The sequence below is a fragment of the Pelodiscus sinensis genome, chromosome 24 (assembly GCF_052426305.1).
Source record: "Pelodiscus sinensis isolate ZL-2025 chromosome 24, ASM5242630v1, whole genome shotgun sequence".
In the NCBI taxonomy this organism is placed as follows: domain Eukaryota; kingdom Metazoa; phylum Chordata; order Testudines; family Trionychidae; genus Pelodiscus; species Pelodiscus sinensis.
Window position 1 is genome coordinate 2,018,894 of NC_143075.1, and position 121,896 is coordinate 2,140,789.

Here is a 121,896-nt window from a genome sequence, read left to right on the forward strand (position 1 = left end):
AGGCAGGGCACCGGCCTTCCCCAGACGCCTCCTGTCACGGCTCACAGGCCGTGCCTTCACTCGGACCCTTGGTGGGACCCCCCTCCAGTGCAGCAGCCCCTCCTCGGGGAGCCCCCTCCAGTACAGCAGCAGTGACACCCCCCCTCGGGGAGCCCCCTCCAGTGCAGCGACCCTCTCTCGGGGGGCCCACTCTCACCTGGGGGTCTGCCCCTCCGCCTCCAGGACGGCGCCTCTCAGGGCCTCCACCCGCCTGCCTCCACCGTGAGCCCCCCGAAGTCCCCTCCCTCTGGACCCCCAGGGCCTGCACGCCCATATGGGGTCATGCAGCCCTGTCCCCCAGCCCAGTGCGACTCCAGCCAGCCCCGACCAGGAGGGTCTATTGAACTTTGAACAGCAACGGGCCCTCAGGCCTAGGCCCTCAGCCCCCACGTCAGTCTCCCTGCAGCTAGGGGAGCCCTGCCTGCTCTGCTCTGTCCAGAACAGCCCCCCCCTTTTCCAGCCAAGCCTCCAATACCTCCAGCAACAGCCCCTCCCAGGTCAGAGGGCCTGGGCCCCTCCCCTCCCCTCCCCTTCCCGGCCAGTGTTCTCCCCTCGCTGGGGTCAGGGCCGGGCACCAGGGTCCCCTCAGCAGCCCCTTGTCTGTTGTCTGGCCGGACCCAGCCGTGCCCTCTGGGGCACCAGGCACCAGACACCAGGACTCCAGTTGTGGGCTGGTCTCTGCAACAACAACCCCTCCCCCTTGTCACATTAACCAGTAGCATCTGGGCGCTGAGCGCCCCCCAAAACTGGCCACTCCCTCACCCCGCCCCCCAGGCCCAGCCTGCTCAGGGGATGGGGCCAGCACACAGCGTGGGGGCGCCCTGCTGTGCCTGTGCCTGGGGCAGGCAGCGCTGGGGTGAGGCGCCGGGGGCAGCCCAGGTTCAGCTGTTCCCCCAGGAGCCTTTGGGCTTTTCTCTGGCGCTAGGCCCACGGAGCAGAAGCTGGTGTGGGGGTGGCGCCAGCGTGGCCCTCATGGCTCTGCTCCCAGGTGGGGCGCGGGCAGTGCCAGGCAGGCCAATGGGGCTGCAGGTGGGGGTGCAATTCCCCCTGCCCCAGGCGTGCAGCGTGGGGGGCAGCATCCCCCACTGAGCCCCCAGCGCCAGTGTCCGTGGCCAGGGCATGATCATGCGGCAGCCCAGCCCCTGTGCTGCCGGACGGGGAGACGCGGCGGGCGGATGAAGCCGCCGGGCTCTCGCGTCGCCGAGTCCCCCTGGCCTGGGTCTGAGGGCGTGGGAGCGGGACGAGCGCAGGGCAGCCGGGTCGGCTGCTCCGGGGTGGAACGCCTCCCTGGGAAGGTGCCCAGCCCTCGCGCCAAGCCCCGTCCTCTGCCTGCACACCGGGCCTCCCACCCGCAGCCGTGAGCCGCCCGCGGCCCTGTGCTGCAGGGAGGGCCTGGCCAGGCCAGGGGCAGCAGCGCCACGGCCGGGAGGTGCTCAGGCCATGGTGCTGGCGCTGGCCAGGGCTGGGGGCGTCCCTGCTCGGGGTGTCCGTGGCCTTGGGGCGCCCCGTGCTGCATGGTGCTGGGGCAGGCCGCTCGGAGCTGTGCTGGCGCTGGGCTGCCCGGCGAGAAGGCTCCGGGCCTGGGGTTCACCTGCCACAGGGCCCGTGAGAGGAGGAGCAGGAGCACCAGCCGTGCCCCTGCCTGGCTGCTTCCATGCCAGCTCGGCCCCTCCCCAGGCTGGCGCCGCCCCGGCGCTCTCACCCCCGCCCTCCTTTCCAGAAATGGATTTCCTCCCGCGGCGGGTGTGTCACGTTACTGAATTGGAGGGAAGCAGCCAGATCGCTGCTGCACCCCTAGGTGGGGATGTTGGCCCCAGAAATTGGTATGGGGGGAGCCATGTGGGGTATTGAATGGGAGATTATTGTTTGTTGATCTTATGTACGCTATTTATGAGTGTATAATGTCTGTGTGTGTAGGTAGGAATCTGTAATCTGTGTGGAAGCTGAATATTTCTGTGAATGTGGTTAAGCATGGCTATGGACAGGCTGAGTAGCAAAGCCCTGTGGAACAATGACTCTCAATAGGCTATGGACACACCCAAAGAATGGGATTTGTCACCTGAGGGCAGCCAGCAGGAAACACAGAGATTGGCCTCTGACCAGGTGACTTGCTGAAGACTAGAAGAGGCCAGGAAGGAGTATAAAGAGGCCATGTGGTCGATGCCATTTTGTTCTCAGCTCAGCACTTCATCCCAGAGGCAGCACTGCAGGGATTGAAGAGCCCGGAAGACCTGTGAACCCATCCTGATTGTAGGATGTGCAATAAGAACTTTTAAACCAGCAGCTGCAACATCTCTGCTAGAGCCTGCATCGAGAACTGGGAGATTCGGTGCATGTAACGTACTGTACTTTAATAACCTTACTCTCGTGCTTTTCTTTCTTGTAATAATAAACCTTTAGATATAGATTCTAAAGGATTGGCCCAGCGTGATTTGTGGTAAGGTCCAGAGGGTAAATTGACCAGGGATCTGTGGCTGGTTTCTTGGAACCGGACAGAACTTGTTCGGGGTAGGTGGGATTGGGTGCTAGGACCCCCCCACCTGTGTATGAGGCCCGGGGCCATCTGGGGCACGGATATTGCTGGGGTGTCGGAGGGGTTTTGCTCGGGAGGCTTCAGGCAGGCTGCTGAAGCGCTCTGTGAGACTGGTTTGTGGCCTGTTTGGAGAGGTCGCCAGTCGGGGGCTGTAAGGAACCCCGGATTTGAGCAATTCGCCCTGAGTGGATGCCCGCAGCTGTGCCCAGACACGGCCAGGTCCGTCACAGTGGCGTAGTCGGCAGGATCCACAGATCTTGGTCAATTGAGCTTTGGGATCAGGACCCCACGCTGTCTAAATTTGATTTTTGGTGTTGAGAGTTTGGTTGATTAAAGAGCCGCTGCGATGAACCCGGAATTATATGAGAGTCTGAGCAAAAGTGCTCTGAAGGATTTGTGCTTGGGGAGAGGCATTGCCTTTAGGAAAAGGGCCTCTAAACTAGATCTGGTAGTGCTGTTATTAACCAGAGATGTGGATGAAAAGGAGCAGAAGCAAGCCAAGGAGGCTGCTGAAAGAAGGCGGAAGGCAGATGAAGAAATTGCTAAGAGAAAGCAGGAGATGGATCGGGAACTTGAGATGAGAAAAGCAGAACATGCAGAGAGAATGGCAGAGTATGCAGAGAGAAGGGCAGAGCATGCAAAGAAGATGGCCCTAGCCAGGGAGGAAAATGCTAGACTTGACCTCCAGCTTAAGAGACTAAAAGAACAAGAGAGACTGTATCCTCCTGAAGGTTCAATGTATAACTCTGTGGGTATGGGGTATGCTTATGATATGGCAGACGTATTTTACCCAGCTGATGTGATGACCCAACCCCAAAGCATGTGTGAATGCAAACCTTGTGTGTTACCTGTAGCTAACAGGGAGGTTTGGGAAGGGGGTGCATGTGGGTATGAAAAGTTTCCTGGAGCTGTGGCTGGTTTCATGGGAGCTGGTCAGTCTCCCTGTAACCAAGGGGAAAGTGTCTCTATATGTGAGCCTGTGGGTGAGGGCCCGTCTGATGCCTCAGAGGTGAGGCTGGAATCAGAACCAGGGCAGGAAGAGCCCAGAAATCAGGGAAGTGTTTCTCTGGGGCAGCCTGGAGTGGCTGGCCAGAGTGAAGTTTTAGTTGAGGAGCTGGTGGCTGGTGAGGTTTGTGGAATTGAACCTGCACAAGCTGAAATTGAGTCGTGTGAAGCACAGTGTGTGCAAGCTGGCGATTTGGCTGGTGGAAATAGCAGTGGGGCAGTGAAGGAAGCTGTCCCAGTGGCTAGCTGTATGCCTGAGATTAGCCAGGGGTGTGGGGACAAGGGAGAAGCTGTCTCTGGTTGTCTGTCTGTGTGTGGGGAAGAGTTTCTTCCTTTGTCTGAGGAAGGTGCCCCACAGCCTGTGAAGGCTGAGAGCAGTGTTGTGGTCCCAGAGTTGGGTCTGGATATGGCTAAGGCCCAGGAAGGGGGTGGCCCAAGGTTTGTGTCTGCTGGGGAGAGGGATGAGGTGACTCAGGTAGAGACAGTCAGTGTTTTACCAGAACCCCAGAGACCAGACAGTGGTGACCCTGATATTGTGCCTGATGCTGCTGTGTTGCTGGCAGAGGGGGGAGCTACTCGGTGGAAGCAGGGAGACCCCTTAGCCCGGGCACAAGGAGAGAATGAGGGTGTGTTAACTCTGGTGCCTAATGATGGTGTGGACGTTTACAGCCATCTAGAGAGCTGCACAGGGAGTGAAGATGCCTCTGACCCTGTCTCTTGTGGGTCTGTCTATGTGCCTGAGAGGGGATTGTCTGTGAATCCACCTGAGGGGCCAGAGATAACTCAGGGAGTAAGGGAAGTGCAGGAGGAATTGGTTGGGGCTCAGCAGGGCAATGCTACTGCAGAGCCAGGGAAGGGTGAACTGCTGCTTAAGGAAGCTCATAGGGAGGAGAGTCCTGGCAATGCTTGTAGCAAGCAGTTTGCAGTAACTGAGAGAGGTGACGATGCCTGGCTTGGAGAAGGCATTCAGGAGAAAGCTCTGCCTGTAAACAGCAGCAGCTTCTTGTGTGAGGCACTTGTTTTGGTGCCTGACAGACAGAACTTGTCTGCTAGCAATGACTCCAATGACTTGGGTTTAGGGAAACCCAGTGTGGATGGTGTTGGAGAGGTCTCAGAGGGACTGAGGGTTGTTCCAGATGAGGCAGGAACATCCAGAGAACTGGAGCAGGCTGCTAACCCAGTGACTGTGTGTGACCAGCTTGCTGGGAAGTCAGTGTGTGTGGGACAGGATTGTTCCCAGGTGAAGGAGGAGAGTGGGAAGTTAGTGTCTCAGATTCAGGAGAAGGACTGTGTAGCCAAGTATGCAGAGCAGAACAGCTGTGTGGTCACTCTCCCTAGGATGCAGGAGATGGCAGTTAAGCTCCCATCCCTGGACACAGTGGACACTCATACTCAATCAGGGAAGTTGATATCTGGTTCCATGTGGAAACAGAGGTTAGAGAGGGACAGAGGAGAGACTTGGGAGTCTACAGCTTACTGCTGTTACCCCACTGAGTGGGGGAAGGGGGAGAATTCCAGGGCCATTGTGAGCCAGGGAGTCACACCCAGCCAGCCCATTGTCTTGGTCAGGCCAGAGGTTTCAGGCCTGGAGCCCAGAGGACAAGGGGGAGGGACAGGACTTGCTTTGGCCAAGACGATTTGCAGGTTGAACCTGAAGGGAAAAAACTGCAATGGTGTGGGGCCAGAGAAGGGGCCTGACGGAGAATTTCAGTATACACCTGGTATAGGATTGTTCTTGTTACTGATGTTAATTCCTGTAACCAATGGATTATTGTTGCAGAGAATTGTAACGGTATACAGTGTGCATGAGCTTATGAAAATACCATGTAATCTGTCTGGAGATGTACCAAACGACAGACGGTATGTAAGGGAACATTGTGATGTTGCTATTTCATGGTTAACACTTGTAACTGGTCTTGGAACTTCTTACAGGACAAAAAGGGTTCCAGCCAGAAGGTCCTGCGTAAGAAGGGAAACTGAGGCACACCACCATTTTGTTGGGGGAGGCCTGTGATGCCCTCAGTGATGTTACTGGCATCACTTCCTGCATCAATTTTGCGTTGGGGGTGTCACGTTACTGAATTGGAGGGAAGCAGCCAGATCGCTGCTGCACCCCTAGGTGGGGATGTTGGCCCCAGAAATTGGTATGGGGGGAGCCATGTGGGGTATTGAATGGGAGATTATTGTTTGTTGATCTTATGTACGCTATTTATGAGTGTATAATGTCTGTGTGTGTAGGTAGGAATCTGTAATCTGTGTGGAAGCTGAATATTTCTGTGAATGTGGTTAAGCATGGCTATGGACAGGCTGAGTAGCAAAGCCCTGTGGAACAATGACTCTCAATAGGCTATGGACACACCCAAAGAATGGGATTTGTCACCTGAGGGCAGCCAGCAGGAAACACAGAGATTGGCCTCTGACCAGGTGACTTGCTGAAGACTAGAAGAGGCCAGGAAGGAGTATAAAGAGGCCATGTGGTCGATGCCATTTTGTTCTCAGCTCAGCACTTCATCCCAGAGGCAGCACTGCAGGGATTGAAGAGCCCGGAAGACCTGTGAACCCATCCTGATTGTAGGATGTGCAATAAGAACTTTTAAACCAGCAGCTGCAACATCTCTGCTAGAGCCTGCATCGAGAACTGGGAGATTCGGTGCATGTAACGTACTGTACTTTAATAACCTTACTCTCGTGCTTTTCTTTCTTGTAATAATAAACCTTTAGATATAGATTCTAAAGGATTGGCCCAGCGTGATTTGTGGTAAGGTCCAGAGGGTAAATTGACCAGGGATCTGTGGCTGGTTTCTTGGAACCGGACAGAACTTGTTCGGGGTAGGTGGGATTGGGTGCTAGGACCCCCCCACCTGTGTATGAGGCCCGGGGCCATCTGGGGCACGGATATTGCTGGGGTGTCGGAGGGGTTTTGCTCGGGAGGCTTCAGGCAGGCTGCTGAAGCGCTCTGTGAGACTGGTTTGTGGCCTGTTTGGAGAGGTCGCCAGTCGGGGGCTGTAAGGAACCCCGGATTTGAGCAATTCGCCCTGAGTGGATGCCCGCAGCTGTGCCCAGACACGGCCAGGTCCGTCACAGGGTGTGTAAAACCTCAGCTGAGCTGGCCCGCGCTCACTCGCCGCCCGGGCTGCTGAGCATGGCTTAGCCTCCAGCCCGCTCTGCCCCTGGGCTGGCCCGGCTGTGACTGGCCCCCACCTGGAACCCCCGGGCCGCCCCGGCATGAGCTGGCTGCCGAGGGCTCGAGGATGGAGAGCTGGGGCCTGAAGGCGGCTGGGGTAAGTCCTGCTCCCTCGGGTGCTCCCCCCTTGGCTCCCGGGTGAAGAGGGCAGTGCCTGGGGCTGGCGCAGGCTTGCTCTGGGGCTGGAGGAGCAGCCCGGGGGCTGGCTGGGGCCGAGGGCCAGCTCTCCGCAGCCCTCAGGTCATTCCCTCCAGGCTAAAACCTGGTTTCTGGCAGAGCTACGGCTCGGTCCCGGGGGAGAGGGACCCAGCCAGGGGCGCGCGGCCCCCCACGAGCCCTTGGGAAGCTTACAGGAAAACAGCTGAATTCTCCGCTACCGCGGCTCTGTAGCACCCGGGCCTTTCCTGGAAAGGAGAGAAGGGAGGAGGGAAAGTGAAAGTGCCGGGGGGGGGGGGGGGCACCCACAGTTAAATAATCAAAAGTTCATCTGATTCCGAGGCCCTGGCGCGTCGCCATCTCGCTGCATCTGGGTCGTGTCACCAGCCTAAGAGGCAGCTGCCCCTGGGCTGGACACGGCAGCATCTGAACGAGTGCCCAGCCCAAAGTGACGTGTGTCCGCCTGGCCACACGTGGGGGCAGGGCCGGTGTCCCCGCGTGCCCAGGCCCAGCCTGCGCTGCCCACGGGGCGCTGGTCGCGGCCGGCCAGGCGTGGCGAGGCTGTCGGAGGCCCTGGGCCGAGGCCCGAGTCCTGCGCTTGCAGCCGAAGGAGGGAACCGGGCTGGGGCGCTGCCCGCTGGCTGAGCCCTGTGTAGACACAGCCCACGCGTGGAGCTGGGGGCTGCTCTCTCCTGTCCGGCCTGCGCTTGGGGCCTGGGACCACCCGCCCTGCTGGCTCCTGCCGCCCAGCCTGACCCGGCGCCGCTCGTGCCCTGGCTCGTGGGCGCTCTCGCTCTGGTGCCAGCCCCTGCTGCAGCCTGGGAGGCCTGTTCCCAGGGCAGGCCCCTTGGGCAAAGCCCTTTGTGTGCGGAGCAGGGCCAGGCTCCCACGGGGGTCTGGCCAGGCCCCAGCCTGGCTCCGTCACGGCCCTGCCGGAGCCCCTGGGGGCTAACGAGGACACTTCCCCCCTTGCTCGGCCCTGCGCCAGCTCGGGGGGGCTGGGGGAGGTTCCCCTCAGCCCCGCAGCACATGCGGCTGGGCAGGCCTGGGGTGCCCGTGCCCGCGGGGGAGGGGGATGCTGGGCGTGGCCGCAAGGCCGTGGGGCGCCAGGTGTGCACCTGTGGCGGGAGGGGGTGTGGCCACACATGGGGGCCCCAGGCCGTGGGGTGCAGCCAGGGCCCCTTTTGGCGCTGCCCATGGTGCGAGGGGAGCAGCGGGGGGCCCAGCCCTGCCCCACAGGCCGTGGCACCTGGCACAGGCCCAGCGGGAAAGGCGAAGGCGGCAGTGGGCGCTCCCGCCACTGACTCAGCGCTGCCACTGGAGGGGGCGGGAGGAGGGGCCCGGCCCAGCCCCATCATGGAGCTATGCAAATGGGGGGCGCTGGTGACGGGTAGAAAGTGAGGCAGCCCGTTAGTCAGCGCGCTCGTCCCCGGGACGCCGCCCACGGGCTGGAATCCCCAGTGCCCGCCCCCACGCGGCGCAGCCAGGGGCCGGTCGGGGCTACGGGCGCCCCTGCCCTCCGTGCACGGGCGGGGCAGAGCGGGCCCAGGCCCAGCCGGGAACAGGGGGCTGGTGCGGGCCCCCCGGCGCAGCGTGGGGGCCACTGGGGTCTGTGTGCGGGGATTTGAGGGCAGCAGGCAGGGTCTGTGTTACAGCCTGGGCACCAGGCCTGGGGCAGGGCAGGCCATGGGCACCGAAGGGTGTGTGGGGCGGAGGGAGCTGGCCCCTGCCCCGCCAGCCACCCCGGAGGCCTGGGCACCCCCAGCTAGCCATGCCGGTGACGTTGCTGGCCACTGTGATGATGCCCTTTGCTGGGGGCAGGGCGGGGCCTGGCCGGCGGGTCGGCCGTGGCTCTGAGGAGGAAGGGAGCCGGGGCCTGGCCCCAGGCTGCTGGAGTGAGGGTGGGGGCAGCTCTGTGGAGCTGGCACATAGGGGCCGGGGTGAGCGTTGTCGTGCCTGGCGCCCCCCCCCCCGCCCCGGTGACAGCCCATGGCCCAGGTCCTGCACATGCAGCACAAAGCCTCTGCCCCGGTGCGGCTTCACTGGGCTTGACAACAGCACCCTGGGGTGGGAGTGTGCACACGTGTGTGTGTGTGTGTGTGTGTGTGCGCGCGTACGTGTGTGTGTGTGTACGTGTGTGTGTGTGTACGTGTGTGTGTGTGACGGCACGTTGGGGTTTCCCGTCTCCTGCACCCCTGTAATGGCACAAACAGACTCCACCAGCCAGTAGAACAGGGGGAGTTTATTGCTCCTCCAGGACACAGCACAGCACAGATGTCATCTGGTTCCAGGGCAGGCCTAGGATGCCTCAGGCCCCCTTGAGATGGGGGAGCCTGGGCCCCTAAATCCCAGCCCCTTCCCTAGGCTGTCTCCTCCATGATCCCAGACAGAAACTAACTCCCTCACTTCCAGCCCTGCCCCCAGCCAGGCCTCCACCCCCCTCCTTCCCATTGTTCCGCTCCCCGGGAGGTACCTGTCTGACAAGTTTCGAAGCCCCCTTGCGTAATGACTCATCCCCTGCCCTGCTGGGCCGTGCTGCAGCCAGTGGAGGTCACTCACAACCCACTGCCCAGCACAGCAACCAGCAAGGTACCCAACTACGACACAGTGTGTGAGAGCGCGTGCTGGTGGCTTTGTATGTATGTGTGCATGCACAGGTGGGGAGTGCGTGTATGTACATGTGTGTGTGTGCGTGCACAGGTGGAGTGTGTGTGTGTGTGCGTGCATGCACAGGTGGGGTGTGTGTACGTGTGTGTGTGTGCGTGCACAGGTGGGGTGTGTGTATGTACGTGTGTGTGTGTGCGTATGCACAGGTGGGGTGTGTGTGCGTGTGTGTGCACAGGTGGAGTGTGTGTGTGTGTGCGTGCGTGCACAGGTGGGGTGTGTGTGTGTATGTACGTGTGCGTGCACAGGTGGGGTGTGTGTGCGTGTGTGTGCACAGGTGGAGTGTGTGTGTGTGTGCGTGCGTGCACAGGTGGGGTGTGTGTGTGTATGTACGTGTGCGTGCACAGGTGGGGTGTGTGTATGTACATGTGTGTGTGTGTGTGTGCGTGTGCACAAGTGGGGTTTCCCGTCTCCTGCACCCCTGTAATGGCACAAACAGACTCCACCAGCCAGTAGAACAGGGGGAGTTTATTGCTCCTCCAGGACACAGCACAGCACAGATGTCATCTGGTTCCAGGGCAGGCCTAGGATGCCTCAGGCCCCCTTGAGATGGGGGAGCCTGGGCCCCTAAATCCCAGCCCCTTCCCTAGGCTGTCTCCTAGGGTGTGTGTGTGTGTGTGTGTGCGCGTACGCATACAGGTGGGGTGCATGTGTGTGTGCGTGTGAGATCACAAGTGAGGTGTGTATGTGTGCGTGTGTGTATCTACGTGTGTGCGTGCGCGTGCACAGGTGATGTGTGTGTGGAGTGCACAGGTGAGGTGTGTGTATGTACACGTGTGTGTGTGTGCACACAGGTGGGGAGTGTGTGTGAATATACATGTATGTGTGCGTGCGCACAAGTGAGGTGTATGTGTGTGTGCGCGTGCACAGGTGTGTGTGTGTGTGTGTGTGTGTAGGTACGTGTGTGTGCGTGTGCACAGGCGGGGGTGCGTGTGTATGTATGTGTGTGCGCATGTGCACAGGTGTGGGGTTTTTGTGTATGTATGTGTGTGTGTGTGCACAGGTGGGGTGCATGTGTATGTACGTGTGTGCGTGCACAGGTGGGGTGCATGTGTATGTACGTGTGTGTGTGTGCGCACAGGTGGGGTGCGTGTGTATCTACGTGTGTGTGCATGCACAGGTGGGGTGCGTGTGTATGTACGTGTGTGTGCGTGTGTATGTACGTGTGTGTGCACAGGTGGGGTGCGTGTGTATGTACGTGTGTGTGCGTGTGTATGTACGTGTGTGTGCACAGGTGGGGTGCGTGTGTATGTCCGTGTGTGTGTGTGCGCACAGGTGGGGTACGTGTGTATGTACGTGTGTGTGGGTGCACAGGTGGGGTGCGTGTGTATGTACGTGTGTGTGCGTGCACAGGTGGGGTGCGTATGTATGTACGTGTGTGTGTGCACAGGTGGGGTGTGTGTGTATGTCCGTGTGTGTGCGTGCACAGGTGGGGTGCGTGTGTATGTCCGTGTGTGTGCACAGGTGGGGTGCGTGTGTATGTCCGTGTGTGTGCGTGCACAGGTGGGGTGCGTATGTATGTACGTGTGTGTGTGCACAGGTGGGGTGTGTGTGTATGTCCGTGTGTGTGCACAGGTGGGGTGCGTGTGTATGTCCGTGTGTGTGCGTGCACAGGTGGGGTGCGTATGTATGTACGTGTGTGTGCGCACAGGTGGGGTGTGTGTGTATGTCCGTGTGTGTGCGTGCACAGGTGGGGTGCGTGTGTATGTCCGTGTGTGTGCACAGGTGGGGTGCGTGTGTATGTCCGTGTGTGTGCACAGGTGGGGTGCGTGTGTATGTACGTGTGTGTGCGTGCACAGGTGGGGTGCGTGTGTATGTACGTGTGTGTGTGTGCACAGGTGGGGTGCATGTGTATGTACGTGTGTGTGCGTGCACAGGTGGGGTGCGTGTGTATGTCTGTGTGTGTGCACAGGTGGGGTGCGTGTGTATGTCTGTGTGTGTGCACAGGTGGGGTGCGTGTGTATGTACGTGTGTGTGTGCACAGGTGGGGTGCGTGTGTATGTACGTGTGTGTGCGTGCACAGGTGGGGTGCGTGTGTATGTCCGTGTGTGTGCACAGGTGGGGTGCGTGTGTATGTACGTGTGTGTGCGTGCACAGGTGTGGTGCGTGTGTATGTCCGTGTGTGTGCACAGGTGGGGTGCGTGTGTATGTACGTGTGTGTGCGCGCACAGGTGGGGTGCGTGTGTATGTACGTGTGTGTGCGTGCACAGGTGTGGTGCGTGTGTATGTACGTGTGTGTGCGTGCACAGGTGTGGTGCGTGTGTATGTACGTGTGTGTGCACAGGTGGGGTGCGTGTGTATGTACGTGTGTGTGCGTGCACAGGTGGGGTGCGTGTGTATGTCCGTGTGTGTGCACAGGTGGGGTGCGTGTGTATGTACGTGTGTGCGCACAGGTTGGGTGCGTGTGTATGTCCGTGTGTGTGCACAGGTGGGGTGCGTGTGTATGTCCATGTGTGTGCACAGGTGGGGTGCGTGTGTATGTCCGTGTGTGTGCACAGGTGGGGTGCGTGTGTATGTCCGTGTGTGTGCACAGGTGGGGTGCGTGTGTATGTCCGTGTGTGTGCACAGGTGGGGTGTGTGTGTATGTACGTGTGTGTGCGTGCACAGGTGGGGTGCGTGTGTATGTACGTGTGTGTGTGTGCACAGGTGGGGTGCGTGTGTATGTCCGTGTGTGTGCACAGGTTGGGTGCGTGTGTATGTATGAGTGGGGCTGTGTGCGCGGTTGTGCGCATGCACACGCGGGTGGGGGTGAGTGAGTGCGCAGCCCCCAGCACAACAGCCCCTGCGCTGCAGGGTGGCCCCAGGGCCCTGGGCAGGACCAGACCGGCCGGCGCCCCGGTGCCCGCTGTGGGGCCAGGCCGGGCCGGGCAGGGGGCGTTGGGCGGGGCCCTGTTTGGCTGCCTGCGAAGCCGGGCCCGGCGGAGGCTGCTGACCTACTTGTGTGACACGTACTCGGCACGATACCATCGCCGGCGAGGGGGAGCTTCCTCTCCAGGCGGAAAGCACCACGGCACCGCAGCCGGCGTTAACCCTCCGCTGCCCAGCCTGGCATGGGCCCTGGGGGAGGGGCTGCTCGCGCCGGCCCCTGCACTGACTCTGGGCGGGGCGCCGGTCCCGGCCTCCACCCTGCTCCTGGCCCTAAGCTTGCCCCGGCCTTGGCCCCTTCCCCTGTCGGGGTCCCCGCTCCCAGCCACGCGGCGCAGGCCCGGGGGGGGGACGGGGCTGGGAACCCCGTGGAGCCGGTGACCTTTCCGCTTCACGGGGTCGCTGGCTAAGCGAGTGAGCAGGGACCATCGGCCAGGGCCTGACGGGACTGGAGGGGGGCGGGCCTGGCAGCCGCAGGGTTCTGGCTCTCTGTGGGGTCAGCCCAGAGCCTCTGCAGCCCCCCAGGCATGGCCCGGTCCTGCCCACCAGCCTCGGGCTCGGCAGGGCCTGGCAGGGCAGCTCCCGGGCCGGGCTGCCTGTGGCAGTGCAGGGAGCAGGGAGGCCAGGACCCCTGCGGCCCCGTGGGCACAGTGCCCCCGCCCTGACACCACCGTGACGGCGCGTCGGGGGGCCCCGGCCCTGCACCCCCGTCCGCACCCAAACGTGCTCTCAGGAATGGGCAGAGCAGACGGGTTCTGGGTCCAGAGACCCGGCCTCGCCGAGGGGCCATTTCCCACAGGAGACGGGGCAGCAGCCTTATTCCTCACGGACCCCTGAGCCCCCCGGACCTAGTCCCCTCTCGCCATGCCTCCCGCAGCCACGCCTGACCCACCCCCAGGCCCTGCCCCCAGCCAGGGGGCTGCTCCGCCTCCCTCCCTTTGTCTCCCCCGGGAAGGGCCTTGTTACCTGCCCAGGCTGGGGCCAGGTGTCTGGGCCAATGCGCAGGTGGGTGAGCCAGTGGGAATCGCACAGCGCAGCCAGGTGGGGACAGCGGGGTACAGAGCAGGACCCCCCCACGGCACAGCGAGTGAGCCAGTCTCAGGCCCTGCGCTCTGCCTCAGGCCGACGGGTGATGGCTTCTTGCCTGGGCCATGCAGGGGGCCGGCCCACCCCACGCCAGCCCCCAATGCCAGGCACACGCCTCATGCCTGCTACGGCCCAGGCCAGCGACTGAGCCCAGAGCTCCCCCCTCGCCTGCTCGGGGGGCAGGTGACTAGTCCGTGGCTCAGGGAGGTGAGAGACGTCCGTGGGGGGCAGTGCCCGTGGGGCAGGGAGTGGGGGAGAGGCAAAGCCAGTCCCGTGGGCGGGAGCTGGCCACGATGCTCCCTGCACCCCGCCCCCCGTCCCAAGGGCAGGGCCAGGCAGGTTTTGCTCGTGGCTGCCAGGTGCTCACTGGCCTGGGTGCCCCAGAAGCTGCCCCCGGCGCCATGGGGGCACCGTCCCTGTGTGGCACCAGACTGCTGGCAATCGCAGCCGCTGGGCCGGGCGTGTCGGGAGGGCGCCGGGCGGCAGGACCTGGCCACGGACCCAGCAGGGCTGGCAGCAGCCGGTTGTCCAGGTCTGGGCAGAGCAGGGTGGCCAGGGGGTCAAGCAGCAGCCGGAGATGCCCAGCGGCTCCCACTGGCTGGGGCCAGGGTCCTGCAGCTAAGTGCAGGGATCCCCCCCCCAAGCTGGGGCTGCAGGGCCCGCCTGCCGCCTGCTCTCCCCTGGGCTTGCCCTACACCTCCAGGGGCAGGCCAGGCCCAGCGTGCAGCCCTTCTTGGGAGGGGACCCCTGGTTCTCATGGCTCGGCCTGGCCGCTGCCCGTGCCCTCCCCTGGGGTGGGTCTGCCCCAGCCCTGGCTCCATGGGGGAGTGCGGGAGGCCCACAAGCCTGCCCCTGGGAGCGGCACTTCCGCTCTGCTGAGCAGCCTGCGCCCGATTCCTAGGAACGCGGTTAGCACAGCCGCTTACAGGAACAGCGCCCGGATGCTTAGGCAGCCCTTTTCGGTGCCCTTTCCGCGCTAACCACCGCCCCACTTCTCCTTTACCAGAAGCAGCGCCCTGGGCTGAGGTCGCCCCTGCTTCCGCCCGGGCCTCCGCACCACGCTCCCCGCAGGGCGCAGTGCGAGGGCTGTGCCCCGGGGCTGGCAGGCGGAGGAAAACACTCTGAGGGGCTGGCAGGGGGCATTCCCGGGGGCCGAGGGTTAGTCACGCCCCCAGCCGGCTCCGGGCAGGGCGGTGCACCCGGCTGCCGGCAGCGCTCGGGGGGTGCAGTCTGGGAACGTGCCTTGCTCGGGCGGGGGCCCTGGGGGCTCTGGGGCCCTGCCTCCCCCACCGGGGATCCTGGCACCAGCCTCGTGCTGTTTGTGTTCTTGAAGCGCCAGCTCCTGGAATCAAGTGAGGGCTGAGCCGCTCGCCCGTCATTGGCCGAACGAGCCCGCGCCTGCCTCCTGGGGTGGGGCGGTGCCTGGAGACGCGCCGCGGACACAGCCATCAAACACAGGCCCCGCAGCCTCAGCCCTGGCCCCGGAGCCGCTGCCCCGCAGGACGGCTCACCCACCTGCAGGTCTCGGGCTCTGCGCTGGCGGCATGTGGGGCGGGCATGCACCGTGCTAGCCCTGCCGCCACTGGGCTCCAGGCCCCTGGGCGCAGGCCGGCAGAGCCGTGGGGCTGGCCCCTGAGCCCAGCTGGCTCGGATTCCAGGGCTGATCCCTTAGTGCCGGTAGAACAGCCCTGGCTGCGCTCAGCCCCCCCGGCCCCATTGGCACTGATGTTAGCGAGCAGCGGGCCTGCCCCAAGGAGCCCCGGCAGACCAAGGGAGGCAGGGAAACAGGCTGCGGGAGCAGAAGTGACATGCCCAAGGTCACCCAGCAGGTGAGTGGCAGAGCCAAGCATGGAACCTGGGTCCTCTGGCTCCCTGGGCCCTGCCTCCCCGCTGGAGTGTGCGCCCCGGGAGAGCCGAGTGGGCACCCGACGCCCGCGCTGCGGGGATGCTCCGCGGGTCCAACCTCTTACGCGGCAGGGTCACCCGGAGCGGCATGTGGGGCCCGGGTGGGACCAGGTAGTCGGCTCCGGGTGGCCGGTCCCACCGGGGTGCCCTGGCTCGGTGCCCGCTACAGGCCCCTGGCTGGAGGTCCCGCCAGCAGGTGGAGGGTTGGCTGTGGGCGCTGGTCTCCCAGGGCGTGGGGCCGCCGCCGCGCTCAGCCCTTGGCGCTCTGCCCCCTGTCCCTAGGGCTTCCTGGCTGCACTGCTGTTGACCAGCAGCGGGCTGCAGTTGCTGGGCACGGTGACGCCCGGCGCGGCCGTGGCCGGCAGCGAGCTGAGACGGACGGGGAGCCCGGCCGGTGCCGCCCCGGGGCTGCAGCATCACCAGCGGCACAGGAGACATGCGGCTGAGAGCAAGTGCCCGGCCGGGTCCCGCCGGTTCTCGTCACGGCCGCGCTGCTGCCGCCAGTGCCCCGCAGGTGAGGCTCAGCACCCGGCCCTGGAGGGCAGCGGGGCCCAGGCTGGCTCAGGATCCGCGGGGCCACGGGGCAGGCGCGGGCAATGCGAGGCCCTGGCTCCGGGCTCCCTGCTCTGGTCAGAGCCCAGACGGCCTGGGGGGACCGGCCCGGGGACCCCCGGCCTGGGACGAAGCCGCTCGCTCACCCCGGCCGGCCTTGTCTGCAGGCCACTTTATGCAGACGCCCTGCACGAGCCTCGGCAACGACACGGCCTGCGCCAGCTGCGCCCCCGGCACCTTCCTCTCCCACCACAACCTGGAGCGGGAATGCAGGAAGTGCTCCGAGTGCCACGCTCAAGGTATGTCGCTGCCAGTGCCGCCACTCGGCCAGTCCCCGCCACGGGCCGGCTGTACCCGGGGCCCCGCGCCCACGCTGCCAAGGAACCCCCCCCCACGGGCCGGCTGCACCCGGGGCCCCGCGCCCACGCTGCCAAGGAACCCCCCCCCCCACGGGCCGGCTGCACCCAGGGCCCCGCGCCCACGCTGCCAAGGAACCCCCCCCCCCACGGGCCGGCTGCACCCGGGGCCCTGCGCCCACGCTGCCAAGGAACCCCCCCCCCCACGGGCCGGCTGCACCCGGGGCCCCGTGCCCACGCTGCCAAGGAACCCCCCCCCCCCCCCCCCCCCCCACGGGCCGGCTGCACCCGGGGCCCCGCGCCCACGCTGCCAAGGAACCCCCCCCCCCACGGGCCGGCTGCACCCGGGGCCCCGCGCCCACGCTGCCAAGGAACCCCCCCCCCCACGGGCCGGCTGCACCCGGGGCCCCGCGCCCACGCTGCCAAGGAACCCCCCCCCCACGGGCCGGCTGCACCCGGGGCCCCGCGCCCACGCTGCCAAGGAACCCCCCCCCACGGGCCGGCTGCACCCGGGGCCCCACGCCCACGCTGCCAAGGAACCCCCCCCCCACGGGCCGGCTGCACCCGGGGCCCCGCGCCCACGCTGCCAAGGAACCAGCCCCCCCCCCACGGGCCGGCTGCACCCGGGGCCCCGCGCCCACGCTGCCAAGGAACCAGCCCCCCACGGGCCGGCTGCACCCGGGGCCCCGCGCCCACGGTGCCAAGGAACCAGCCCCGCTCCCCCCCCCCCCGCTTTGCCCTCAGCCTGCTCAGGAGCCTTACCCTGTGCTCAGCCTCCCAGGTCGTGGTGCAGAACTGCACAGGGACCCACGACGTGGTGTGTGGCTGTGGGCTCGGCCACTACAAGCACTGCATGGACCACCGCTGCCACGAATTCACCTGCCAGCCCTGCCGCCCGTGCCAGGACAGGGTCACCCTTCAGAACTGTGAGTGGCTGGAGCCCTGCCCCCGCCTGCTCTGTCCTGCCCGCCCTTCCCTGCCTCCACCTACCCTGCCCTGCCCCCGCCTGCTCTGTCCTGCCCCCACCTGTCCTGCTGCTCTGACCCTGTTCCCTGCCCAAACCTGCCCTGCCCCCATGTGACGGTGCGTGGGGAGCCCCTGACCTGCACCCCCACCCGCAGCCAGAGGGGATTCTCCGCCGGCTGGTAGAGTAGAAGGTTTCTCGGTTCCCAGGGACACGACTTAGCTCAGGATCCATGTTCACACCGGAGCCAGGGCAGAGCCTTATTGCCCTGGGGGGGAAGGGCTCCCGGGCCCTGAACCCCCCTTGGGCTAAAGCATCCTCACTCCCCCTAGCCCAGCCGGGACTGACCCCTCCCAGCAACTGGCCCCTCAGCCCCAGGCAGCTCCGCCTCCTGCACTGCCCGGCTCCCAGACCCCGGGGCATCTCGTCACCTGGGCCCCAGGAGCTGAGACTGACACAGGGAGCCATGCCTGGCCTCTTCCCCTCCTGCAGGGAGAGCGGGGGGGGGGGGGAACTGAGGTGCCCCCCCGCCACACACTACAGCAGTGACTGTGACAGCACCCCCACTACGTCACACCCTTCCTGCTCTGCCCTGCCCCCGCCTGCCCTACCACTCCACCGGTTACTCACCCTGCTGCCCCTGCCCCTGCCCCTGCACGGCCACGCCTGCCCCATTGCCCTGCCTGGGCTGTTGCCCGTGTTGCTTCACCTGCCCTGGTGCCTCTGCTCTGTGCTGGCCCCCTCGCGCTGCCCCCAGCCTCACTCCGCCCACTGAGGGAGTGCTGCTCAGTGGTGGGAGCCCAGCCCCTTCAGCCCGATGCCCACATGGCCTGCAGCCCACGGGGGCAAAGTGAAGGCCTCGGCAAGCCCCTGCGGGAACGTCAACGTCCAGCATCTGACCTGCGCGCCACCAGCCCCTCGAGCCAGGCAGCTGCTGCCACATGTGCCCCCCCCATGGGCCTGCCCGGCAGTGTGGGGATGGGCACCCTGCTGCCCTGGGAACCCGCCAACAAATCCGGGCCAGGAGCCGAGGCCCTGGTGGAAGGCACATCCCAGGAGGCACCTGCCTGCTGCCCACGCCCCCGAGACCACGTCCCCTGCCCGTGCCCTCCCCTCGCGGGCAGGCGTGAGCCACGGGCCCTGTCTTGCAGGTTCGGCGGAGAAGGCCACCCGCTGCGGGGACTGCCTGCCTGGCTTCTACCTGGAGGGCGGCGAGTGCCGCGAATGTGCCAGGTAAAGACCCCGGCTCCTCTGCCCTGCCGCTCGCTGGCCGGGGAGCACAGCTAAGCCTGGCCCTGCCAGAGCCCGGAAGCGAGGCGGGGGTGGCTAAGGCCAGGGCTTAGGGAATGCCCCTGGGCACTGCCAGGCTTGGCCTCGGAGGCCCCCCGGGCCCTGCTGGGAGCTCCGCGGAGCAGCTTCCCCCCAGCAGAGCTGAGTCGCTAGTGCGGGTGCCAGGCCAGCTGCTGGGTGAGCTCTGTGCCCGTCCTTGGGCCCCAGCACCTCGCAGCCAGGGCCTGTCAGCAATGGGGGGCTGGGACGCACCTGATCTAACAGGAAAAAAACAAAAAAAGAAGAAGAGGGACCGCTAAGCACTGAGGATGGAGTGGAGGTTAAGGATAATCTAGGAATGGCCCAATATTTGAACAAATACTTTGCTTCAGTTTTTAATGAGGCTAATGAAGAGCTTAGGGATAATGGTAACATAACAAAGGGGACTAAGGATGTGGCGGTAGATATTACCATAGCCGAGGTAAAAGCCAAATTTGAACAGCTTAATGGGAGTAAATGGGAGTAATCTTTTTATTGCTGATCTTGGCACCAAAAGTGGAAGTGTCCTAATAAAATTTGCGGATGACACAAAGTTGGGAGGTATTGCCAATTCAGAAAAGGATCGGGATATCGTACAGGAAGATCTGGATGATCTTGTAAATTGGAGTGATAGCAACAGGATGAAATTTAATAGTGAGAAGTGTAAGGTTATGCATTTAGGGATTAATAACAAGAATTTTAGTTATAAGCTGGGGACACATCAGTTGGAAGTGACGGAAGAGAAGGACCTCGGAGTCCTGGTTGATTATAGGATGACTATGAGCCGCCATTGTGACATGGCCGTGAAAAAGGCTAATACGGTCTTGGGATGCATTAGGCGAGGTATTTCCAGTAGGGATAAGGAGGTGTTAGTGCCGTTATACAAGGCATTGGTGAGACCCCATTTGGAATACTGTGTGCAGTTCTGGTCTCCCATGTTTAAGAAGGATGAATTCAAACTGGAACAGGTACAAAGAAGGGCCACTGGGATGATCCGAGGAATGGAAAACCTGTCTTATGAAAGGAGACTCAAGGAGCTTGGCTTGTTTCTCTTAACCAAAAGAAGGCTGAGGGGGGACTTGATTGCACTCTTTAAATATATGAGAGGGATAAATACCAGGGAGGGAGAGGAATTATTTAAGCTCAGTACCAATGTGGACACAAGAACAAATGGATATAATCTGGCTAATAGGAAGTTTAGACTTGAGATTAGAGGAAGGTTTCTAACCATCAGAGGAGTGAGGTTCTGGAACGGCCTTCCAAGGGAAGTAGTGGGGGCAAAAGATCTATCTGGCTTCAAGATTAAACTAGATGGCTGTGTCTACATTGGCACCCCTTTCTGGAAAAGGGATGCTAATGAGACCAGTCGGAATTGCAAATGCCGCGGGGGATTTAAATATCCCCCGCAGCATTTGCATGAACATGGCTGCCGCTTTTTTCCGGCTCGGGGTTTTGCCAGAGAAAAGCGCCAGTCTAGACGGGATCTTGCGGAAAATAAGCCCTTTTCCGGAAGATCCCGTATTCCTACTTGAAAGGAAGTGTCTCATTAGCATCCCTTTTCCGGAAAGGGGTGCCAATGTAGACACAGCCGATGGGTTTATGAAGGGGATGGTTTGATGAGATAACATGATCTTGGTAACTAACTGACCATTCATTATCAGTGGGAACAGGCCAATGGAGGGATGATAGGAGTTACTCTAGAGAACTTTCTGGGTGTCTGGCTGGTGAGTCTTGCCCACATGCTCAGGGTTTAGCTGATCGCCATATTTGGGGTCGGGAAGGAATTTTCCTCCAGGGTAGATTGGCAGAGGCCCTGGAGGTTTTTCGCCTTCCTCTGTAGCATGGGGCACAGATCACAGCTGGAGGATTCTCTGCATCTTGGGGTCTTCAAAGTATTTGAAGGCTTCAATATCTGAGATCTAGGTGAGAGGATTATTCTGGGAGGGGTGGGTGAGATTCTGTGGCCTGCACTGTGCAGGGGGTCGGACTAGATGATCATAATGGTCCCTTCTGACCTTGAAGTCTATGAGTCTTATCTGCCCCAGCGCCCAGCAACCCAGCCCAGAGCCCGCACCAGAGCCACTGGAGAGGGGCTGGCCCGGGGGCCCCATGCGGCAGAGCCCATGTGTGCCAGTCGCAGGGCCCCCAGGCGAGGGGGCTCCTGCTTAGCGCCTTGCTCCGGGGCCGACCTGGCCCAGCTGGTGCGCGCTCCACTCGCCCTGCAGCAACGCCAGGTGTAGACGAGCCCAGGCGCTGTCTGGGGGGCGTGGCTCTGGGCAGGGCTGGCGCCAGGGGGCTCACGCTGCCGGTGCGCCGGGGACCGTGATGGGCTAGAACCCCCTTTGTGTCTCTTCCCCGTGGCAGCCGGAGCCCCGAGAAGTGCGGCGAGGGGTGTGGCAGGGCCTGCGTTGGCAGTGGACGAGGTAGGTGAGCGGGTGGGGCTGGCAGGGGCTGTGGGTGCAGGTCTAGGGGGGTTTGTGGGGCACGGCTCCCGGGGAGGCCAGGCCCTCTCTAACCTTGGCCTAGGCTGGAGCAGTGGGGCTGAGCCCCTGGGCCCCGTGCGACCCCACGACGCCACTGCCCGGCGCGGCTCCTTCCTGCCCCCCGCGTGCCAGGCAGGGCCTGGGGGAGCGGGGAACGGCCCTGGGTGTCCTGAGCCAGGCAGCCCCGCGGGGCCTGCTGCGAGCTGCGGCCAGGCTGGGCTCCGGCCCGCCGGGAGGAGGGAGCGCCCGGCCTCGCCTCATCCCTGGAGCAAGGGCCTCGAGGGGCTGGGGGAGCAGAGCCGAGCGCAGGCGACCGGCTGGAGACTCTCCTGTCCTTGCTGCAGGTGCGGGGCTGGAGTACATTCTGCTGGGCCTCATGGGGCCCCTCTTCCTGGGCGCCCTCTTCATCTACCACAGGAGAAGGACGCTCAGTGCCGCCCCCGCCGCAGCCGGTAACACCCCCCTCCCCTGGCGCTCCCCTCGGGGCCTGCCAGCCCCCGGGCGGGGCGCGGGACTGATCGCTCCTCTCTCCCGGCAGGTGAGGCTGCAGTGAAGGGCGCGATGCTGCGACAGGTGAGAGCCGGGCCTGGCCCGCGCGGACAGTGGCCCTTCGCCTGGCTGCCGGTGGCACGCCCACAGGGCACGCCTGCCCATGGCTCCCGCCGCTTGGCACGGGCGGGGCTGGGCCTCGGGCGCCGAGTCCGGCTGGCTCCCAGCCAGGCAAGGGGCCGGCGCTGGCGCCTAGAGGAGGCCGGTGGGGCTCAGCGAGGTCTCGGGCCCAGGCCCAGCTGGCGGCCCGCAGGCTCAGTGCAGCTCACCCTGGCCAGGCTGTCTGCCCAGCCCGCTAACAAAGTCCTGCCCCCGCCGGCCCTGCAGAGCTGCGCCCTGGCAGACCCTCCCCTGCCCTGCGGCACCAGGCTGCCAGCCCCCCCAAGACGCCAGGGCTCTCCTTGCAAACAGCGGCTTCTCTCTCCGCAGGCCGCAGCGTGCCCGTCTGGCGCCGCAGAGGCCCAGGGCTTGCTCCACCTTCGGATCTCAGAGCCGCCGCAGACCTACGGCAACGCCTGCCCGGTCGGGCCCCTCGGCGGCCAGGGCGCCGGCGAGTCCCCCCCCCTGCGCCAGGACGCCCCAAGTAAGCCAGGCGCTGCTGGAGGTGCCTCCGCCACGGCTCAGCCCCGGCTCCTCGCTGCCTCCGCTCGGCTGCTGTGCCGCGGGCTCTGGCTGAGGCTCTGCTCTGTGTCCGGCAGGGCCCCTCCCCGGCGCGCTGCCGCAGGGCAGCCGGCTGTACGACATCATCAACGCGGTGCCCGTGCGGCGCTGGAAGGAGTTCATGCGGGTGCTGCAGCTGCAGGACGCCGAGATCGAGGTGGTGGAGCTGGAGTTCGCCCACGTGCGGGACCAGCAGTACGAGATGCTGAAGCGCTGGTGCCAGCAGCAGAGCGCCTCGCTGGAGTCCATCTTCGCCGCCCTGGAGCGCATGGAGCTGGCCGGCTGCGCCGAGGAGCTGAGGCAGCGGCTGGAGCGGGGCCCGTGAGCTTGGCCAGGGCTGGCTTCACCGGCGGGAGGAGAAGGCCTCTCGCGGCCTGCAAAGCCAGCCCTGCCGTCAGCGCGGCAGGACCTGGCCTCCCACCGCCAGCCTGGGACAGGAGGGGACACGGGCCCCCCGGCTGCAGAGCAGGCTGGTCACCCTGCACAGGCCGGCAGGGAAGCCGTGCGCCCCGGTGCGGCGGACGTCAGGCTGAGGGATGAGCTCAGCATCACTGCCTTGCTGCTCAGCCGCGCTTCCCGTCGGGGCACGGGGCAGACTCCCCTGAGCCCCCTGCCCGGGCTGTGCCCAGCGGCAGGACATGGCAGCCCCGTCCCGGAGCCCAGATCTCCTCTGATGGGGAATCGGGGTTTGGTGGGACGCCCCCGACCTCGCCTGGGCCAGGAGCAGGGCGGGGCCCCAGCCTTGCCCTCACTCAGGCGCGTGCACGGGCACCCAGCTGCTGCTCCGCCCATCGCCCCCCAGTGCCGCTGACCTGCTGTCGCCCCCGGAGCCAGTCTCAGCTCCATGCCCACGTCGGCGCTGAGCCGAGGGGGGAGGGGCCCCGAGGAGCCCAGGGCTGGACTGGCCCCGTTCTGTACTCGGTGCTGACCCCACTTGGGCCCTTGCCCAGCTCCGGGGAGCCGGCAGCTTGTTCCAGAGGGGATGCATAGGCCTGGCAGGGTGGGGCGGCCTTCCCCAGGCCTCGCCAGCGCTCGCTGCCCCCGCCCTGCTGGAAACCACGTGCCTGCGGCCCGGAGCCTGGAAGGGACGGAACGCTGGCGGCCCGGCCCTATGGCCGTCTGCAAGAGTCACCATTGCAGGCTCCATTACGCCCCCCAGGGGGGCAGGTTTCCAGGCCCCGGGTGGCCAGCTCAGCTGCGTGGGGGGGTGGCCTGGGAGCGCTGCTGGGGGCCTGTACCAGTAAGTAGAGTTACTTATCGTCTGTAGACATTTTATGTCAATTATCCGTAAGGCCGGCGCTGTCCCGCGGTAGCAGGGGCAGGCCCGTCGGTCTGGCACCGGCCGCGTGCTGCAAGCAGCTAGCCGAGGAGAGGTGGCGGCTTTGGACCCTTATTTATCCCTGTCCCAGTCCCGTTACATGGGTCCCACCCTGGCTCCTCCCCGAGGGCCCCGGACAGGGCGTGGGGCTGGAGACAGGCAGTGTCGCTGCGTCAGAGTGGGGGGTGCCCGGCTTGGCTGTGCCGGGGCGTCGGCGACCTGTGGCTCGAGGGAGCAGCCAGTGCCAGTCGGCACCTTGGGGGGCTCCTGAGAGGCCACGCGTGGCGCAGCAGAGCATGTCGGGGTGAAGTGCCGGGCCCGGCCTCTTCCCGTGTGCGGTGACACTCCGCCCCCGTGGTGTCGCTCAGCCTCAGGACTGGCCATTTTGGGGGAGGGTTGGAGGCCGGGAACCCACTCCTGAGCCTGGGCAGAACCAGGCGCCGAACCCCTCATCGCCGGACAGTCGCAGAGGCCTTGTGCGCGGGCGGGGGGCACTGGGTGTGCAGGCCGGGGCTGGGCAGACGCTCGCGCCTGTGAGTGGGCAGCTAATGAGAAGCCTCAAACTAGCAGGGACCTCGCGAGGCATCGAGGTTGGCCCCTGCCCTTGTCACTGCTTAGGCCGGCGCAGTGGGGCCGAGCCCTGGCCCCGTGAGACCCCACAAAGCTCACTGCCTGGCGCGGCTCCTTCGTGCCCCTTCCCCCGTGGCGTGCCAGGCTAGGCCTGGGGGAGAGCGGTGTGACGTCGTGGGGGGCCTTGCTGGGCAGTGGGTTGTGAGTGACCTCCACTGGCTGCAGCACGGCCCAGCAGGGCAGGGGATGAGTCATTATGCAAAGAGGGTCTCTCAACCTGTCAACCAGCGGCCCCCCAGGGAGAGAGACGAAGGAGGAATGTCGCCCCTGGCTGGGGGGCAGGGCTGGAGGAGAGTTGGTTAGTTTCTGTCTGGGAAGCAGTGGAGAAGGAGCTAGGGAGGGGGCTGGGATTGTAGGGCCCAGCCACCCCCCACCTCAAGGGGGGCACTGAGGCCTCCTAGCCCCAGTTCCTGGAACCAGATTCCATCTGTGCTGTGCTGTATCCTGCAGAAGCAATAAACTCCCCCTGTTCTACCGGCTGGTGGAGTCTGTTTGTGCCATTACGGGGTGCAGGAGACGGGAAAACCCCGACGCCCGTCACACGCAGCAATGGCCCTGGGAGTCCTGAGCCAGGCAGCCCCATGTGCCAGTGTCGGGTTTTGAACCGGACAGTCCAGTGGTTGAGCTTTGAGTTCAGGAAACAACCGACCTGTTGGGGATTGTCCAAGGAGGATGGGCTGTAGATTGCGCTGTCACGACACGCGTGGCCGGTAGCTTTGGTGAAACCTGGCAACCCTAGCCGGGGCCTGCTGCGAGCTGCGAGCCGCCGGGAGGAGGGAGCGCCCGGCCCGGCCTCGCCTCATCCCTGGAGCAAGGGCCTCGAGGGGCTGGGGGAGCAGAGCCGAGCGCGGGCGACCGGCTGGAGACTCTCCTGTCCTTGCTGCAGGCGGGGGCTGGGGTACGTTCTGCTGGGCTCATGGGCCCCTCCAGAGCATCCCTGGCAGGTTTGCATCTCACCTGCTGTGACGTTGGGGGGGGGCTGGAGCCACGCTGCTTGGGCGGTCACTGGTGGCTGTGTTGTGCTGGGTGTGACCCCACCGCCCTGGGCTGCAGACTCTACCCTGGCAGCCTCTTGCGCAAGAACTTGCCGGGGGTCTACGCTGCAGGCGCCTTCTAGCACAAGTAACTGTCCGGTCCAGCGTCGGCAAACAGGGCTTCTTCCGGCAGCGTTAGGCCTCCCCGCGAGGATAAGCCTCTTGCGCACGAGGCCAGTGTAGACAGGCGCAGGACGCCCCGTGGTGAAACTGGCCAGCGCTGTGTGTGTCTGTGTGGAGCACCCAGCGGGGGTGGGGGGGTTGTGTGTCTGTGTGGAGCACCCAGCGGGGGTGGGGGGGTTGTGTGTCTGTGTGGAGCACCCAGCGGGGGTTGGGGGGGTTGTGTGTGTCTTTGTGGAGCACCCAGCGGGGGTGGGGGGGTTGTGTGTCTGTGTGGAGCACCCAGCGGGGGTTGGGGGGGTTGTGTGTGTGTGTGTGTAGCACCCAGCGGGGGTGGGGGGTTGTGTGTCTGTGGGGAGCACCCAGCGGGGGTGGGGGGGTTGTGTGTGTCTGTGGGGAGCACCCAGCGGGGGTGGGGGGGTTGTGTGTGTCTGTGGGGAGCACCCAGCGGGGGTGGGGGGGTTGTGTGTGTGTGTGTGTAGCACCCAGCGGGGGTGGGGGGGTTGTGTGTGTGTGTGGGGAGCACCCAGCGGGGGTGGGGGGTTGTGTGTGTGTGTGGGGAGCACCCAGCGGGGGTGGGGGGTTGTGTGTGTGTGGGGAGAACCCAGCGGGGGTGGGGGGTTGTGTGTGTGTGGGGGGAGCACCCAGCGGGGGTGGGGGGGTTGTGTGTCTGTGTGGAGCACCCAGCGGGGGTGGGGGGGTTGTGTGTGTGTGTGGGGAGCACCCAGCGGGGGTGGGGGGTTGTGTGTGTGTGTGGGGAGCACCCAGCGGGGGTGGGGGGGGTTGTGTGTGTGTGTGGGGAGCACCCAGCGGGGGTGGGGGGGTTGTGTGTGTGTGTGGGGAGCACCCAGCGGGGGTGGGGGGGTTGTGTGTGTGTGTGGGGAGCACCCAGCGGGGGTGGGGGGGTTGTGTGTGTGTGTGGGGAGCACCCAGCGGGGGTGGGGGGGTTGTGTGTGTGTGTGGGGAGCACCCAGCGGGGGTGGGGGGGTTATGTGTGTGTGTGGGGAGCACCCAGCGGGGGTGGGGGGGTTGTGTGTCTGTGTGGGGAGCACCCAGCGGGGGTGGGCCCTGCCTCCTGCCTCGTTCAGATTCCTCCCCCAGCCCAGGGCCAGGTTGCTGGGCGTGTGGGCAGGGTGAAGAGAGGGGAAAGGGGGGTTCAGGGCCCGGGCGCCCTCCCCCCACGAGGAATGAGGCGCCTGCGCTTGGTGCCGGCGCTAACACCACCCTGTGCCATGTGCCCGCTGTGTCTCTGAGAAGCAATAAACCTGCTACTCTACCGGCCGCTGAGAGTCCCCTCTGGCTGCGGGGGGGTGCAGGGCCGGGGGCCCCGGGGGGTGCAGGGCTGGGGGCCCCGGGGGGTGCAGGGCCGGGGGCCCTGGGGGGTGCAGGGCCGGGGGCTCCCGGGGGTGCAGGGCTGGGGGCCCTGGGGGGTGCAGGGCCGGGGGCCCTGGGGGGTGCAGGGCCGGGGGCTCCCGGGGGGTGCAGGGCCGGGGGCCCTGGGGGGTGCAGGGCCGGGGGCTCCCGGGGGGTGCAGGGCCGGGGGCCCTGGGGGGTGCAGGGCCGGGGGCTCCCGGGGGGTGCAGGGCCGGGGGCCCCCAGGCGCCGTCACACCTGCCCTTAAATACGTGCAGCGATGGAGCCTCCAGCGTCTGCCCACCCTGCCAGGCGGGACGTGCTCCCCGCTCCCTGCTCCCGCCGCAGTGTGAGCCCGTGTGCTCCCGAAGGGCTGTGAGCCCCCTCGGCTGGCGGGGAGAACGGCCGCAATTGAACCCACTTCCTGGGGCTGCCTCGGCCCTGCTCCCGCCTTTCCCTCACTGCAGTGGGCACGGCTCCCTGCGAGGCAGGCCCAGCCCCGGCCCAGGGTGGGGTGGGACAGGCCGGTGCCGCCGGCCGCACGCGGAGCTGGAGGCTGGGTTCCCTGCGGGAGCTCCCCGAGGGGTGCAGCAGGGCAGGGACCCCCCACCACGTCCGTGCCTCTTGTTAGTTCACACGTCCCCCTGCGGCTCTGCGGCAGCCTCGTCCGATCCACTGGGAGCAGGTCAGCCTCAGGACTGCGCCCGGCCCCGCCAAGCCCTACCGCCGGCACTGGGCTGTCCTGCAGCGAGGGGCCCGGCCTGCCCTCTCCATGCACTGACGACGGGGGCACCTGAGGGCTGGGCTGTGACTCCCCTGAAAGCAGAGCCCCCCCCCCTCCGCTGGGCAGGGGCCGCTCCCCCTCGCTGCTGGCCTGGGGTGAGTGCTTGGGAACTTAGGGAACTTTACGTCGCCACTGGCCAGGAACAACCCGGCGCCTGGCCAGGCCCTGGGGACAGCAGTGGGGGGGAGCCAGGGTCTGTCTGGCACCTTTGTCCCGCCCCGCGCACGGACAGGTCTGTAGTGCTGGTCTCCGCGCAGGCTGGCTGCTGGCTCATCCGCCATGGGGGCCACACCCCTGCCCTGGGTGCCCGGCTAAGCACAGCCCCACTGACCAGGCGCCCTGGGCTTGGGGGGCAGGGCCCAGACCCCCAGGGCACGGGAGGGAGGAGCGCTGGAGCATGGCGGGGGGCTGGGCAGGGACAGCAGAGCCGGGGTCGGGGGGGAGGGGCTGCGGCCAGCCCGTAAGCCAGGGAGCGAGTGGGGGGAGAGATTTCCTGGCTGTGCCGTAGTGGGGGGGGCTGTTTCCTCTTGCGGCCCTAGGCCCCCTCTGCTGGGCATTCCCTGGCTGCTGTGTGGGCTGGGGGTGACCCCACTGGCCTGCGTCTGTGGGGGCGCGCCCGGAGGGCCCTCAGGTCCCCTACACAGTGACCCAAAGGGGCTGAACGAAGGGAGGGGGTGAAGAGAAGAGCCTGGGCTGAGTACGGGGTTCGGGGCCTGAGGCTGTGGGCCCCCCACTCCGATGCCCACGTCAAGCACAGGCTGGGCCGCACCTCGCAGAAGCTGAACCCTCCCTGTTCCACTGGCTGGCGGAGTCTCCTCCTGCTGCAGACGGGCTGCAGGGTCGGGGGGACTCGGCGCACCGCCACCCTGGCCCCATCGGCAGCGACTGAGACAGCCGGGGCAGGGGGGCCCCAGGGACGCACAGCGGGCTGAGGGGTGCTCCTGGCCCCTTCCCTGAGGGGAGACGCACCCCAAGCCCGTGGCCCACAGCCCGTGCCAGGAGCGATGGGAGCGGGCGTCGCGGCAGGACGGGCGCAGGCCCCTCGGCGCTGCCCGACCCCAGCGCGTGCGGCCAGAGGGGACGCAGCAGGGAGGAGGCGAGGCCGGGTGCTTAGTGCTTTAATCGCTGAGGACACAGACATTCTACGTCAAACCAGGCTGCACAGCTCCCTCTAGCAGCTCCAGGGGCCGGGGGACGCGTCTAGAAGCCAGGAGGAAGCCCCTGCTCTATGGCGAGGGGGGATGCAGAGCGGGCCAGACGGAATATGGCAGCTGCAGAAATGGCTCCCGCCGCCCGGCAGGCTCACCGGCCCGTCTGAACCTGGGATTTCTCGCCGGCATCTCCAGGGCACCAGGCGGTGGCAGCATCCGGCTCTCTGGGCACCCCAGATCCACAGCCAGCGCGTCTGCGGCGCCGGGGGCTCCCCGCTACCGGCGGACGTGGGTTTTCCGGTGGGAAAGCAACTGCCCGGGACAGGAAGCCGGCGAGGAGACGCTGCTGCTCCGCAGGGCTCCGGCACGGAGGTGTTTCCTCAGAGCCCAGCCCCAGCCCCTTCCTGACCTGCTTTCCCTGGGCGTGCCGCTTCGGAAGAGCTTGCTGGGGCCCCGTGCCGAGGGGCGGCAGGGCGCTGCCAGGGGACGGGGAGTGAGCTGCGCTAGCCCCACGCTCGGGGCCCGTCTTTCACTAGCGGGACGGACACTAGGCCGTGAAGTAGGACGTGGGGTGTCAGCTACCGTGTCTGCAGCGGGACAGAGCAGCTGGCCTCTCACCTACTGGCCAGCTGGCCTGGAGGAAGAAAGTTCTGAGATCTGCGGGCGGGGGGGGGGGGGCGCCTACTGCTTCGCTAGGTCCCCTTTCTTGAGGATGATCTGCCTTTGCCACGGGGCGAGTTTTGTTTCGTCGTACCCCAGAGTCCTTAGCTTTTCGGACTGCTCCTTCTCCTTCGCCTCCTCATCCCGCTTCAGCTTTTCTTGCTCTTTTCTGCTTGGAAACAAAACAAACATGGGGCAGTTGGTGGCACAGCTCGGCCGCCTGGCACTGACCTGCGTGGGCGGCGGGGCCCAGGGACCCAGACGCCAGCCTGGCCTGGCCCTGCCGGGCACACGGGACCAGACTGCACCGGCCCCCAAGGCTGGTGGAGGAGTGACAGCAGACGCGGGACTCACCGGTTTTGCTCTCTGTGAAAACAAGGAGAAAGGAAAGGGCGTTAGCGCCCGGCGGGGCAGCGGCTCGGCAGCCCCGTCAGGCCCCAGCCCGGGGACAGCTCACCTCTCCTCCTCCAGCTTCTTCCGCAAGATCTCGCGCCGCCAGGCTGGCATGGTGGCCAAGCGAGCTGCTTCTTCCTTCTCCTGCAAGACAGCAAAAGGCACTGAGGAGCCCGGGAGCCCGGCCCACTGGCGGGAGGGCGGCAGGGACAGGCGCTCTCTGGACGGATGGAGTGGGAGGGCTCCTTGCCCTGGGCTGGCCGCCGTGAGAGAGGGCCGGGCAGCCGAGAGGGAGGGGGAGTCCCGAGGGCTCTGGGGCGGCGATGTGGTGTCCGGGGGGGCTGCGGGCAGAGACAGAGGGCAGCAGGAACCCCCACCGAGGAGCAGGCTGGGAACGTGCAGCTGGAGCAGAGAGCGAAGCGCCGCCCGGCCCGCACGCAGCCAGCCCCTAGCAGGGAGCGGGTGGGGCTGGAATCCGACAGCTCCCGAAGGGCCAGGCCCCACTAAGCCCCTCCCGCGTGGCCAGAAATCCCTGGGCTGGGCCCAGAGAGCAGCCCCATGGGCCGGCCGGCGCAAGGGCCCCGCTGGTGTGGCAGGCTGAATTCCCAGGAGCCGGAGCGCGGTGCGGCCACGCAGGGCAGGGCTGCTGCCTCCAAGGAGCCGGAGGTTGGTCCAGGCATCGCCCTGGCCAGCAGCCAATGGCCATGGCAGGGCGCGGAGGCCACCGCACGCCCTGCCCCACGCCAGGCGCTGCTGGCTGGGGATGCCCCGTGGGCCGGTTTGCAAATAACCCCTCCCACGCGCTCGGCCTTGCTGCAGGAGCCGCGGGTCTCCATCCCCCCGGCCAGCCTGCTGGGGCATCTCGCGGAGCAAGGCAGAGCAGAGGCTGGAGGATGGCGCTGCTGGCCCGGGAGCTCCCGCATGCCCCCCCAGGCTGTGCCCGGCCCCCTGCCCTGCCTTGGAGCCGGGAGGCGGGAGCTCAGCACGGTGGGGCTAGTGCCCAGCATGGGTCTAGGGTTGATGCAGGAAGGGCACTAAAAGCACCAGGTTCCCCCGAGCCACCAGTGCGTCGGCCGCCAGGAGTGTCTCCACCTCCGGAGGGGCCGTGCCAGCTGCTCCCTGGCCCAGCGCTGTGATCGCCGCCACGCCACGGGACAGGAGCCTGCCCGGACGCCTCCATCTTCTGCCAGGCCCCAAGGGGCGATTCCCCCAGAGCGACAGCCACAGGCCTCCTCCGCCGTCCTCTGGGCACATGGTGCTGGTGGGGGCCGAGCCGCGGTCCCCACAGCCGATCGCTGCGCCCCCAAGCCAGCCCGTCCCCGAGACGGAAGATCCGGGCGGCTGTGGAACCAGGCCCGTTTGGCGACGGCACAGGCTGCGCTTGCCCCACGGCTGTAGGGCAGCACCAGAGCTCCTGGCACTCCCGGGCGCGGCGTGGGCAGGACGGTGCCCCCGGGAAGTCCAGGTTAGGTTACGTGTCCTGGCCACTCAGCAGTGCCACAGAGCCACAGCCGCCCCCATGGAGCGAGCCCCCCACCCTCACTCCCCTTTCCCGGGTGCCGGGCTGGGCTCCCCAGCGCTGTCCAGAGACCCGCACGCTCCGCTCTGGTGTGCGCCAGCGGGAGACAAGCGGGCGCTCGCCAGCCCCAGCCCCCAGCCCCCTACAGGGCAGGTCTGGGACCCACAGGACCCTCGGCCGCACGGCGGCTTGGTTACGGCTACGCAGAGCGACGTTCACAAGCTACCTAACCCCAGAGTGTGTCGCCCCACGGCGGGAGCGCTGGGGATCGTTCCTGGGCAGGGCCGGGGGTGCTGGGCGAACAGCCCCTCTCATGTCCCAAGGGGTTCTGGAACCAGGCCTGGCCACACGCCAGGCCACAGAGAGCTAGAGCGGGATATGAGCTGGGGCTGGCATTCGGGCTGGTCCTGTTCCCACGAGAGGGGGCCCAATCCTGCCACCACGGAAACCCACAGACGGCAGGATCGGGCCCACAGGGCCATGCCAGCGCAAGTTTCCCCACCCACCACGCTCGGCTCCATTGTGACTGGCCCACAGACGCCGGAGCTCAGGGCTCCTCCGCCGGGGCTCCATCAGCTCAGTGTTGGCGGGCGAGGCTTGTCAGACACAGGACAGCCCGCACAATCTCCAGGCAGCCAGCCAAAGCCAGCCTGAGGCTCGGGGGGCAGCGTGCTGGGAAAGGCCGGGGCGCAGCCAGGCCGGCTCCAGGGAAGGACTTGCACCCAAGCTAACCCCTGCCCCTTTGCCTGCTCGCCAGACGCCAGGCAGGGCGCTGGGCACTGGCAGGCCTCGCTCACCATCTGGCAAGAGACATACTGGCCCTGTCCTTGGGTGTCTGCAGGGCCCAGGGCTGGAACAGCCAGCGCCCCAGAGCACGGGGCCAGGGCACCGAATCCCACGGAAAGAGCTGGACACCAGTCGAGAGCAGAGTTTTATTGCGGAGGTCACAAGCAGCGCCACGGCAGATGCACACCCCCGCCCCCCGGAAAGCAAACGGTCCCCAAGGTCGGTCTGCGCTCGGCGCCTGCCTCCACCCACGCCCCATGCAGGCCTTCCGAGGGCAGGGCGCTCGAGCGGGCTGCAGGGGAAAGCACACAGTGTCGAGGGCGCTCGCCCTGGGACGCGATTGCCTGCCCGGCGGCGGGGCCAGGCACCGAGCCCAGTGAGCCCGGCACAGCCTGCGCGCCGTGGGGACCGGGCCTGCGCCCTTCTGCACCTCCCCCAGGAAGGCAGGAGATGCTCACACCAGAGCCTCCGCCCACTGCCCTGGCTCCCGCTCGCTAACACCGTGTCTGTCAAACCCAGAGGACTGGAGACCACGTGTGTCTGGAAATGTGCCAGGGACTAGCTCCTCCTCCGGCGAAGGCAGGGGCAGGGCCATGCAAAGCACACGCTGCCAGGGGCCACCTCCTACAGAAAACCCACTGGCCACAGCTTCCCATGCCACGTGGCTGCAGCCGCCCTGGGGAAAGCAGAGGGCTCTGCAGAGACTGTCCACGGCGTGAACTCAGGGTTCTGGGACTAACCCTGCAGCCCTTCTGCACCGAGGAGGCCACTGGAGTTGCTGGAGCCTGTGGGAGTTTTGCCCAGTAAGGACTGTGGGATCGGACACTAAATTGCTCCTGCTCAGAGTCCCTGGGCTGCCCGGTCGACGCCAGGGAACGTGTTTCATTTCTCTGGGCAGAGGCGTCGCCGCGGCAGCACCTCACACGCAGACAGGCCTCTCCCGACAGGGTTGTCCTGGGCTCAGTTCGTCTTGCAAACACAACGGCTCCCTGCGCCAACGAATGGAGTCAACGTGGCCCCTGTCCAGTCCTGTGGTGCCGGGCGCGTCTGATGGTCCCCGGCTGCCACCGGAGACGCTTCTCAGCCAGCAAGTCCCTGGGGAGATGGCCCGTCCGAGAGCGCAGTGGCCGGTCCCTGCGAGGGGTAGGCCACGGGCGTGGCTCCTCGCTGCTCAGGGAGGGCTCAGATATCAAACATCTCCGCCTCCTTCTCCTTCCAGAAGGAGAAACTCCGGTCTATGTAGCGACAAATGTCCTCGTTGCTGAACTCCCCGAGCTCGGCGACCAGCTGCACGGAGCTCTCCCGGCTCATAGGGGCCGGGGCTAAGCCCAGCTCTTCGGGCGCTGGCGCGGGCTGCGGGGCCTCGCTGGCCAAGCTCTGGGAGGATTCCTGGCGGAGCAGCTGCAGAGCCTGGGTTCCCGCTGGGAGCTCGGCCTCCACGGCAGCCCCGGGCGCCGGCTCCAGGCTGTCCCCAAAGAACTCCTGTTTGAGATCTTCGAACCCGTCCAGCCAGTCCCGCTGCCCGGCCTCGATCTCCTCCATCACCACCCTGTGGAACTGGCGGATCAGCTCCCAGCTGTGGCTGCCCAGCCGGTCGAACATCTCGTAGCACAGCAGGTGCCGGAACTTCCTCTCCTCGCGGCTCATGCTCATCTCCAGCAGCTGGAAGTAGCCCAGCATGAAGAGGTCCAGCGTCAGGCTGTCGTACTCCACCGGGGCGCCGCGCACGTGCGGCAGGAAGTGCTCCGGCCAGTACAGCATGTTGGCGCGGCTTAGGCGGCGGATCTGCCGGGTCGGGACCTGGCTGATGATGCTTCTCCAGTGGGCGATCAGCTTCCCCACCACCTGTCTCTGCTTCATGAAGTACAGGAGCCGGTCGTCCTCGCTGGGTTTCCTGACGGTCGCCACGGCGACCGGGGTACTGCTGTACGCCTTGGGCTCCTCGCTGAACTCCGGGCCCAGCGTTTCGGCGAGCCCCATTTTCCTCTCAGTGAACGTCCACTTCTTCCAGTGCTCCAGGAAGAGGTAGACGATCCGCTCCTTCCGCATGTCGATGTAATCCTGCACACAGCTCAGCTCCGTCTGCACCGGGAGGCTTCTGGTCAGGTGGTCGGGGCTGAACAGGGCCTCCCCGAAAGGCTCCGCACCCGCACTCGGTGCTGCTGCGTCCTGGGAGGGGCAGGGCCCTGCTCCGCCACAGGCCAAGGGGGCGTGCGCCAGCCTCCTGGGTGGCTCCACGCCGTCCGCTGCCGCGTCTCCGCTTTGCACACTGACCGGCTCGCTGCTCGTCACATAGTCCTCTTCCAGGATGGGCTCTCGATCGCAGCCGTAGGGCACGGCTCCCACAGGCAGGGACCGCTTCCGCTTGTACACCCGGCCGGACGCGGCCTCCAGCACCCGGCCCTGTGTGTGCAGCTCATAGTTGGCCTTCAGGTTCTTCACTGACACCCCGCACTGCAGGATCTCTTTCTCCACCTCTTCCCGCGTGCAGCTGAAGGACTGCGACCGCCCGATGGGAGCAGGGCCCTCTTTCAGCGGCACTGCCGTGGGCGTGGGGCTGGCGGCCTGGCTGGCGTGCTCGGACGCGTCGGGGCTCACCATGTCTGCCAGGTTGACTGCCTTGCCCCCGAGCATAGCCAGGAGGATGGCCATGCTCTTCAGGAGCGTGGAGATCTTGCTGCACCAGGCCGGGAGGTCGTCAGCTCGGCCTGGCACGCGCTTGGGGTTGGCCGTGAAATGCTCCTTTGCCAAGGCAGCCGAGAGTGGCAGGAGCTGCTGCATTTCGTGCTCCAGCTGCTCCAGCTCCGTCTCCACCTTCTGGACTTTGTGCATCACTTGGAGGTTCTCAATTTGCTTCTCGATGCGGATTATGTCCTCCTCGGTCATCAGCTGCCCGAAGGGTCCCAGAATGCCATTGTGGGCATGGGAGTACCGCCAGCCTTCCTGAGGGTAGGAACTCCCGGTCCCAAGCTACGGCAGGGGGAAAAAACATCTCCCTCAGCACAGAGCTCCACAGGCCCTTCGTCTGCACACACCAGGCTTTACATGTCCTCAGTGGTGTAACGGCGCCGGGCAGGCTGGACTCACGGAGAGCCGGGGCGGCCCCAGGCGGGCGATAGAGCACACGCAGCGAGGCCATGGGGCGGGAGGCGACTTGCCATGTGCACGGGGCGTGCTCTGCCGGAGAGGGACCAGGCGAAGGGTGAGCTGCAGCGAGTCCGAGGGATGGGGCGGCCGATGCATCCAGGAGCCGCTCACTCATTACACCACTGAGGGCCCATGTAAGACATTTGAACCTGCAGCATTGTCTCCCCGGGAGCCGGGGGAGCCGGGCTGGCTTAGAAGCCGCCCCTTGGCCTCATTTGAAAGGGGAAAACGGCAGGTCTGAGCCACGCCCAGCCTGGGCGATGGTTTGGCTGGAGCCTTGGCGTGGGCGCCAGGCACCTCTCACAGCAGCTCCGCGAGGAAACGTTCAGCTCGGGGGGGGGGGGGGGGGCTCAGGTTCGGCAGCCCCGGGAATGCGACTTGCTGCAGGTTAAATGTGTCTCCGCATGCACAGAGCACCGCAAAGCACATGCAGGCCTCAGTTCATGCAGCACGCTCCACAGCACACACACTGGAACGGGGCCAAGGCTGGCAGGGGCATCACCGGGGCTGGGCTGCCACCCGACAACGTGGCCTCAAAGCAAATCCAAGTGCAGAAAACTGGAGAAATGAGTCGCGCCAGGATGTCTGTTCCCCCCGCCCCCGGTGCGAACTCCCGGGCCTCCGCCAGCGCCGCAGGTTGCTCTGGGCAGGGGCGTGGCCGGCACCATGGCACCCGATTCTTACAGTGCAAACGGGGCTGAGGGGCATCAGTAGGATGAACCCCATTGACCCAGCTGGGACGGCCCTGCCGGAGCTGCACGCCAACCGCCAGCAGCTCTCTAAACGAGCCACTTATTTACAGCCCTTGGCTTCGAATTCCTAAGGCAGCAGGAACAGGCTGTGAGCAGCCCCGGGCCCAGCCGAGCCCCGCCTGGCCGGGAGCGCGCTCTGCCTCCGGGCCCAGCAGGTCCCAGGTCCCTTCCCTACGCGCTCTGGCAGCTCCTGCAGCGGCTCCGGGGCCGGGCCTGGCTCCTCTTAGCTCCCCGAGCCCCTTCCGCCAGGAAAATGCCGCCCGCTGCATCCTCAGGAGAGATTTCAAAGCCGGCTCCCTGCCTGCCCTAACCCCACGGGGCCGCTGCCTCCGCCCAGCCCCCCTCTTCAGCCGCAGCCAGGGGCCGGTGGGAGCCCCGTGGCGCCAGCCCACAGGCGCCCTGGGAATGGGTCCGCTGAGGAGGGAGGGGCCCAGCCCCCAGGCTCTGTCCAGCCCAGGCCGATGGAGTTCACCTCTCGGGGGAGCCGGGGCTGCCCGTGTGACAGGGGCTGGCTGGAACGGGCCCCATCCCCAGGGCGCGAGCCGAGCGGGGCACGAGGCTGCAAAGCTCCGGCGCAGTCGGACCTTGGTGCAGTCCAGGGCCTGCTGCCGGCTCCCCCCGCCCCAGGCGGCTCCCCCTTGCTCTGCGTTTGGCCCTCCTGGGCCAGGCTGACGGGAACTAGAGCTGCCCCTTGCCTGCCCCCGCGCCTGCCAACGGTGTCCCCAGCCTGCAGGGTCCTTCCGCTGGGCTGCCTCGCGCTAACTGCCCTGAGCTGCGGGTGGCTTCTCCCGGGCCCCTCTCCGGCCCCCAGGGCACGCCCGCTGCCGGGCCGTCTCTCCCGCTCCCCGGGGGCCGAGGGGACAGACTGAGCCCTGGGGCGGGGGCGGCGTCACAAGGCCGTCCTACTGCTGGGGCTACCGGGGTGGCTGGGGCTGCAGGGCAGGTGTCACGTTACTGAATTTGAGGGAAGCAGCCAGATCACTGCTGCACCCATAGGTGGGGGTGTTGGCCCCAAAAAAGGGTATAAAAGGGGCCATGTGGGGTGTTGAATGGGAGCTCACTGTCTGCTGATCCTGTGTACGCTATTTATGTGAGTGTATAATGTCTGTGTGTGTAGGTAGGAATCTGTAATCTGTGTGGAAACTGAATATTTCTCTGAATATGGTTGAGCATTGGGCAGAGCCCGGCCTATGGACATGCTAATCAGCGAGGCCCTGTGGGACAATGGCACTCGATGGGCAAGGACACACCTAAAGCAGGAGGGCGGAGACCTAAGAGCTGCCAGCAGGGATAGGCCGATGGCCAGGTGACCGGCTGCAGCCAAGAAGAGGCCAGGAAGGAGGGATAAATAGGCCATGTGGTGGTCTCCATCTTTGTCTTCAGCTCAGCACTTCATCCCAGAGGCAGCACTTCAGGGATCGAAGAGCCCGGAAGACCTGTGAACCCATCCTGATCCTAGGATGCGCAACAAGAACTTTTAAACCAGCAGCTGCAACATCTCTGCTAGAGCCTGCATCGAGGGTAAATTGACCAGGGATCTGTGGCTGGTTTCTTGGAACCGGACAGAACTTGTTCGGGGTAGGTGGGATTGGGCGCTAGGACCCCCCACCTGTGTATAGGCCCGGGGCCATCTGGGGCACGGATATTGCTGGGGTGCCGGAGGGGTTTTGCTCAGGAGGCTTCAGGCAGGCAGCTGAAGCGCTCTGTGGGACTGGTGTGTGGCCTGTTTGGGGAGGTCGCCAGTCGGGGGCTGTAAGGAGCCCCGGATTTGAGCAATTCACCCTGAGCGGACGCCCTCAGCTGTGCCCAGACTCGGCCCGGTCCGTCACAGCAGGGCCGGGGTGGGTTAGAAGGGGCGTGGCAGATGGACCGTGCTGAGCTGCCCCGAGCGAGGCCCCCGGTGATAATGCTGGGCTGCCCCGGCTGCTCCCCTGCACCAGCCTTGCAGGTGTGGCTCCCACAATGCACTTCAGCGCTCGGCAGGGATGGCGGCTTCTCTCGACTGTGCCGAGGCTAGCGGGGTCCTGTGCCCCCCCCCAGCCCGCTGGCGGCCTCGCCCCGCACGGCACAAGCTGGGACGGTCACAGCACACGGCACGGCATGGGGTCCTGTGTCCCCCCCAGCCCGCTGGCGGCCTCGCCCCGCACGGCACACGGCCGGTACGGTCACAGCACACGGCACAGCATGGGGTCCTGTGCCCCCCCCAGCCCGCTGGCGGCCTCGCCCCACACGGCACAAGCTGGGACGGTCACAGCACACAGCACGGCATGGGGTCCTGTGCCCCCCCCAGCCCGCTGGCGGCCTCGCCCCGCACGGCACACGGCCGGTACGGTCACAGCACACGGCACAGCATGGGGTCCTGTGCCCCCCCCAGCACGCTGGCGGCCTCGCCCCGCACGGCACACGGCCGGTACGGTCACAGCACACGGCACGGCAGCCCCCCGGCCCCGGCCGCTGACCTTGCGCTTTTGCTCCTCCTCTTCCTGAATCTTCAGCTGCAGCTTCCGCACCATCACCTGCCGCTTCCACTCGGGGATGGGCCGCCCCTGCTCGTCGTGCGTGGGGATCAGGGTCTCGACGTCCAGCTGGCCGGGCTGCCCCGTGGCCACGAGCGGCGCGTTGCCGTTGACGACTGGCTCGGGGGAGCTGGCGGCCCTGGGCACGGAGGCTGGGTCGGGCGTGCTCGGGGGGCTCTGTGTCCTCGCGGGGGGCAGAGAGGGGGCCGCAGTCTCTAGCTGGATGGCAGAAAGAGGAGAGGGCGTTAGTGCCGGGGGTGGCACGAGGGAGGCTCTGGGCCGGGCAGTTCGGAGCCCCGTGGCCGGGACGCCGCGCTGGAGCCTGGCCCGGTGCCGTGGTGCCTGAGCCATTCCAGAGAGGGGCCACGTCTGCCAGGCTGTCCCCTCAGCCAGCGTCCGTAGCACAGGCTCAGGGGCAGGGCTGCTGCTACTAGGGGCTTGTGCAGCGCCTGGCGCAGCAGCCCTGGGCCGCGGGGTGCGGCGTGAGGCACAGACTGAATTCCACCGCCAGGGAAAGGAGCCTCCCTCCCTCGAGCCCCTCCACCTGTCCATGCAGGGCGCCTAGGGCAGCCTGGTCTGGGGGCCACGCCCCAACGCCCCGCCCGCGCTCCCCAGGAGACGGTGGCTCATGCCTGGGGTGAGCCCGCCGGCTTTGCCGGGTGCTCTGCAGCGAGGCTGGGCTGGCGGCTCCCCCAGGGGCCTTCGCTCCTGCCCAGCGTGCTCCATGGGAGGGGGCTGCTGTTGCTGGGTTGTAGCCCAGGCGGGGAGACCCCTGCCCACGGCTCCCTGGGCCCCTGGGATTCCTGGGAGCAGCGGCTGCCTCCGGCGGGACCCCCCCACCCCACGGCTCGACTGCTGCCAGCGCAAAGCGGGTCCCGCTCAGCGTGTGACAACTGCAGCCACTCACGTCAGCCGCCCTGGATTAACGCGCTACCCCCCCTGCTCCCGCAGAGCCAAGGGCCGAGCGAGGCCGGAGGTGACCTACGTTGGCCCCCGCCTGGCCGCTGCCCGAGAAGACGGTGGTGAGGCCCTTGCTCTGCGGAGTCGGCTTGAGGCTCTTCCCAGCCTTGATCTCTGCCAGCAGCTCGGCGTTGTCGCCGGTCGGGGACATCATATTGAAGGACTTGGAACCTGGCAGGAGGGAGAGGGGCCGGTGAGAGGGGCCACGCAGGAAACCCCCTCAGGGCCCCGGCCCGGCGCCCCTTCCCTCGGCACCGCGGGGGGAGGCTTAGAAAACATACCGGACACACCTGATGGGGGGCAGGGCCGGCCGGGCGGAGGGGAGAAGGGGGCAGCGCGGCTGGCCTGGGAGATGGGGGGTCGGGGAGGCAGCTGGCTGGAGGAGAACCGGCCAGCAGGAAGCAGGGGTGGCCGGGATGGGGTCGGGGCAGGGGAGCTGGCAGGGAAGGGTCGGGGGGCAGGAAATCGGCCGGCAGGGAGCGGGACTGACCCGGGCACATGCAGATCCCAGGCGCTGCCCGACCCGCGCACGGTCCCGGCGAAGCGCGTGAGTCCGGCTGCGGCTCCAGCACGCGCTCAGGAGCAGGGACGGGCTCCTCCTCCCCCCCCCAAGGCGTCAGACTCAACCAGGGCTCCCAGCGCCGATCGCGCCGCCTCCCAGCCACTCCCCCCGCCCGGCTTCCATCCGGCGCCAGCCGGAGAGCCAGGAAATACCGGGCATTGCACATTGCACGTGGCCAGTATTTTCCGGATTTTTTTACCAGACAGAGGCCCCAAAAACCAGACTGTCTGATAGAAAACCGGACCCCTGGCAATCCTGCGTGGGGGAGGAGCGGCCGAGTCGGCCCAGGGGACAGCTCCTCTCCCGGCCGGCCGCGTGGCTGAGCTCCCGGCAGTGGGTGGCTCAGGGTCGGGGGCTGCCCACACAGGCAGCACCAAGCCACGCGGGGCAGTCGAGGTCAAAGGCAGCCCCTGCCGGCGAGCGGTCCCAGAGCACAGAGCTGCCCTGCTGCCTGCCGGGGGAAGGCCTGGCCCTGCCTTGTGGCAGCTGAGTCCAGGCAAAGGGCATCCCGTCCGGAGCAGCCAGCGACAGCCCCCAGCCCGACCCCGCTGCGGGGAAGCCGCTGTCTGGTCCCTCTGAAATAGGCCTGCCAGATGGTTCCAGAAAAAATACCCAACAACCAGCACAAACCACACCAGGGAAAAGTTTGTAGAGCAAAAAAAAAAGCCCCCGAGGTGTTAAACAAAAACCCAGCGAGGCCCCTTTACAAACCGCGGGTCAGGCTTTGGCCCTCCCCGGCTGCTGGCGGCCGCCCGCCATCTTGCCTCCCTGCGCCGGGCCGGACAGCTCCCTGCGGAACCCGGGAAGCACCAGGGTTCCCGGCTGCCTCCGGATTGAGCCAGACAGCCCGGGATTTTCGCCTCCTGGCCGGGAAAGCATCAGAAAGTCCCGGACATTTCAGGGCAGTTTAGGGGCCTGGTATTTTCTGGAGTTTTTTACCAGACGGGAGGCGAAAATACCGGATTGTCCGGGTCAATACTGGACCCTGGCAACCCTCGTCTGAAAGCTCCTGCCGCCTGCCCACGCCGGGGACTCTGACCCTGCACATGGGCCACTGGCTCATCTCAGCTATCTCCGGCAGCTGCCTGGGGCTAAGCCAGGCCTCGGGCTTTGGGCCAGCCCCCTCCAGAGGTGCCAGGGCACCAAGCCGGCTGCGTGGAGGGCAGAGGGCTCCGGAATTGCCACCCACCGGGCCCTCAGGACGGGGTTTGCCCTGCGTGGGGCGTGGGCGTGGCGAAGCCGGGCAGTGCCCTGCTGCCCCGGCACCATCAGGCTCTGGGATCTCGGGGTCTGCTGGCCACATGGGGGGGGCCCAGCTGGCTCCTCTCACAGCCACTGCCCCTCACTCCGGTGGGCTGGGGCTGGACCAGGGTCCTCCCTCCTGAAGGCCTTTCCTTGGGCTGCCCCCGCGGCAACCCAGCTTCATCCACACTGCGTGGGGCGTCTGCATCGCTCCGCACACGAGGGATGCAACCGTGCCAGGGGCTCGTGGAGCTGATGAGCCGCACAGCCGGGTCCTGCTCCTTGACGGGGCCTCCCAGCCCTGGGGCCACCCCCAAGGAATAGCCAGGGGCAAAACCCCCTTTGCCCGGCTCCCTCCTCGCTTCCTGGATCCGCAGCCAGCGCGGCCCGACACTCGCCGGGAGGCAGGGCCCTCGCTGTGTGCGGGGACGGAGCCGGGGCCCCACGGATACCTGGGGATCACCAGGCTCGAAGCCAGGCAGCGGCGCGTCCTCCGGTGGCCAAACTCCCCCTCCTCTCCCGCACCGCACGAGAGACTCCGACAGAGCCCAGGGACCCACCAGCATCTCCCCAGCAAGGCACCTCCCCTCCCCAGTGTGGTGCCCTCCCCTCCCCAGCAAGGCACCTGCTCTGCCCCTTCCCCTCCCCCGCGCGGTGCCCTCCCCTCCCAGCAAGGCACCTCCCCTGCCCCCTCCCCTCCCCCGCGCAGCGGCTTCCTCTCCCCGCACCTCACAAGAGAATCCGACGGAGCCCGGGGACCCACCAGCATCTCCCTCGCGTGGCACCCTCCCCAGCACCCTCCCCGGCCCTCTCCCCTCCCCTCCCCTGCGCGGCGCCCTCCCCTGCCCTGCGCCCACCTCTGCGCAGCGCACCAGCTCCACAGCCCTGCCGCCTTTGGGGGGCAGGTTTCCCCGTCCTGCCCAGTCTCTTCCGCCGTGCCGGCTCAGCAGTCGCCCTGCAGCCCGTGTGAGGCGCTCTGGCTACAAACCCCCCACTCTCCTGGGGGTCAGGACAGGGCCCAGCCTGGTTGGGAGAGCCACGCGCCCTGGCCCTGCCTGCCTCGTACTTGCCTTCCATGCGCGAGGCAGCAGCCAGGAGCGGCTCCGCCGGGATGACGCGGTGGCTGGGGTGTCCACGCAGGGCCAGCCGGGGCAGCCCCACGTCCTAGTGCTTGGAGCTGTTGCTGAGCAATGAAATCCGGTCCGAGCGCAGCCTAACCCAGCCGCCAGCAGGGCCCCCGGGGCCCGGCGATGCCCATCCGGCCGCGTGCGGCGCGCCCTCCACAACGCCTCTCCCGGCCAGGTGTGCAGTCGCCGCACACGCGCCCCGGCAGCACACAGCTCCGAGCGGCCCTGCTTCCCCAGGAAGGGCTGCTCGTCTCACCCCCCGGCCGCCCCGGGCCAGTGGCGCCTGCAGGCCAAGCGCGAGCTGCAGTGTCCGGAGCCAGCACCTCTGCGGCACCGGGACCGAGACGCGCGTCCTGGGCGCGCTACGGCTCCGGGTGGCTCTTTGCAGACATGCCGCCCGTATCCTGCAGCCCCAGCGCTCCCGTCCAGCCGCCGGCCCGGCCTGCCCCGTTCCCCGCCAGGGGCCTGGGACCCGGAGTGGAGATTCGGCCCAGCTGTCGTCCTGCCGGCGCTCAGGGACCTGCCCCGGCGCTTCTGCTTCGGCTGCGCGAGGGACAAAGTGGCTGGCGTGAGCGGCCCCTGGGCAGTGGCCCGGCACTAAGCGCCCGCCGCACCGGGGTTGCTGGAAGGAGGCCAAGCGTTGACCTGCTGCCAAGTGCTCCCAGCAATAAGCTGGGATGGCCGGAGCCGGCGGGACTCACGCGGCCAGCTAATGCCGGCTGTACGAGCACGCACAAAGGGCCCAGTGTGCAGGGATTCAGCGGCGCGCGCGGGGGCTCCAGGCTGCCAGGGCTGCCCCACGGGGCTCAGCACGGGGGCCAGGCCCGCAGGCAGCGCTGAGCTCCCAGCCCCGGGAGCAGCCTCATTTCCTCACCCATGGCAGTTCTACCCGCTTCCTAGAGCCGCGCCTGGCCCAGCGCACGGCCCTGCTCTCCCCAGTGGGCAGGGGGCCGGGCCCTTGTCCGAGGGGCTCCAATGCTGCCATCGACGTCCCTGCCACTTGGAGCCCCCTGCGTGGGCCTGGCGAGCCCGGGGCGACCCCGACTCACTGGGCAGGGGGCCAGGCTGGACGTGGGGGCGTGTGCGGGACGTGCGGAGAGATGGCAAGGGGGCCTGGGGCAGGGCTGCTCTGCGGGGCGCCCCCAGGCGTGAAAACACTCGTGGGAAGAGCCTCACGCCCAGGCCCAGCCAATTAGCGAACTGGGACCTTGGGGGGGTGCAGCCTGCACGGGCCCCGCGGCCCCCTCCTCGCGCCTTGTGGGGGCGGGGCCGGCTGCTCTGCACAGCCCTGCTGGCCCCATCCTGCCGGCTGTCCCGGGGGCAGGGCGGAGTTCAGACCCTGCCCCACCCCTGTGGAACGCCCCCAGGCGGACCCCCCCTGGGACCCCTGGAGCTTCGTGCCTGAGCTACGGGCCGTCGAGCTAACTCCTCTGGACGTGGGCCAGGGGCCACGCCAGGGGGCAGGGCACCCCACCCAGCAGCTCTGTGGGTCACACCTGCGTCACCCGGGCTCCCGCCGGCGTCACAGCCCTGGCCCCGCGGCAATGAGCAGCGGCTTGGCGTGCAGGCACCGGAGAGCAGGAACCGCCCTGCGCAAAGCGGGACAGAGCAGCCCGGGGAGCCGGTGCAGGCTCGTGTGGGCCTCGCACTGGCTGCGAGGAGAAGCCAAAGGGCCGGTCCCCCCTGCTGCGACCCACAGGAGGGGACTCTCCCCGATGCACCAGGCAGCTGCACCAACGCTCAGCCTCTGGCGCGAGGCGTCTTCCCTGCCTGCTGCGGCGTCGGCTTTGGGGCCCCAGCCTCTCCTGGGCCGGCCAGAGCCCTGGGCCTGCAGGAGGAGGGGGCGGTGACCTGCCCCTGAGACGAGACCGGGGCCTGCTCCTAACCCAGCAGGGAGGTGCGGGCCTGGCCAAACACAGACCAGGGAGCCGGCCCCGCCGTGGCCGCGGGCTGGGGGCCTGGAAGGGACGGCACCTGGGGCAGGGCTGTCTGGGGCTTGCCCCAGGGCTGCTCCCACGGTGCCAGGCTAGCGCAGCGTGAGGTGGGTCTCCCCAGCATGGTGCCAGGGCCTGAGCCTGCCTCTCTCCCTCTGGCTGAGCAGGCTGATTCATCCCTGGGGCGGTGCTGCCCACAGCCTAGCGGGAACCCTGCCCAGCGCCCCCCTCGGAGCCCAGCTGAGCCCCCTGCGCCGAGCACCGCTGGGGATGTGCCCACGGAGTCCCCACCGCCCGCCCTGCGCTGCACTCGGGGGGCTCACGCGCCACGGCATGGCTCCACCCAGCCCGGAGTGTCAATGGGCCAAAGCCCACGTCCCGGGGGAAAGCAGCAGCCTGACACACTGGGGGGCTGGGACTGCAGCTGCTGGAGGCCCGGGGGGCTGGGCCAGGCAGTGCTAATGAGCGGCCGCTGGAGGCTGGGGGGCAGAGCCAGGCAGCGCTGTGACGTAGTGGGGGTACCTGGCTGGTTTCTATGCTGCTGGCTCTGGGGTAACCCCACTGGCTGTCGTGGGGACCACGACCCAGCAAAACAGGATGAGTCACTATGCAAAGCAGTATGGCCAGACACCCCCCATGGAGAGGAACAAAGGAAGGGGGATGCTGCCCTGGCTGGGGGGCAGGGCTGGAAGAGGGTTGGTTAGTTGCTGTCTGGGAGCATGGAGGAGACAGACTAGGGAAAGGGGCTGGAGTTTAGGGGCCCAGGCTCCCCCATCTCAAGGGGGCCTGAGGCATCCTAGCCCAGCTCTGTGACCAGATTCCATCTGTGCTGTGCTGTATCCTGGAGAGGCAATAAACTTCCTCTATTCCACCGGCTGGTGTGGTCTGTTTGTGCCATTTCGGGGTGCAGGAGACGGGGGACCCCCAACACGCCGTCACACTGGTGTCAGGGGTGGGATGCACTGCACCCCGTGGATGGAGCTTCCAGCGGCGAGCGACAAGGCGCAGTAGAAGCAAGAGCCCTGGAGCCAGGCGTGCTGGAGACAGAGCGAAGCGGTTCCTGGGAATCGTGGGGCGCTGCAGCACTAGACTGGTGAGTCTGCACCAAGGGGCCCAGCGGGCAGATGGCCTACGCCCGACTCTTGAAGGCAGAGCTGGTGGGGCTGTGCAGAGAGAGGGGCTTGCCTGTGCGGAAAGCAACCAAGGCCCAGCTGATTACCCAGCTGGAAGAGAATGACCAGCCACAGGGCCAGGATCTTGTCCCCAGGGGAAGCAGCCAGACCCCCCCCTGAGAGTGTGTCAGGCTCAGAGAGGGGGAGGAGCGCTGGAACCCACCGGAGAGATGAGACAGCGTCTCCCGGGAGGCCTGCAAGCCGTAGCCCATCAAGGGCAGGGGCCAGCCCAGCGGAGCTGCGGCGGCTGGAGATCCAGCTGCGGATCAAGGAATTGGAAGTAGAGGACCGAGAGAGGGATCGCCAGGACCGAGAGAGGCAGCGACAGCATGAGCTGGCCATGGCAGAGCGGAGAACCGGCGGGGCACCGGCTGCGCCAAGTGCCGATGGGCCCCAGGGTCCCGGGACTGCCAGACGCTTGGAGAGGCTCGTGGTGGCCCAATTGAAGGACATGGGTGACATAGACGGGTTCCTCAGTGCCTTTGAGAGGGCCTGTGGACTGCAACGGGTTCCCCCAGCTGACTGGCTGCAGGAGCTCATCCCCGCACTGAACCAGGAGGCGACCGGAGTGCTCAGTCAGCTGGAGGACCTACAGCCAGGGGATTACAGCCGAGTCAAGGAGGCCCTGCTGCACAAGTTCGGGCTGACCCCCGAGATGTACAGGAAGAAGTTCCGGGGGGTACAGAAAGGGCCACGGGAGACCTATGTGGACCTGGCCTCCCGCCTGGCGCAATACTGCCGCAAGTGGGTGTCTGGAGTCGGAGCCCAGACCCCAGAGGAGCTGCTCAAGCTGGTCATGATGGAGCAGTTCTATGAAGCGTGCCCACCCAAACTGAGGCTGTGGCTCAAGGACCGGAGACCAGAGAACCCCCAGGAGGCCGGGAGGCTGGCGGATGAGTTCACGGAGAGCCGGTCCGGGTGTGAACGGGAGTCCCGGAGAGAAAGGGAACCGCGCAGAGACCGGATCTCGGCTGAGCGACAGAGGGAGTCAACTACGGGGCGAGACCAAGGAACAGGTCGTCTGTGCCCCAGCGAACCAGCCAGGGCCTGGACAGAGACAGCCCAAAGCCTAACTTGCCAGCGCTGTGGGCAAAAAGGCCACAAGAGGGCTCAGTGCACCAGGTCCCAGGACCGGGGACTTTCCAGGGTTAACTGGCTGGGGCGGGAGGAAGGGCAGGCTGCCCCAGAGGCAGGGGCTGGCAGGCAAACCTCAGCTCAGAGAGAGGGGAAGGATGCTCAGTGCACCTCCCCTGGGAGGTCTGATTCTCAGGAGGCGGATTTCTCCGTGTACCGGGTGTGGGCAGGGCGGCCCCTGCGGAGCGAGTGCCTCATACCCCTGGAGGTGGATGGTAGGAAGGTGACGGGCTTCTGGGACACGGGGGCGGAGGTGACTCTGGCCCGATCCGACATAGTGGCCCCGGAGCGGATACTACCCCACACCCAGCTGACCCTGAAGGGCATAGACGGGTCCCCGTTTAAGGTGCCTGTAGCCAGGGTGCATCTGAAATGGGGGGCCAAGGAGGGCCTCAAGGAAGTGGGGGTGCACCCGCACTTGCCCACCGAGGTGCTGATGGGGAATGACCTAGAGGAGTGGCCCCATGGATCCCAGCGGGCTCTAGTCCCTACCCGGAGCCAGAGCCAGCGGGGGGCTGACAACGTAGGTCCAGGGAAGGACTCCTGGCAGCGTCCTCAGGGTCCCATCCCAGTGGACACGGGGTCCAGCCAGGCTGGGACTCCGGACCTAGGCAAAGGTGGGGAACAGGTCCCGATCCCTGCCTCAGCAGCTGAATTCCAGGCTGAGGTGCAGGCAGACCCCTCCTTGCAGAGGCTGAGGGACCAGGCTGGCCTCCGTGCAGCTCAGCCCCGGGGGAGAGGTGGCCAGGAGAGATTCCTGCAGGAGCGTGGGCTCCTGTTCCGTGAGTGGCTCCCCCCCAGGAAGGCGAGGGCATGGGGGGTCCAGCGGCAGCTGGTCGTCCCCCGAAAGTATCGCCTCAAGCTGCTGTATTTGGCCCACGATGTCCCCGTTGGGGGCCACCGGGGGATCCGGAGCACCCGGCTGAAGCTGCTCCAGCACTTCTATTGGCCGGGAATCTTTACAGCCGTGCAGCGGTACTGCCGGTCCTGTGACTCCTGCCAGAGGGGCGGGAAGGCCCAAGACAGGAGGAAAGCGGCTTGGGGGTCTCTACCCCAGATAGACCCTCTGGGCTTGCTGAGAGAGTTATGGGAGGGGAAGTCCTCCCTGGATGGAGCATCGGGGGTGGAAGCCGTCCTGGCTGTCCAGAGAAGGCTCGCTGGGCTCATGGCCCCGGCCCGAGAGACCCTGGCCAGAGATCAAGGCCAGTGGAAGGGTGGGTGCGACCCCCGAGGACAGGCCTGTGCCAGTCGCCCTGGAGCGGGGCGGCGAGTGGACAGAGGGAAGCCAATTCATGTGGGGCCTCGCCACGGCCGGCCCGAGTCAAGGGGAGCACCCATGTCCCCAGGGCGGGTTCCCACGCAGAGGACCCGAACTTCCCCAGGTCACGAGCGGAGTGACCCTGCTCAGTTCGCTCTCGGAGGGGGGAGAACTGTGACGTAGTGGGGGTACCTGGCTGGTTTCTATGCTGCTGGCTCTGGGGTAACCCCCACTGGCTGTCGTGGGTACCAGGACCCAGCAAAACAGGATGAGTCACTATGCAAACCAGTGGCCAGACACCCCCCATGGAGAGGAACAAAGGAAGGTGGAATGCTGCCTTGGCTGGGGGGCAGGGCTGGAAGTTAGGGAGTTGGTTGCTGGCTGTCGGAGGGCATGGAGGAGAGCCTAGGGGAAGGGGCTGGAGTTTAGGGGCCCAGTCTCCCCCATCTCAAGGGGGCCTGAGGCATCCTAGCCCAGTTCCTGTAACCAGATTACATCTGTGCTGCGCTGTGCTGGAGGAGCAATAATCCACCCTCAATTCCACTGGCTGGTGCAGTCTGTTTGTGCCATTTCGGGGTGCAGGAGATGGGGAACCCCCAACGCGCCGTCACACACGCATGGGAGCGCGCCAGACAGAGCTGGCGCGTGCAAAGGGGACACGCATGGGAGCGCACCAGACAGAGCCGGCGTGTGCAAAGGGGACACGCATGGGAGCGCGCCAGACAGAGCCGGCGCGTGCAAAGGGGACGCGCGTGGGAGCGCACCAGACAGAGCCGGCGCGTGCAAAGTGGACACGCATGGGAACGCGCCAGACAGAGCCGGCGCGTGCAAAGGGGACACGCGTGGGAGTGCACCAGACAGAGCCTGCGCGTGCAAAGGGGACACGCGTGGGAGCGCGCCAGACAGAGCCGGCGAGTGCAAAGGGGACATGCGTGGGAGTGCACCAGACAGAGCCGGCGCGTGCAAAGGGGACACGCATGGGAGCGCGCCAGACAGAGCCGGCGCGTGCAAAGGGGACACGCGTGGGAGTGCACCAGACAGAGCCTGCGCGTGCAAAGGGGACACACGTGGGAGCGCGCCAGACAGAGCCGGCGCGTGCAAAGGGGACACGCATGGGAGCGCGCCAGACAGAGCCGGCGCGTGCAAAGGGGACACGCGTGGGAGTGCACCAGACAGAGCCTGCGCGTGCAAAGGGGACACGCGTGGGAGCGCGCCAGACAGAGCCGGCGCGTGCAAAGGGGACACGCATGGGAGCGCGCCAGACAGAGCCGGCGCGTGCAAAGGGGACACGCGTGGGAGTGCACCAGACAGAGCCGGCGCGTGCAAAGGGGACATGCGTGGGAGTGCACCAGACAGAGCCTGCGCGTGCAAAGGGGACACGCGTGGGAATGCGCCAGACAGAGCCGGCGCGTGCAAAGGGGACACGCGTGGGAGTGCACCAGACAGAGCCTGCGCGTGCAAAGGGGACATGCGTGGGAGTGCACCAGACAGAGCCGGCGCGTGCAAAGGGGACACGCGTGGGAGTGCGCCATTCCACGAGGAGTAACGGTAGTTCGAACTACCTAGTTCGAGCCCCATGTAGCCGCGCTGCACGGGGTTCGAACCAGCGGGGTTTTAAAAATGGCGGCTCCCCGCTTATGCAAATGAAGCCGGCGCGTGCAAAGGGGACACGCGTGGGAGCGCGCCAGACAGAGCCGGCGCGTGCAAAGGGGACACGCGTGGGAGTGCGCCAGACAGAGCCGGCGCGTGCAAAGGGGACACGCGTGGGAGCGCGCCAGACAGAGCCGGCGCGTGCAAAGGGGACACGCGTGGGAGCGCGCCAGACAGAGCCGGCGCGTGCAAAGGGGACACGCGTGGGAGCGCGCCAGACAGAGCCGGCGCGTGCAAAGGGGACACGCGTGGGAGTGCGCCATTCCACGAGGAGTAACGGTAGTTCGAACTACCTAGTTCGAGCCCCATGTAGCCGCGCTGCACGGGGTTCGAACCAGCGGGGTTTTAAAAATGGCGGCTCCCCGCTTATGCAAATGAAGCCGGCGCGTGCAAAGGGGACACGCGTGGGAGCGCGCCAGACAGAGCCGGCGTGTGCAAAGGGGACACGCGTGGGAGTGCGCCAGACAGAGCCGGCGCGTGCAAAGGGGACACGCGTGGGAGCGCGCCAGACAGAGCCGGCGCGTGCAAAGGGGACACGCGTGGGAGCGCGCCAGACAGAGCCGGCGCGTGCAAAGGGGACACGCGTGGGAGTGCGCCATTCCACGAGGAGTAACGGTAGTTCGAACTACCTAGTTCGAGCCCCATGTAGCCGCGCTGCACGGGGTTCGAACCAGCGGGGTTTTAAAAATGGCGGCTCCCCGCTTATGCAAATGAAGCCGGCGCGTGCAAAGGGGACACGCGTGGGAGCGCGCCAGACAGAGCCGGCGCGTGCAAAGGGGACACGCGTGGGAGTGCGCCAGACAGAGCCGGCGCGTGCAAAGGGGACACGCGTGGGAGCGCGCCAGACAGAGCCGGCGCGTGCAAAGGGGACACGCGTGGGAGCGCGCCAGACAGAGCCGGCGCGTGCAAAGGGGACACGCGTGGGAGTGCGCCATTCCACGAGGAGTAACGGTAGTTCGAACTACCTAGTTCGAGCCCCATGTAGCCGCGCTGCACGGGGTTCGAACCAGCGGGGTTTTAAAAATGGCGGCTCCCCGCTTATGCAAATGAAGCCCGGGAAATTCAAATCCCGGGCTTCATTAGCAAGTGCGGTATGCCTACGTTACCCTCCTAGTGCGAACTAGGGGGGTAGTGTAGACAGACCCAGAGAGGGGCCTCGGGCGTCGGAGTGCCACGCGCCCTGTCTCCCGCACGGCCCCAGCCGCACAAGGGGGGCGGGCAGAGGGAGCTGCCCGCGATGGCGGTGACGGCTGAGCTGCGAGGCCTGTGCGACTGAGCAAGGCAGCTCTTTGCAGCAGGGCCCCAGCCTGCCCCCCTGCCCGGGAGCAGCCTGCAGGGCGAGCGGGAGCCACGGAGCTGTCATGGCTCCGCTCCCGCCTGCCACGGAATACGGCCACGGCAGCTGACTCGGAGCCTCCCTTACGGCTCCCACGCCTCTCCTCCGTGCCCAGCAAATCCCGGAGGCCCTTGTGCCAGGACAGAGCCACGGGGGGAGTCTGTGAGCCTGGCCGCCCGCGCCTGCCACGCTGCCCAGCTCCTGGGCGCAGGGACGAGCGTGGGCCAAGGACCAGCCCCCGCCCCGCCAGGGCATCTTCCCGCCCCTTTCCCGCCCCAGCGACCACCCAGCCCGGTCGCCCCTCGCCTGGCGGGACGCTGCAGCCCAGCCCGGCCCGGTGCCCGGGGACGGCCACTTACTGCCCGTGGACGAAGAGGAGCGGCGCTGGCTGCACGAGGGCCCCTGAGGCTCCGCTGGCAGGGGCGGGGGCGGGGGCGGGGGGCAGCTGCTCTCAGGAAGAGGCGGGGGCGGGGGCGGGGGCGGCATGTCCCCACAGGGCTGGTTCTCGGCCGCACTCCCGTTGTGCACGCCGGCGTTGGGAAGAAGAGACACCTTAAAGCAACCAGCAGAGACAAAGGTTGGCAAAGGCACGGCAGGGGGGTCCCCGTGTGGGGCAGCTGGCAACGCGGGGCCGTGCCCCGGAGCAGGGCCGGCAGGCGGCTCCCCCAGGCTGCTCTGGGCACACGCAGCCCTGCCCAGCCAGGGCCAGGGAGACGGGCATCGGGCTCGCTGCAGCCTGGCCGCTAAGGGGGCGTGTGAGCCGTGGGAACCGGGCTAAGCCCGGGCAGGTCCCCGAGGGGAGCCTGCTGCCCAGCCCCACGGGCGTAGGAACACGCCTGCCTGAGGCCCGCCCCGCCCAGCCCCCACTCCCGGCCGGGCGGCTCACCTCCTCGCTGTGCGCCATCGCCCAGCCGCCCGCCTGCTCCTCCGCGCTGCCGTCCAGGTGCCGGTAGTAATCCCCCGAGCTGCGCTGCTTGCTGAGGCTCCGGGATCTCCGGCTGGAGTCCACCCGCCGCAGGCCTCCCAGGCTGCTGTCGTGTGAGGACAGCTGCAGGCACAAGGGGGGCAGGGTTTCACGGGGGCTGGAGATGCACCGGGGGGGGGGGAGGAGCCGCCTCCCCTGGGTGTGACGGCGCGTGGGGAGCCCCCGACCCTGCACCCCGTCCGCAGCCAGAGGGGATTCTCCACCGGCCGGTAGGGTTACTGGGTCTCTGGGACACAGGCAATGGCAGCAGGGGCACTGAGAGCGGACACCCTACCCCTCCTGGGGGGGCCAAGGGCCCCTGAACCCCCGTCCTGGCGTTAGCCCGCCCCACCCATCCTCCTCCCCCAGCCTGCCCCCTCCCAGCCACCCAGCCCCCAGGCAGCCCCCCCTTTGGTCCAACTCCTTCCCCGTGGCCCTTGTCCCCGCGTCTTGGCTCAGGAGACGCCCACCCCCGCTGGGCCCTGCACAGACAGCACCCCCACTCGGTCACGCAGCGGGTCTGGACACAGGCGGGGCCGGCGCCTCCTCCCAGACGCAGCCTTTGCCGGGGGCGCTGGCTCTGGTTAGTCCTGTCTCCTTGCCGGGCGGGGCCGTGTGCTAGGCGCTGTACAGCCACCGCTGTGGAGCCCTCGCCGGGGGCTGGGCCTGGAGAAACAGCTCGGCTCTGAGCTGCTCTCCGGCTGGGCAGTGGCTGCACGCGTCTCTCCCAGGCTCCGGGCTTGGCTGGGCCCCACGTGGCGCCGAGTCGGCCCTCCGAGCAAAGGCCACGTTTCCCAGCGCCAGGGCGCAGGCGGCTCTGGGAGGGGCAGGGGCAGCGTTGTAGGGAGCTGACCCCCCTGCCCACGCGTCTCTGGCTCTGGCTGCCGAGGTGCACGCAGGGACACGGCTCCCCAAAGCCACGGAGGCCGGATACCAGCCCTGCACGTGGCACGCAGACCCTGGACGAGCTTTGCTTTCGTAACGGCTTTGGAGGAGGTGTTGGCCCCGCGGCGCTCGGTCCCGGCCCTGCGGATTAGCCGGGGCAGCTGATCCCTTTGCAAACCACAGTCCGGGGCTTTGCACGGCCCCAACTCTGCTGGAAATGGCCCGTTCTTAAGTAACTTGGAGCAGCCTTAAATCACCTGGGTAGAGCTCACGGCTTTGGGCGCCGGGCAGCCGAGTGGCCTGGATCTCAGGGGGCAGGAAATCGCGCCAAGTCCCCTGCAAGCAGTGCGAGCTGGCGCCCCTCGGCCAGGCCTCACTAATCTCCGGAGCCTGCTCCTCCTGTGGGCCCGGCTCCGGCAGGGTCACCCGGCAGCTCAGCTGGGCCAGGCAGCAGAGTGCGGAGGGGGGCCGCCCGCCGGGTTAGGAAGGGTGTGGTGGTCGCACGGCGGGGCTGGCGGCTCACTGCTCGTGGGGCGCTGGGACGCGGCAGGAAGCTCCTGCCAGGGGAGGCAGCCGCGGGCCCTGGGGAGCCGGGTTGCACTGCTGGCTGGGCTGGGCGTGCTCGGGGCGAGGGCACCGGGCTGCACTCGGGAGGTCAGGGTTCACGGTACTGGCCTGCCAGCCATTCCCTGCGATCGGGGGTCTCACGGGGCCTTGTTCCCCTCTGGCAATGGGCTCACCAGCTGGGGGGCGGGTGGCTACGTTAGTGACGAGGCACCCGGAGCTGGGCAAGATACCTGCCAGCTCTGCCCTGGGGCCACGGTAGACACCTAGTGCAGAGCCAGGGGCGCGGAAAGTCCGCGGGAGCCCCCCCACAATCAGCCAGGGCCTGCTGCCTGGAGAACGGGGCTCCCCCGGCCGGGGCCCGCGGGCTGCAGACTCCTGGCTTGCCGCTCACTGGCCCTTTTGTTCCGAGCCGGGCTATTTGCATGCGCGTCTCCCCGGGCGCTGGTTTGCATGGCTGTGCGCGGGGTGCCTGGAACGCCGCGCAGGCCCATCCGCTCCAGCAGCGGCCTACGTGCTGCTCCCACCGTCCCCTTTGGACTCCAGGCCAAGTTCCGCTCTCGGCAATGCCAGTGGCAAAGCAAAACCGCGCCCGGGAGCCCGGGAGGGGGGCTCGGCTGGGAACACGGCTCCCAGGACGCTGCGGCAGGGTGCTCAGGGGCTCTCCACTCGCAGCCCGACTCGAGCGGCTGGCGGCACGAGGTGCTCTGACCCCCGCCTGAGTGATGAGGCCTGGCCTGGCCGGCCAGTGACCCAGCCGATGCCGCGCAAAGTGGGTCCCCACTAGAGAGGGCCCCACGTGACAGCTGCCTGGGTCTCACACCCTGCAGGGCGCTCGCCTGAAGAGACCCAGGAGGATGCAGCCGCTCAGCGCGATGCCCGGTCGGCGGCATGGCCCCGGGTCAGAGCTAGAGCTCACCCGCGTGCAGAGACCCGACTGCCCGAGCCCGGCGCAGGACGTAGGAGCCTCGCGAGCCACGGCCCCCTGGGAGCAGCGCAGACACAGCCACCTCTGCTCCCCCCGAGATCAGAGCAAGTCCCACCCGCACTGAGACACAGGCCGGCTCTGGGCACCCTCCTGCCATGTGCCTGGCCCGCAGCTGGCAGGGAGGAACAGAGACAGCACGGCGCACGCATCAGCTGGACAGTGCAAGTGCCGGAAACGGAAGGAGAGACTCAGACGCTAAACACTGGTGCCAGCCACTGGGCCCACCCGTCCTCCCTGCAGGACAGGGGCACGAAGACAGACAGACAGACGGGGACAGCCCTGTGCTCCAGCTCTCGGGGCAGTGCCCGCAGAGGCCGGCCGGGCGCGGATGCTAGCCATCGCAGGTACCCCCGGGGGACCACCCCCACCTCAGGGAGCCCCTGGCTGAGTCACTGGCCAGCAGTCCTGGGGATTATCAGACACTCCCCCAGCCCCACTCTGCCCCCACAACCAGCCACCGCCATCGCCGCGACAGAAACACCCTCCGCGCACCCGCCACCTGCCGCAGTGCCCCCGCCGTGAGCAGGGCCGGTCCTGCGGAGCCCAGCCCAGCGGCCTGGCTGGAGGGGGAGTGAAAGCCCCTCTTACCTGCGCCTCCCGAGGCTCAGACCCACTAAACCTGCCTGCCCGAAACAAAAGTGCCACCCGACACCGGGCCCCAGCACACCTGCGACACCTGAGCCGGCCTCTCCGGTTACAGCCGCTTTCTAATGAATTGCCCACACCTATCGGCTCACCTGGCAATGACATCACCGGGCGGCACTAGCCAATCGGGAGGCAGCAGCTCCCCTTTCTCTTCACAAAACCCCAACTAAAGATTAACCTGAAAGTGGGCAGCCGGGCAGCCCTGCCCCAGCGAGCCGGCCGCCTGGGTCGGAGCAGAGGGCGTGTGGCCCGGGGCCGGCCGCCTGGGTCGGAGCAGAGGGCGTGTGGCCCGGGGCCGGCCGCCTGGGTCGGAGCAGAGGGCGTGTGGCCCGGGGCCGGCCGCCTGGGTCGGAGCAGAGGGCGTGTGGCCCGGGGCCGGCCGCCTGGGTCGGAGCAGAGGGCGTGTGGCCCGGGGCCGGCCGCCTGGGTCGGAGCAGAGGGCGTGTGGCCCGGGGCCGGCCGCCTGGGTCGGAGCAGAGGGCGTGTGGTCCGGGGCCGGCCGCCTGGGTCGGAGCAGAGGGCGTGTGGCCCGGGGCCGGCCGCCTGGGTCGGAGCAGAGGGCCGTGTGGCCCGGGGCCGGCCGCCTGGGTCGGAGCAGAGGGCGTGTGGCCCGGGGCCGGCCGCCTGGGACGGAGCAGAGGGCGTGTGGCCCGGGGCCGGCCGCCTGGGTCGGAGCAGAGGGCCGTGTGGCCCGGGGCCGGCCGCCTGGGTCGGAGCAGAGGGCGTGTGGCCCGGGGCCGGCCGCCTGGGACGGAGCAGAGGGCGTGTGGCCCGGGGCCGGCCGCCTGGGTCGGAGCAGAGGGCGTGTGGCCCGGGGCCGGCCGCCTGGGTCGGAGCAGAGGGCGTGTGGCCCGGGGCTGGCCGCCTGGGTCGGAGCAGAGGGCCGTGTGGTCCGGGGCCGGCCGCCTGGGACGGAGCAGAGGGCGTGTGGCCCGGGGCCGGCCGCCTGGGACGGAGCAGAGGGCGTGTGGTCCGGGGCCGGCCGCCTGGGACGGAGCAGAGGGCGTGTGGCCCGGGGCCGGCCGCCTGGGACGGAGCAGAGGCCGTGTGGTCCGGGGCCGGCCGCCTGGGACGGAGCAGAGGCCGTGTGGTCCGGGGCCGGCCGCCTGGGACGGAGCAGAGGGCCGTGTGGTCCGGGGCCGGCCGCCTGGGATGGAGCAGAGGCCGTGTGGCCCGGGGCTCGCTGAGCCCGTCCTGCTGCTCCGGCCCGGAACCGTCAGGGGAGCCATCGCCCGGCAGCGAAACAGCCGAGCTCAGTGCCCTACACACCGCATGGCCGGCCCCGGCCCCGAGCACCTCCCAGCCCCAGGCAGGCCCAGCCCCGGAGAGGGGCCCCGGCACGCTGGGACGGCCGAGCTCCGGAGAGGGGCCCCGGCACGCTGGGACGGCCGAGCTGCGGAGAGGGGCCCCGGCACGCTGGGACGGCCGAGCTCCGGAGAGGGGCCCCGGCACGCTGGGACGGCCGAGCTCCGGAGAGGGGCCCCGGCACGCTGGGACGGCCGAGCTCCGGAGAGGGGCCCCGGCACGCTGGGACGGCCGAGCTGCGGAGAGGGGCCCCGGCACGCTGGGACGGCCGAGCTGCGGAGAGGGGTGCTGCCGCCGGCGCACTGGGCAATGGGGCCAGTTGGGAGGTCCCAGGGGACCAGGGATCCGTGCCGCCGGGGCCAGGTGGGGCTGGCTAGGCTTTGAGAGGGCTCGCCGGGCTGGGAATGGGAGGGGCACTTGTGGTAAGGGGGGGGCTCGGCTTCCCGGGGCACTGGCGGGCACGCAGAGGCCAAGCCGAGCGAGCCGGCCCTGGCTGGGACGGGGTTAGGTGCCGGGGCTGCCTGTGGCAGAGGGGATGGACTGGCCGCCAGGAGACCCCACCCAGGCCTGTCGCTGGCCACGTGCAGCACGAGGGCCGGCTGAGCCCGGTGGCTTTGCCGGACGCCCTTGGGGTGACGCTCGGGGGCTGTGCTGCCCGTTGCAGGGTGCGAGGCCTGGGCTCCCCCTGGCGTCTGCCCCCAGCTCCAGAGACCCAGCGGCGCTGCCCTCGCCCTCTCAGCCCTCCCGCCGGCCGGCATGGGGGGCAGCGCCCCATTTCCCTGCAGCTCTGAGCCCCGCCCTCAGGGGGCACGGCCTGACCCCCCTGCTGCTCTTCCCAGCTCGTTACCCTGGAGCTCCGGTGAGCGTCTCAGCCACGCTCCGATGGGCAGGGCTGGCCTCACCCGGCCCAGCCCCGGGAGGCGTCCTGCTGGCGGGGCCGGGGCAAGGGCCTGGGTGGGTGAGGAGAGCCTGGCCCAAGGGGGGTCTCTCTGCACTGGGCAGTGCCCCTGGCCCCCTGCACTGGTGCTGCCCCGCGGCCGGCCCTGCCTCGTGCTGAATGCTGAGTCCCGCGGAGCGCTGGGGGCAGGCCGGGCAGGGAGAGCCGCTCTAGCCGGCTGCCTGCTCCCTGGGGCCGGGCCACGGCCCAGCTTCCTGCACGGCCCGGGCAGCAGCCCCAGCCTGGGACCCCCTCACCCCGGTTATGCCAGTGCCAAGGACGCTCCCCACGCAGCCGGCCAGCCTTCCTCGGCCCCCCCCGCTCCACGGCCCCCAGCCCTGCTCTGCCCGGCCCCGGCCCCTCCACAGCCCCCAGCCCTGCTCTGCCCGGCCCCCGGCCCCTCCACAGCCCCCAGCCCCTGCTCTGCCCGGCCCCCGGCCCCTCCACAGCCCCCAGCCCTGCTCTGCCCGGCCCCCGGCCCCTCCACAGCCCCCAGCCCTGCTCTGCCCGGCCTCCGGCCCCTCCACAGCCCCCAGCCCTGCTCTGCCCGGCCCCCGGCCCCTCCACAGCCCCCAGCCCTGCTCTGCCCGGCCCCCGGCCCCTCCACAGCCCCCAGCCCCTGCTCTGCCCGGCCCCCGGCCCCTCCACAGCCCCCAGCCCTGCTCTGCCCGGCCTCCAGCCCCCTCCACAGCCCCCAGCCCTGCTCTGCCCGGCCCCCGGCCCCTCCACAGCCCCCAGCCCTGCTCTGCCCGGCCTCCGGCCCCTCCACAGCCCCCAGCCCTGCTCTGCCCGGCCCCCGGCCCCTCCACAGCCCCCAGCCCTGCTCTGCCCAGCCCCCGGCCCCTCCACAGCCCCCAGCCCTGCTCTGCCCGGCCCCCGGCCCCTCCACAGCCCCCAGCCCTGCTCTGCCCGGCCCCCGGCCCCTCCACAGCCCCCAGCCCCTGCTCTGCCCGGCCCCCGGCCCCTCCACAGCCCCCAGCCCTGCTCTGCCCGGCCTCCAGCCCCCTCCACAGCCCCCAGCCCTGCTCTGCCCGGCCTCCGGCCCCTCCACAGCCCCCAGCCCTGCTCTGCCCGGCCTCCAGCCCCCTCCACAGCCCCCAGCCCTGCTCTGCCCGGCCTCCGGCCCCCTCCACGGCCCCCAGCCCTGCTCTGCCCAGCCCCCGGCCCCCTCCACAGCCCCCAGCCCTGCTCTGCCCGGCCTCCGGCCCCCTCCACAGCCCCCAGCCCTGCTCTGCCCGGCCTCCGGCCCCCTCCACAGCCCCCAGCCCTGCTCTGCCCGGCCCCCGGCCCCTCCACAGCCCCCAGCCCTGCTCTGCCCGGCCCCCTCCACAGCCCCCAGCCCTGCTCTGCCTGGCCCCCGGCCCCTCCACAGCCCCCAGCCCTGCTCTGCCCGGCCCCCTCCACAGCCCCCAGCCCTGCTCTGCCCGGCCCCCGGCCCCTCCACAGCCCCCTGCCCCCTCCACAGCCCCCAGCCCCTGCTCTGCCCGGCCCCCTCCACAGCCCCCAGCCCTGCTCTGCCCGGCCCCCTGCCCCTCCACAGCCCCCAGCCCTGCTCTGCCCGGCCCCCGGCCCCCTCCTCAGCTGCCAGACCCTGCTCTGCCCAGCCCCCGGCCTGGGTCCATTCCCCAGCCCCCCAACTGCAGCTGTGACCCCCTTGCCCCCCACTTCTGCGGTGCACTAGACAGATTCCTGGAGGCTGGGTCCACCGATGGCCGTTCGCCAGGCTGGCAGGGATGTCCCTGTCCTCTGTGTGTCGGGAGGTGGACACAGGGGAGGGATCCCTGTTGTGACCCCTCCCCCAGGGGCACCTGGCACTGGCCACTGTGGGCAGACAGGGCGCTGGGCCGGAGGGGCCGTTGGTCGGACCCAGTCTGGCCGTTCGCACGAGGCCCCCTCCGGCCCGGGCTTGTCGTGGAACGCGGTGTACCGGGAGTGGGAATTAGAGACCCTAAGTCGAACTACCTACTGCGTGCCGTGTGTGCCGTGTGTGCCGTGTGTAGCTGTGTGTGCCGTGTGTGCCATGTGTGCCGTGTGTAGCTGTGTGTGCCGTGTGTAGCTGTGTGTAGCCGTGTGTGCCGTGTGTGCCGTGTGTGCCGTGTGTAGCTGTGTGTGCCGTGTGTAGCTGTGTGTGCCGTGTGTAGCCGTGTGTAGCCGTGTGTGCCGTGTGTGCCGTGTGTAGCTGTGTGTGCCGTGTGTAGCCATGTGTAGCCGTGTGTAGCTGTGTGTGCCGTGTGTAGCTGTGTGTGCCGTGTGTGCCGTGTGTAGCCGTGTGTAGCTGTGTGTGCCGTGTGTAGCCATGTGTAGCTGTGTGTGCCGTGTGTGCCGTGTGTAGCCGTGTGTGCCGTGTGTAGCCATGTGTAGCCGCGTGTAGCCGCGGGCACGGAGTCCGCACTAAGGGGATTTAAAATGGCGGCGCCCGGCAAGATGCAAATGAAGCCCGGGATATTTAAATCCCATTTGCAACTTCGAAGTAGGGTGGCAGTGTAGAAATACTGCACACGCCGTGGGGCTCCTGGGGGATGGGTGGGAGGAGCCTGCTGGTACAGGGGTGGGCTACGGCAGCCCACGTCCTGTCAGGGCATGTGCAGATGCCCGGTCACACGCGGTGTATCAGTGCGGGTGTGCGCCAGGCACCGAGCACTGGGAATGCAACAAAACAGCAACGTCTGCAGGAGAGCAAGTTTCCGTTTTACATACGCAGGTGTCCATGTCCATGTGTGTGCGTGTGTGTATCCATGTGTGTCTGCGTGCATATATTCATATGTGCATGTCCCTATGTGTGTATCCGTGTGTGCATGTCCGTGTCCATGTGGTGTGTGTGTGTATTCATGTGCCTTTCTGTGTCCATGTGTATATGTCTGTGTGTATTCATGTATGTGTGACCACGTCCATGTGGTGTGTGTGTGTATTTGTGTGTCCTTGTCCTTGTGCGTGTATTCGTGTGTGTGTCCGTGTCCATGTGGTGTGTGTATTTGTGTGCATGTCCATGTGCATGTATTCATGTGTTTGTGTGTGTCCATGTGGTGTCTGTGTATTTGTGTGTGTGACCGTGTGTCCATGTGCATGTATTCGTGTGCGTGCATGCATGTGACACAGCTGCTGAGCTCTGGTGCCCCGCCCAAGGAGGCTGTTGCTACAGAGGAGAGGGGGAGAGGGGCCACCTGAAGGGACAGGCCAAAGGGAGGGCGCGGGGTGGCTGGGCCCAAAGCTGCTTGGCTCTTCCTGGGGCCCCCCTCGACCCCGGGCGGCTGCCGGTGCAGGAGCCCGAGGACTAGCCAGGCCCTGCGGTGGGAGCTGAGGGCAGGCAGCCTGGAATAAGGTGCCAATTGCTACCAGGGAGGCTAGTTCACCAGGGACCCAGGTAGCCAAGCTGCTGCTGGCTGGGCCCAGTGGGGACGTCACGGCGTGACCGGCTACCTGGGTCCCAGATGGGCTCTAGCTCAGGCAGGAAGTGAGGCGGGCAGGTCTCCGGCTTGCTACCCTGGACCTAGGGCCGTGGCACGGCGGCTCGCCGGGCAGGCGCATGTCAGGGTGGCCCGGTGGCCCGGAGCGGGGCCACACGGGCCCGTTCCCGGGGCAGGCAGGAACACGGAGCCCGGCTCCTCCAGCAGCAACGTGCCTGGAAGGGGCGAGGCACATGGCTCCGAGCGTCTCCAGACCCTGCCTCCCCCGGAGCGGCGCCCGAGCCCTCGAGCCCATGCAAATGTGCTTTGCATACGCCGGGCCCAGCGGCGCCAGGGGATAGAAGGGCCCAAGCGAGTGTGCGTGCACCCTGGCAGGGAGGCTGCCTGGGCAGCTCTGCCGTGCCCCGGCCCTGCCCGCTCTGCAGCAGTGGGCTCCCCTTCTGCCCCTCCTGGCTCCTGCGGGCGTCTGTTCCCTGGGCCGCGCTGCTCAATAGTTAATGAGCCTCCCCTGCAGGGATCGGTATCTGGGCTACCTCAGACGCTGGGCCTGGCGGGAGCAGGCAGGAGGCCTCGGGGGGATCCATTTCCACCAAGCGATCTGCACGCAGGGGGGCGCGTGCCCCGGCTGGCACCTCGCTCCGGGGAGGGATCTGGGGGCACAGCGCGGGAGAAGGGGGGAGGGGCAAGAAGTGGGGGGCCGTTTGCCGCTCCCTCGTGTGCAGGGCTGGGCTGGCTCCAGGGACTCTGCGGGCCAGGCCCTGCATCCGGGCGGGTCCCAGCGCTAGCTGCTGGCGCTCTGGGGCAGGCAGGGGCCTGGACTCATTGCAGGGCACGCGGCATCTCTGCCCCGCCGGCTGGCAGCCTCCACGCCGGGGGCCCAGAGGGGATGTAGCCGGCGGGAGAGCCGCTCTGGGGTCCCTCATGGGCGCTGGCGGTGCTGCGGCACCCCGGCTCGCTAGCCTTGGCCAGTAGCTGCGCCCTGGGCTGCACCCCAGAGGAGCGGGGCAGGTTCCTCCCTGTGGCTGGTAACCCTGCGGGGCCGCCAGCCCGTGGGCGGGAGCGTGACGGCGCCACCGATGCCCCGGCCAAGCAGGGCCTTGAAGATAATCAGGAACCAGCCGTGGCGGGCCAGGCGGACCCGCGTTAGCAGCATTGCCAGGCCTGGAGGCCAGACGGGCAGCCGGAATCGCTAGCAAGGGGGCGCTGGGAAACCCACAATACTGCCGGGGGGCCGGCAAAGCCCCCCGCCCCCGGGAACCGGCATGTGCAGAACGGGGCTCGCGCCGCTCGACTCGGGGGTCCCTCCGCACGCGTCTGTCCCTGTGTGTGTCTGTGTGTGTGTGTCCGTGTGTGTGTCTGTGTGTGTCTGTCCATGTGTGTTTGTGTGTGTGTGTCCGTGTGTGTGTCTGTGTGTGTGTCCGTGTGTGTGTCTGTGTGTGTGTCTGTCCATGTGTGTTTGTGTGTGTGTGTCCCTGTGTGTGTGTCTGTCCGTGTGTGTGTGTCTGTCCGTGTGTGTGTCCCCGTGTGTGCGCATGTCTGTCCGTCTGTGTGTGTGTCTGTCCGTGTGTGTCCCTGTGTGTGTGTGTGCATGTCTGTCTGTGTGTCTGTCCATGTGTGTGTCCCCATGTGTGCGCGCATGTCTGTCCGTGTGTGTGTGTCCCCCTGTGCGTGTGTGTGTGTCTGTCCATATGTGAGTCCATGTGTCCCCCCCCATGTGTGTGTCTGTCCGTGTGTGGGTGTCTGTCCATGTGTGTGTCCCCCTGTGCATGTGTGTGTCTGTCCATGTGCCCATGTCTGTCCATGTGTGTGTCCCCCTGTGCGTGTGTGTGTGTCTGTCCATATGTGAGTCCATGTGTCCCCCCCGTGTGTGTGTCTGTCCATGTGTGTGTGTTTGTCCGTGTGTGAGTCCGTGTGTGTGTGTGTGTGTGTGTGTGTGTGCTGCTTTGCATTTTGAATTCTCAATAAACATGGCGTGTTGCCTTTTCCCCTTGGCTGCACCCCAGAGGAGCGGGGCGGGGTCCCCCCTGTGGCTGGTAACCCTGCGGGGCCGCTTCTTGTGAGCATAACGCAGGGCCCTGGCGGTGGTGGGCTGGGACGGGTCACAGCACCAGCTGCTCAGGGCTGGGGTGGAAAGCCAGGGTGCTGGTCTGGGGGGGCGGGTCACAGCTTTGCCTTGTACCTCCCGGGGCATCTGTCGCCCGCGAAGGCCACTCCCCACCACAAGGGCCAGACACTGGGAACAGACACCAGACGCGCTTCCTACCACACCTAAACATCCACCCACCAGTGCCAGCCCGCAGCCCCCCAAGTCCCCCCGCCCGCAGCCCCTCGCCCACAGCCCCCCAAGTCCCCCCGCCCGCAGCCCCCCTGCCCGCAGCCCCCCAAGTCCCCCCGCCCACAGCCCCCCACCCGCAGCCCCCCAAGTCCCCCCGCCCGCAGCCCCCCTGCCTGCAGCCCCCTGCCTGAAGTCCTGTGCCCCCCGCCCACAGCCCCCCAAGTCCCCCCGCCTGCAGCCCCCCGCCCGCAGCCCCCCAAGTCCCCCCGCCCGCAGCCCCCCTGCCCGCAGCTCCCTGCCTGAAGTCCTGTGCCCCCCGCCCACAGCCCCCCTGCCCGCAGCCCCCTAAGTCCCCCCGCCTGCAGCCCCCCGCCCGCAGCCCCCCAAGTCCCCCTGCCCGCAGCCCCCCTGCCTGCAGCCCCCTGCCTGAAGTCCTGTGCCCCCCGCCCACAGCCCCCCAAGTCCCGCTGCCCACAGCCCCCCTGCCCGCAGCCCCCTGCCTGAAGTCCTGTGCCCCCCCGCTCGCAGTCCCCTGCCTGAAGTCCTGTGCCCCCCGCTCGCAGACCCCCAAGTCCCCCTGCCCGCAGCCCCCCTGCCTGCAGCCCCCTGCCTGAAGTCCTGTGCCCCCCGCCCGCAGACCCCCAAGTCCCCCTGCCCGCAGCCCCCCTGCCTGCAGCCCCCTGCCTGAAGTCTTGTGCCCCCCGCCCGCAGTCCCCTGCCTGAAGTCCTGTGCCCCCGCCCGCAGCCCCCCAAGTCCCGCTGCCCACAGCCCCCATGCTATTACAGCTGCAGCCCCTGTGCTGGTCAGAGGCGCCGAGCCGGCCAGGGCTCTGGGGAGCGCGCCCACCGCCCCGGGCCGGAGCTGCAGGAGGAGGCAGTGGCCGGCGCTGGGGCCTGTGCGTGCCGAGCTGTCTCCTCTCCACAAACGTGCCGGGGCTCGGGTTGCAGGGACACCGGACACTCGTGTATTGATTTTCTCGCAGCGTCCCTGCGCGCCGCCCGCACGGGCCCTGCGCTCGGCTGGGAGGCTCAGCGTGGGGCCGGGGCTCTGCCTCTTCCCGACTGGCTCCCCCCGGGCCGGGGGCCAGCCCGTCCTGCCCAGCCGCTGCCAGGCCCAGAGCCCCGGCCGGGCCGCCCCGCGCCCCAGGCCGGAGTCTGTCCCAAGAGCCCGTGGGCCCTGAGGGCAGACGTGGCCGCCACCGTCCCCAGGCGAACCCCCGCTGGGCTGGGCACGCGGGGCCAGGGTGCGAGCCTGGCGCTCACGACGGACAGTCTGACACAGCATGGGCACAGTGGGGGGCCCTTCCCTCGGGCCCTGCCCCCCCTGCCCGGGGCTCGCCCAGTGCTCCCGCCATCCCAGTACCAGCGCCAGGGCAGCGCGGGCGGGCGCTCTGGGATCGCTCTGGCCCAGCGCCCACGGGCGGGGTCTCCACGCGGTCACCGGAGGGTCCCCAGCAGCATGGCGGCAGAGCACGGGGCACCCCAGAGCCCGCCTGGGAGGCCCTGCCATGCGGGCACTGTGCTGGCAGACCGGCCCGGGTCCCAGAGGGCGCCGCGCGCCCACTCCGGCCTGTGCCCACACCGGCCCGGGCCAGCAGGGAGGGAGACGCAGGGGCGGGTGCCCGGCCCCTCTGTGCTGAGCGATGGGTGTCCCTGCAGCCCCGGGAGACCTGGTCTCTGCCCAGCTCCCGCTCTCTCTGGCCCACGGCCCTCGCTGCCCCGGGGCGTCAGCGGCCCCACCTGTGACGCGGGGGCTGCCCGGCTGAGGGGGCCCTCCCGGTGGGAGCCCTGGGCTGGGTGGTGCACGGCCCTGGCACGGGGATGCAGCAGCGCTCCTCGCCCTCTGGCGCACGGCGGGGGGCAGACACTGCACTTGCTGAGCCCGGGCAGTGGTCCTGCAGGCGGCTGCCAGGGCCCTTCCAGGGGGAGGGCAGGGGTGGGGTGCAGGCCTCAGCCCCCAGGCCCGGCCCTGCGGCTCTCGGCCCCATGGGGGGACCATGGGGGGAGCTGTCCCCTCCTGCGGCCCTGGATCCGCTCTGCTGGGCAGTCCCTGGTGGCCGTGCCGGGCTGGGGGTGACCCCACTGCCCACCTGCTCTGCAGAGACCCTGCGTGTCTGCGCTGCCCAGCGGGGTCCCTGGGGCAGGCCCCCAGGCCGTGGGGGAGGGGTTGGAACAAAGCAAGGGGGGGCCGCCTGGGGGATGAGTGAGCTGTGGCTGGGAGGAGGGGCAGGCTTGGCGGAGGGGGGCAGACTGAGGGGTCCAGGGGCCTGCGATCCCGCCCCCCAAGAGGAGGAAGGCTCTGTCCTGGCTCCGGTGCCCCGTGGAGCCCGCGCTGCGCTGAGTCTCTGAGAAGCAAATAAACCTTCTAGTCTCCGGCTGGCTGCGGAGGGGTGCAGGGTCGGGGGCTCCCTACGGGGTGCCCCTGGGCCGGGGCCGCTGGAGACAGGCTTTGCTCACAGGCCCGGCGCCCGGCGCAATTAAGCAAATGAGGAGCTTGGCCGTCCGGGCGCGAGGCAGCAGGGAGTCGCGCACGCCAAGCCCCGCACAAAGAGCTACTGTTGTTCCCAGCCCCCGCCTCCCCCGGCCATGCCTGGTCCCCGGGATACGGGTCAGACCCAGCGGGCACCCCTGTCCCTGGCTCCGAGCCATTCTCCCGAGGAGCAGGAAACCGGCGGGCTGCAGTACGGCTCAGGGACGCCGGGGACCCGCACTGGCAGCAGGGGATATACGCCCGTCCCTCTGTCCCCCAGGTGCCCGTCCCTCTGTCCCCCACAGGCCTGTCCCCCTGACCCCTGCCTGCCTGTCCCTCTGTCCCCCACGGGCCCGTCCCTCTGTCCCCCACGGACTCGTCCCTCTGTCCCCCACAGGCCCGTCCCTCTGTCCTCGCGCACCCGTCCCTCTGTCCCCACGCACCCGTCCCTCTGTCCCCCATGGGCCCGTCCCTCTGTCCCCGCGCACCCGTCCCCCTGACCCCTGCCTGCCTGTCCCTCTGTCCCTGCATGCCCGGCCCCCTGTCCCCATGTGCCCGTCCCTCTGTCCCCACATTCCCGGCCCCCTGCCTGCCTGGCTCCCTGTCCCTCATGTGCCCAGCCCCCTGACCCCTGCCTGCCCGTCCCTCTGTCCGCCACACAGGGTGATCCCGAGTGTGGCCACGGGGGGGCAGGCAGTGGCTGGGGCGAGGCCCCTTTCCAAGGGTTTTAACGGGGCGTGAGGGCACAGGGGCCGACGGCGGCTGCGTGCTGCGGAGGGCAGAGCAGAGGGCAGACGACATGCAGAGCCCAGGGCCAGGCTGGCGCCTCAGGGGCAGCTTTCCCCCGTGGTCGGTGGCCCTGCAGAGCTGACAGGCCACGCTGGAGCGAGGACCGAGCCGCGGGGCAGACGCTGCCTCTCCCGCGCCCAGCGCCCTGCTGCTCCGTCCTGCACCGGCCCCTAGCCCGAGGGAAGGGCGGCTCCGGCACCACGCCTCCCGGGGCTCCTCCCAGAAGATCTGGGCCCCCCCCGCACAGGGCCCAGGGCAGCTCAGCTCCCCCAGCAGCGTCCCGGCGCCCGGGCCAGTGTCCGGCGCCCCCTGCTGAGAGCGCGAGGTGCCGTTTTGTGTGGCACGAGCGCTTCCAGCAGAGCCCAGTGCTGGCCGTGGGCCCTGCCCCACCCTGCTCCTGCTGGTCCCTCGCCCACCCCCTGCGGCCGCCCTGGGGGGACTGCACCCCCGGAGCAGGCAGCGTCTCTTGCTCCAAGGGCCCTGTCTGGGCCGCGGGCTGCGCGGGCGGAGGGCGTTCCCCGCCCAGCCACCCCGGAGCTCTCCCGCGTGCTCCCCAGACGGGCTGATCGGGGCCAGGGGCTGCCGGCAGGGGGAGCCCCCTGGGGTGCGGTTGCTGGTGCCTCTGGACATGGGGGGCCAGCATCCTTCGCCGCCCGGCCCCTGCAGGGGTCCCGAGCCGGGGGCTGGGGAGGGTAGAGGGACACTGGGCTCTGGGGAGACGATGGGGGATCTTCGCATGGTCTGCAGACCCCACCCCAGGGGCTGAACCATCTGCCCCCTTCTCCTGCCGCACCCACCTGCTGGGCCTGCTTCCCGAGCCTGGGGCAGAGCTCTGGGGCTTTGCTCAGCCACCCCTGCAGCAGGGCCCTGCCGCATCGGCCCAGCCGGGTGTGGATCTAGGGCCGTCACCACTCACACGGCCGAGCCCCGAGCCATGTTCCAGCCCCGGGGGATGCCTGCCCCCAGTGGGAAAGGGCCTTCAAAGGGCTTCCCGGCCCCAGGGGCTCTGCAGGGCCCGCAGCACTATGGGAATTACCTCTTTTTTCAGCACCTCGCTGTCCACGTGCCGCAGGTTGTTTTTCGCTTGCACGTACATCTCCGCCGTGTGCTGGGCCTCGGGCGGCTCCGGTGCTGGGTAGCCAGGGGGAGGTGGGGGGAGCTTGGAGCTGGGGGGCGGAGAAGGAGGGGGAAAGCTGGGCGGAGGCGGAGGGGGCCCCTGGCCCTCCTTTTTGCCATCGCTTGGCTGGAACTCTGGGTTGAGCATGTCCATGTACGTCTGCATGTCATTTATCACTGCGGGAGAGACGAACCACGTCAGCACCGCCATGCCCCAGCTAAAGCCAACCACCGAGACAGACCGGCCGGGGCTCTGTCCCACAAGCTGCTCTGCCTGCTCGGCAGCCACTGCCACAGCTTCCCCCACGCGCCACGCTGCTCCCCGTGCCCTGGGCGTGCCACGCAGCTCCCCCGTGCACCGTGCTGCTCCCCGTGCCCTGGGCGTGCCACGCAGCTCCCCGGTGCACCATGCAGCTCCCCGTGCCCTGGGCGTGCCACGCAGCTCCCCCGTGCACCGTGCAGCTCCCCGTGCCCTGGGCGTGCCACGCAGCTCCCCCATGCACCGTGCAGCTCCCCGTGCCCTGGGCGTGCCACGCAGCTCCCCCGTGCACCGTGCAGCTCCCCGTGCCCTGGGCGTGCCACGCAGCTCCCCCATGCACCGTGCAGCTCCCCGTGCCCTGGGCGTGCCACGCAGCTCCCCCGTGCACCGTGCAGCTCCCCGTGCCCTGGGCGTGCCACGCAGCTCCCCCGTGCACCGTGCAGCTCCCCGTGCCCTGGGCGTGCCACGCAGCTCCCCCGTGCACCGTGCAGCTCCCCGTGCCCTGGGCGTGCCACGCAGCTCCCCCGTGCACCGTGCTGCTCCCCGTGCCCTGGGCCCAAGAGCTGCTCCCTGTCCGAGCCCAGGGGGTTCCATCTGGGGTGGGTGGGGGAGCAGAGGGCAGGGCTGCGGGCGCAGGTGTGGGGCTCCCACCAGGAGGGAGTGGAGCCGTCAGTCCGGCCCGGAGCACCACGCAACCCTTTGAGCACTGTGCAGCTCCCCATGCCCTGCCCCCATGTGATGGCGCGTGGGGAGCCCCCGACCTGCACCCCCACCCGCAGCCAGAGGGGATTCTCCGCCGGCTGGTAGAGTAGAAGGTTTCTCGGTTCCCAGCGACACGACTTAGCTCAGGATCCATGTTCACACCGGAGCCAGGGCAGAGCCTTATTGCCCTGGGGGGGAAGGGCTCCCGGGCCCTGAACCCCCCTTGGGCTAAAGCATCCTCACTCCCCCTAGCCCAGCCGGGACTGACCCCTCCCAGCAACTGGCCCCTCAGCCCCAGGCAGCTCCGCCTCCTGCACTGCCCGGCTCCCAGACCCCGGGGCATCTCGTCACCTGGGCCCCAGGAGCTGAGACTGACACAGGGAGCCATGCCTGGCCTCTTCCCCTCCTGCAGGGAGAGCGGGGGGGGGGGGGGGAACTGAGGTGCCCCCCCGCCACACACTACAGCAGTGACTGTAACAGCACCCCCACTACGTCACAGCGTGCCATGCAGCTCACCCCCACGCGCTGTGCAGCTCCCTGTGCCCTGGGCGTGCCATATAGCTACCCCCATGCACTGAGGTGGGGGATGGGTTATGACCTCTCCCCTGTGGGGTGGAGGCTGGGGGGGCACAGGGAGCACTGGGGTGTCCGAGGGGAAGTGGGGGATGGGTTATACCCTCTCCCCTGTGTGAGGGGGGCTGGGGGGCACAGGGAGCACTGGGGTGTCCGAGGGGAAGTGGGGGATGGGTTATACCCTCTCCCCTGTGTGAGGGGGGCTGGGGGGCACAGGGAGCACTGGGGTGTCCGAGGGGAGGTGGGGGATGGGTTATACCCTCTCCCCTGTGAAAGGAGGGCTGGGGGGCACAGGGAGCACTGGGGTGTCCGAGGGGAGGTGGGGGATGGGTTATACCCTCTCCCCTGTGTGAGGGGGGCTGGGGGGCACAGGGAGCACTGGGGTGTCCGAGGGGAGGTGGGGGATGGGTTATACCCTCTCCCCTGTGTGAGGGGGGCTGGGGGGCACAGGGAGCACTGGGGTCTCCGAGGGGAGGTGGGGGATGGGTTATACCCTCTCCCCTGTGTGAGGGGGGCTGGGGGGCACAGGGAGCACTGGGGTCTCCGAGGGGAGGTGGGGGGATGGGCTATAACCTCTCCCCTGTGTAAGGGGGGCTGGGGGGCACAGGGAGCACTGGGGTGTCCGAGGGGAGGTGGGGGATGGGTTATAACCTCTCCCCTGTGTGTGGGGGGCACAGGGAGCACTGGGGTGTCCGAGGGGAGGTGGGGGATGGGTTATAACCTCTCCCCTGTGTGAGGGGGGCTGGGGGGCACAGGGAGCACTGGGGTCTCCGAGGGGAGGTGGGGGATGGGTTATACCCTCTCCCCTGTGTGAGGGGGGCTGGGGGGCACAGGGAGCACTGGGGTGTCCGAGGGGAAGTGGGGGATGGGTTATACCCTCTCCCCTGTGTGAGGGGGTCTGGGGGGCACAGGGAGCACTGGGGTCTCCGAGGGGAGGTGGGGGATGGGTTATACCCTCTCCCCTGTGTGAGGGGGGCTGGGGGGCACAGGGAGCACTGGGGTCTCCGAGGGGAGGTGGGGGATGGGTTATACCCTCTCCCCTGTGTGAGGGGAGCTGGGGGGCACAGGGAGCACTGGGGTGTCCGAGGGGAGGTGGGGGATGGGTTATACCCTCTCCCCTGTGTGAGGGGGGCTGGGGGGCACAGGGAGCACTGGGGTCTCCGAGGGGAGGTGGGGGATGGGTAGGCTCGGGAAGGCTCGGGAGGAGAGGAGGCCGGAGCCCTGCTGGTGGCTCCCCCGAGGCAGAGATGTCAGGGGAGCATCTCCGAAGCCCAGCCCAAGCCGGAGGCGCCTTCCCAGTGCCTGGGGAGAGCTGCAGCCCGGCTGGACAAGCGCCCGGAGCCGGGGGGAGCGTGGAAAGCCGACAACAGGCCTTTAATACACCAGCCCTCCCCTCGGCCCCAGGGACCCTCCGCGGGGCCGGCCCCTCGGGCCCCGGCTGGCCGGTCTGTGGGCGCTGGCCAAGCTGCGAGAAGCGCGACGCATCTCCACAGCGCCAGTGGGCCCGGCCCGAGCCTGCTCGCCCCCCGCCCCTGGCAAGGCGCTGACTGAATCCAGCCGCACTCGGCCTCGTGACCGGCTACCGCCTGGTCCGGCAAAGGGCCCGCGAGCCCCGACGCTCTAATGGCTCCTGTTGGGGAAGCGAGGTCTGTGTCCTCCTTCCTCCAGCCCCTCGCCTGCCTCTGCACCCAAGCCAAGCCCTCCCACCCCTGGGCTGCTTGGGGGCAGCTGCCCAGAGCCCCCTGCTTTGGGGGCCCCAAGGCGGACGCCCAGCCATCCTATGGGCAGGATGGTCCCCCATATTGATGGGAGCCTGCAGGGCCCAGGGCGGCCTGGGGTTTGCCTGCCGGGGGCTTGGCGCAGGGTGGCGGCCGGGCTCAGCGCTCCCCCACCGACGTTCTCTCATTTTTTTCCATCCATGTGCAGAATAAATGTTGTTCCAGGGCATGTGCGGACGTGCACCACCTGCAGCAACATGCTGCCGGCCCTGGGCCCTCTGCTAATCAGCTGGGCGGCACCTGAATCTCTCCTGGGCGGCCGCCCACACACCCAGCTTGCAGGGAACACTCCCGCACCAGGAGCCGGGGAGCAGAGCAACGCTCCGGCACCATCTCCCGGGCGGGCCGCTCTGCTCCGCTCCGGCACAGTGGTGGGAAGGGACGTGACCCAGCCCCAGCCCCAGCCCCAGCCCCAGCCGGCTGCGCTGCCTCCCCTGAGCGACGCAGGGCACGGGGCAGAGCAGTGACCCCAGCCCTGGCTACCGCCCGCGCCAGCCCCGGCAATCCCCGGCTCACGTTGCTCCGGGCAGGGGCTCCGGGGAAGGAGTACGAGGGGGTGGGGGTGCCGCAGGGGCGGGGTGGGTGGGGTATGGAGCAGTGCTCGGAGCTGGGCTTCTCGGGCTGCTCCCCATGGCCGGCTCTGCAGCGGGGAGCAGGCGCACGGCTCTGGCCCTCGCATGGTGCACGCGTCAGGGCAGGGCCACAACTGCAACGTGCAAATCCCCTGTGGCCCGGGACCACGGCCCAGACGCCAGGCGGCCAGGAGCCCCCCAAAGGACTCCGGAGCCCAGCACTTCGGCCCAAGAGCCCAGGGGTTCCATCTGGGGTGGGCAGGGGAGCGGAGGGCAGGGCTGTGGGCGCAGGTGTGGGGCTCCCACCAGGGGGCAGCAGAGCCGTCAGTCCGGCCCGGAGCAGGACGGAAACGCCCGCACAGCGGCCACTGCGGGCCCACGGCCGGCCAGCAAGCAGCTCAGCTCCGGAGACAGGCACCAGGGGAGAGCCGGCCCGTCCCCACGCCACCCGTCCCTCCGGCCAGGCCGGCACTGCCGCGCACACCTCGGCCGGCCCGGCCCTCTGGGCTAAGGGCAGCTTCATGCCGTGCAGATGCCCAGGCTCGGGCAGGGTCCTGGGTCCTAGGACCCCGTGGGGAGGGTCCTAGACCCCGACTGCCAACATCCCAATTAAACAGCCCGGCTCGGGCGCCCAGCTGCAGCGTGGACCGACCCTCTGGGGCTGCCCACGGGGCTGTGCCAGCGTGGCCGGAGAGGCAGGGCCGGGGGCTTCCCCAGGCAGGCGCCCCTTGCGGGGCAGGACTTACGTGAGCCTTGGCCCCCGGGCTGGCTGCTCCGCTTGTCGCCGGTGCTGGACTGGCTGGAGTTGCAGGAGTCGTAGTTGGAGAGGGTGCTGGTGGGCGAGCCCATGTCGAAGGGCGCCTGCTGGGCGGACATGGTGGTGTTGGGGGACGACATGCCGGAGTCGGGCTGCTTGCACTCCAGGTCGGCCGAGGGGTCTCGGGACAGGACTCTGTGCTCCACGCTCTGCAGGCCAAGCACCCGCAGGCGGGTTAGCTCGGCGCCCCGGGGCTCTCGAGCACCTCGGGCCCTAGCGAGCACCTGAGAGGCCACTGGGTTTGTGGGGCCGGTTCCTCACTGGCAGCTCTGCTGCCTGCTGGCCCACGTCCCCTCAGTGCCTAGAGACCGGCCGAGCCCAGAGCCCCCCTGAGCTCGAGGGACCTGCCCGAAGGGGACTTGCCTGGAGGCAGCAGAGGGGAGCCCTGGTGCTGCTCACCCCTGCTCCTGGGTGGGCCCAGCTCCCCCACGTGTGGGGCCTGCACCCCAGGGACTGACTGGCAGGGGCCCAGAGTGTGTCTGTGGGGACGGGAGCTGCAGAGACGCCCCGGGGCGCTGGGATCCCCGTGTCCGACCAGCCGCCTCCGCTGGGCTTGCGAGGCGCCCGCCATGGGGCAGCAGATCACACGGATCGTCTGAGCCCGGGGCCGCCGCCCGCTGAGCGAGGGACACAGCAGTGGGTAAGTCTGAGGGCTTGTCCACGGGAGCGGCCACGCCGGCTCAGCTGCGCCCCTGGAGGGCTTCAGCACAGGGACACACTGGGCCCAGGGGCGGATACTCCACCTCCAGGCAGGGAGATTCCCCTCGACCTCACACTGGCTGCAAGGGACAGGCCACTCCAGGCCACGGGCTTGTCAGGGGTCTAGTGCAGAGCAGCTCTCCGGTCAGCCTGCCCCTGCCCCAAGGACTCCTGCCAACCCCAGAGCCAGCACGTGCCCCACACGCCCGCCTGCCAGGGCCCTGCCGTGACGGGGGCGGGGAGATCTCCTGATCCCACACCAGCAGCAGGGGGCTGACAGCATGGTGAGCTGAGTGCCACGGGGCCGGCCGCCCCTGCCTGCTGCCCCGCCCCCGCAGCCCCACATGCCCCGCCCCCAGAATCCCACCTACCCCGCCCCGCCCCCGCAGCCCCACCTGCCCCGCCCCCATGGGAGGTGCTGAGCATGGTCCTAGCCCTATGAACAAGCAGCACCGGCGGGTCTGGAGAGCTCTGCCACGTCCTGAGAGGATGGGGCAAAGGACCCCACTTACAGCGCCCGGCTTGCCCACTGAGGCACACGCCAGCTCACGGAGCAGCTGGGCACCTTCCCCTGCAGGAGGCAAACTCCTACCCGGCCGCCCACCGGGCCAGCCCATGTCCCCCAGCACCTCGGGGACCCCTGCCCAGCCATGGTGCCCACGGCTCAGGGGAACCGCCAGCGGCCCGACTCCCATGGGCCCTCGTCATTAACGAGCCCGGGCAATGCCAGTTTCCAGGGCCAGCGTCCCTGGAGCCAGAGCTGAGCCGGGGCGTGGACACACACCCAGCTCAGCTCCCGCGGCGCAGCAGGGCACGGGGCCCCTCCACGGCTCGGCCTGGGCTTGCCACCCTCCAGACCAACGTGCAGCCACGGGACCGGGCAGCGGCCAGCACGTCCCCAGCTGCACAAAGCCAGCACAGAACCGCGGGGCCGCAGGCTGGGCACGGGGGAGCCGGCGGGGCCGCACCATGTTCTCCACGGCGCGGAGGTATTTGGCGCAGTGGCTGTGCCCATTGTAATCCGCCAGGTCCGCGGCCGTGTAGCCGTCCTGGTCTCGGAGCCCCAAGTTGACACCGTTCACCACGAGGATCTGGCAGCACTGGAAGGAGACACAAAGGGGTCAGCTGGGGCAGTGTGACGTGGGGGGGGGGGCTGTCTGCTCTGTGACCCGGGTCCCCCTGCGCTGGGATGGGAGATTCTCACTGACCCTCCCAAATGTGGATTAACCCAGACACCCAGGCTCAGCCTCCCAGGGAGAGACAAAGGGAGGAGGCGGAGACCAGCACCTGGCTGGGGGCAGGGCTGGAAGAGAGTTTTAGTTTCTGTCTGGGAGCATGGAGGAGACAGCCTAGGCAATGGGCTGGATTTAGGGGCCCAGGCTCCCCCATCTCAAGGGGGGCTGAGGCATCCTAGGCCTGCGCTGGAACCAGATGACATCTGTGCTGGGCTGTGTCCTGGAGAAGCAATAAACTGGCTCTGTTCTACTGGCTGGGGGAGTCTGTTTGTGCCATTACTGGGGTGCAGGCGATGTCACAGGTAGATCCCACTCAGGCCCTGTCCAGCTGGGGGCTGCTGGACACCCCACCCCAGATGAGCCTTAGCCACATTCAGGCTGGGGTGGCAGGGAGGTGGCGAGGCCCGACCGCAGGCAGTACAGCGCATCGTGCCAGTGCCGTGCCAGGGTGTTATCCAGTGTGGTGCTGTGCAGGGGTGCCAGGGTGGGCGGGGACTGGACTGGGATGCTATCGCTGGGTACCACACCCGGGTGTTGGGGTAGGGCCGTGCCGTGCCAGGGTGTTATACAGGGCGGTATCGTGCTGGGGTGCCAGGACAATGTTGTGGAGGTGGTGTCAGGGCAGGGCGGTGTTGTGGCAGAGCAGGGACACGGCAGGGTGGGGCCGTGGCAGAGCAGGGTTGTGGAGGGCGGTACCGTGGCAGGGCGGTGGGGCGGCAGGGAGGGATTGTGGAGGGCGGTACCGTGGCAGGGCGGTGGGGCGGCAGGGAGGGGTTGTGGAGGGCGGTACCGTGGCAGGGCGGTGGGGCGGCAGGGAGGGGTTGTGGAGGGCGGTACCGTGGCAGGGCGGTGGGGCGGCAGGGAGGGGTTGTGGAGGGCGGTACCGTGGCAGGGCGGCGGGGCGGCAGGGAGGGGTTGTGGAGGGCGGTACCGTGGCAGGGCGGTGGGGCGGCAGGGAGGGGTTGTGGAGGGCGGTACCGTGGCAGGGCGGTGGGGCGGCAGGGAGGGGTTGTGGAGGGCGGTACCGTGGCAGGGCGGTGGTGCGGCAGGGAGGGGTTGTGGAGGGCGGTACCGTGGCAGGGCGGTGGGGCGGCAGGGAGGGGTTGTGGAGGGCGGTACCGTGGCAGGGCGGTGGTGCGGCAGGGTGGGGTTGTGGAGGGCGATACCGTGGCAGGGCGGCGGGGCGGCAGGGAGGGGTTGTGGAGGGCGGTACCGTGGCAGGGCGGTGGGGCGGCAGGGAGGGGTTGTGGAGGGCGGTACCGTGGCAGGGCGGTGGTGCGGCAGGGTGGGGTTGTGGAGGGCAGTACCATGGCAGGGCGGTGGTGCGGAAGGGAGGGGTTGTGGAGGGCGGTACCGTGGCAGGGCGGTGGTGCGGCAGGGAGGGGTTGTGGAGGGCGGTACCGTGGCAGGGCGGTGGGGCGGCAGGGAGGGGTTGTGAAGGGCGGTACCGTGGCAGGGCGGTGGTGCGGCAGGGTGGGGTTGTGGAGGGTGGTACCGTGGCAGGGCGGTGGTGCGGCAGCGAGGGGTTGTGGAGGGCGGTACGTGGCAGGACGGTGGTGCGGCAGGGAGGGGTTGTGGAGGGCGGTACCGTGGCAGGGCGGTGGTGCGGCAGGGAGGGGTTGTGGAGGGCGGTACCGTGGCAGGGCAGTGGGGCGGCAGGGAGGGGTTGTGGAGGGGGGTACCGTGGCAGGACGGTGGTGCGGCAGGGAGGGGTTGTGGAGGGCGGTACCGTGGCAGGGCGGTGGTGCTGCAGGGAGGGGTTGTGGAGGGCGGTACCGTGGCTGGGCGGTGGGGCGGCAGGGAGGGGTTGTGGAGGGTGGTACCGTGGCAGGACGGTGGTGCGGCAGGGAGGGGTTGTGGAGGGCGGTACCGTGGCACGACGGTGGTGCGGCAGGGAGGGGTTGTGGAGGGCGGTACCGTGGCAGGGCGGTGGTGCGGCAGGGAGGGGTTGTGGAGGGCGGTACCGTGGCACGACGGTGGTGCGGCAGGGAGGGGTTGTGGAGGGCGGTACCGTGGCAGGGCGGTGGTGCGGCAGGGAGGGGTTGTGGAGGGCGGTACCGTGGCACGACGGTGGTGCGGCAGGGAGGGGTTGTGGAGGGCGGTACCGTGGCAGGGCGGTGGTGCTGCAGGGAGGGGTTGTGGAGGGTGGTACCGTGGCTGGGCGGTGGGGCGGCAGGGAGGGGTTGTGGAGGGTGGTACCGTGGCAGGACGGTGGTGCGGCAGGGAGGGGTTGTGGAGGGCGGTACCGTGGCAGGGCGGTGGTGCGGCAGGGAGGGGTTGTGGAGGGCGGTACCGTGGCACGACGGTGGTGCGGCAGGGAGGGGTTGTGGAGGGCGGTACCGTGGCAGGGCGGGGTTGTGGAGGGCGGTACCGTGGCAGGGGGGGTTGATACTTTTTCATTTACTGCAGCTTTCCCACTGCACAACAACTGTGTTCGCAACCCCCAGGCATTCCCTGTCCAGCTCAGCCCTCCCCGGGGGACAGCCTGAGGCCCCACGGCTCCGCGCCCCACGCTCACCTCCAGCTCTCCGTTCTCCGCCGCGTCGTGCAGCGGCGTCCCCCCCCAGTGGTCGGTGCTGATCTCCCCCCCGTGCAGGAGCAGCCAGCTCAGCACTTTGGCGTGGCCGCGGCTGGCAGCGAAGTGCATGGCCGTCGCACCGTCGTCATCCTGCTCCGTCAGGCTGATGCCGGTGAAGCTCGTCTGTGAGATGGAGAGCGGCCGCGTGGGCCGGTGAGTGACATGGCAGCAGCCGTGCCGGGAGAGCCCAGCCCGGGCGCTGCAGGCGACCAGCAGCATGGCCTAGGACGGCAGCGCCTGGCTCTCTGGGCCCGCGGAGCTAGAGTCTCCCACGGCTCAGGAAGGGGCGCCGGCCAGGCGGCTGGGGCCCGTCTACACCAGCCCGTCCACGCAGGAAGGAAATCAGAGCCGGACGCACAGCCCCCTGCCCCCCCCAGCTCAGCCCTCGGCGAGGCGGCCGGCCGAGAGCGGGGCAGAGGGCAGTGGCCCCGCAGGGCCGGCGCTCACCAGCCACACGATGACGGTGTTGTGGCCCATCTGAGCGGCTGCGTGGAGGGGGGTCATTCCGTCGTTGGCGCGCACGTGGGGATCCGCCCCGCAGTCCTTCACCAGGTGCTGTATGACCTCCAGGTGGCCCTCCTGGCAGGCGAGGTAGAGGGGAGTGGCACCGGTCTTGGTCTGGGCACTGACACCGCTGCGAAGAGAACAGGGCAGGCTGGGGCACAGGCGGCTTTCAATCTCCTTTGGCCCGCCCCAGAGCAAGGCACACGGCCAATGGGAAACCCAGCTCGGGGTTACCGAGCCGCATGGAAAGTGCAGAGGCCTCCCCCGGGGCGGCTGGGCCCAGGCAAGAGACAGGGGCCTGCGGGACTCAGCCTGAAACAAACTCTACGGCGGGAACCGATGGTTTGTAACCTGGCTCTGGAGCTGAGCGAGCTGGGACGCCACGCGCTGAGCCGCTTTCTGAGGGTACGTCTACACTACAGCGCTAGTTCGAACTAACTTAGTTCGAATTAGTTAATTCGAACTAAGCTAGTTCGAACTAGCGCATCTAGAACTAAAAACTAGTTCGAACTAGCGTTTTGCTAGTTCGAACTAGCGCGTCCACACTGATTGGACGCAGGGGGGCATTTAAGGGCAGCTGAAACCGGTTCTGGCAGGGCATCAGGTCAGCAGTTGCTTTGTGTGGCTGCTGTCTGAGGCTATCTGAGGCTCGTGCTTAAAGGGACCCCCCCTGGACAGCCGGTTCTCAGCTTTTCCTGCTTGCTTGCCAACCTCGCCGAGGGACAGCAAAGCGTCGGTCTCTGTGCCCGTCTGTGTCAGTGCTTCCCTTCGGGGGGGACTGCCGCAGGTGGCAACATGGAGCCACGGCTCGCCCTGCACCTTCTGGTGCACGTTCTGGACTTGCTACTGCAAGCCTGCCAGCAATGGCTCGAGGCTGCCTGGCACCACCTGGGGAACGTCAGCCCCCTGCCTCTCCGCCTGGCCGCCCTGGGGGCCGTGGAGGAGCCGCGGCGGCGCCCCGGCACCGGCGTGCCCCGCCGCATCTGGCGTCTGGACACCAGCAGCGACTGGTGGGACCGCATCGTCCTGGAGCGCTGGGACGACCGACAGTGGACCCAGAACTTTAGGATGAGGAGGGACACCTTCCTGGAGCTCTGCGAGTGGCTCGCCCCTGCCCTGCAAAGAAGGGACACTCGCATGAGGCCCGCCATCCCCCTCCAGAAGCGGGTGGCCATCGCCCTCTGGAAGCTCTCCACGCCGGACAGCTACCGATCCGTCGGGAACCAGTTCGGCGTGGGGAGATCCACTGTCGGAGCAGTGCTCATGCAGGTACGGCGCTCGTCGGCCACCGAGCCGGGGGGGAGGGGGGCTGCGAGGAGGGGATGGGCCGCCCCAGGGACAAGGGGGGGGCGGGAGGAGGCGAAGGCGCCCCGCACCGGAGGGGTCGGGCTGTCCCGGCCGTACTACACGCCGCCAGGGGGGTTGCTTCCGGGAGTGGGGCGCGGGGCACTGCCAGGGCACGCACGCTCCCAGCCACCCGGGCGCCCCACTGATTGACGCTTTGCTGTGTCTCTCTCCGCAGGTGGTCAAGGCCATCAACCGGGTGCTGCTCCGCAGGGTGGTCCGCCTCGCCAACCCGGATGCCGTCATCCGGGGATTCGGCGCCCTCGGCTTCCCCAACTGCGGGGGGGCCATCGACGGGACGCACATCCCCATCCGTGCCCCGGAACACCAGGCGTCCCGGTACGTGAACCGCAAGGGGTACTTCTCCGTCATCCTGCAGGCCGTGTGTGACCACCGGGGACAGTTGACGGACATAAATGTGGGCTGGTCCGGCAAAGCACACGACGCCCGGGTGTACCGGAACTCCTCCGTGTGCCAGCGGCTGCAGGACGGGACCTTCTTCCCCGACCGCCACATCAGGGTCGGGGACGTGGACATGCCCGTCTGCCTGGTGGGGGATGCCGCCTACCCACTGCAGCCCTGGCTCATGAAGCCCTACACGGGACACCTCAATCCCTCCCGCCAGGCCTTCAATAACAGGCTGAGCAGGGCCCGCATCGTGGTGGAGGGGGCCTTCGGGCGACTGAAAGCCCGCTTTCGATGCCTCCTCACCCGTCTGGACCTGGCCGAGCACAACATCCCTCCCGTGGTGGCGGCATGTTGTGTGCTCCACAATTTGTGTGAGCGGAAGGGGGAGGCTTTCTTGCCAGCCTGGATGGCTGAGGCTGACCGCATGGCTGGACACTACGGTCAGCCCCGCACCGCCGCCGTCCGGGAAGCCCAGCGGGGGGCCATCCGGATCCGGGAAGCCCTGCGGGAGAGCTTCCAGGTGGAGGAGGAGGAGGACTGACCTCTCCCTGCATGCCCCACCGGGGCCTTCTTCCACCCTACCCCCCCCTTCCCCTTTCCCCTCCCTACCTACTGTCAAATAAAGACACCTGTTTTTCCAACAAAAACGTCTGTTTATTTCACAGAACTGGGGTGGGGGAGGGAGGAATGAAGGTGGGAGAAGGGAGGGGGAAACCTGGGACGAGGGAGCTGGAAGGGGAGGGGAGGGAAGGGAGGAAGGGAAAGGAAAGCTCAGGGGTGGGAGTCTGGGTGCCTCTCCCGTCTCGCCACACTGCGGGTCCGGGGGCGTCGGTGGGGAATGGTTGTGGACGGGGGGGCAGAGAGGACAGGGGGTGTGGAGGAAGCAGGAGCGGAAGCAGGAGCGGAAGCAGGAGGAGCAGGGGGAGCAGGGGGAGCAAGAGGGGGAGCAAGAGGGGGAGCAGGGGGAGCAGGGGGAGCAAGAGGGGGAGCAAGAGGGGGAGCAGGGGGAGGAGGAAATGGAAAGCGGTCTAGCAGGCTCTGGAGGTGGCCTCGCAGGGCACGGCCCTGCTCCTCCAGGGCCTCCAGACTCCTCTGGCGCAGCCTGAGGTCCTCCTGGACCCAGTGGTCCTGGAGACGGAGCTGTCGGTCCAGGAACCGGAGATGCCGCCTCTGGTAGTCCTCCTGGTTCCTGGCTGTCCTGCTTGCCCGGGCGCGGGCGGCTGCTGCAGGCGGTGTGGTGCGCCCTGCAGTCCCCGGTGCTGCAGCTGTGGTGCAAGAAGACCAGCGGTCAATTACCCCAGGGGCCCAGGTGTGTGAAACCCAGCTCCCCTCTGCAAGGCCAGGGCCCCTGCAGGATCCCCAGCTGCTGCTCCGTAGTGGGCAAGGCCCAGGCGCACGGTCCCGGGGCTCCCTCTCGCCCCAGCCCCCCGTACACATAAGGGGAACACGAGGGTACTCACAGGTGGACGCCTCCCCGGCCTCTGATGATGCAGGCGAGCGGCTCTGTGGGGTGCCTCGGGGGTCCCGGGTCCTGGGAAGGCTGGCGGCAGGCTCCTGGCTCTCAGAGCCCTCTTCCTCCTCCTCCGTGTCCAGGAGCGGTCCCTCTGCCCCGGGGTCAATCACGTCCCGGGGGGCAGGGACGGCATGAGGCCCCAGGATGCGGTCCAGGGCATGGAAGTGGGGGCAGGCCTCCGGGTCAGCCCCTGGCAGGCAGGCCCGGGAGTAGGACTGCCGCAAGTCTTTAATCTTGCAGCGCACCTGCTCCCGGCTGCGCTGGTGGCCCCTGGCGGCCAGGCTGGCAGCCATGCGTCCATAGACGGCCGCGTTCCGGTGGCTAGTGCGGAGATCGTGGACATTTGAGGCTTCCCCCCAAACCTCGATGAGGTCCACGATCTCCGCACTTGACCAGGCGGGCGCCCGCCTTTTGCGCCCCCGGGCAGGCTCCCGGGAGCCGCCAGGCTGGTCGTGGGGAGCAGTGGAGGGCTGGGAGCCCTCGGATGGCTGGCTCATCCTGTGGCAGGTGCAGGCTGTGCAGGCACGGGTGCTGGCAGCCTTGCAACTGGCACAAAGTGAGTAGCCAGCCCGTGGCCCTTTAAGGGCTCCGGGGCCGGGAGGGGGGCAATAGAGTTTCCCTGGTGTTGGCCAGAGTGGCCACCAGGGAAACCTGGGAAGCCTTAGCCTCCCACTAGTTCGAACTAAAGGGCTACACAGCCCTTAGTTCGAACTAGCTAGTTCGAACTAGGCGTTAGTCCTCGTAAAATGAGGTTTACCTAGTTCGAACTAAGCGCTCCGTTAGTTCGAATTAAGTTCGAACTAACGGAGCGCTAGTGTAGCGCATAGGAAAGTTAGTTCGAACTAACGTCCGTTAGTTCGAACTAACTTTGTAGTGTAGACATACCCCGAGTGATCCCCTTCGCTCTGCCGCTTACCCCTCCAGCCACGCACAACGCGCCTTCCCCAGAGCTCGGCTCTCGCTGCTCTAGGATAGAACCAGCTGGGGGGGGGGGGGGCTGTGCACGCTGAGGGAGGTGAATTCGCAGAACTGGGGGTGCTCCCGAGGGCTGGAGCAAGCCCCTGGCGCCAAGCCTCCCACGGCCGATCTCGGCGTCTCTATCGTCTGCCGCTGGGGGCGCTGCTGCCTGGGCGCTTTGCTAGAGGGAGCCTTAGTGCCTGGACCAGGTGGGGGCAGGGGAGCAGGCTGGCAGAACAGGCTGTCTCAGTGTAACCAGCTGGCATCCAGGGCCCGACCCATCCCCGCACTGGAGCGATAATTCCAGCAGATAGCCCGGACCCCTGCCACACACCACGTTAATCCACCAGGCCCCACGCCCAGGGATGAGAGTCGGCCACCGCCCAGTGCTAGTGCACAGAGCACACGCCACACACAATCACACCAGTGCGCAGGGCGAGCCCACCACTGAACGGGTCTGCCTGGAGGATAAAAGCCTACCACTGCTAACAGACTGGCTCCTGTCAGCACAGCACTGACTTTCTGCTAGCGCAGGCCCCAGGTTCAGACCCTGCTGACCCATGGAAGGGGCTGGTGCCAGGTTCCCACACAGGCTAAAAAACCGTGCCAAGGTCTCCCCACCAGTCTTGGAATGGCCCAGCACCTGCCAGACACAAGCCCCACACCGCTTGGACATGCATGTGCCCTATGCTGCCTGGACATGCATGCACCTGCACTATTGGCAAGTGCACACACCCCGCAACCCTCATACATGCGCCCCCCAGCCCTCGGACGGGCATGTTCCCGTGCCCCATACCCCTTGGCCGTGCATGCGCCCCCCAGCCCTCGGACGGGCATGTTCCCGTGCCCCATACCCCTTGGACGTGCATGCGCCCCCCAGCCCTCGGACGGGCATGTTCCCGTGCCCCATACCCCTTGGATGTGCATGCGCCCCTCAGCCCTCGGACGGGCATGTTCCCGTGCCCCATACCCCTTGGACGTGCATGCGCCCCCCAGCCCTCGGACGGGCATGTTCCCGTGCCCCATACCCCTTGGCCGTGCATGCGCCCCCAGCCCTCGGACGGGCATGTTCCCGTGCCCCACACCCTTGGCCGTGCATGCGCCCCCCAGCCCTCGGACGGGCATGTTCCCATGCCCCATACCCCTTGGACGTGCATGCGCCCCCCAGCCCTCGGACGGGCATGTTCCCGTGCCCCACACCCTTGGCCGTGCATGCGCCCCCCAGCCCTCAGACGGGCATGTTCCCGTGCCCCATACCCCTTGGCCGTGCATGCGCCCCTCAGCCCTCGGACGGGCATGTTCCCGTGCCCCACACCCTTGGCCGTGCATGCGCCCCCCAGCCCTCGGACGGGCATGTTCCCGTGCCCCATACCCCTTGGCCGTGCATGCGCCCCCCAGCCCTCGGACGGGCATGTTCCCGTGCCCCACACCCTTGGCCGTGCATGCGCCCCCCAGCCCTCAGACGGGCATGTTCCCGTGCCCCACACCCTTGGCCGTGCATGCGCCCCCCAGCCCTCAGACGGGCATGTTCCCGTGCCCCACACCCTTGGCCATGCATGCGCCGTGTGCCACTCGGACGGGCATGTTCCCGTGCCCCACACCCTTGGCCGTGCATGCGCCCCCCAGCCCTCGGACGGGCATGTTCCCGTGCCCCACACCCTTGGCCGTGCATGCGCCCCCCAGCCCTCGGACGGGCATGTTCCCGTGCCCCATACCCCTTGGCCGTGCATGCGCCCCCAGCCCTCGGACGGGCATGTTCCCGTGCCCCACACCCTTGGCCGTGCATGCGCCCCCCAGCCCTCAGACGGGCATGTTCCCGTGCCCCACACCCTTGGACGTGCATGCGCCCCCCAGCCCTCAGATGGGCATGTTCCCGTGCCCCACACCCTTGGCCGTGCATGCGCCCCCAGCCCTCGGACGGGCATGTTCCCGTGCCCCCCACCCTTGGCCGTGCATGCGCCCCCAGCCCTCGGACGGGCATGTTCCCGTGCCCCACACCCTTGGCCGTGCATGCGCCCCCCAGCCCTCGGACGGGCATGTTCCCGTGCCCCACACCCTTGGCCGTGCATGCGCCCCCCAGCCCTCGGACGGGCATGTTCCCGTGCCCCATACCCCTTGGCCGTGCATGCGCCCCCCAGCCCTCGGACGGGCATGTTCCCGTGCCCCATACCCCTTGGCCGTGCATGCGCCCCCCAGCCCTCGGACGGGCACGTTCCCGTGCCCCACACCCTTGGCCGTGCATGCGCCCCCAGCCCTCGGACGGGCATGTTCCCGTGCCCCATACCCCTTGGCCGTGCATGCGCCCCCCAGCCCTCGGATGGGCATGTTCCCGTGCCCCATACCCCTTGGCCGTGCATGCGCCCCCAGCCCTCGGACGGGCACGTTCCCGTGCCCCACACCCTTGGCCGTGCATGCGCCCCCAGCCCTCGGACGGGCACGTTCCCGTGCCCCACACCCTTGGCCGTGCATGCGCCCCCAGCCCTCGGACGGGCACGTTCCCGTGCCCCACACCCTTGGCCGTGCATGCGCCCCCCAGCCCTCGGACGGGCATGTTCCCGTGCCCCACACCCTTGGCCGTGCATGCGCCCCCCAGCCCTCGGACGGGCATGTTCCCGTGCCCCACACCCTTGGCCGTGCATGCGCCCCCAGCCCTCGGACGGGCATGTTCCCGTGCCCCACACCCTTGGCCGTGCATGCGCCCCCAGCCCTCGGACGGGCACGTTCCCGTGCCCCACACCCTTGGCCGTGCATGCGCCCCCCAGCCCTCGGATGGGCATGTTCCCGTGCCCCACACCCTTGGCCGTGCATGCGCCCCCCAGCCCTCGGACGGGCATGTTCCCGTGCCCCATACCCCTTGGCCGTGCATGCGCCCCCAGCCCTCGGACGGGCATGTTCCCGTGCCCCATACCCCTTGGCCGTGCATGCGCCCCTCAGCCCTCGGACGGGCATGTTCCCATGCCCCACACCCTTGGCCGTGCATGCGCCCCCCAGCCCTCAGACGGGCATGTTCCCGTGCCCCACACCCTTGGCCGTGCATGCGCCCCCAGCCCTCGGACGGGCATGTTCCCGTGCCCCATACCCCTTGGCCGTGCATGCGCCCCCCAGCCCTCGGACGGGCACGTTCCCGTGCCCCACACCCTTGGCCGTGCATGCGCCCCCCAGCCCTCGGATGGGCACGTTCCCGTGCCCCACACCCTTGGCCGTGCATGCGCCCCCCAGCCCTCGGACGGGCACGTTCCCGTGCCCCACACCCTTGGCCGTGCATGCGCCCCCCAGCCCTCGGATGGGCATGTTCCCGTGCCCCACACCCTTGGCCGTGCATGCGCCCCCCAGCCCTCGGATGGGCACGTTCCCGTGCCCCACACCCCTTGGCCGTGCATGCGCCCCCCAGCCCTCGGACGGGCATGTTCCCGTGCCCCATACCCCTTGGCCGTGCATGCGCCCCCCAGCCCTCGGACGGGCACGTTCCCGTGCCCCACACCCTTGGCCGTGCATGCGCCCCCCAGCCCTCGGACGGGCATGTTCCCGTGCCCCACACCCTTGGCCGTGCATGCGCCCCCCAGCCCTCGGATGGGCACGTTCCCGTGCCCCACACCCCTTGGCCGTGCATGCGCCCCCCAGCCCTCGGACGGGCATGTTCCCGTGCCCCATACCCCTTGGCCGTGCATGCGCCCCCAGCCCTCGGACGGGCACGTTCCCGTGCCCCACACCCTTGGCCGTGCATGCGCCCCCCAGCCCTCGGATGGGCACGTTCCCGTGCCCCACACCCTTGGCCGTGCATGCGCCCCCCAGCCCTCGGACGGGCACGTTCCCGTGCCCCACACCCTTGGCCGTGCATGCGCCCCCCAGCCCTCGGATGGGCATGTTCCCGTGCCCCACACCCTTGGCCGTGCATGCGCCCCCCAGCCCTCGGATGGGCACGTTCCCGTGCCCCACACCCTTGGCCGTGCATGCGCCCCCAGCCCTCGGACGGGCACGTTCCCGTGCCCCACACCCTTGGCCGTGCATGCGCCCCCCAGCCCTCGGACGGGCATGTTCCCGTGCCCCACACCCTTGGCCGTGCATGCGCCCCCCAGCCCTCGGACGGGCATGTTCCCGTGCCCCATACCCCTTGGCCGTGCATGCGCCCCCCAGCCCTCGGACGGGCATGTTCCCGTGCCCCACACCCTTGGCCGTGCATGCGCCGTGTGCCACTCGGACGTTCTGGCAGAGATGGCGCGTGGGCTGGAGATGCCCCAGAGACCCTGGCACCGCAGCTGGAGAAGGGCCCAGGCGAAGACTCAGAGCCTGCGGGAGAGGACCAGCTAAATCTCCAGGGAGGGGCTGAGTGTTGAGCTCGCTCTGGTGCCAGGCGCGCTCGGCTCCCGCCAGGACCAGCATGCCGTGGCCAGGTGGGCAGAAGGCCACAGCAGCTCACTGGAGCTGCTTGCAGGGGCAGGGCAGGCCAGGGCTGGAGCCGGAGCCGGAGCCGGAGCCGGGAGGGCAGAGGCTGAGCAGACAAGACAGCAGCTCACCGAAGAGCAGAGCACATGCTGGGGAGCAGCCTCCCCTGCCCTGCGCCCGCAGCCCCCCTCCAGCAGGGAGCGCCACGGGCATTAACTGCGCTTCGCTAGCCCCTCCCCCTGCTCCGCGGGCAGCTGCAGCCGCCGCCACAGGAGGTCACCCCGTAAGAAGGGTGCTTAGGCTAATCTCGTTCCTTCGGCTGTTTTTGGACACGGCCATTTAGCAGCATTTGCAAATAAGCAGATTAGGCGCCAACCGACACGGGCGCTGCGGCCGCCCTGCCCAGCGCAGCAGGGGGAGAAGCTGCAAGGGAGGAACGGGGGTGCTAGAGAGGAGCCCACCCCGCAACGTCACTGCCTGGGGGGCTGCACCCCCACGCCCAACCCGAGTGCTAGACACTCTGCTCTGGGGGCCTCGGCCGGGCCCCCCTCGGCTCTCACGTCTGCCCCCTCTGGCTGGGAGCCCGGCGCGCAGCAGAGTGAGAGGAGGGGGGCAAAGGGAGCCAGCCAGCCTGAGCATGCAGGCCGGGTCCCGGGCCGGTTTGGAAGCAGCTCGGTGCTGCGATGTCCCTGGCTCATGCAGGGTCTGGGACCGACAGACTGGATCCGCAGCAGGCAGGCAGGCAGACAGGATCCGGGGCAGGCAGGTAGACAGACAGGGTCCGGGGCAGACAGACTGGATCCGCAGCAGGCAGGCAGGCAGGCAGGCAGACAGGCAGACAGGGTCCGGGGCAGGCAGGCAGACAGACAGGGTCCGGGGCAGACAGACAGGCAGACAGGGTCCGGGGCAGGCAGGCAGACAGACAGGGTCCGGGGCAGGAAGACAGGCAGACAGGGTCCACGGCAGGCAGACAGGTAGACAGACAGGCAGACAGGGTCCGGGGCAGGCAGGCAGACAGACAGGCAGACAGGGTCCGGGGCAGGCAGGCAGACAGGGTCCGGGGCAGGCAGACAGACAGGCAGACAGGGTCCGGGGCAGGCAGACAGACAGGCAGACAGGGTCCGGGGCAGGCAGGCAGACAGACAGGGTCCGGGGCAGACAGACAGGCAGACAGGGTCCGGGGCAGGCAGGCAGACAGACAGGCAGACAGGGTCCAGGGCAGGCAGGCAGACAGACAGGCAGACAGCGTCCGGGGCAGGCAGGCAAACAGACAGGCAGACAGGGTCCGGGGCAGGCAGGCAGACAGACTGGATCCGCGGCAGGCAGGCAGGTAGACAGACAGGCAGACAGGGTCCGGGGCAGGCAGACAGACAGACTGGATCCGCGGCAGGCAGACAGGCAGACAGGGTCCGGGGCAGGCAGACAGACAGGCAGACAGGGTCCGGGGCAGGCAGGCAGACAGGGTCCGGGGCAGGCAGGCAGACAGGCAGACAGGGTCCGGGGCAGGCAGGCAGGCAGGCAGACAGGGTCCGGGACAGGCAGGCAGGCAGGCAGACAGGGTCCGGGGCAGACAGACAGACAGACAGACAGGGTCCGGGGCAGACAGACAGACAGACAGAGTCCGGGGCAGACAGACAGGCAGACAGGGTCTGGGGCAGGCAGGCAGACAGACAGACAGGGTCCGGGGCAGGCAGACAGGGTCCGGGGCAGGCAGACAGGGTCCGGGGCAGGCAGGCAGACAGGGTCCGGGGCAGGCAGGCAGGCAGGCAGACAGGGTCCGGGGCAGGCAGGCAGACAGGGTCCGGGGCAGGCAGGCAGGCAGACAGACAGGCAGACAGGGTCCGGGGCAGACAGACAGGCAGACAGGGTCCGGGACAGGCAGGCAGACAGGGTCCGGGGCAGGCAGGCAGACAGGGTCCGGGGCAGGCAGGCAGACAGGCAGACAGGGTCCAGGACAGGCAGGCAGACAGGGTCCGGGGCAGGCAGGCAGACAGGCAGACAGGGTCTGGGACAGGCAGACAGGCAGGCAGACAAGGTCCAGGGCAGGCAGGCAGACAGGCAGACAGGGTCCGGGGCAGGCAGACAGGCAGACAGGGTCCGGGGCAGGCAGGCAGACAGGGTCCGGGGCAGGCAGACAGACAGGCAGACAGGGTCCAGGGCAGGCAGGCAGACAGGGTCCGGGGCAGGCAGGCAGACAGGCAGACAGGGTCCGGGGCAGGCAGGCAGACAGGGTCCGGGGCAGGCAGGCAGGCAGGCAGACAGGGTCCGGGGCAGGCAGACAGACAGGCAGACAGGGTCCGGGGCAGGCAGGCAGACAGGCAGACAGGGTCTGGGACAGGCAGGCAGACAGGGTCCGGGGCAGGCAGACAGACAGGCAGACAGGGTCCGGGGCAGGCAGACAGACAGGCAGACAGGGTCCAGGGCAGGCAGGCAGACAGGGTCCGGGACAGGCAGGCAGGCAGGCAGACAGGGTCCGGGGCAGGCAGGCAGACAGGCAGACAGGGTCCGGGACAGGCAGGCAGACAGGGTCCGGGACAGGCAGGCAGACAGGGTCCGGGGCAGGCAGACAGACAGGCAGACAGGGTCCGGGGCAGGCAGACAGACAGGCAGACAGGGTCCGGGACAGGCAGGCAGGCAGACAGGGTCCGGGACAGGCAGGCAGGCAGACAGGGTCCGGGGCAGACAGACAGGCAGGCAGACAGGGTCCGGGACAGGCAGGCAGGCAGGCAGACAGGGTCCGGGGCAGGCAGACAGACAGGCAGACAGGGTCCGGGGCAGGCAGACAGACAGGCAGACAGGGTCCAGGGCAGGCAGGCAGACAGGGTCCGGGGCAGGCAGGCAGGCAGGCAGACAGGGTCCGGGACAGGCAGGCAGGCAGGCAGACAGGGTCCGGGGCAGGCAGGCAGGCAGGCAGACAGGGTCCGGGACAGGCAGGCAGGCAGGCAGACAGGGTCCGGGGCAGACAGACAGGCAGCCTGCCCTCCGCCAGCGTGCTCTGCCAGGCCGGGCTCCCGTCTCCAGAGATGCCAGTGGGACGGGGGGTGGGGCAGCCCAGGTAGAACGGGGGGAGGGGCAAGCCATCGTTTACCCCCAGCCCGTGCACGGAGTCGTGTTCTCCTGACACGCCTGTCCCTCTGCGGCCCAGGCACAAGCTGCCAGCACTTCCCAGACTCTGGGCCTGGCACACATGGCGAGGCAGCAGCGCCGGCTTCTCCTTGCACTGCGGGCCCCGGGGCGAGACCCCCGCCCCAATAACTGCAGAGTCCTGGCCCCTGCCCCCGCACCACGCCTGGCCCAGTGGCAGCCTCCGAAGCCGTCAGGAGAGCTTGGCGCACGCTGCGAACACTCCTGTGCCATAGCGGGGGGCTGTCCCCTTGTTACCCTGTGACCCCACCTGGCTGGGCTGCTGCCTGTGATTCCCACGGACTCACCCCACGTGTGGATTGGTCCAGACACCTAAGTGCCAGCCTGGGCTGATAACAATCCTGTTCCCAGGGAGAGACAGAAGACAAGAGGCGGGGACGGCCCCAGGCTGGGGGTAGGGCTGGGCGGTGAGGTTAGGCTGAGTGAGGGTGTTTGAGATCAAGGAAGGGGGGTTCAGGGCCCGTCAGCCCTTCCCCCCAAGAGGAATACGGCGCCTGCTCTCGGTGTCGGCGCTAACACGGATTCTGTGCCAGGCCGTGTCTCTGAGAAGCAATAAAGCCGTTTGCTAAACCGGCTGGCGGAGTCACCTCTGGCTGCGGACGGGGGTGCAGGGTCCCCAACACGTCGTCACGCTCCGCGCCTCAGTTTCCCACCGGTAAAATGTGAGGGGCTCACGCGCCAGCTGTGGGGCTGGGGCCCAGGGAAAGGTGCCGTCAGTGCATAGGGCTGCAGCTGCACTCTGGGGAAATGGCCATTTGCTTTCTCAGCAGGCCTGTCCTTTGTATTCAGCTGCCCCTTGGTTCCTGCAGCTGACAGCTCCTGCCCCCAGCAGCAGGAGGGGAAGCCAGGCCTGTTCCGGGAGCCATTTCCCCCTGGCAATCGTCCCAGAGTCCCGGGCCAAGCCCATGCACCACGCGAGCAGACAAGCGACAGCTGCGCCCGCCTGCGTGCCGCCGAGCACAGCACACCCCCCCCCCCCCCCGGGCTTCGCCCTGCCACAGCTCCTGGGCCCCGTGCACGGCTAGGTCCCTGACAGGCCTCCTGCCCCTTGCGGCTCTGCTTCGGGCGGGGCTCAGCCTGCTGGGTCGTGACGCCAGCCTGGCGCGGGCTTTCTCCTCCGCCAGGGCCGAGGTGCCGGCTGCAGGGCTGGCCTCAGCTCAGGCATACAGCTCTGAAGTTCGTGGTGCGGCAGGCAGTCCGCCGGCATCGGCCTCCCTGTCCGCGTCCGGGTTTGGCGGCGGGGGAGGCGGGGGAGCGGGTTTGCCTGGGGCTGGGTCGTTCTGACAATGGAAAAGCTTTTCTCTCTCTTGGAAACGCACAAGCACCACCCCCGGCCCCCAGCCGGCCACGGGGGCGCTGGGCACGGGCAGCAGCGAGGCAGCGCGGGCCAGGAGAGCCGAGCAATGCGCCCACTCGGCCCACGGAACGCCGCTCGTTCCAGGAAAGGCAGCGCACGCCGGACTGTCACAGCCCCAGGGACTGTCTCCCTCCACTCTGCAGCGCGAGCCTGCTGCCCCCGCACGCATCACAGCTCCTGCCAGCCCGCCCAGACTGCCGCCCTGCGTGCACTGCCAGGCCAGCCGCACCACCGCCATGGCAACACACCGCCACCATGCCAACACACCGCCAGGCCAGCCGCACCACTGCCATGGCGACACACCGCCACCATGCCAACACACCGCCAGGCCAGCCGCACCAACGCCTTGGCAACACACCGCCACCATGGCAACACACCGCCAGGCCAGCCGCACCAACGCCTTGGCAACACACCGCCACCATGGCAATACACCGCCACCATGGCAACACACCGCCAGGCCAGCCGCACCAACGCCTTGGCAACACACCGCCACCATGCCAACACACCGCCAGGCCAGCCGCACCAACGCCTTGGCAACACACCGCCACCATGCCAACACACCGCCAGGCCAGCCGCACCAACGCCTTGGCAACACACCGCCACCATGGCAACACACCGCCAGGCCAGCCGCACCAACGCCTTGGCAACACACCGCCACCATGGCAACACACCGCCAGGACAGCCACACCAACGCCAGGCTAGCCGCACCACCGCTAGGCCAACACATCGCCACCATGCCAACACACCGCCAGGCCAGCCGCACCACCGCCAGGCCAGGCACACCAATGCCATGCCAACACACCGCCAGGCCAGCCGCACCACCGCCAGGCCAGGCGCACCACCGCCAGGTCAGCTGCACCACCGCCAGGCCAACACACCGCCAGGCCAGGTGCACCACCGCCAGGCCAGCACACCACCGCCAGGCCACACTGCTGCCTGTGCACTGCCCTGGGCAGCCCCCTCCCCCTCCACAGACCCCGGCCAGGGCTGTGTGCCATAGCAGCAGGCCCATGGACACACACAAAGGGCCAGATGTGGGCAGCACTTAATGTTCTTCTGTTTTTAACATATTAAATCTGTTAATTAACTCCCTGCTAATGGCACTTGACCAGCTTAGCCGCTAATCGTGTGAACGGGCCCATTTTAAACCCATAATTGCCAATTCCCAGGTAATCTAGAATGGGTTAATCAGGGCTGGTTCAGGTTTGCTTAACGCAGCCTGCGCCCGGGCACTCAGCATACTGACCGTGCGCGTAAAGTGCTTTGCCATCTGGCGGGGGCTCCGGATTGTCTCTGCACCAGCTGCTGGCTCTGCGGCTCTCTGCCCGCCCATGGCCCCCCCGCCCAGCCCCGGGCCGCAAGGCAGCTCTGTCTGCATGCGGGACGGTTACCTCGAGCGCTGCTAGCACAGCTGGTGGCCCCCGAACGTAGGCGCCGGAACTCCGGGGGTGGGGGGCGCCACAGCACCCCGGGGCTCTGGGACCTGGCCAGGGGTCCCTGCTGTCGGCCCCGTGTGCTGGGCTTTGGCCTGGCCTCAGCTGGTGGGGGTGCACAGGGCAAGGGGCTCAGCACCCCCCTGTTCCCACTGCCTCTGCCACTGCCCCCAGCAGAGGGGAGCGATCCAGGCGCACGAGCCAGAAGCCGGCCTTGCTGCTCAGCTGAGATGCCCAGAAGGGCTCTGCAAAGGGCACAGATGCCGGGCCGGGAGCCTGGCTGTGCAGGATCCTTGCGCTGCATGGGGCTGGCCAGCTCCATCTGGGAAGCGGAAGGGGCCGAGCTGCTGCCCCAGGTGCCCACCCTGCCCTCCGCGGGGCAGATGCCAGCCAGAAACACCAGCAGCAAAGCGGGCGCTGGGCTGGGCGCGGACCCAGCTTTCGGCAACGGGCAAGGGCCTTTCTCCTCCCTCGGCCCGGGGTGAAAGGTGCCGCCTGCGCGAGACCTGGAGGCCCCGGACGCATCGGCCCAAAGGCCTTTGAACCCCCCAGCTGCATTTGTTGCAAGCGGCAGCTTTGCCTGGGGCCCAGCGTGCCGGCGCCTGCGAGGAGCTGCCTTTCCCCCGGTGAATGGGCAGCTCGGGGGCTGCTCCCCGGGGGCGTTTCAGAGCCTGCTCCGCGGGGCTGGTGCTCGCTCAGCCCGGCAGGGCCCTGTGGCCGTCCAGAGGAGAGCAGAGCCCGGGGCCTGCGGTCACTAACACACCCGTCAATCCCGCTCCGGAGCCCTGCTCCCATATCGAGCGCCTCGCTCTGCAGCCTCACAAGGGACGGCAGCGACCGAGCCGGAGCCGGAGCCCTGGTGCACGGCCAACACCCACTCCCGGCACCGAGCGCTGGGACCAGGCAGGCACCTGGCGCAGAGCCTCCCTCACTGGGCTGCTGCCTAGGGACCGCCAGGTGCCGCCAAGGGCTGAGGGGGCCTCTGACTGAGGGGGGCTCCTAACGGGGCCGGTGCTGCACAGACCCAGGCAGAGCCCGGCTCGCTCTGCCCCGGCCCCAGCAGGCAGAGACAAGCCACAGCCGCGACGCCCACACAGAGCCGGTACCGGCAGCGCCATGATCGGCTGGGCTCCTGCGGGCCGGGGGTCGGGAGCCACGGCCTGAGCGCCAGGCTGACGGCACTGGGGCCTGGCGGCTCCCTCGCTGCAGCTCCGCGGGCGGGCCCGGAGAAACACCAGCACAGTGGGGGCTCCGGGGAGCGGCCCCCAGGCCTAGGCATCGCCCCGCTGGGAAGGTGGGTTCTCCCGTCCCTCTGCGAGGAGGCGAACTTTACCCCCGTCGGGGCCTGGCAAGGGCGGCTCCAGCGCAGGGCGAAGGGAATCCGGAGCCCCCGGAGCTGGGCGCCCTTCCCTGTCTGCACGTCGCTGCTCCGCCAGCCAGCGTGGGAGGCTCAGCACCGCTGGGGCAGGGCCCAGTGCCGGGGGCTGCCTGCCGCTGGGACAAACGGCCAGGGCCACGGTCCCCCCCGGTCCAGGCTCCGGCCAGGCCGTGCCAGCGGATACGAGGCGGGCGGCTCGCAGGAGGGGAGAGCTGCCCCTTCCTTGCCCAGGGCCCCAGGCTGGGGGCCCTCCCTCCCCGCCCCGGCGCTGCTCCCCTGCCTCCGTCTCGTCTGGCCGGAGCCGCGTCCCCCCAGCAGAGCTAGGAGGGGCGGGGTAACCCGGGATCACCGCCCGCCCGGTCCCCGTCCCCGCGCCCAGACCCCTGCCCTGCCGGGTTGCCATAGCGATCCCAACACAACGGAAACCAGCGGCTGGGCCCGATCCCACTGGCCAAGCTGATTAAGAATTAACGAGACAAAGCCTGCAGCTCGAGCCTGGGCGGGGGAGGGGGTTAGATATGCAGATTAGGGGCCAGCCCAGGAGTCCCCCCTGCTCCCGGGGGGCTGGACCCACCCCAAGGGGTCGGAGGCTGCCAGCCCCTGTCTCCCGTACCCACGTCACGTCTGGGCTGGGCTGTGTCCGGGAGAAGCGATAACCCCCCGTTCTACGGGCTGGCGGGGTCTCGTCTTGCTGCGGACGGGGCGCAGGCCTGGGGGGTCCCTGACGCGCCCCCCGATTCATGTCATGGTTCACGCTGGATGCCGTCTCTGGGCTGGGGGGGCTCCGCGTGTGGGCAGGAGCCGGCCCATGTCCCCAGAAGCCAAGCGGGGGGCTTCACCCCACTTCTGCCCAGGCCCAAGCGGACCTGCCTCGCCGGGGCAGAAGTAGCTGGGCCGAGAGGGGCGGGCGCGGAGGGGCCCTGCTGGCCGGCTCGGGTCCGTTTCGGGGCCCACTGTACCCTGCAAGGAAGGAGCCGTGAGAAATACGGGAGGCAGACGGCCCTTGGCATTGGAGTCAGCCGGCAGGTCCCCCGCCCCCAGCAATCTGGCAGCTGGGCTCAGACGGGTGCCAAGTACTGGGCACCTCCCACTGCTCAGGGCCCGGGACTGCCCACTTGTCGCGAGTGCCTCCCCTTGTGCCAGGGCACAGAGGGCAAGGTGGCACCAGCATCCCCAGCAAAGGGGACCCTCCTGGTAACTCCGTCAGGAGACGCCCAAGGCGGGGCTGCCCTGGCCCAGACACAGACTAGGCAGCTGCGTAGGGCACCCTTCCATTTGGGGCACTGCTGGGTCTTAATGCCCCCCTCCCTTCCCATCCCGGTCGTGGCTCTGCCTCCTCTGGCGAGGGGCTAGTTGCTTCACAGAGCCGGCGGAAGAGCGAGGGGGGTCGGAGAGCAGCCTTCAGCTCCCTGCAGGGGGTTCCAGGGAGGCTGGCGAGAGGCTGGTCTCAGGGGCGGCAGGTGGCAGAATGAGGAGCAATGGGCTCAAGTCACAGGGGGGGAGGTCTAGGTTGGAGATTAGGAAAAACGATTTCCCTAGGCGGGTGGGAAGCGCTGGGATGGGTTCCCTAGGGAGGGTTGGAATCTCCATCCCTAGAGGTGTTTAAGTCTCGGCTTGACCAAGCCCTGGCTGGGCTGATTGAGTTGGGTTGGTCCTGCCTTGGGCGGGGGGCTGGACTCGACTCCTGAGGTCTCCTCCAGCCCTGGGATTCTACATCTCTCCCCCTCCCCAGCTGACCCCAGCGAGGGGAGAACACTGGATGGGGAGGGGGGCGGAGAAGAGAGGGGCCAGGCGACCCTCTTACCTGGGGGAAGACAATGGCCAGGGGAGGGGCTGTTGCTGGGGATCTTGGAGGCTCTGCTGGGAGACGGGGGCTGTTTTTGGGGACTGAGGGCAGAGCAGGTAGGACTCAGCTGGCTGCAGGGGGGGGCTGACGTGGGGGCTGAGGCCCAGGCCGACTGGCCGGAGGGATCCGTTGCTGTTCAAAGCTCGATAAACCCGCCTGTTTGGTGCTGGCTGATAGTCGCTCTGGCGCTATTCCCTCTGGGAGCGGAGGCCCCGGGGGCCAGAGGAAGGGGACCCCTCGGGGGGCTCATGGCGGAGGCAGGCGGCTGACGGGCCTGAGAGGCACCGTCCCAGAGGCGGAGGGGCAGACCCCCAGGTGTGAGTGGGCCCCCCGAGAGAGGGTCGCTGCACTGGAGCGGACTCCCTGAGAAAGGGCCGTCTCGCTGCTGCTGGAGAGGAGGGGGCTCCCGCACTGGAGGGGGGCGTCCGCCCAGGAGCCGAGGGGCCAAGTGTGGCGCCACCTGTGAGCCGTGACACCAGGTGCCCTACACAGTTGCACATGCCTGGGGACGGCCCTGCAATTCGGCCCTGTGCTCTCGAGGTCCCTGCATTTCGACGATTCTATGGAAAAAAGCAACAAGGGGAATATGGGCGGGTCAGTCCTCCCGCGTGTGCAGAGGTGCCTGTGCTCGGGGTGCGAGAGCCGCTGGGGGAAGCGCAGTGGGGCAGGCGCTGAGGAGTGTGAGGGCCGAGTGGCTTGGCTGGGTCAGTTGTCTCCAACCTTTTCAGGCAAAAGATCACTTTTTGAATTCAAGTGCAGGCCAAGATCTACCTCAAATATAAACCCCCTGGCCCCGCCTCCTTCCCGCCCCTTCTCCGAGGCCCCGCCCCATCTCACTCCATCCTCCCTCTCTTGCCCATCCTCACAAACTTTCCCCAGGCTGGGGCAGAGGGTTGGGGGGCAGGCTCTGGTCTGGAATGAAGGGATCTGGAGTGTGGGAGGGGCTCTGAGCTGCTTTTGGGGAGGGCAGTTGGGACGTAGGAGGGGGGTCTAGGTGCAGGCTCTGGGACAGCGTTTGGATGCAGGGGTGCTCCAGGGGGTTCATGACGGGTAGGAGCTGGGGATGTGGGCTCCAGCAGGGCACTGCATTCCTCCGGTGGCTCCTGGGTGGGGGTGCCATGGGGCTAAGGCAGGCTCACCCCTACCCTGGCCCTGGACCACTCCGAAAAGCAGCCAGCAAACTCCATCCCCAGTCCTGTTGTGCCCCCCTCTGCTCTGTGGAGAAAGGACACAGCGTGGGAGGGGGGCACCCTGACACCAGCGCCCTCCTCTCCCTCCCCTGCCCTGCGCAGAAAGCAGGAGGCTCCCAGGGGAGGGGCAGCTCCAAGGCAGAGGGCAGGAGATGCGCAGCCGTGGGGGGAGGGGCGGCTGAAGTGCTGCACTCGATAGCCTCTTGGCCAAACCAGTCAGGATCCCCTGTCCAAGGCTCCAAGATCGACTGGTAGATCCCGATCGACTGGTTGGTGCCCAGTGCCCTGGGTGCAGGGAGGGGCCTGGTGCTGGCCCTGTGAAATCCACCCAGTTGCAACCACTTTTCGAGCTCTGACAAGCAGGCCCCAAACGCCCAGGCAGCATGGAGGAGGAGGAGGAGGAGGAGGAGGGGGAGGGAATCTGACGGGGATGCAGAAGGTGGGGCAGCGGCAAGGCCAGGTGATGGGCCACAGGGGGTGGGCAGGAGTCAGGCATGTGCGAGTAGGGTGGGGGAGTGATGGGGACACAAGAGTCCGGAGCAACTACAGACCCCTCCTGCCCTGGGCATGGAATGGAATCCGGGAAAGCTGCGGCTCATCACCCTCTCGCGCTGGCCCACACGGAAGGTAAAAACCTTCTACTGCTACCGGTTGCTGACTGCCTCAAGCGCACAGAGGAACCTGGCTTCTGGCATTCCCTGGCTTCTGCGGGCTCCGCTCTGCAGCCCTGAATGGCCTGGCCACCTGGCGTGGGTCTGCGGTATCCATCCAAGCCCCTGCCGCCCCCACGCCGCTTGCCGCTGCCTCCCACCTGCGAGCCGGTGCTGCAGCTCCCCCAGATCGAATGTCAGGGCTCTGTAATGGAGCCGCCAGCGAGCAGAAGGTGCTGCGAGCCCAGTGAGCTCACCAGGTAAATAATTGATGGGATTTCTTAGCCAGCGGAGAAGCGAGTGCAGGAGAAGCGTGGCATTGCACGCCACGGGCCTGCGACTGAGCCGGGGTAATTAACAGCCTCCGTGGCAAAGCACAGGGACCCTTCTTCTGCTGGGGGAGGGGGCTGTGAAGTCTTTTCCCACTGATAAGGGGGGACGTGGGGGACTGTCATATCACTTGCATGGATTTCACTGGGAGTCTGAACCCAAACGGCTCTCCAGCCGTTCCCAGGGAGCCCCAACCCCGGCCCTACAGCTGACCTGCCTCGCTTCGCCCTTCCCCTCGCCAAGCCACGCCAGGGGTCTCCGAGCTTGCCCCTCGCCCGTCTGGGCTCAAGCGTCGCCCCGCAATCGGCGCAGCATTCCCAGCCTCGGCCTGCTCCGCCCCACCACAGACGCCGCCCGCCCAAGACACTGTAATCCACGCGGCGTGCTGGTATGCACCTGCCCGGGCTAGTGGGGCTGGGCCTGCGTCCCTGGGCTGGCCGCAGCGTGGAGCAGGAATGGGCCAGGGCTCTCGCTTGAGCAGGACGCTACGTGCTCGGTGGGGAGACCCTCCGCAGCTCATGGGACCTGGAGCCCGGGTCTGGAGGGCAGTCGGGCGCACGAGTGAGCGGCAGCTGCTGCAGGGCTGTCCCTGCTCTGTGGCCGCAGCTTGGCGCATGAAGGGGAACGCTCACACGGCCGTGTCGGCCTGGCAGGTGCGCCTGCCCCGGAGCTCGTCTCCGGTCCTACCGGCCTGAGCGCGCCTGCCCCGGAGCTCGTCTCCGGTCCTACCGGCCTGAGCGCGCCTGCCCCGGAGCTCGTCTCCGGTCCTACCGGCCTGAGCGCGCCTGCCCCGGAGCTCGTCTCCGGTCCTACCGGCCTGAGTGCGCCGCAGCCCCGGAGCAGTGATGCTGCCGAAGTACACGGCCTGGGGCAGGTTTAAAGGATGGGCACAGAACAGCCCCGAAGAGAAGACAGCTGCTTCGGAGCAGGCACGCCGGGTGAATCCCCTTTGATGGGCACACCGCGCGGGACAGCCAGAAGCATTCGCCCATAGTCTGGGTTTCCACCGAAAAGGGAAAAGTGCCCTGACCTGTCCCTGGCTGATAAAACCGGAGCCGGGGTTTATACCCGGGCAGCAGGCCCTGCAAACCACCCGGGGCAACGCGGAAACTGCCGTGCCACGTACCACGCGCTGGCGCCTGCCCGGTGCCCCTTCTGCTCCTTTGTGTCCCTCCGCTCCGCAATGCTGGTGCCCCGAGCCAGCGCGGCCGAGAGAGACTCTGCAGAGCACAGCCCCAGGGGGGCGCCCTCTGGCCCCTTCCCTAGTGTCACGTTACTGAGTTGGAGGGAAGCAGCCAGATCGCTGCTGCACCCCTAGGTGGGGGTGTTGCCCCCAGAAATTGGTGTGGGGGGAGCCATGTGGGGTATTGAATGGGAGATTATTGTTTGTTGATCTTATGTACGCTATTTATGTGAGTGTATAATGTCTGTGTGTGTAGGTAGGAATCTGTAATTTGTGTGGAAGCTGAATATTTCTGTGAATGTGGTTGAGCATGGCTATGGACAGGATGAGTAGCAAAGCCCTGTGGAACAATGGCCCTTGATGGCCCAAAGACACACCTAAAGCAGGAGGGCGGAGACCCAAGAGCTGCCAGCAGAGAGGCTGAGGACCAGGTGACCTGCTACATACTAGAAGAGGCCAGGAAGGGTATAAAGAGGCCATGTGGTCGATGCCATTTTGTTCTCAGCTCAGCACTTCATCCCAGAGGCAGCACTGCAGGGATTGAAGAGCCCGGAAGACCTGTGAACCCATCCTGATCGCAGGATGTGCAATAAGGACTTTTAACCAGCAGCTGCAACATCTCTGCTAGAGCCTGCATCGAGGACTGGGAGATTCGGTGCATGTAACGTACTGTACTTTAATAACCTTACTCTCAGGCTTTTCTTTCTTGTGTTAATAAACCTTTAGTTTTAGATTCTAAAGGATTGGCCCAGCGTGATTTGTGGGTAAGATCCAGAGGGTAAATTGACCAGGGATCTGTGGCTGGTTTCTTGGAACCGGACAGGACTTGTTCGGGGTAGGTGGGATTGGGTGCTAGGACCCCCCACCTGTGTATAGGCCCGGGGCCATCTGGGGCACGGATATTGCTGGGGTGTCGGAGGGGTTTTGCTCGGGAGGCTTCAGGCAGGCAGCTGAAGCGCTCTGTGAGACTGGTTTGTGGCCTGTTTGGAGAGGTCGCCAGTCAGGGGGACTGTAAAGAGCCCCGGATTTGAGCAATTCGCCCTGAGCGGACGCCCTAAGCTGTGCCCAGACACGGCCCGGTCCGTCACACCTAGGTCGCCCCCCAGCCTCGGTCACGGTGGCCAGGCACCATCGCTGTGCCCTAGACGCCAGGCTCAGGAGGGCAGGGCTGGACGCTCTAGACCGGGTCAGCTTCAAGCCAGAAAGCGCCTGGTTCTCACTGGGCCTGGCTCTTCCAGAGGACAAAGCGGCCGGAGCCAGCCCATCCCATCAGACCCCTCGGGCACGCTGGAGGGGCCTCAGCCTTCCCCCGCGCCGGCTCCTCAGCAGCGTATGGAGAATTCAGGGGAGGAGGGGCAATGGGAGGGCCCCTGCGTCAGCAATCAGAACCGCGGGACCCCACGTCACCGGCGCAGTGAACCCCAGGCTGTCCCACGTGCTTGTCTCCCTGGCAGCCGGCCCGGGCTGAGCAAGCTCAGGCTCCGTCGCGATCTGCTGGGGGAAGGGACCCAGGCAGGGAGGCAGCAGGGAGCCCTGAGCAGCTGGGTCTGGAGAGGCAGAGGCTGGGGGCAGCGGGAGGGCGCTGGGGCTTGGCGGTCGGGAGGCCCACAGCAGGCCCTGGCTGCAGGAAGCCCTGCTGGGTGGAGGTTTGGCATGTAAAGGGCTTGGAGGATGTTCTCCCGCTTCCACCAGCCTGGCCAGCCCTCCTGGCTTAGGTGACCCTCTCAGCATCCTCCATGGGCCCCTCCAGCCGCCCGCTCCGTCCCCAGGGGAAATCCAGGGGGGAGTTCTGGGCCCCAGAGGGCCAAGTGACGCCTGCCAGCCCATCGAGTGGGGCGGGGCTGGCTGGGTGTGCCCTGCGCAGCAGCCTGCCAGCAGCCAGGGACGAGATAGTGACCCCAGGGCCCTGTCCAGTCCTGAGCACTGCGCTGCCCGTCAGCTGGGAAACGTGGCAGCCCCACCCGGCGTGGCGCAAGGCTCGCCCTGTCCCTGCCCAGCGCACACGGAGACCCATGGGGGAGCACCACAGAGAGGCCCATCAGGGAGCAGAGGCGGCCTCTGGCAAGCTGCATCCAGACACTCCTGGGATCCCAGGGCAGGAAGAGCCCCCCAGGAGCAGGACCAACCTCGCCTCAGTCATCCCAGCCAGGACCACGGCCAGCCGGGACTTACACACCTCCAGGGACGGGGATTCCCCCCCCCCAGGGAACCCAGCCCAGCGCTCCCCCCCCCCCAGGAAACCCAGCCCAGCGCTCCCCCCCCCCCCCAGGAAACCCAGCCCAGCACTCCCCCCCCCCCAGGGAACCCAGCCCAGCGCTCCCCCCCCCCAGAGAACCCAGCCCAGCGCTCCCCCCCCCCCAGGAAACCCAGCCCAGCGCTCCCCCCCCCCCAGGAAACCCAGCCCAGCGCTCCCCCCCCCCCAGGAAACCCAGCCCAGCGCTCCCCCCCCCCAGGGAACCCAGCCCAGCGCTTCCCCCCCCCCAGGGAACCCAGCCCAGCGCTTCCCCCCCCCCCAGGGAACCCAGCCCAGCACTCCCCCCCCCAGGGAACCCAGCCCAGCGCTCCCCCCCCCCCAGAGAACCCAGCCCAGCGCTCCCCCCCCCCAGGGAACCCAGCCCGGCGCTCCCCCGCCCCCAGGGAACCCAGCCCAGCGCTTCCCCCCCTCCCCAGGGAACCCAGCCCAGCGCTCCCCCCCCCCCCCAGGGAACCCAGCCCAGCGCCCCCCCCCCAGGGAACCCAGCCCAGCGCTTCCCCCCTCCCCAGGGAACCCAGCCCAGCGCTTCCCCCCCCCCCCAGGAAACCCAGCCCAGCGCTTCCCCCCTCCCCAGGGAACCCAGCCCAGCGCTTCCCCCCCTCCCCAGGGAACCCAGCCCAGCGCTTCCCCCCCTCCCCAGGGAACCCAGCCCAGCGCTTCCCCCCCTCCCAGGGAACCCAGCCCAGCGCTTCCCCCCCCCCCAGGGAACCCAGCCCAGCGCTCCCCCCCCCCCCCAGGAAACCCAGCCCAGCGCTCCCCCCCCCCCAGCCCAGCCCCCTCCCCAGGGAACCCAGCCCAGCGCTTCCCCCCCCCCCCCAGGGAACCCAGCCCAGCGCTTCCCCCCCCCCCCAGGGAACCCAGCCCAGCGCTTCCCCCCCCCCCCCCAGGGAACCCAGCCCAGCGCTTCCCCCCTCCCCAGGGAACCCAGCCCAGCGCTTCCCCCCCCCCCCCAGGAAACCCAGCCCAGCGCTTCCCCCCTCCCCAGGGAACCCAGCCCAGCGCTTCCCCACCCACCTAGGGAAATCGCTTTCCCTAATTTCCAACCTAGACCTCCCCCACTGCAACTTGAGCCCATTGCTCCTTGTTCTGCCATCTGCCCCACTGGGACCAGCCCCTCTCCATCCTCTGTGGACCCCCCACAGGGAGCTGCAGGCTGCTCTCCGACCCCCTCGCTCTTCTCCTCTCAGACTGAACAAACCCGAATCCCGCAGCCTCTGCTCATCGGCCATGCGCTCCAGCCCCCGCGGCGTTTCCCCTCCGCTGGCCCCTCTCCCGTGCGCCCACATCCCTTCTGTAGCGGGGCCAGAGCCCGACACGACACTCCAGCTGTGGCCCCCGGCGCCGAAGGGAGGGGGCTGTTACCCCGCACCCCGATTGTCCAGCAGCCGCCTCCCCGGCCAAGGGCCGCTCTGTCTCCACCAGCACCGGGGAAGCGCTGGGCTTCCTGCCGCTGCCGCACGGCCCCGGGCCTCACCTCGCCTGCCCCGCCCCCGCAGGACGCCCGTGCTGGGCTGGGCGCATGGCGGTGCCCAGCCCGCCCGCTAGGGAACGCGCCGCTTGCTCCGGGGCCGTGACAGGAAAATGGGGAGGGTGGAACCGGCTTTGGCACCGGCTCCCGTGCAGTGAAAGGCCCCAGCCCGTGCACAGACACCAGCACATCTGGCTCACATGGCTGCCCCGCCCTGGCTCACGCCCTGCCTGCCAGATGCGTATGGTCCCTGGTGCCAGCCTCATCATCACCTGCAGCCCTGGCTCGGCGGGGCGGGCTCTGGCCCGGAGTAACTCTGGGAGGGGCTGACTCTGGCCTGCCCCAGGCTGCCGCTGCCTGGGAGCTTGCTGCTCTGCTGCCGAAACTGGCTCAGGGCCAGAGGTGGCTGCATTTTGGATGCTGTTATGGGGGGGGGTATTCGGTTCCCCTCTCCCATTTGGCAAGAAGCTGTCTGCGGAGAGCCCCACAGCCTGCGGCGAAGTGCGCGGGGTATTTATAGCCCCAGCATCACAGGAAATCAGATTAGAGGAGGTGTAATCCGCGGGGCACAGAGCCGTGCGTTTGGGTGACCTGCTTTTCTCCCCACCATCGGTTTACACTTGCTCTGGCGCCCCGGCCTGCACGCCGGTTCCACACCCCACAGGGGCCCGTCAGGAGCTGGAAGCCCCTTCCCCTGGCGCGAGAGAATGCAGCTATTTCGGGGACAGACGTCTCTGTATTTTAATCACCAGGTGGGAGCATTAAGCCTGGGACGGGGTCATGGCCAGAGAAGAGAGATTACGGCGCAGGTGAAATTCGCCCCCGCGCCAAGGGCCGTCCCGCGTCTGGGCCGCGCTCTCAGGGCGTGTGGCGTTTCCGGCTCACTACGCCGTGCGCCGTCGCCACACGCGGATGGCCTCGCAGCCACGGGCACCGCTCCTGGGAAGCCCCGATGGAGAGCTGGGGGTGGAGCAAGTGCTAAGCCCCCGAGAGCAGGACTCAGGCTGGCCGGGCCATAAGCAGCACTCGCTGGGCGCCGGGCTGGCTAGGACTGGCCCGCGGCCTGGCCTCTCCCCAGACACCCTGGGATTCTGACCTTACTCTGGAATATCCAGGGGGAAACACCCCACTGCCCTGGGTGTGACCGTGCAGAGAACGCGTCCCCTGCCCACGCGCCGCGGCCCACAGCCCCTCCACAACAGCCGGCCTGTCTCGCCGCACATCTGAGCAGCCTGTCTCCTCCCGCAGGGCCGCCTCAGCCATTTACATAACTATGGGCCAGACAAAGGGCCTGTGTTATCACCCTGCTCCAAAGGCGCAGGCCACAAACCCCCTCAGCCGCGCTGGCGAGAAGGAGCAACATTTCCATCACCAGAGCGCACCCGGCCCCTCGCCCTTTGTTAGGGGTAATAAAGAATGCAGGTTTGACTTCCCGCTGCGATAAAGCTGTCACGGCCCCAGCCAGCCCCGGTGTCACAAAGGTTTCTCAGCAGCAACGCTGCGTGTTGAGTGGCAGAGCGAGAGCAGCCCCGGCATGCGTGCGTGCGAGCGAGAGTGCAAGCGAGAACAGCCCCAGCGTGCATGTGAGTGAGCGAGAGCAGCCCCGGCATGCGTGCGTGCGAGCGGGCGTGCGAGCGAGAGCAGCCCCGGCATGCGTGCGTGCGAGCGGGCGTGCGAGCGAGAGCAGCCCCGGCATGCGTGCGTGCGAGCGGGCGAGAGCAACCCCGGCATGCGTGCGTGCGAGCGGGCGTGCGAGCGAGAGAGGCCCCGGCATGCGTGCGTGCGAGTGGGCGTGCGAGCGAGAGCAGCCCCGGCATGCGTGCGTGCGAGCGGGCGTGCGAGCGAGAGCAGCCCCGGCATGCGTGCGTGCGAGCGAGAGTGCAAGCGAGAACAGCCCCAGCGTGCATGTGAGTGAGCGAGAGCAGCCCCGGCATGCGTGCGTGCGAGCGGGCGTGCGTGCGAGAGCAGCCCCAGCATGCGTGCGTGAGCGAGCATGCGAGCGAGAGCAGCCCCGGCATGCGTGCGTGCGAGCGGGCGTGCGAGCGAGAGCAGCCCCGGCATGCGTGCGTGCGAGCAGGCATGCGAGCGAGAGCAGCCCCAGCATGCGTGCGTGCGAGCAGGCATGCGAGCGAGAGCAGCCCCGGCATGCGTGCGTGCGAGCGGGCGTGCGAGCGAGAGCAGCCCCGGCATGCGTGCGTGCGAGCAGGCATGCGAGCGAGAGCAGCCCCAGCATGCGTGCGTGCGAGCGGGCGAGAGCAGCCCCGGCATGCGTGCGTGCGAGCGGGCGTGCGAGCGAGAGCAGCCCCGGCATGCGTGCGTGCGAGCAGGCGTGCGAGCGAGAGCAGCCCCGGCATGCGTGCGTGCGAGCAGGCATGCGAGCGAGAGCAGCCCCGGCATGTGTGCGTGCGAGCGAGAGCAGGCCTTTCATCCGCATGAGGACCAGGCAGCACTTCTCGCTGCCAAGTGCTGTGAGAAGCATCAGTCAGGATGGGGCCGCTCGCAGAGGACAGGACCAAAGGGAAGCAAAAGGCTCGTGGTGCAGCCGGCCGGCGCCAGGCACACCCAGTTCTCCGCTCTGGCAGCGTTTCCCACGCACCTTGCCCAGGTGCAAGCGGCGACAGCGAGGCCCCATGGACTGGGGCATCGGCGCTTGCACCGCCGTGTAATCACTGCCCACACCAGAGCCCCAAAGCACGTCTGATGTGAATCCCGACACTGGCCACTACGGGTCCCTTAGTATTTCTCCCCAGCCGTGCCCACGGCGCACCAGGCCGCCTGGGCTGCGAGGAATTCGCACGCCAAGAGCAGGTGCTGGGATTCTAGACCCAGAGCCCAAGGAGCCGTGCCGGGGTGAGGGGACCCTTTGCCTGGTTCACAAATCCAAGCGTCAGCCGACAACTGTACCCCTGTACAAACGGGGAGTCACAAATCCGCACGTTCCCAGGAGGTCTCGCCCTGGCTGACTCGGCAGCTGGGACAGATTCGGTTTTGCTCCCGGCTGGAGGGCCAAGGGCCGGCGTGTGAGCGACGCTGTGGGTAGAGCGTGAGCAGTGAGGACTCCAGAAAGCCAGTCCTGGGGCCGGCTCGGTGGTGCGCAAGCTGCACCCAGCGGAGCGTGACAGCGGCCCTAGCTCTTCTGAGCCAGCTGACAGCAAGCGGCCAAGCTCCCTGCAACCCGCCCCCCCGAAAAGGCTCTCACCTGGGGCAGTGCGCTAAGAGGAGTCGCAAGGAAGGGAGGTCTCCTTTGGCTGCAGCATAGTGGAGAGGAAGCGCGCCCGTATCCGTGGCTCTCGTGGGGTCGCTGCCTCCAAAGCGCAGTAGCCAGTCCAGGACTTCGTGGTGCCCAAAGCGGGCGGCGAGATGCAGGACGGTGGCACCGGAATTGTCTGTGTCCTGCAGAATGACAGAGTTCCAGTCACCAGTGCGGCACAGGGCGGTGGCTCGCGGTGGCGCGCAGCACGGGGCGGCTTGCAGCAGCGGCTCATGGCTCGCGGCGGCGGCTCGCAGTGGCTCGCGGCACACGGGTTTGCTGGGCTGCACCTCCACAGGCTCACAGCTGTGCAGGGCCGGCCTCTCGCCCTGCCTCGTGCAGCGTTTCAGCAACGGCTGCGTGGGTGGGGCGGCCCAGTGGCAGCCTGCCCTCAGCGTGGCCTAGGAGTGGTCAGTAGCCGCTGAGATGAGTTCAGGGGATGCTCCGGGTTCCCTGTGGGAGAGCGTCGGCATCGCCCCCCCCCGACCTGCATTAAATAAACACAAGGCCCCTTTCGGGAGACTCAGCCCAGAGGCCAAAGGCTGGAGGAGGCATGAGGCCAGAGGGCAGGCCCACGGCAGGGCGGGGCTGGGGTCGGGAGGGTGGGGGGAAGGCTATAGAGGCCTTCGGTAGCCCGGAGCTCCTGGATGCAGGAGGGACGGGCAGCTGCAGGAGGACCCCGGCCAGGAAATGGGAAGGGTGGGGGTGCGGAGAGGGAGCAGCCCAGAGCTGCTAAAGCAACACCCAACCCAGTGTCCTGTATCCAAGGGAACGGGGATACCAGTGTGTGTGTGTCTGTGCGTGTGTGCCCCTGCGTGTGTCTGTGCGTGTGTGTGCCCCTGCGTGTGTCTGTGCGTGTGTGTGCCCCTGCGTGTGTCTGTGCGTGTGTGTGCCCCTGCGTGTGTCTGTGCGTATGTCTCAGGGGGGCAGAGACTGTGCCCTGGCTAGAAGCAGACACGGGCTATTGTGAGACGCTCTTGCCCCCCACTGCTCCCCTCTTGGTGCTGCTCCCGCCGTAACACCGTGCGCCCGCGCTCTGCACGTCCGAGCAGTGCCCACAGAGCCGGAGACACAGGGCTGGGCGTGCGGGGGTGTGTGCTGGGGAGGCCCGCTCCCTGGCCATCACCTTCAGCTGCCCGGAGCCAGACACAGCACAAAGCCCCTTCTGAAGGGCATCAGAGCAGGAGAGCGACAGATGTGCAGCCAGCTGTGCTCTACCTTCCCAGCTCTGCCAGGCTGATCTCTTCCATCCAGGCGCAGATTTTTTCCATGAATGTGCAGAATCAATTTTGTTATGTGCACTGAGATGTGCAGACGTGCACCACTGATACAAACAAACCCAGGCTGTGGGCGCGCTGCTAATCAGCTGGGCAGCATTTGACTCTCCTGAGCAACCACACGCGCGTGAGCAGCTTACAGGGAGCTCTGCTCACTGGTCTATTTGCATGCGAACAAGCTACTCCCTGGAATGAGAGATGGAACCAGGGCTTCAGAACAGCCCAGCCGCAGGTCTGGGACCTTCGCCCTCGGCAGGGAAACTTCAAACCCAAAACGAGCCAGACAGCTGGGGGGTGGGGGGGGAGAATCTGTGCCTAGCGCCAGGCCTGCTTGGAGCCCAAAGGAGACTCACATCCGAGAATAAGGTCGGACGCTCAGAGCTGAAGCCCCATCACTACGCACAGCCAGGGCCCCCGGCGCTGGCCTTGCTCCAGCATTGCAGCCTGTTAATTCTTCCCTCTTTGCATGGGGTGACTCAGCTCCCAACGGGCAACAACTTGGGCCGTCTGGGGAGCCGTGCACCACTCGGGCGCTCTGGGGAGCCGTGCACCACTCGGGCGCTCTGGGGAGCCGTCTGGGGAGCCGTGCACCACTCGGGCGCTCTGGGGAGCCATCTGGGGAGCCGTGCACCACTCGGGCGCTCTGGGGAGCCGTGCACCACTCGGGCGCTCTGGGGAGCCATCTGGGGAGCCGTGCACCACTCGGGCGCTCTGGGGAGCCGTCTGGGGAGCCGTGCACCACTCGGGCGCTCTGGGGAGCCGTGCACCACTCGGGCGCTCTGGGGAGCCATCTGGGGAGCCGTGCACCACTCGGGCGCTCTGGGGAGCCATCTGGGGAGCCGTGCACCACTCGGGCGCTCTGGGGAGCCGTGCACCACTCGGGCGCTCTGGGGAGCCGTGCACCACTCGGGCGCTCTGGGGAGCCATCTGGGGAGCCGTGCACCACTCGGGCGCTCTGGGGAGCCGTGCACCACTCGGGCGCTCTGGGGAGCCGTCTGGGGAGCCGTGCACCACTCGGGCGCTCTGGGTAGCCGTGCACCACTCGGGCGCTCTGGGGAGCCGTCTGGGGAGCCGTGAACCACTCGGGCGCTCTGGGGAGCCGTCTGGGGAGCTGTCGGGGCAGCCAGAGCGCCCCTGCGAGCAGTGAAAGGGGCCGAGGAGAGCGGCGAGGAGAGCAGCGACCCGTCAGGCTCACCGACTTATCCATCTTAGGCAACAAGAAACCTTTTCCATCGCCATGTGCTCACACTGCCTGGCCTGGCCCTGGCCCTCCAGCTCTGCCCTGTACAAGCTCCCCCAGCCCCTCCCGGACGGCTCACGGCAACCCAACCTCACCAGAACCGAGCGGGCAGGCCGGAATGGGCTCTCCCCGCCACGCTGCACCACCCGGCACTGCTGCCACGTCAGGTGACGATTGCAAGTCTTGTGATACTGGGTGTTTGAAGGACCCAGCTGCAAGAGTCAGGTGATTTATTCGGGGGAGGGGGGAGGGGTCTGCGCTTTCATTAACAGGCAGGAAGCTTCTAGCCCAGGTGGCTGGGAGCGAAACTTGGCCGCGAGCCCTGAGCGCGCCATAAGGCCAGACGACCCTGCCCGTGCGACTCCCTCCGAGGGGCGGGATGTTGAAGCTGGCCTCGTGAGCGCCAGAGCCCGACGCACGACTCCCGAATGCAGGGAGTTGGCAATTGCACGCTCAGCCTCTCGTGCCGAGACACGCGCGGGGCCGTCGCCACCCGCTGCAAAACCTCCCTGCGAACACGGCGGGGCTCTTGGACACCCAGCGACAGGCCGGCCCGAGGAGCCTGCAGCCTGGGACGGCCTGGGCAAGCCACTGGCACGTATCACCTCTCACCAGAGGGCACCCGTGGGAGCTTGCGCCTGTCACCCCCTAGCTACAGCCCCGGCTCGGACAATTCGCCGATTGTTCCTCCTGGGCACTGGCCTGCCCCCGCCGGGCCCCGCGCCAGGGGAGCTGGCATGTTCCCCGCAGCCAGAGCGGAGAGCAATGCTGAGCTGGCTGCCGGGCAGGCGGTCGCCTGGTTACGCACAGCCCCGGCGGTCACAGCGCTCCCGACACCGTGGAGCAAACAGCAAATGGAATTCAGCCAAGATAGCGCCTCGTGGGGCTGACCTGCCCCCTGCTTCCTCATCTCCCCTGCTGCCCACAGCTGTGTCGCAACAGCCCACGTCTGCACCGCTCAAGCTGCAGCAGCGGCTCAGCCTTTCGGTGCCTGCTCCGACCGCGGCCCCGGGGAACGACCCATCGACGGAACGCAGCGGCCGGGCTCCCCGACAGCACGAGCCCCTTGGCACGGCCCCATGGGCATCTCAGCCCTGCGGCCACCCCCTGCGGCAGTCAGCGGGGCGCTTGCCCTTGGCGTCAGCAATGTCTGGGCCACCCGGAAACACCGCGCCCAGCCTTGGGGCGGTTTCATCGGATCCCCGAACGCTGACGGCAGCCACCCACTGATTAGCAGGGTGCCCACAGTCAGTGTTCCTGCTGGTGGTGCCCCTCCGCACCTGCCTCAGTGCACACAACAAAATTCACTCTGCACATGAATGGAAAAAATGGTCTGACTCCATGAACCCGCTGCCGAGCTCGGTCCCATCTACCGGCAGGAGCCCTGGGCACTGACAACGGGACGGGCTGAGTACAAACTAGGTTGAGTGCCACTGAATTGCCACGTCCGCGCCCCATCACCCGTGTGCAGTGCGATGGCTCGGGGGCCAGTGGGCTGCAGGGAGGGAATTTCAGGGGTCACAGCATCAGTGAGGTGTCCGGTGGCACTCCCAGGAGCGGCACTAGGGCGTCTGCCATGGCCCAGCACACCAGCCTCGTAACTCAGGGCAGACGTCTGGAGGGGCAGGGCACGTCCCGCTGGATCCGGCCCCGAGGGAGCTCTGCACCCAGTGCGGGGATGTGACTCCTCACTCACGTCCTCTCGCTCTGCACCCCCTGCCCGCTGTGACACCGGCCTGCCACACCCCTCGCCCCCAGGGAACCTGCCCGGCCGGGAGGGACCCGGGATCAGCAGCAGGAGATGGGAGAAAGGCCAGGTGAGCAGGGGGCCTTTGGCCCAAGTCACTGCTTCTCCTCAGCCCACAGGCAACTGGCAACAGCTGGCTGAGCCCGTTACGCTTGGCCCAGCCTGGCTGCCCAGAACCCTGGGAAAGCTCCGAGCCGCCTCAGCGATCCCAGCTGCGCTGCAGAAACCAACCCCCGGGGCCTGGCTTCCAAAGCTCCCAAGCAGCCACTGCCAATGCCACCACGAGTCGTCCTGTCCAGAGACACAAGCACAGTCAGGCGGGGTCAGACCCAGGGTCCTGGCTGCCCAGTGCCCAGTGCCGGGTGCCCCAGAGACAGTGAACAGAGCAAGGACTCATCCAGTGACCCTGCCCCTGTTGCCATTCCCAGCTGTGACAAACAGAGGCCAGGAACACCACCCTACCCACCCTGGCGAATAGCCATTGATGGATCTAACCTCCAGGAATCTAGCTAGTGCTTCTTTTGGACCCTGTTAAAGTCTTGGGCTTCACAACATCCTCTGGCAAGGAGTTCCACAGGTTGACTGTGTGTTTTGTACTTCCTTTTGTTTGTCTCAAACCTGCCACCTATTCATTACATTGAGTAACTCTTGTGTTATGGGAAGGAGTAAATAACATTGCCTGGAACGGGGTCGGCACTCACCTCCCACAAGACCCCCCTTTTTGGCTGCATACGCTTTCCTGCACTGCCTCAGTTTTAAAAGCCTTGTGGCTACTCAGCCCTCTGGCCAAGCCGCTCTCCCTTGTGCACAGTCACAAACCACTTCCAGGGTGCCCCTCTAACAGGGGCCCATCCCAGTGCCCTCTGCAGGGTCTTGAGTCCAGCACAGGCTCTCAGTCTGCTTCCCCACTCACGAGGAGAGCGGTGCCCCCAGAGTCTTATTATCAGTGGGAATAGGCCAATGGAGGGATGATAGGAGTTACTCTAGAGAACTTTCTGGGTGTCTGGCTGGTGAGTCTTGCCCACATGCTCAGGGTTCAGCTGATCGCCATATTTGGGGTCGGGAAGGAATTTTCCTCCAAGGTAGATTGGCAGAGGCCCTGGAGGTTTTTCGCCTTCCTCTGTAGCATGGGGCACAGATCACAGCTGGAGGATTCTCTGCATCTTGGGGCCTTCAAAGTATTTGAAGGCTTCAATATCTGAGATCTAGTGAGAGGATTATTCTGGGAGGGGTGGGTGAGATTCTGTGGCCTGCACTGTGCAGGGGGTCAGACTAGATGATCATAATGGTCCCTTCTGACCTTGAAGTCTGTGAGCTTTCCCTCCTCGAGGCAATGACCTAAACAGCTCCCCACTCTGAGCCATCCTTGGTTCCACCAGCCTTCAGGTCTGGGCTGCCCTGAGTCTTGCAGCTTCTTATATAGTCCCTCTGGCTCCTGATTGGCTGGGTGTTCCACAGCCACTCTAGCCTGCTGGGAGGACTTCTCTATGGCCTTAGGGCTTGATTCACCCTGTCTTCATTCCTTATTTACTCTTTCCACACCAGCCATACCTTTCTAGGCCTCTATCTTATCCCCCCTTAGTCTTTCCCAAGCTGAAAAGTCCCAGTCTTATTAGTGATAGAAATGTAGCCGTGTTAGTCTGGTGTAGCTGAAACAAAATACAGGACTATGCAGCACTTTAAAGACTAACAAGATGCTTTATTAGATGATGAGCTTTCGTGGGCCAGACCCACTTCCTCAGATCAAATAATGGAAGAAAATTGTCACAACCATATATACCAAAGCTTCCCCAATTATCACCTCTAATATCATTAGCTCACAGACATTTACCTCCTCCCCCCCCCCATCCCCTTTCTGTTCTGAAATTTGATTTGTCCTTTTCATATGTGTTCATTTTTTAATTGTATCCCTTGGTATATATGATCTGAGGAAGTGGGTCTGGCCCACGAAAGCTCATCACCTAATAAACCATCTTGTTAGTCTTTAAAGTGCTACATAGCCCTGTATTTTGTTCCAGTCTTATTAAACTCTCTTCTCCCGTTCCAAACCCCTGATCAATTTGGTTGCCCTTTTCTGAGCCTGTTCCAAAGCCAATAGATCTTTTTTGAGATGAGGCGACCACGTCTGCACGCAGGATTCAAGGTGCGGGCCATGGATGGCTAAAGAGGCAATACGATATTTTCAGTCTTGTTCTGTATTCCCTTCTGAATAATTCCCAACATCCGGTTTGCTTTTCTGCCTGCCGCTGCCCCGAGTGGATGTTTGCAAAGAACCATCTACAAGGACTCCAAGATCTTTCTTGTACTAAATTAACAGCTAATTTGGGCCTCTTCATGTTATATGGCGAGTTGGGATTACGGCTTGCAATGGGCATTACTTTGCATTTATCAGCATTGAACTTCCCCTGCCATTTTGTCGCCCAGGCACCCAGTTTTGTGAGGCCCCTCTGCAGCTGAAGAATTAACTATCTTGAGAAATGCTGCAGCATCTGCAAATGTGGCCACCTGCCTGATTACCCCTTCTCCAGAGCGTTTCTGAGCACACTGCTCGGGTCCTTAAGGAGGGGCTCAGGGCAGGGGGCTGGGAGTGGGGGGGGTGCAAGAGTCAGAGTCTGGGGTGAGGAGGGGCTCTGGGTAGGGGACTGTGGGGGCAGGGAGGCCCCCCAAGGATTCGTACCAGGGCTATTTGCTCTTCCCTCTGCTGCTCCTGTCAGGGAGCAAGAGCAAAGCGCACAGCTCGTCTGCCCCCTGTGCTCCCCACCAGAGCGAGGAGAGCAGCAAACGGCACTTTCCCCTCGCTCCCTGACCAAGGTGACCAGCCAGCAGTTCATGGTTTGCATGGCCCATCTGAGGAACTAGCCCCCAGCGGGAACGGGGAAGGTTATGATTTGGCGATTTGGCGTTGCCGCTGGGCCCTGAGCGCCATAGCCACGTGGGCCTGGCACTGGGAGTGACCCAGGGCCGCCAGGGAGCCCTGCAGGGCCAGGACTTTGCTTGGATTCCCCTTCAGCTGGTCTCTGCCGTGACTCGGGGCCAGCAGCCCAGGGGCGAGCGGCGGAGGGGCTCTGATCCTTTCAGCAAACGACGAGCCAGCGACTCCCGATCGGTCCCAGCCCCTGCGCAGGCAAGAGGCAGGGGAGCGTGCTGCACCAATGCTGGCGGGTGTTTGCAAGGCGCCCTGGAGCTGGCGAACAGCCCTCGGGACATGCCATGGCTGGTTGTGAGGACCCGCCCGGTGGGCCCCGGGACAGCCTGCCCACCAGCACCCCGCTTGGAAGCAGCAGGCAAGAGCGGAAGCTCGGGCTGCCCGGCAACACCGGGGCACGGCCATGAGCAGAGGGGCGGCAGAGCTCCCGGAGCAGGTCCCTGCCCTCTGTGCTTCGGCCCCTGCCTTTTGCGGCCTTGCCACGGAGGGCGGCGGCGCGCTGGGCCCAGGGCTGTGAGCACGACAAATGAGCATGTGGCTCACCCAGCATCACCTCGCGCGTCTGGGCCAGGGCTGGACCCGGCACCCCAGCCAAGCGCAGCGTGTGGGGCAGGAAGGGCAGGACCAGCCCCCCACCTGTCCTCAGGGCAGTGCCCTTAGCCTGTGTGGGGCTGGGGCACGGCTCACAGCCCGAGGCCAGGCAGAGACTGGGGGTGGGAGCCGGGGTGCGAATCCGGGAGGCGCTGGCCCCACTGCTCTCCTGCCAGCCCGAGCTCCAGCTCCCTCGAGGGAGCGACCGTCCCCTTCACCGAGGCAGCTACCTGGCACCCGCCATCCTGCCAGGGCCTCTGGCCTCCGGGGAAGCCGGCTCCTCTGCCACAGGCCACCACGTCCCCAAGAGCAAGATCAACTATCCCGTGTCCAGACACAGAGAGACAGACGCACACACACACCGACACACTTAGACACTCACACACAGACACACACACAAGCACACACACAGTCATAGACACACACAGACACACTTAGACACACACACACACAGACATGCACACACAGACACACACACACAGACACTCACACACACACACACAGACATGCACACACAATCATAGACACACACAGACACACTTAGACACACACACACACAGACATGCACACACAATCATAGACACACACAGACACACTTAGACACACACACAGAGACACACATGCACACACGCACACACAGTCATAGACACACACGCTCACCACTAGCCCAGCCAGCCATGCAAGGGCAGCCGCAAGCCGGGAGGGGCCTGCTCCTGTGACTCCCCTTTGGTGACATTCCCCGTCTTCGGCCACCCCGGGGGCCATGAGTGCCCGGCGGCGACGGGTGCCCAGTGCCACTGCCCTGCTGCCAGCCCAGCGGGCGGTGCCCGGCCCTGGAGCGCGGCTTCCCTGCCTTCCCGCAGGGCACAGCACAGCCCCTGCCGCTGCCCGCAGCCAGCGAGCCCGACCTGGCCAGGGGAGAGCCCCCGGTGCCCACCAGCCAGTGCCACCCCTGCAGGCCGGGCGCAGGCACCAGGGCACTGGGGGCAGCCCAGCCCCTGGCTCCAGGCGGGTCCGGCTCGGTTACAGCTGGGTCCGTGGCTCTGGGTCCCCCCTCCCCGCGCCCCTGAGCCCCGCCCTGCGCCCCCCGGTGCCCCAGAGCCAGGGAGGGGCTGAGCCCGGGGAGGGCGGAGGGGCCGCGCGAGGTGCCCACCTGGACGCTGCAGCCGCCCTGGGTGAGCAGCCACTGGAGACAGGCCAGGCTGCCGGTGGCCGCCGCGTCGTGGCCCGGGGTGGCCCCGTTGCGGGCCCGGCTGTTGCCCCGCTGCGCCGCTTCCTCCACCAGGTAGCGCAGGCAGTTGAGTTTGCCGGCCCGGGAGGCGTGGTGAGCGGGCGAGGCGCCCAGCGCGTCCCGCAGCCCCGGCTGCAGCAGCCCCTCCGCCTGCAGCGACTTGAGGGTGTCCACGTCCCCCTGGCGGGCGGCCAGCAGGGCCCGCTCCAGGGCCATCGCCGCGACCGGCCCCTCACCAGCCCGGGGGCGCCATGGGACGGCCCGCCGCGCCGAGCCTCTGGAGCGCGCCGCGCTGCCGGGAGGGCGAGCCCGGGCCAGGAGCTGCCGGCCGGGCACTGCCAGACCTGTGCGCTGCGCCCCGGGACCCTTCCTGCGCTGCGCCCCGGGCCCCCTCCTGCGCTGCGCCCCGGGATCCTTCCTGCGCTGCGCCCCGGGACCCTTCCTGCGCTGCGCCCCGGGACCCTTCCTGCGCTGCGCCCCGGGTCTCCTCCTGCGCTGCGCCCTGGGTCTCCTGCGCTGCGCCCCGGGACCCTTCCTGCGCTGCGCCCCGGGACCTTTCCTGCGCTGCGCCCCGGGATCCTTCCTGCGCTGCGCCCCGGGACCCTTCCTGCGCTGCGCCCCGGGATCCTTCCTGCGCTGCGCCCCGGGACCCTTCCTGCGCTGCGCCCCGGGATCCTTCCTGCGCTGCGCCCCGGGCCCCTTCCTGCGCTGCGCCCCGGGACCCTTCCTGCGCTGCGCCCCGGGATCCTTCCTGCGCTGCGCCCCGGGTCTCCTCCTGCGCTGCGCCCCGGGACCCTTCCTGCGCTGCGCCCCGGGTCTCCTCCTGCGCTGCGCCCCGGGCCCCCTCCTGCGCTGCGCCCCGGGATCCTTCCTGCGCTGCGCCCCGGGTCTCCTCCTGCGCTGCGGCCGAGGAACTGTCCGTGGTGTCTCGTGCCCAGGGACGGTGCCTGGGGTCTCCCGCCCCGCCACCCCTCGCTCCGGCTGTCAGGCTGGCTGGGGCTCCCGGGCACTCCGCGGCGCACAGCGCAGCATGGCCCCTGCTCTTGGCACGTCCCGTCCCCCGGGTCAGACTCTCCGGCGGCTCCTCAGCCCTCCCTGCCTCCGGCCTCCGGGGAACTGCAGCCAGGCGGCGGCAGGAGCGCGCAGCGATCTCACCCCGAGGGCGGCTCCTCCTTCCCTCCGCCCTGTCTGGGGAATGGCAGGAGCCGCGGGGAGCGTCCCCTCCCCCGGCGCTCAGCCCAGGCCAGGAAGGGGTTAAACCCTCTAGGCTGGCCCCGACGCTTGGCTGAGTCCCTGGAGCCCGGGCAGCAGCAGGGCTGGCAGGCGCTGAGCCAGGGGACGTGCCCAGGGCCGAGCAGGCGTTGGAGGGGCCTGACAATGGGTTGGGAGCCCTGCTGACCGCATCACTCAGAGCAGGGGGAACCCCGCAGCCTGGCAGGGCAGCCCTGTCCTGCCTGCCCGACCTCCCTGCTCCGGGCCAGGCCCGAGGCGAGTCCTGCCTGCCCTGCCACTGGGCGCTGGTGGCAGCATGTGCCTGGGTCTGGCCTGTGCCTAGGGGTGCCAGGACCGCTCCCCCCCCCAAACTCAGCCCCGGGACTGTGCCTGGCTGGAGAGGAAGGCAGGGCCGTTTGCCACAAGCGCAGTCCCATCGCCACCTCCCCGGTACACTGCCTGGGCCTGCTCCCGCCATTTGGGGGGGAGCTGTGATGGGGGAAGTGAGAGCGTGGGGGGGGGGCAGACTGAGGACAGCAGCTGCAGCGGTGTTACTAAGCATGCTCAGTACAAGCCAAGCACCTAGTGGGGGCAGGGGGGTCACCAATTCCTTCCGCCCTCCCCGCGCACACAGCGTGTCTGCCCAGGGCTGCCAAGGCACCGAGAAACTCTGGGTTTGGCAGACAGTTAGCGGTCAGCTGGCAGGAGCACTGGGCCTAATTCCTAGCTAACAGACAGACAATGGAATAACTGTCGGACCCCTCAGCTCGGACACTCACATGTTCTGACACCTTGCGGCACCTCCCTGACGGACGCGGGTTACCGGAATGTCTGGGCTTAGTTACTAACTGCAGGGGGGGGGGGGGCTAGTGGGCTACAGCAGGGGCAGGTCCATTTCAGCTCCGTATAAGAAACCCAGAATGGCCAGACTGGGTCAGACCAAAGGCCCATTAGCTCAGTGTCCTGTCTGCTGCCATGGGCGAATGCCGGGTGTGTCAGGAGGAATAAACAGGGAATCAACAAGTGACTCACCCCATGGCCCATTCCCAGCTCCTGGCAACATGAAGCTAGGGGCTCCATCCCCGCTCAGTCTGGGTTGTGGCCATGGATGGACCGATCCTCCTTGAACTTATTTTGTTCTTATTGGAACTCTGTTAGAGTTTGGGCCTTTCCACCGTCTCCTGGCAAGGAGTTCCACAAGTCGACTGTGGAAAACTAATTTATTTTGTTTGTTTTACATCTGCTGCCCATAAATTGAATTCTTGTGTTCTGTTAGTGAAGGAATGAATTACATTTCCTTATTCCAATTTTCCACACCGTTCCTGATTTTCTAGACTGCCAACATATCCCCAGTGGTCCTTCTAGCCCTATATCCTGCTGCTGACAGTAGCCAACGCCAGGTGCATCAGAAGGAATAAACAAAGGAGGCAATCATCACGATCCATCCCCTGTCACTTATTTTGTTTGTTTTAAATCTGCTACCTATACACATCATTGGGTCAGCTTCCTGTGTTGTTAGCGAAGGGCTGAACGACATTCCCTCATTCTATTTTCCCACACCGTTCCTGGTTGTCCAGACCTCTATCATAGCCCCCACCCTTTAACCATTTCTTTTCCAAGCTGAACAGTCCCAGTCTCGTTAATCTCTCCTCAGATGGAAGCTGTTCCTACCCCTCGTCATCTCTGTTGCCCTGTCTGTACCTTTTCCAAATTCAGTAGATCTTTTTGTAGATGAGGTGACCAGATCTGCAAACAGTGTTCAAGATGCGGGCATAACCATGATTTTATAGAGAGGCAATAGGCTATTTTGCCTTATTATTTATTCCTTTCCTAATGAGTTCCATTATTCCGTTAGCTTTTTAGTTTTCAAATGGCCACTGCACATTGAGCAGATGTTTTCAAGGAAATATCCACAAGGATTCCAGATCGCTTTCTTGGGTGGGAACAGCTATTGTAGACCCAGCGTTGTATCTATGGTGAGGGTTATATTGTCCCATGTGCATCACTTTGCACTTCTCGCCCCTGAATTCCATCTGCCCTTGTGTTGCCCAGTCACCCAGCTTTGGGAGATCCCTTTGGGACTCTGCGGTCAGCTTTGGAGTAGTCACTGGTCACCCTTTTTCAGGAACATTTGTGAGACATTTAACAGCCGGGATCCAAATGCAGATCCCTGCAGCACAACACTCATTCCTACACTCCCCCTGTCTTTTAAGTGGAGGCCCCGGCTTTGTTTTCATGGAGATCTAAGGATCCTTCAGTTACCTGAATAACCAGCCTTTTGTTGTTCTTAATCCCCCTCCCCTTTGATAACAAACTCCCTGCTCCAAAGGCAAAGCTGCAGCAGCCCAAACTAGCATTTGAGAGCTGCCTTTGGAGTCAGGGTGTGGGCTTTGGGCAGACCCCAAGCCTGAAATCCAGGGGTTCAAACTCGGGAGGGGGGTCACTGCCCCCCACCCTCTCCAAATGATGCCCCTGAAGGACTGGTACGAGGCTGGCGGTTCTGCGACCATCTGGTGGCTGCTGCCCTGCGAGCGCTGTTCAGGGCCTGTCCCAAAGGCCGAGCAGAGACGCGCGGGCAGGTGATCGGTGGGGTTACAGCAGCACCCAGAGGCCTCGCCCAGGAGCTGGGCCCTGGGGCAGGAGGGGGCACTCCCACAGGAGCAGGTGGGGGCGCCGGCTAGTGCTCCTTCCTCTCCCGCTGCTCTCGCACTGGAGACCCGGCCAAACGGAGCAGCTGGACCAGAAAACAGGCTTGCGACATTGAACCAATCTCATCAGTGTGGCACGAGGGCAATATCACGAGGTTCAGCGACACGAGGGAAACGTGATCTCCAGGCCAGGGGGCACTCTCCCTCGGCTGTGCATGTCACGGGCACAGTGGTGGCCTAGGTGGTCATCTAGGGCACCAAGATAAATGGCCATTGAAGGCTTTGGAGGCGGGGCGCCGATCGCATGTTTCGCCTAGGGCGCCCGTTGCCGGCAGCTCGTCTAGGGCCGCTCCTGCACGGGCACTCCCGCTCAAGTCACTGCCGGCTGCTCGGCAGGGCCCCCTGCTTAGGAGCAGGGCACAAAGCTCCAATAGCTGAGTCCTGGACTCGTTCCACCAGCCAACGCACACGTGTCAACCCCTCCCGGCAGGGAGTCAGGGGCAGTCCCTTCGGTGCCTCCGGTCCACCGCCCCACCCAAGCGAGCTCACAGTCCTAGTCAGTTTCCAGTTTAGTCCCAGTCCCAAAGGACCAGCCACTTACCTGTCGTGTGGTTCGATTTGTTTTGGATCCGAGGGAAACCAGGACACTCCAGAGAGACGTAACCACTTCCTTACTTATTGCAAGCTTTGAGCAGTTCATACAGGTGTTAAGTTTTACAAGCCTTAAGAACAACGACTGTACAATTTAAACCTTAGTACTATCCATCGTAAGCAATGAGTACAGCACAAAACAATACAAAAGCAATGTAAGAAATCTTCTATTAACTACAGTTCACTTACATGTCACCCGTATGCCACCTACGGTACCAGGCAGGAGGTTCGTGGGCCCTTTGACTCTCATTCTTCGGGGCGCCGGGCACTGCCGTAGCCGCGTGAAGGGTCTTTTACTTCTAGTTACAATGCACAGGACCTGTGGGTCAGCCCTGCTCCCTCCCTGCCTCCCATCGACTCTTCTTCCTGAGACTATTTTCTAGCAGAGCGAGACTTGACCGTTCTAGTGCTAGCTACCAATTGATGACGTGTCGTGTAAATCCCTACAATGCCCAATGCGGGGGACATCCTGCTACTGAGGATCTTGCGAAACGATGTGCATGGTTAATAGTTTTACGGCTGTACCCTGAATTTTTGCTTTTCAGAAATAGACTGTACCAGTACGAGGCTCCTCCCGATGGCCCTGGCGTGGTCTCACTGCACCCTGCTGTATCTGCCTGATTGTGCAAAAACCCATTCCCACCTCTCCAAGCGTCCCCCGGAGCCTGGCCTGCGTCCCTTTGTGCACCAGACTTGAGACAGGCCTGGCTTGCTTTGGTAGAGACCCGCACTGTGGGGCTCCCCTTCACTTACCCCCGGCCATTTCCTCCTGGACCTTATCCAGAGACAACACGTGTCACCAGTCCTGCAAGGACACAGACGGACGGACGGACGGACACACACACACACACACACACACCTCTCTCTCTCTCTCTCTCTCTCTCTCTCTCTCTCTCTCTCTTCCCCCCCCCCCCCTCCCCCCCCCCAGCACTAGTGGCCTCTCTAAGCAGCAAGCTCTCCATGGCATTTAGGGCTGTCCCAGGCTGAACGGGGTGGGGTGGGGAGGGTCTCTTGCCTCTTCCTGGACCCTTGTCCCCCAGTGTTCGGGCGACAGGAAGCCATGGCTCCTTGGTAGGGATTTTTAACCCCCGGAGCTGCAGGGCCAACTGATGGGAGACGTGCTTGCATGGTTCATCTCACAGGGCGGGGCAAACGTCTCCTGGGCTCTGTCCACCTGCCGTGCATGGAGCGTTCCCACTGGGCAGGTTAGCACGTCCCACGATGTCTCTCCCGTCTGCCGGGTTTCACAGAACAGCAGCTTGGCGAGGCCCTTCCCGCGTGGGACAGCTGTTAGTGAGATTAGCGCCGGCAGCCGCTCAGCACCGAACAGTCTGCCCAGCCTGACACCTGCTTGCATGAGCCTGCCCCACAGGTGAGCAGGGTGGTTCTAGGGCAGGGCTGCCTGGAGGCCCAGAGCCCTGGCAAAGGTAGGAGCCGAACACATCACAGGTCCAGACCTGGGCAAAGGAGTCCCAGACGCACTCTCCAGAGGCCACGGCACCGGGTACTCGGGGCGACGGAGCCTTTGCTGTTAATCTGGGAGGGGAGGAGGGGCGATCACACCCTGGCGTCGCCGCAGCGTTTGCTCAGAGGGAGAGAGAGGGAGAAATCCCCTTTGCCCCCAGCCCCTGGACTGTTCCGTCATGTACTCGAGACATCCCGGTTCCCGTCCCCCTCTCTGCCCTCGCCAGGCCCGTCCTGTGAGCTCCAGGCCCTGCTCTCTGGCCCGGCTCTCCAGCCCCGCTCTCTCGCTCGGGTCAGGAGCAGCCTTGGACTGGTCATTACAGTTTGCTCCTGAGTTTGGGTCTCAGCACCACCGTGCGGCGCGCAGGGCCCAGCGGGCAGTAACCGAGCTGGGACGACTCCCTGCTCTCGCCGCGCAGGTGTGTGCGCCGGCTGGAGCGCGCTGGGTAATCGCACCGAGCCAGGGCTGCCGAGAGCCCGTCAAATACCCAGCCCCAAGCAGCAGGCGAGGGGGGAGGGTCAGATACCGCGGTGATGGGCCCTGCACAGGACCCTGGCAAGACTAGAATGCACAGTGCCCCTTGGAGGGACGGGCGTGCTGCTGGAGCAGGCGCGGGGAGGAGGGTTACTGCTGCTCTGGGCACTGCCCAGCGCTGCGGACCCCAGGCCGATAGGAGAGGTTGCTGCATTGCCCTGCACTCACCAGCCCTCCTCGGCCTGGAGGCCTCCCCAGCCGGGGGCCCAAGGGCACAGGCCGGAAGCCAAGCGCGCGTTACCTGCCAGCAGTCGGTGCAGAGCGCGGCGACGGTGCTGGCCACGGCAAAGGCCCCGCAGAGGACGGCCAGGAGGGTCCCGGCGCTGCCCGGGGTCTGGCCGAGGGACGGCAGCGCCGATGCCCTGCTCCGGCCTGGCTGCGGCACTGCGGAGGGTGAATCTGAGCCAGGCCTGGCAGAGCCCAGCGGCGAGGCCGGACCTCCTGGGCCCTTCCCCGGGAGCCTGCAGGCCCTCGCTGGACTTTGCTCGGCAGCCTGGGAGAGCCTCTTGCCATTGGCTCGGGTCCCGCAGCGGAGCTCAGGGCAGCCCCTGGCAGGGCGGGAATGTCGCCGGAGCGAAGGGGGCCGGCCGAGCGCGGGGCCCCGCTGGGCAAGCCTCGGCCAGGAGCCCCTGACATTGGCGCTCAGGCCCTGGCCATTGCCTCCCCCTTTCCTTCCCAAGCTCGGAGCCAGACCCTGTGGCTGCCCCCGCGGGGCCAGGGAAACAGGCTTTCCCCCAGCTGGCCCTGGCTCGCTTGTACGTGCCAGAGGAAGGTTCCCGAGCAGACCCCCTGCCAGGCCGGAGCAGCCAAGGTCTGCTGAGAGCCACCCCTGCCCGACAGACCAGCCCCTGGAACCGTGTCAGGGCAGGGGCCCGACCACATGCACCGTCCCGCGGCCACAGGATTTAAAACTGGCAAATGTCACATTCCAGCTGTTTGCCCTTGAAATGTCACCGCGCTGGCACCTGGGCCCTGCCCGGGGGCGTCACAAGCCTGTTGGGGGGCCACGGGATCGCCACGCTCACGCTGAGCTGCCGGACGGGAGCCATCACAGAGCTTCCTGCAGCCGTGGGGGGGGGGGGTGCAAGAGGGAGCGGTGGGTCTGGGCTGGTCCCCCCTCCCCCCACCGGAGCAGTTTGCGGGGAGGGGGCGGGTCCTGCCCTGCCCCTGCCCAGTGGGAGGCAGGAAGCCCCCTTGGAAGGGGCGCTCCTAGGAGCAAGGGGACATGCGATTTGTGGGGGAGGCTGGGCAGGGCCCCGATCCTGCCATTCCACCCTTCCCCCACTAGATGGTGCTGCCCACCCAGCACCTGAAAGCTCAGCCCCCCCCCCCCACAGAGCCCGAGGCCCCGGGGTGCCCGGGGGGTCGGAGGTGACACAG

The 121,896-nt window shown here is 67.2% G+C and overlaps 3 protein-coding genes across 3 annotated transcripts; 1 reads left to right on the top strand and 2 right to left on the bottom strand.

The window, feature by feature from the left end:
• Positions 1-6,666: 6,666 nt before the first annotated feature.
• On the top strand, positions 6,667-25,485 carry TNFRSF25 (TNF receptor superfamily member 25). Its single transcript, XM_075906558.2, has 10 exons — positions 6,667-6,858; positions 15,720-15,951; positions 16,157-16,288; positions 17,119-17,271; positions 18,461-18,542; positions 20,982-21,040; positions 21,445-21,552; positions 21,639-21,673; positions 22,079-22,232; positions 22,348-25,485. Exons 1-10 carry the CDS (start codon positions 6,829-6,831, stop codon positions 22,632-22,634), a joined length of 1,272 nt encoding a protein of 423 aa, XP_075762673.2. The 5' UTR covers positions 6,667-6,828; the 3' UTR covers positions 22,635-25,485.
• Positions 25,486-29,713: 4,228 nt separating this feature from the next.
• ESPN (espin) lies at positions 29,714-114,366 on the bottom strand. The gene is made up of 13 exons (XM_089773057.1): positions 113,929-114,366; positions 104,944-105,137; positions 76,850-77,036; positions 76,343-76,525; positions 73,558-73,689; positions 71,820-72,039; positions 67,110-67,366; positions 51,734-51,895; positions 51,207-51,399; positions 39,458-39,603; positions 38,416-38,691; positions 29,817-35,027; positions 29,714-29,725 (listed from the first exon to the last, which is right to left on the bottom strand). Exons 1-12 carry the CDS (start codon positions 114,220-114,222, stop codon positions 33,240-33,242), a joined length of 4,032 nt encoding a protein of 1,343 aa, XP_089629183.1. The 5' UTR covers positions 114,223-114,366; the 3' UTR covers positions 29,714-29,725; positions 29,817-33,239.
• LOC149521710 (uncharacterized) lies at positions 79,430-80,501 on the bottom strand. The gene is made up of 2 exons (XM_089773177.1): positions 80,119-80,501; positions 79,430-79,923 (listed from the first exon to the last, which is right to left on the bottom strand). Exons 1-2 carry the CDS (start codon positions 80,462-80,464, stop codon positions 79,430-79,432), a joined length of 840 nt encoding a protein of 279 aa, XP_089629303.1. The 5' UTR covers positions 80,465-80,501.
• Positions 114,367-121,896: the final 7,530 nt, after the last annotated feature.

Excerpts from the sequence above, each read along its gene's own strand:
- LOC149521710 (XM_089773177.1), bottom strand. The coding sequence starts at position 80,464 with ATGGCTGCCAGCCTGGCCGCCAGGGGCCACCAGCGCAGCCGGGAGCAG. Across the intron at positions 79,924-80,118 it reads GGCCGGGGAGGCGTCCACCT|CTGCAGCACCGGGGACTGCA; the intron begins GTGAGTACCCTC and ends CTTGCACCACAG.
- TNFRSF25 (XM_075906558.2), top strand. The coding sequence starts at position 6,829 with ATGGAGAGCTGGGGCCTGAAGGCGGCTGGG. Across the intron at positions 21,553-21,638 it reads TGCCGCCCCCGCCGCAGCCG|GTGAGGCTGCAGTGAAGGGC; the intron begins GTAACACCCCCC and ends CTCTCCCGGCAG. Across the intron at positions 21,674-22,078 it reads AGGGCGCGATGCTGCGACAG|GCCGCAGCGTGCCCGTCTGG; the intron begins GTGAGAGCCGGG and ends CTCTCTCCGCAG.
- ESPN (XM_089773057.1), bottom strand. The coding sequence starts at position 114,222 with ATGGCCCTGGAGCGGGCCCTGCTGGCCGCCCGCCAGGGGGACGTGGAC. Across the intron at positions 76,526-76,849 it reads ACACCGTCATCGTGTGGCTG|ACGAGCTTCACCGGCATCAG; the intron begins GTGAGCGCCGGC and ends TCCATCTCACAG. Across the intron at positions 72,040-73,557 it reads TCCGCGCCGTGGAGAACATG|AGCGTGGAGCACAGAGTCCT; the intron begins GTGCGGCCCCGC and ends CTTGGCCTGCAG.